This window comes from Oxyura jamaicensis, chromosome 7 (assembly GCF_011077185.1).
Source record: "Oxyura jamaicensis isolate SHBP4307 breed ruddy duck chromosome 7, BPBGC_Ojam_1.0, whole genome shotgun sequence".
NCBI lineage: Eukaryota > Metazoa > Chordata > Aves > Anseriformes > Anatidae > Oxyura > Oxyura jamaicensis.
The window spans coordinates 35,024,090-35,150,318 of NC_048899.1; the positions used below are offsets into that span (position 1 = coordinate 35,024,090).

Here is a 126,229-nt window from a genome sequence, read left to right on the forward strand (position 1 = left end):
GATGGTAACTATTTCACAAATACATTACTTTCTGTCTTTCCAGAGAAGGCCTGAGCCTTCTCTGGAAATCACGATTCGCATGTAAGTTGTTCATGGTGTCTTCTAGTGGTGATTCAAAGGTCAGAACACTGTGTTATGTTTAATGACAGCCTTACAATGGAAGGATGGTTGCTATTAAATATGAAGGACCAGAAAGTACATGCTACCAAGATAACTTTTGTAGATTTCAAAAGAAAGAGCTTCTTTCTCTTGATGAGTGTCTCAATCTAAGTATCATGTTTTCATGAGTTTCTAAAGGAAAAAATAAATGTCTCTTGAACTGAGCCTTATCTTCAGCTGGTGTGAAGACCCACTCATTGGTGTGACATGGCTGACTGAGTCACCATACCTGAACTTATAGTTGCTAATACATTTTTTCAATGTACCTAATATCACAATGGAGTCTGGGACTTGGGTACCAAAGCATTGTATCTTTTATACGATTGAAATGTATTTTTTAAAAACTGTAGCCATCTTTGTTAAAACATGTTACTCTCAGAACTGTTAAGAATGCATTCAGCTTGCCTGGATTTTGTTTGTGTACTTGCTTTGCTTGTAACACTTTTCTTTTTTTGCTTTATTTAAAACAGAACTTTATTGTTTTGTATTTTTCATTAATTTGAGAGAGTACAAATGGTTCAGAGATGTCTGACAAGTTCAGGCACATGAAAAACAAAGGGATATGTTATTGATGAAAAATCTTTAAAATCAAATTAAAAGTTTCAAAATTGTGAACCAAAATAAATACAGAAAGTATTCTTTTCCTAGCTGCATCATGTTAGTGCCTCTCTAAGGCAGCCCTGACACAGAGGTAAAGACAGTCAAAATAGGATTTAACCTGAACCCCTGAACACGGTGGTGGCTTGATGCTTGGCAGTTTGGAGCCCTTTCTCCAGCACACCTGACATGTATTCTTGCTGCAGCACTTGGTTTGCTGGAAATCAACTTTGAAAAGGTCTACACTGCATAAAGCCCTATACCATAATGCCTGGCCAGAGGAAAGTGAGGGAATTTGTTATTGTATACTCCATATAGGGCTCCCCTGTGGGCTTGCTTTGCCATAGGGTTGACCTGAAATGGCAGTGACTAAGGTGACAGCTGACCTGTGGCCTCTGGACATGATTAACCCTCCATGTGCTTTATTTTTTCAGTGCCAAACTACCTTTCACACTGGGATAGCAAAAGATGATTTGGCCCAGAATCTGTCCTGCTCAAAAATGCTTTTGCAACCTCAAATTGCTTCAGAACTTCTTTTGCAGAGCTGACGGCTTCTGTGGTGTTTATATATAATTTGTTTATTCATTGGATTTCTTGTCATGCATGTATGCAAAGCCCCTTTTACTACAGGCTCAAATATTTGTTTACTTCCAGTGATTGCCTTTGTGGAAGCTCTCATTATTCTGAGACCTCTGGCTAAAGTGTCTTTGTCTTGGATGGAGCTTGCTAAGCCCTCACTGATACCCACCTTTTGTTGGTTTACTAAATCACGGAATTTGTGCTTTGCTCCAACAGTGTAAGATAAATTTCAATCCCTCGAGTTATTTTTTAGTCTGTTTTATTTGTGTTTTTTTTTGTTTTGTTTTGTTTTGTTTTGTTTTGTTTTGTTTTGCTTTGTTTAGGTCTTTTTCCAGCTTTCTGGGGAAAGAGGGGAAACAAATAGGGGAGAGAAGGAATTTGGAAGTTTTCAAGCAATTTGAAAGACAACCCTTTTCCAAGAGCTTCTCTGGTTAGAAGCCTTATTTTTGTAGCACTTAGCGGAAGGATGCCTCATTTCTAATCTCATATTTTTAATTGTTTGTTTACATCTGTTTATCGTTATATTATATGGTGTTTACATGCTGCCAAGAACCTTTGCATCTTGCTAGCACTTTTCTGCCTTAATCCATACGATGTCTGGCACTTTTAGTGTGGGGAAAATCCCAAATGTTGATCAGCTGATTGTCTGTGATCCTGTTAACATTTTGGAATTATTTGATTTTACATTGTATCTCATATTCTAAGAAAACAAAAAAAAAAAAAAAAGTATACTTTTTTTACTTTATACTTTTTTTTTTAGAACATACTTTAACATCTCAGAAATTATAATTACACCCTGCTTATGCTAGAACATTAACATATGTTATCTAACATGAAAATAAATGTTCTCCCTATCTTGGATCTGATCGTCAGATTTCTTTTGAAGTAGCAAAGTGCTTTCACACCGAACAGTCTTGCTGCCGTGAGGCCACCAGAAGTGGTCACTGCTGCTCGCTGTGTGCAGGAGCTTGTGCTGCCTTGCAGATCAGCTTCTGAGAATAACTTGCTCAATAGCTCTACTGTATGTGATTCCTATGGAAATGAGATCAACATTCAATAGCGAGTGACAAAACAATATCAGTGAGGCAGAGAAAGCTTCTGTTGATAATGCTCATCTCCACGTATCCTGGGTACTCAGTGAAAATGAATTTGGATGCAGAGATAAACATAGCAGCTAAGGGAAATTATGCCTAGGTTATAGCTGTGGAAGTTGAGACAAAGTAAAAATTAAGGAATCTGCACGAGGACACAACAATAAATCTGGGAAATGATGGGCAAGGAAATGTGGCCTTGCCCTTTTGCTTTACCCACCTTAACTTTTCTCCTTCCAGTACAAGTTATACTTGTGCCATAACAGATGCTGCCTGAGACATCCCTCTATTTTGCTAAGAAAGATCAATTCTCAAAAACAAAGTGCTACTGAACTGTTTTGGCTTTCCTTTAATCACTTTTTAAAGCCCAATTTACTTCAGGGTCATGTGGTGGTTATTTTTTTCTCTGTTCTCTTGCGTAAAAGAAAATAAAAATAAAAAAATAAAATCTAATTAATAATATTATTTTTTATGAAGTAGTTATTTCTGATTGTCTTCTTCCAGTTTGCAGTATTACAGGGTATTTCTTGTCTGAGTATGGAACTTCAAATCTCACTTCTCTTCCCATAGAGAAAACTAAATGCTGTTGTGACAGCACTATTGAGGTTAGGTTCATGGGTTTCCTATTGTGCTCAAGACAGGTAGCACTCGTGCTTCATTAAACAGTCTCTCCCAGCTTTAAGGTATATCGTTTGGACAGTGCAGAAATCTGCTTGATCTGTCCTACTGCACATTATTAGATTTGCAGATACAACACGCTCAGAAATGATTTCCTTTTTTCCTTCTCTTTTGCCTGTATTGAAACGGCTTGCTAAAATATGGGATCGGCTGGACTCAAGCCAAAAGCACTTTGTGGCCATATATTTCTAATGGTTTTGTTATGAAGAATAGCATTTGGCTAATGGACCTGTACAGCTGCTGGAAGCATATCGATATACATTCATAGCACAAGTCATATACAAGGGGATAAAACCACGAAAAATCTAGCAGGGATTATTTTGTCATGTTTAGGCATTTTCTTGCCATTTGCCTGTTTATTATATTTGCTGGTTTATATTGAGTTCAATAACACAGCAGATATGTTCTATCTTTTCTGAGATCATTTCTGGCCACTTTTTTTTGGTACAAGCTACACTTCCAATAGCTCTGTCATCCAATTCATGCTTTCGTTAAAATGTATTAAACCTTTTCACTGAATTCACTTCTGCCAAGGATGCTTCTGTGAAGTACATTTTTCACACTTTTTCCACTATGGCTCTTCTCAAAGATTGGGTCATTTGTGTCAACTTGTAAACAGTCTTTTGGCTTATGATTCTTTTCTGTTATTTTTATGGATTAAAGTGGTTTTAGTAGTACAGTGCTGTAATGTTGAAAGATAATTAGAATGTCCCAGTTTCAGCAGCATAGAAATTATTATGTTAAGCCAAAGCAATGCTCAAAGTACAGTTTTGACAATAACCCATACTAGATGTTTCAGAGAAAGGTGCAAAAACTCTATACAGCACAACAATATAATGGCTAAATGGGAAGCTTCTTGTTATACCCATCAGCTAGGAGTTTGAATGCCCTCAAGTATAATACACGAAATGTTTGAATTCTTATTTGATCAGCAGTTGTTCTTATACGTTTTAAAAAACAGGTAAGAACCACTACTTTGTCTGTGTATCGCAGTATTCTATCCTTTTCTGAGAGGTGCTCACATCATGTTTAGAACAACTCTGAAATACTGAGTAGTCACAAATCTCCTTTGATTATTGAAGAGATTTTTCCTTCTGTGCTATTGGGAACAAATACCTACTTTTGGCTTGTACACAGAGAGAATAAAGGACATACTACTAACATGATTTTGGGAAGATGTCCTACAATGTAGGTTTAGTGTGGATACAAATGAAACTAATGCTGTAGTCTATCACGAGTGTCTATCACAAGTCTATTCTTAAAAATCACCTTGTTTATGTCCATGAAAGTGCTGTTCATCATAATTAATACATAAGAATTGCCATGTAACTCGTTGTACATGCCAATAAAAATGTTACCTGAATGAACAAATTAAAAGTCTCGCTGCTTTGTCTGCTCTATTAGGACAATGTATTCTGCCTAGGTGCACAGTTAAAGCCCAATAGTCTGATCCAAATGTCTCCAATCATGTGGGATGTTTTTTTATTTGCATTGATATGCTGGGGTTTGTTTTGGTTTGTATGTTCAAGTGCATTTGCTCCATTTTCCTGATAGATTGCTTTCAGTTCTTTCTGGATTTTTATAAGTGGTACTTGACAAGAAAAAGGAAATATTTGGAAAATATTTCAGCAAGTTATTTTCTGTGGACATGGCTAGAATATTAGGTGAAGTGTTAGACACATTGACAGATACTGATGTTGAGTAGATATGTTCCATAAAGTAATATGAACGGAAAAAAAAAGAAAAAAAAAAAAAAAAAAAGATGTCTGACAAAAACAATGTAATAAGTGACTTAAGCAATCAGTACATTGTAGAAAGAAAAATGCTTCTAGACAGTTGTAGACAGTATGTGCAATTACTACTCAAATCATTTAATTCCAGCCATATTGGATACAGTATAATCCCATGAACAATGTTAAGAAATATGGCCAAATTGTAATAGAGTAAAATTATTCAGAGACTAGTGAGAAAATTCAGGCTACCAAGAAGAAATCCAACAAGTGAATGATAATGTATTCTACTTATCTGAATGCTTAGCTTTCTGAAGTAGATGGATAAGAGTAGAGTCTATTCAGTGGTGTGGCTATAGAGCTAGGTAAGGTGTGGGCTTTATTGAATACATCACAGTTACCAGTGTGAGAGAGCTGTCGCCCTTCTCTGAGCCTACTGAAAATAAGCACCTGTTTCAGGGACTCCTGGAGAGCAAGAAAAACTTAGAAACAGCAAACTTTCCCCAGCAGCCTCCTCCCAAGTGCAACTTGAAACACAGCTGGAATATATTCTTCTACCAATTCTAGTAAAATCCAGCAGGAGAGAAGCTGCAAACCTGCAAGGAAAGGCAAAATATGCCAACTGAAGTTATTAAAAACCAGATAATTTTGTGGGTAGGCTGGTTTTGAATTCACCCACTATTACCGAACAAAGACCAAACACAAATGCCTATTCATTATCAGTTTGGGCAGATAGTCTCTCTGACCTATGCAGAACAAACACATTTGCCTTCTGACATATTGATCTTCTGGAGCCATGCAGACGCTTGACAGCATCTTTCAAAATGCATTCCTATGGGATACAGAAGCTCGTGCAGAACCTATTTACTTGGAGGACTTCTAATTCAAATTACACTGTCTTTCTGACTGTGAGGAGAAGAGAATATAGAAATATAATAACAAATTATAGATGTCTTCTGACTTCTGAAAGGCTGTGCTGGAAGCCCAGAAAATACAGAGTAAAACATGAGGGAAGTCCTGTTCCTTCCTACTCTTCACACAGAGTTTGTACAAACATAGTTGCATGTGCATAATGATGTAACCAGAAAAGGTTGGAAATACAAAAATGAATTTGCAAGAGTGAAGAAACTAATAATTTCAGGCAAAAAATGTCCCTGTCACCTGGGAGTTTGGAGGCTTTAGAAAATGTCTTTCCATTGAATTATACAGTTTCTGTCCCCAACAGACATTTGTGTGAAGTGTAAAAAGAAAACATTAAAAAGAAATCTGTAACAGCCAACAAGTAGCTTAATTAAGAGGATAAGTTAGAAAGAAAAGAGGTTCAGGGAAAACCAGAAAGTCAATTTGTTTTATGTGGACTGCGGAGCTTCTCTTTAAATAGTTATCACAATAAAATAAATAAATAAATAAATAAATATGGTTTAGTTTTAGAAACATGGAGTCCTTTCAGGTTATTATTCAATCTGTAGTATGTGAGAGAGAATCTTCAGAGGGAATTACAACATAATGTTTGAATTCAGTTTTGAAATGCCATTCATATGGAGATATTCTTGTCTCCAAAACTCTATGAATCTGTATAAACTCATCTGAAATGTGACATCTACTTTTTCCTGTTGAGATTATGGAAGTATGCTTAAAAAAAAAAAAAAAAAAGAATAAAGATGGATCTTTTTTTCTATATGGCTTTTGCAAGCAAATAAACTATAAATAATAATAAAATCTGTCAGCAGTGGTATAAATCTGGGTTTGCTGTAAGACAGCCTGAGAAGTTATCTGTGGACTTGAACAGATAGGTGAATGATTTCTAAATATGAGGGACTGTGGTTATACTACTTCCAGCAAGTTTCTGATTCGTAATCATTTCTTTTTGATTCTGTTTCCTTTTCCAAGGAACACAAGTAAATCTATTGGTAGTTTAGTTTTGTAATTGTTAAGTCCCCCGATTAATTAGGCATGCAATATAAATGAGTACAACACAAAAGTCAGTGCGTGGGAGGTTGATGAGATCATAGTTCTACCACAGTTAGTTTATTTAATTCTAAGTGAGTCTGAAGTTTCTGGAGCTGTCAATTTTTTTTTTCTTCATCAGGTCAAGGAAAAATAAATTGCTGGGATTCATACAGAAAAAACTGTAAACTGTATTGAAAATTTATGCTTCTGTTATATACCATTTATGGTATTCTAGCTGGTATTAAAGTGGGATGACTTTATGGGTTTTATAGGTTCTTCTACCAGCGAAGAAATAGATTATGGCCACTGGATATGGGAAGGACTCTTGCTCCAGCTGCTGAGCTCTCTCCAGAAGGGGAAAAAAATAAAAAATAAAATAAAATAAAAAAAGTCTGACACAGATGCTCAGTGCTACCCCATCCAGCCTAATTTCTGCTGCAGAATAAATACTGGTGGTCCAGGTTAGCAAATGGAGTCCATCACCCTACAGAAGACAGAAAGACCCCAAGAAAGGAAATATCCTTGCCACTTTTCAATGTTAAGGTGAAGTTCTGCTCTGTCATTTACTTGAATTGTACCTAATGTGAACCTATAAGTAATCTCAACAAAATCAATAGACTAATTGCAGAGAAAAGTGTTACCCAATGGGAATAGTGATTGGCAGAATTTTGCCCTTAGAATTCAATTAAAGTTATTTACCGCAATGCTGTTTTCAGCATCTTTCTTATGAACCAATTTCAAGAAACAATAGCAATTACATATCTGTCAAAAAGTGTGATTTTCTGAAAAGTAAATAACAACAGATCATGTGCACTGCTTTACACACTTGTAGGAATTAATTCAGCGATATAAGATGGGAAGAATGGGATCCAACAAACTGCCCATGCTAGTCTTAGGTAGAGATGTGTAATGCTCACCTGTATGCTCCTTAATACCTAGCAAAGTTTTGATAATTTATGACCTACCTCCTAAAAACTGCTCTACTTGCCTCAGCCGAATAATGGCTACCTTTGCACCAAAAGCCTCTCCTAGCTAATTAAACTGGTTTCTTCAGACGAATTTCCTGGCCGTTTGGTCACATCCATTCAATACAGCTCACAAGTGGAAAGCTCATTTAAGTAACTCATGATTATGGAATCTGGGTGAAATTATTTAAAATGAATATGTGTTTAAAGAAGCGATTAAATACTGAAATTGTTCAATGAAAATTCCATATACCGAATGGTGAGATATAATAGCTATCTGATCTGTTAAAAGGAAAAACCTTTTAAACTAATCGATCTTCAGCACAACAATTTATGTCAGTGCCTTTTAAGATGATCCCTTCTTAAATGGGTAGCTGACAAAGAAATATATCTGATACAACTGCTAAATGAATAGGTTTGGAATGTACTAAGGCAATACATTTAAGAGGTCTTTCATGTATTTTGAGAAGAGGTTGAAAATCCCGGCAGCTCTTAAAAAGCAGATTCTTAAGTGGTGTACTTTTTGTGCCATAAGATTATGACTGAATTGGATAGTACTGTTATAACAAAACGTGGTTTTTCTCCTCAGGAAAAAACTTTTTTTTCTCAAGACTTTATTTTCAGAGGAACATGGTAAAAATGTTGGGCTTTGTTTTTACTCTGAATAATAATAATAATAATAAAAAACTAAGCATATTTTAAAAAGGGACAGACTGTCTACAGCAGTTTTACAAAGCCTGGAAGCATTTCCTCATTCCCACTCATTCATCCGGCCCGTTGTGGTCATGTCCAAATTATCTAGTCTCTGGCTGGCCTCCAGGACAGACTGATGAAGGTTTTGTTTGCATGATTTTCTTTGGCATTCCATCATCTGTACATAAAAAAAAAAAAAAAAAAAAAAAAAAAAAAAGATATTGGAACTTACAGGTTTTTGTCCTTAAGATAAAAAAGAGGTGGTATCCTCATCATTTTAGCAAGAGCATTTCAATCAATAACATATGACAAAGTTTTGTCTCTAAAAAGTATTACAGCGATGCATCCAGTGTCTCCTGTAATTCCTCTCCTGTGCTAGTTATCATGAAGAACAGTGTAAGGTGGGGAAACAGCTACAATTTTTCATCATAACATTTGCAGACAGTGACTGGTAAAAGGTGGGGGGTCTTGTATCACTTGTTCCTGCATATTCAAGTACATACACTGCATTATGTACAGTATTGAACAAGGAAGCATCTGTCCTGAAGAAATGGAGAAAAAAGGATTTTCAGAATTTGCTTCTTTGTCTCCCTCCAGAAATAAGCACTAAATTGCGACCCCTTGTTGAGGGCAGACTGCAAAATACTGGTCTCACAGAGGCAGGTGTATTTACCTAGAGGAAAATCCTAGTGAAGATATATACTTTTCTGCTGTAAAAAAATGAGCCAAGGCATGGCTATAACTCATAGTATATCTCTGTACTTAATGAGAAACCACATGCTGCTCACCAGTATGTCTCCATCCAAGTCTGTGTGCATCATCTTTTTAAAATCAAAGAACAGTTGAGATTTAATGTTCACCAGTAAATTTCCACTCTTCTCCCTTTAGGAGAATGCTTCCGATTCACAGACATCTTTATATGCCTATAACTCTTTATTTTTAGTGTCACTATATTGCCTATGAGGCCTCATCATAGGGGTGGGCAGCTATCTAAATAAGGTGAACATGCAGGACTAAAAAGTGATTTTCTAATCTCAGAGTAAGACAGGCAAGAATATAGAAATAAATAAAAAAGAATGGGAGAATATGAGAAAGCAGTGGGATAATATTGATTAACATGGTATGTAGTACATCTCGGGGTAGGCACAGACAATGAAAAACAAAGTCATTTCAAGAAAAGAGAGGTCTGAGGGACATTCTGGAGGAGGAGTAGTTATTTTTTCTTATGTTTATGGGGAGCTCCTTCAAAGAGGGAGTGAAAGTATGGGAGAAAACATGAAAGTGCCAACTTGAAAAATGAACATTTTAAAAATGGAGTTTAGCAGCATGATCTGGTTGGAGGTTGGGATACAACATGACATTGGAGGAGGAAACAAGAAGTTTATGTTTGATATAGCAGAGGAAGCAGGAGGAGTACTATAAGCAAGACAAAGGATTAAGAATAGCATTCTACTTGGGGATCAATAATGCAAAGAGAAGGGTATTGCAGTAACTGAAATTCCTCATGGCGAGAGCCTGGGCTGAATTTTAGCTGCTTTAATATGTATGATACTTACGCATCATAGACATGTTGAGCAGGAAAAACCTGCAAGATTTTACCAGAAAAGATCTAGAACCTGATGAATGATGACATCTTCCATGGTATTCACAGAGAAGAAAGCTTTTTATTCAAATGAAGCCTGTATCCAGGTTAGGTTGTCTGAGGCCAGCAAGTGTTAAATGTTAATAGAAAGTTAACATTTCTATTCTAAGAGGACATAATGTGTGGTTAATGCAGTTAATGCCAAAGGAAATTGTCAGAAACTAAAACGAGAAGAACATGTTTTTTTCTAAGGTATGTCCTACCCTAATGAGCGGATGGTGTGTTTATTAGTGGGTGACTGGGTTAGCACATAAAGTGAAATTTAAAAACACATTTTTTTGTTGCTTATTATCTGGTTTGTTGTAAGATATCTGCAGAGGTTGCTGTTTGGCCCAACCTGGTCCTCGTATCATCAGGACAAGATGTGGCACCATCCCTCTGCAAGCATTTAGAAGGGGTGGACTGGAGTTGCCTATTGCTGTCCCCTGCCTATCTGGCTGTGACCCCCATGAGTCTGGAAGTCACCTTGGCCCATCATCACTGCCCTAGTGCCTCATCCTCTGTGCTGTTATGTTTGGGCCAGAAATAGCAGTGAAGGCAATGTTATTTAAATACACGGATAGGACAGATGATGCAGCACTCTGAAGTGCTAGAAACACCTTGCCAAGGTTACAAGGACTTACAGGATGGAGGTCAAGTCCATAGATATCCCACGTAGTACGGAATGTGCATGAAACTCAGATAATCTGAAGGACAGAGATCTGAGTGCAAAGAGGGTACTTCTCAGGAACAAATTAACAGAGTGATGTAAAGACAGCTTATCAGGTTACTATTTATATTGCCAACATGCTAGAGAGAAGCATTACAGAAATTGAAATACAAGATAGACTGTCTTCGAGTGATGAGTTAATGTTAGTCTTCAAAGGGAAAGTAATCTGTGATAAGATTTCTCACTTCATCTTATGCAGTCCATTTTCTAAGAGCAATGAAACTGGTGAAGGGACTAGAAAACAAGACTTATGAGGAGTTGCTGAGGAAATTGGGGTTGTTCACTCTGGAGAAGAGAAGGCTAAAGGGAGACCTCGTTGCTGTCTATAACTCCCTACCTGAATGGAGGCTGCAGTGAGAAGGGTGTTGGTCTCTTTTCTCAGACAAGCGATAGGACGTGAGGAAACAGTCTCAAGTTGCACCATGGGAGGTTTAGATTGGACATTAGGAAGAATTTCTTCATGGAGAGGGAGATCAAGCATTGGAACAGGCTGCCCATAGAGGTGGTGGAGTCCCCATCCCTGAAGGGATTTAGGAGACATGGAAATGTGGCACTGAGGGACATGGTTTAGTGATGGGACTCGGTAGGTCAGGTTGGTGGTTGGACTTGGTGATCCTGAAGGTCTTTTCCAAGCTAGATGATTCTGTGATTGTATGACTGTATTAAGCTAGTATGCACAGGATACCTGTGCAAAAGATTTTCCAGGTAATGAACATGAAATAAGATCCTTTCTTAGATTTAATGAACGAGATTTGATTAACTATTTGTATTTATCACTTTTTATGGATATAAAGTGTTCCAAGCATTCCAAGTCAAGGCTTAAGGCCCAGCTTTGACTCAATAGAAGAAAACAAAGCTACCATCTAGTTTAATCATTCAATCTATCTATTACAAAAGCAAGATAAAATGTGACTACTGACCTGTAAAATTGACCTGCAATATATGAACAACTTAACAAATCATGTAACACACAGGAAAAAATATTTACATTTGTGTACTTTTTAATATGTAGTTGTCATCCTGGTATGTCCATTAGGAGGTGAGGTGACATGGAAAGTATCTCTCTAAGAGTTAGGTGACTGTGCTGGATATGGAAAGAGTATCTCCTGCATCAGATCCTGAAAGGAGCACTCACGGAATTGTAGGATCACAGACTCTATGAATATGTGTTACTCAGAGAGATGTGAGGCTCAGTTAGCAAAGAGGTAGGGACAATTTCTCTGTTTGGAGCAACTTTTAACAAGCAACAGATCTACGGTACAGAGCAGATAAATTATACCTTAACCTCTCAAATGGGGCATTGAATAGAGGGCTGTGATAGGTATGCATGAATAGACATCTCTCTGTATCTAAGCATGCACAAGGAATCACAGTTCTTGTGAAGATCACTTTGAAATTACAGAAGATATTACTGATTTCTTTGCTTTAAAGAACTCAGTTCTCATTAACCAACAAATGGCAATGCTTTGCAGTGAAATTATGAGAGCTGAAGCAATATATATTTCTAGTGGTTTAATCCTGATATTTACCTTGAATAGAAAATAAAATCCATTACAAAGACAGAAATATCTGAATTACATACAGCATGCCCAACATAGAGGTAGGGCATCACATTCTAATTTTTTCACCTTACGTTTCCTTTTTTAAATATTACATTACATTAGGCAGATTGGACATAGACATCAAGTAGCATTTGGGAGTATCTTTTACCTTTTGCCTTTTAACAAAATCTAAATGGTATTGTAGACAAACATGGTTTCTTCCACCAACAGTATGATAGCATGTTTAACATGTTTTTGTATAGGCAGGCTCGTTGTGTAGGTTTAGTTGTATTTATGCCAGAAAAAAAGTGACAAAACCCACATCTAATTCTATGTGAGAGTTTCTGTAATGCCTCCTTATGGGGAGGGAGACCACCACTTTGGTTGTGACCCTGAAGAGTCACCTTAGAGGTAGTTCAGAGATGTGTGGACATTGCATTGAGGGACCTGGCTTAGCAACAGACCTTGGTAGGTCAGGCTGACGGTTGGATCTGGTGATCTTGAAGGTCTTATCCAACCTAGATGATTCTATGATTCTGTGATTCTATGGTGTCACCTTAGGCAAAGGAGCACCTCCTTCCATGGCCACACAATGTACCACTGCTGGAACCAGCCCTCTTGTGCTGTCTTTGAAAGCTGTAATGCAGAAATGCATTACACAAGGGAAGAGGATCCTGCCCGATATTTATTATGCAAACCCCAGTATATGCCAAAGCCCATTTGTGCTTATTTATACAGGTAGACATGTATGTATGTTCTGACACGGGGCAGCCACCAGGACCTGGTGGTCAGGAGGACAATATATCCACCTGTGCCTGTCATCCTGTTGTGCCAGGGACTGCATCTCTGAGCAGGTTCAGTGGGAACTCACAGGCTCTGTCTCTTCACAGGAGTCAGACTCAGAAGCCCACGCATGAATATTTAAACAAAAGGCATTAACAAACCTGCCTGGAAATGTAATAAGAATGTCTTTTTGAAGAAAATATGCTTCCAAAATGACAGATAGCCACATTTTTCACCTCTTCAGTTCTAAGTGCTCTTAGTGTTAATTTGTGAATTATGGTTTCTAATGAAAATAGTACTTTATGCAGTAAGGTGGTATTATATTTTCTTAATCTATTTTACAGAAGCCCTTTTGTTGTTCAGGCTGTTCTTATTTAAAAGCTAAGGCTTGTTTTGTATTTCACTGCCTGTCACCAGCTTGCTGACAAAAGTAAAGGCTATGAATTTGTTAGACCCTACTTTATAATATATTCTGTTTATCATCATTTCTTTTTCATTATGGCAGTGTTATTTTCACTGCTGTACTGAAGGTGCTGTCAAAATTTTCATTATAAATATTGTTTCTGAGGGGTTTGTAAGTCTAAGGGTTCTGTATTAAAATTCTGTCTGGCTGAAATTTGGCATGCAAGTCTCAGGAAGGAAATGTTTTCTTTACATGCAGTATAAATTAGCTTAGTCATCTTTTTTAAAGAAATTTGCATATCAGTATCAGAAGCCACATTTATAGTACAGTCTCATATATTTAAATAAAAACAAAACAAACATCTATTTATACAAAATGTTTCTGAATTTCAATAGGTATCAGTCTACTACCACAAAAAGATACAGAAGAAAAATCAGTGATAAAAACCTCCTACTCCATAAATACACTTTGGCAATTTTATGACTTCTAGGTTGCTACTGTAGATTTACAAGGTAATGAGTAAAGATTGTGTGTTCAATGTTTGACAGAGATGCAATGCAAAAATGTAGAAGTTAGTAATGGAAGAATAGATATATCATCGTACCAGCACAGGACAGGCATTTGTTTTTGAAGGGATTCTGTTGACATAAGCAAGAGCAATCTTTCAGTGACCTCTTATTTCATGAGACATTCAAGATGCCTAGTCAGAGTTTCTCTACATTTTAATTTACAGAGCCTAATTTGTACTGTCATTTCTCTGCTTCCACTGACTTTTTAGGGATGATACACCTGTCTAATGCTTATTCCTGTTATAATACCTTGTTACAGGCACTTTCCATGGTTTAGTTCACCCACTCAAGTTCTCATGCTTACCGCTTCTCCTCCTCTACATTTCAATATGCTTACAATGGCAGAACGAATAAATAATGCTCTAAAAGAAATTGATAGAAGCAACATTTTTAATTAAAAAGGTGCAAAATATGACAAAATAAGTGTAGGATGTGCATCAGACCATACTCAGAATAGCTGTGCTACACAAATGAGGAATCACAGATGTTTCCTGTGCCTTGATTCCTGGCACTGTGCAGTTTTCTTAAAATAATTAAGGCACAGGAAGAGGGTTGAACAGAGGTGATTTTTTTACCAGTTTGTTTTATGCCTCCCCTGCCCCTCACTGAGCCCCAAGATGAATCTGTATGGGCACCTGCCTGCAGTAAAAGCTCTGTCTGCATTCAGGCTGGTATACTAAATATAGACTAGCGAGGATCCATCCGGAGTTGCACTGTGCCATAGGCTTCTGAGAAAAGACAGCAGGAAAGATTTCTAAACATGTATTTACAGTCTTTGTTTCAAAGTGAATAAGTAGTTGAAATTCAGTGGAATAATGGTTTACTTAGCCCTCTCCGGTCCCTTGGTGCCACTCACTGCCACATGCCTATGGCACAGAGTAACCTGCCCGTTTGAGCGATGCACACAGTGGGTTTCCTCTGATGTGCACTCTGCCAAAGCTGTGCTCCCCATTGCCTTCCAGAGACCTCCAGAAATTGTCATAAACTTCTTTGTGAAGGTTTGACAGTTTTAAGTATTTTTTCTCCTTTCTTTCCTTTTTAATAATGATTACAACTCCTGTAACTGTCTTTGGAGACTAAGAAATTTCCGTGGCTTGGAGCATATGCAATATCTTGCCTGATTAATATTAGTATAGATATCTGTATGTACGTGTGTGCCTAATTTTAAAAGAAAAAGATGCTTCATTAAAGGAAAAGTCCCTGGTGATTGATGTAAGAGATGTTATGTTTGTTGACAGCAGTAGAGGGGAATATAACAGCAATATATAGCAGGGTTGAGACTATCACCTCTCTCTGTGGTCCACCCCCCTTGTATTCATTCTTCTAGCCTCCAGAAAAGCACAGTAGCTAGAGGGGTATGGCTCTAACAAATCCAGAAGCACCCACCAGGGGGCCAGATCATGCTCTGGGCTTGTGTGCTTCAATGTGCTCGCTGAAGCAGACCCAGAAAGCTTCGTAGTGACAGCAGGACTGCGGGAAGACACTGGGCTCCTTTTTAACATCCCCAGGTGAAATACCTACACCAGGTCCCAAGTCCTTCAGTCAAGCAATAATTCACAGGGTTTGAAGAAGAGTGTTTAAGATAATCCTTCAGGCAAAACAAACAGCAAAGGTGCAAAAAGGCCTGTTTGATGAATATTTATTACAGGGGAAATAGTTCTGCACAATGACCCGATATTGTAAAAGTGAGTTTGCTTCAAGTACATCCACAAAGCATGATACTTCAGGGAGATCCACGGGTGAGGCTTAATCTTCCTCTAGAACCACTCTGTGAAATGATGGATAGTTTAATTCATTCCCCACTACATGTCCCAAAGTTCAAAAAAAATGCTCAGTCATATACACCGTCACAAGGTAAGCTACTGTGAACTACCTTATGGACTAGATAATAATAGACCATTACAGAGTCTTTCAAATTCCTTCTTCAAAAGCCTTTCTATCTTAATACATTTTACAAAACCTAAAATCTTTCACTTTTAGAAACTACACTGTAGTACCCAGTCTCACTGAAAAAAAAAGGGAGCATAAATAGAACTGAAATGTTGCCTTTTGAATAGTAATGCAGTTAGTCTTTGAAAGATATTGCACGCAAGAATATAAGCAAAAAAAAAAAAAAAAAAGAGAGAGAGCAAATGTGCAAGTCTAACTGTGAAATTCAGGTGGATAAACACACAGCTACAGTTACTTCTCTGGAAAATATGGCAGAATCAAGGTGATGATAACCAAGTGAATGAGGAAAAAAAAAAAAAAAAAAAAAAGAAATTCTGTGGGTTCGTCTCTAGGAATGAGATTCTGCTGATATGTGGATCTAAATCTAAAGATGTTTCAAGAACTTTAGTCCTGCAGTGGTTAAAAATCTTCAAATTTTGAGTTCCACTCAATTTTTTATCCTTTTGTTTTATTCCTGTGCCAACACAGTCTTTAAGTTAAACAGCTCTTCTTGCTCCCCAGTGTTAAACTCCATACTGCATTCAGGAAAGAAGTCATGTCCCTTCTCGGCCTTTCAACAATGGTAAATTGTTCTGTTCGGCTAAACGTGGGCATGCTTTGAACACAAGTACAATGAAGTCGTCCCTTCTTTCCAAGCATTAGCTTAAATGTTGGCTTTCAGCCACTTGTCACTCAAAAATCAAACACAAGAGCAGTTGAAATCGCACAAATTTCTCTCTTATTGTTCCGCTTGTTTTGCCTGTCCCTCTGGTGACCGGGGCTAAACAGTAACTCCTGAGACAGCTGAGGAGAACTGCAATACACAGGGAAAAAAAAATGACCAAATTTAACATTCACTTATACTTGTGTCAACCTTGGTAACCCCATGGGCTGTTACGGAAAATATTTTCCCTTTTTCTACTACTGATTATAGTAGAACACCACCCAAAGACTGATCCTTTTTATCGTTGCCCACAGTTTCCTGCGGGGGGGCAAGACCTCCATTTGGATGTTCCTTTGAGAAAATATCTGAGTGATGTCCACCGTGCTTCGGCAGTGGAAGGTCCAGAAGAGGGGGCAGGGAGCATCATATCTTGCTCATTTAGCTTACTGCAAGACCGACATCAATAACTCTGCTTCTTTGTCCAGATTGCTGTTTCCTTCTTATGACACTTCATGGAGGTTGCATTACTCATCCCCACAAAGACACAGGTGCAGTGGGTTCAGTGCCAGGGAGTTCAGTACTGTGCAATAAAATCAAGGCAAGGCAACTAATCAATTTTGGATGAAACACTTCAACCCCTCCAAGAAAAATAAAACCCAGAGTTAATTTACTAAGTTGTCATCACCATCAATTATACATAGTGCATGTTTAATATTAATTGCTGCTGTGAATATACTAGGCTTCTTTTGCTTTATAGAGCAATATATAAAAATATAAAATCTGTGTACAGATACTGTATGCCTTTAGTTGAGAAATCAAGGATCCAGATATTTAACCTGGAAGTTGGAAATTCAAATCTGAAAGAAATATTTCCCATGCTCCGTTGTTCGGCGCTGTTAGAGTGATGCTTTCATAGCACAAGCCAAAACTTGAGTTCAGGCCCAGGCTTTTGGCTCAAGACCATCTCTTAAAAGTAAAAATGAAGCGACCCCAAAATATACAACCTCTGTTTCTGCTGTACGAGTTAAAGCAGGACAAAATCCTTCCCTGATGACCCTGACCCAGAATAAGAGCGTGCCTACTTAAAACACTGCTTTGCCATTTAGGAAAATTTATGGCAGCGTAAGTACTGAACATTTGGTCGCAGCACTTTCACTCTGGGTTTGCCTAATGAGTCTGCAATCATCATCTTTTTCTTGAGGACTTTCATGCTGGTCTGATGTTCCCAGGAGGAGAACCCTGCAGCACGGGGGATGGTGACAGCCCAGGGGCAGCAGCCAGGTGGGGGGCTGCAGCTGGGTCTCAGCGCAGTGCTGGGACCCTCTGGAAGGGGAAAGAAGCTGCTGCCACTACCACTCACACTTAGGCTGCATATCATCAAACTGACTCTAATTTTTAATTCCGGAAAATGTTTAAGTTCGGTGATAAATATATCCAGTTTCAAGTACACATACATATGCAATTGGGCAGGAAAAAAAAAAAAAAAGAAAAAGAAAAAAAAAAAAAAAGAATATTTAAAGTGAGAAGTTGTAGAGATGATGTGGGTGTCTCACTTGCTCTTTGAGGGTCCTGACTGCCCTGAACTGCTGCAAATATATTCCAAACACTTGGAAAACAAAACAGCATAAACTTGTTGAAAGAACATTTTGTAGAAAGGTGACCTCAAAAGTAAACCATTGCCACAGGCAAAAGCATGTTACCAGGAGATCCTCAGAGACAGAGGGTTAATCCTTCTCTCTCTTTAGGTGGTTTTTCACCAAAGCATCTCTGCATATCCTACTGGCGTTGTGATTTACACCAGAGAAGGACAGCATCCCTCTTTAAGGAGGATGTTTATAAAGCAGGAAAGCTGTATCTCTGCTCTGGGTGCAGCAGGGAGGAAACACAGGCTGTGAAGGGAGCACACCAGTGCTGCAGCATGGAGGCACTGGGAAGGCTGCAATGTGCGTATCAAGTAGGAAGAAATAATGCCACTGGCACTGATTTTTAAAGAAAAGCAGTTGAGTCTTCAGCCTGAACTGCAGTTTCCTCTAGCCCTTGATAGTGGAGAATTTGACATGAAAATTTTGTTATGAAAGCACTCTTCTTTGAAATGAGGTCCGGAAGAAATTATTTTTATTTATTTATTTATTTGTTTTTAAACCTAGATTTAATGTCTTTAAAACTCCTTTCCATTAAATATATTTTGGCCATATGCATTTTCATGGCACTATAACAGTGCTCATCAATATGCTAGGATATTATTCTTACATTGTAAAGTGCAACACAAATCTGACTGCTTTTTATGAAATTTGTTCAACACAAGCTCCTTAGAGAAACCAAAGCAAATTTGTCAAAATGTTTCATGGTTGCCGAATTTGATTACTTTCTCCTTCCCCCCAAAAATCTCCTGTCAAAGAAATATCACCCAGCTGTCAACAGATGTCCAATTTTATGCAGGAAAGGAAGAATCCAGCCTGAGAAAAAGCATATACAAATTCACATCAGCTTGAATCTTAGAGGAAGTAGAAGGAATCATTTTCATAATTGCATGAAGAGTGGCTGCAGACAGTGCAGTCTGTAAGGCATAGGCTGATTGTGGGTCAGGGGTGCAGTTTGCATTTCCTCCTCCCTGGCCAGCCACAGGATATTACCCAGTAATATCCAAACCCTGTCCATTATTTAGAACATATCATCAGAAAAAGCCTCTTAAATGAAAATGCAATGCACGTTACATTTCGCTGGGTTCTCCTGAAGATGTGTCAGAGTAAAACTTAAGATCTACTGGGTTAAAGGCTATAAATTTGGGGGATAAGCCATGAGCTTTAGGTAGCTATTTTTAAAGAAAACCAAGGCCTCTAAAACATTGCCAAGGTTCAGCTCCTTGTGCAAGCAAAGCAGAGAGAAGACGGCTCAGAGAGTGCCAAACCCTTAATTGGGATGTACAGCACCCCTGTGAAGAAGGTGTTGTTATCCCTGTTTTTACAGACAGGGGATTATTTTAGGTGTGACTTCTTTCATTTGCTCAAAACATTAATTTCCAGAAGAAAATCAAAATGAGCTGCTGTGAATCCCCTGCTAGAAGGCAAAACAAATAAACGCCTCTGAGAAAACACCTTCTAGGAAAACTGCTGCACTGGACATTTCTGCATTTCAGCTCCAGAGGTGACTTCCTCAGTGGCAGCAATATATCCTGAGCACCCCAATGGTGAAGGTGAGGAAGGTAGCCACCATATTAGTAATTTACAGCTTCTTCTTTCTATTTATGTCCTGTAATATCCTGCCCTAGACCAGTCTGTGCCCCTAAAGGTTTGTCTTTTGGGGGCATTTATCATATGAGGTTGAAGGACTTTGATACGCTAAAAAGAAAATAAAAAAGAAAAACAAAAAAACACTGCTTATGTGAAGAGTAATCCAGAAGGCATACTGGGCTGATGGAAGATGAAAACCAGATTAATCCAATTTACTACTAAAAATGTAGGGCTTGGATTAATTGTTAATAGGGAACTAAGCTGAAAATTAGTTATGAGCTCTTGAGACCACCACATCTAATACGTTTTTGACAGGCATTACCACAGTGGTGTCCTGACCCCGTGCCAGAGCCAGAAGAGCATTCAGTATTAAAAACGTAAACGGATATACTAGGATGAGGCTCAGGCAAGGAACATTTCACCCAGATGGAGAGTGGTCCATCCCTCACTCCACGGCACACCCATTTCAAAGGCTCCCCCCTCTGCCCCCACAGTGGCCACAAAGGCAGACATCCATGTAGCTACATGCTGCCTCATGGTTCCCTAAGGAAACGCAAAAACCATGTGCTTTTCTACTCTTGCCTTTTCAGATATTCTCCATTTTATATATTTACTCATTACTTTTAGTCAAAACCACTTTCTGCTACTGCCAAGCTTACTAGGTAGAAGCTTTTGTCCACACTCCTTCTTGGTTTTGTTACTTAAGATTATCCTAGATAGTCTTGCTTTTATTTCTCTGTATCAGAGTTAATTATTGAGACCAAATTGTCATCAGTGCAATAGGTTTGTTACTGCATTTTTCTCTTTCCCAATGACTAATGGAAAAATGCTCTGATTCTCAATACTTATTTGTGCTGTTGTTTTTGTTTGTTTGTTTGTTTGTTTTCCTGTTTGTTTCATTTACTACTATTATTTGTGTCAACTTTCTGTTATTTTAAAACTTTGACTACAAGACTGACACAATTACCACTTTTGTGTCCTCACAGCAAGTGGAGCAAAATATTTCACAATAGCCAGGGAGCTATCATATGATCAATCACACTGTGTCCTTTCCCTTGAAGCCTAATTGCATCCTACCAGCAGGATCCTCCTTCCTCATTGATTACCTCCCTCCCTTTATTTCTTACTGATTTATTTCTCGTATTCTCAGCTTTAATTAACAGGGATATCTGTTCTTTCTTTCTTTCCTTTTTTTTTTTTTTTTTTTTTTACTTTTTTTTTTTCTCCAGATACTTAGGCACTGTGATGATGATGCATAAAAGTTAAAATGTTCCTTTCAAACAGAACATCCTTCTTTTAAGGTGTGTGAGAAGAGGTTACGATGCTCTGTGTCACAAAGCCACAAGAAGCAGTTGGAGGCACGTGATGCTGAGAAAAGTTGTTTTCACTGCATCTCTGGGTAGAGCCTAGCTCTTCCACTGCTGTTTTACAAGCTCTACCTTTAAATGCGCGAGAACTGAACAACATCAGAGCTTGATTAAATCCACAGCTGTGCAGATAGCAAACATAAGAGATACTTACATTCTAATGAAGCCCTACTTGAAGTTACAAAACAGAAATAAGCCTTCTAACAGAGCAGGTAAGACCACCGTGTAACTTGATTATCAACTGTCAAGACCCCAAAGTCCTTTGCCTCAGGGTTTATAACATCTCCCAGGTTAAACATAACTTGCCATAATTTATACTCCATTATTAACCTTTCCTTTTCATTCTCACATTCTCTGTTTACAAAACGGCCATATACAACCAGTACAGCAGTCCAGTACAAAGGAGAAGTGGTTTGGAAAACATCTCACCTTCCTGAAGATAATCTCAAAGCAGATTTAGAAATCACATACTAATTTGTTATAAAAAACATCATCACCGTTGGCATGGATACTAATATTTGGATAATAATTACTTTTCTTTCTGACTATACTGGCACTGAAATACCGTATCTTCAATTGCAACTTTATCTGTTGAAAACTTCCAAGCATTTGAGTAAAAAAAGCCAAAAAGGGTAAACAAGAAGTTTCAGGGAATAGCACAATCCATCTTAAAATAGGACCACAACAAGTGGAGAAGGAACAGGAGGGGCAGTTTGGCAGACTCTGATAGAGTGAGTAGTCACGAAAAAGAGCTAATGGGGTTTGCATTATGTATAGGATGCTCAGGCAGACAGATGTTTTAGAGTAAATTTGTTTCCATAAAATCCCAACCCAACCACATCGTGCAGATGACAGCGAAAACTGCAGTGTGCCATCATTCAGTCACTAACTTTGCAAGCCCTTACTGCTCTGATTAGCTGCAGTGAAGGCAAACTGCTTGGACTGTTCACACTCAACAGTATCTCGAGATACGATGTAATTGTTCAGTTCATCCCGAGTTGCATTGTTCATGGTTTTACTCATGTAATGCATAATTTGACAACTTTTTCTTTTGTTCTTATGTAAAAGGCATCATGGGAGAACAGCTCCTGCAATCAGTCACCATCCCATTGATTTAACTCCTAACAAGATCAGAACTAAACATATTTTCAAACACATTCTTGCTATTGAAGTCAGGTCATAAAAACAGGAAACAAATAAATGTTTTCAGGGGAGCCTTCTCTAGCTGGTTATGATGTGTTGCATCACCTCCCTGCTCTTTTTGTTCTCTGGGCAACACTTTCTGTCTTGGTCTTTCAGAAACAAAGGCCACAGTATAATTTATTGTACAGCAGAGACAAAAGCTTTCCAGTTTTGTCATGAGACCCCTCAGTGTGCATTCAGACCTCCTGAAACAACCCCCAGGTGCTGCATGTGTCTAGCCTGAAGGGAAAGAACCTGTTTCACCATGTACAAAACCTGGTAAGAACCAAAGCAGGGAAGAGAAGCAAAGATGAAGCTGGATCTCCCAGAGTGGCAGTCAGAAGAAAGCTTGAGAAGCAAAAACACCCTTGCTGATTCCAGAAAATAGTCCCATGTTGATAAGGATCCTGCCAAGATGGATTTGTCCTTTCAATCTGGCATGGTCAGGCAAGCACAACCCTTTCCTGTTGATAAACCTTTCACTTCTGTTTTGCAAGACAATGAATACGGACATTATCTACAGTTTGACAGCTTTACAGGTGTAAGACTCTCGATATTGCTGCATGCTGCCAATCTCTTTATGACCTGGCACAACGGACCTGCAATGTCCGTGACAACAGTCTGGATGGTTGATCTACCAGCAGTAAATTAACTGTGCACTATCAGCAATCAGGAGTGATAGACTTTAATTAAAGATCCAGCAGCAATAGTGAGTTGGTGACTGGCCACAGGCTGCTCCGCAGTTTGGCTAGGAAGGTCGATTGTCCATAAAAATAATTGAGCAATCTTCGGCTGTGCTCTTCCCCTGCTCCGATCCACTGTTGCCATTGGCAGAGCCGCACAAAACCACCCTCTGCTATCAGCTCTGCTCTGCCATTGCGAACACCGCTTTGCGATCCAAATCCTCTTCTCAGGACAGGAAGATGCTGTAAAGCACACGTTCCAGGTGCTAGGCACCGCGTGCGCGAGGCGTTTGGCAAAGGATGCTGATAACCTGAAATCACCAGTCAGTAAGCAGAGCAATACCGTGATGCTTCTGACTAAGGATGTTTTAATTACAAAACAAAAGTTGAGATAATAGACAACCTGGCACTATTGGACTGTGGAAAAAAAAAAAAAAAAAAAATCCAGCCAGCTTACAGGTCTACCAAAGTTCCCCAGTGTTGAACATCTGATACACATTTGATCCTCTATTTCTTGTCATTAGCTTGCCCTGCTTAAGACGAGGCAAAGAAATGCACCGTCTTTACAATTCTGCCTCTTTGTACCTCTGTGTGTGACAGGAAATGGATTCTAAAGAGCTGCCAAGAAAACTGCATAAATGACATTCAGAAGTACTTCTGTAAAATTCTGATTACACTTTACATCTGGCGAAAAGACACAAAGACTTCCCCGATATCAGAACAATCCACCAGCTTTCCCTCTGCATAATTATTCCTTGCAAAAGTCATGCTTGGGGAGGAACACTGGAAAATACCCTTATGTTCTCATAACCTCCAGTTGTTGCAAGTGTTACTGTTGGTGTTAATATTGCTAGGAACTATTTGCAAGAAATCCTGGTTATCATGAAATTAATTGCAAGACCTAACTGGCTCCAGTAAGGACATGATTTCCCTTAATATCATACATCTGTATTTACAAAAGATTATTTAGATTTCACTTTCTCCTACTCTTATAAGTGCTGTCCACTAAAAATGAAGTCAAGCAATGCCACGTTCACATTCAGCTTAGAGTTCACCATTATCTGCCAGGATGTACTTTCCAAAAGGAAAATGAGACCTGTCCAGAAACTGCACTTTCAGAGTGAGCTAAGTGCTCACCCACTCCCCAGAACTCCCATCCTGAACATCTCAGTAGCTACTGAAATGTAAAACCTGCTCCATTCATATTAGCTGAAGCTCTGTGCCAGGCAGAGGGAGAGGCTCTGTAAAAACAATACCCTGGGGCTCTGCAGACTGTCTGAGGCACCCACTGCCTTGATTTGCTCCCTGTTGGCCAGACGTCTGTCTGCTCTTGTTCATGAATGCATCTTGGCTCAGTGCTCATCTCAGGGCTGGGAGCAGAGCCCAAAGGCATGGCATCTCCATGCCGTGTCCTGCCTGAACATGAAAGATAATTTGTAAATTGAATGCATTTGAATGCAAGGACATTCTTTCTACATTTCAGGTCTGTAACCTCAGCCACAGGAGACATATATATATTTTTTAATTTATTTTTTTCATGTTCTAACAACGGTCTTCAGTGCTTTCAGGCCAGCATGGTCTTCACTTTATGTTGTAAAACTCTTGATTTTATAGTGGTGTGATCAACAGATCTTTAATGCATCAACCCACTGAGGAGTCCGTTCCACTCTGCAGCTTCTCCTTTCCCATGCTTTGATTGGAGAGATTCTTCTAGGATGAAAGATCACTGCTGTCAGTAATGCTGGAGACTATTTGCCCATAGCAGAGAAATGGTGCAATAGAAGTTTTCTTTCAGAGTAGAGTTTTCTAGTTACACCCACCCTCATACATTTTACACAAACATATACACACGTGTTTTTAAATACATAAAATGGCCTACATGTGTCTCTAGAAAGCAGGAAGAAATGGCAGGCAGATATAGCAGGCAGACCAGTTGCCCCTTCAGTTCTTGATAGGAACATGATTCAATTACAGGAGTGCTTCCCCTTTGGGTTTTCACTGAATACTCCCCATTGCCACTGCTCGCTGTGAGGGAGCTCATCAGCTCTTCATTATTTAAAGACCTCTGCTGCTGATCCCACTAGCTGCCACTGCTCCACAGATGTAGGGTAGCATCCTTTGTCAACCTCCAACATAACAAGTTTAAAATAGTGAAAACATACACTGGCAAGACCTACCAGGGTATGGAGGCCCCTTCTTGTTGGCTGGTGGAAGAAAGTACTTTCTAGGTTTTCTGGGAAACAGCAAATTTCTAGCTTTTTTTTTCTTTTTTTTTTTTTTTTTTTTTTTTTTTTTTTTTTTAAAAATTTTTTTTTTTTTTTTTTTTTTTAATTTTGTATTAATAACAAACAAACAAACACTTCACTTTTCCTATTTGGAAAATATACCACATTTTAATACAGTTTTAGGGAATAATAATAATAATAATAACTAGTCCTACACTTCTACTTATTTAAACATGTAACGATACTAATATACTTAAAGCCTTATTATAGTGTTTATTTAACCTGATTCAACTGCATTTTATACATAAGGTACAGTTCACAAATCGGTATGTCCCAGGCTCTGGCACTTCTCAGAACATGCTCTGAACTCGATCAGTTTGTTCATACCCTGCAGGTAACATAACCTCGTATACTGAACATCAATTTGAAAGCTATTTTGAAGCTCAGTGCATTGCATGAAAAAGCACACATTCCATAATCAATAGGACTTTTTTCATTTTAGCATTTCCATCTAATTTATTGCTATTTGGTGATGTTGATCATTAATGTGTTGCTACTAAGCATTCAAAAAGAAATTAGGTATCTTCCCCTCAGGTAAGGAGCTTTTTCTTTTCCAATATGCCTCAGATGCATCAGAGGGACTTCAAGCATCAGACATAGTATCCATTCTTTTTTATTATTATTATTATCTTTTGTTGTGGGAAGGGAGACAGCTATTTGCAAATATCTTACCTATACATTAAACAATGTATAGAATAGGGAAGGGATCCATGTGATTTAGACCCAAATACAATGTTTTTGATGATTCTAAATGTGCACAGTTGCTGAAACTGTTGCTATGTTACATGAAGACATTTTGTGGCAGCAGAAATTATTGAAGAGATTGAAGAGCTATGCCAGATGAAACACATTGTGATGCAATTCAAGTAGCTTTTTTTTTTTTTTTTTTTTCAAGATTTGGAAAGGTTACTATAGAAGTTTCCTTCAAAAGCAGGGAAAAATCTCCTGTTTGGAGCATAACTGTAAGAAATGCAAGTGCCAGTATACTCTTGGAGGGTTGTTTTTTTAGTTCTTCATTTTTTTGTTTTGTTTTGTTTTGTTTTTAATTGAAGTACTCTTCACTTAAATACTTGTCTTTATCAGTCATGATAAAACAATTTACTACATACTTAAGAGCCCTACAAAGCTCATAGAATGATACACAGATTTTCAGCTTCTCATTTCACATGTTTGTATGTAAACATCTAAAAGATAAGTTCCTGCTTTATTTTTCAAGCAGGACAAGACAATTCAGGAAGCAGACAATACTATTAAATTCATGCTATTCTGTGCCGGAAAGCCTAACGCTTGAAGATTTGAGAGGTACATTTCCATAACAGAAACAGCTATACTAGTTCAAAACACACACATTCCTGCTGCATCTGCTGATGGAGCTCAGCTTGTGAAGTCCATTTGAACATGATGCTGTTTTTAGGGTGAATAGAAGAATGAATCTTTTTTCCTTCTCGATTTCAGAGACTGAATGGAAAGTTCATACCCTGTAACGTCTCAGAACTGACAGCAATAACTAAATCATCTCTTTTTTATCTGTTTTATTTTATTGTTTTCTAATATATATATATATATATATATATATATATATAAAAGAGAGAGAGAAAGGGAAAAAGGTGTTCTTGTACAGAGGAAAACCTCCTCCATTTAGCAATAGAGAAACTCTTGTCCAAGTAGCCACATAATGAGAAGAGCAACGCAGGGAATGATTTCCCTATATTTTTTTTCAGAGTGGAATCCAGTGAGACTGTCAAAACTTCATTGTATACTAGCTTTCAGGTTTTCAGTGAGACTGGATTTTTGCTATTATAACAGGTAATAAAATAATTTTAGCAATGATTGGGATTAAACTGTTATTTGTAAGCCAAGCTAAGAAAAGTGTATGATCTACAAACAAACTAGAAATCAAACTGTGTATATATATATATATATAAATCACAATTCCTGTTTCATTCTCTTTGGGGGTACTGGTGCCTGAGTTCATGGCTTCTCACGGGGTATCATGATGACTGCTGTGGCCTCTGTTAGCTATCATGAGCAGTTGCCTTGAGCCTCCTGCCCCTCCTCCTCCTCCCTTTACATTGCTCACCCTTCCTTTCCCCCACACCACCATTGCTACCTAAGCACAATCCCCTAAACACAAGAGGTTAAATAAGGGCTGTGACAGCGACTAGCAGAAAAAAAAAAAAAAAAAAAAGAAAAAAAAGAAAAAAAAGAAAAAAAAAAACACTCAAGTAAAAGGAAAAGGATGTACATCACAGGACTTTACTCAAAGCTGCTATGGCAGTATTAAAAATTTGGAGCTCTGCCAGGCACCAAATGCTCCAGGCACCAAATGCACTGAGCTTCTCCCTGCTAGTCCCTGAGACGGCTGCTGTGCTCCCCTGCAGCAAAGAGGCTGCAGGTAAATACAACACGGGGTTAAAATGCTCGACACAAGGAAACAAGGAAACTCCACCTTTACCAAACTCCCAGGAGAAATCTGAAACCACCTTACAGTGCATTTCAATTTCCATATGAATTTCAGGTGATATGGGGAAGGGATGTAATTTGAACAACGCAGATTGTCAAATAATTGGGACGGATCTACATAAAATGTTCTAGTTTCCAGAGGTTATCCATAAATTATTTATCTTGATTTAGTAGGAACACGTGAGTGTCCCAGCAGTCCTGATGAAAGGCTATGAGCCTCATACTGGTGTCACTAAATTCTGGAGTTTACCTAGCCAAACAATTCACCCATGGCTTCTTGGGCTCGGGAGAATGGCATGGTGGCCAACAGAACAACACTATCTTAACCTCAGACCTGAACACCTTTTTTACTGTCATCATCAATGACAGATCTTTTGCAAATAAAGAGCAAACTTTTTTTTTTTTTTTTTTTTTTTTTTTTTCCCAAGTGTACTGGAACCTACAGAATTCAACTTTTTTTCTTATATTTTTCTTATATTTTCTTCTTCATATTAGTAATAATCAAGACTTTTCTCCTCACAGAAAGCAAGTAGCTCCAATTCAAGCACACGGATAATAGAGATAACGTCTAGAAGAGCAATGTCCATTTCTATAGATTCTTATGTAACTAGTCCTTAGGTGCAGAAAATGTAAAACAAAAGCTGTATATCTAAAAACAAAATAAAACTAAACAACACAAACTTTGTGGGACAGCAATTTTGTTTTTGATATTGTTTAGATTTACAGTGCTTCTTCTGACTTTTGTTTGTTGTGCTGTATTTCTTAATGATCGACTTGCTGCAGTAAATAATTCAGGAAATCATCCTGTACTCTATTGTTCTTCAGGCATATGGATTTTTTTTTTTCTCTTCAAAGTTCAACTTTCTACTGTATGTTGAAAATTTCAAAGCTCTCTGAGGAACTGAATACAGGTTTTGTAATTATAACAATTTCTAGGCTAGTACCTGTACATCTGCTGTACCCTTTAGGGAATAGAGCAAAACAAAATGTATCAATTCCCTCTGGATAAAATGTGACAGGATTTCCATTTTCTATTTTTCCAGACCACCTAGGCTTATTATTTTTAGAACATTATAGACTGTTATTAAGCAGTAATGGATTGTTTTGAAAACACAGGCAAGATGCATAGTATAGCCCTTCTAAACGAACCTGACTGCACAAGCACGGCTCCTTTTGCAGCGATGCAACTATTTTTTCATGAACTATAGCAGAAATAGATATAGAGGACTGTACAGTATTAGTCCTTTACAGAAAGATAGCTTGAGGTTTTCAACAAGAAACCACTATTAACTGCTTTTGGTCACATAGAAACATCTTTCAAAAGAAACATTTTAAAGGTGTTCTAGTCTGATAAGTGTAACAAATACTGCACTTTTCCACTTCTATTTTTTTTTTTTTTTCTGAAATAAAACTTATACTGTGCATGCACATATGTATAGGCAATATAAACCATTATATGCAATTGAACTTTGTGAAATGTTTTTTATATTACCATTCTGTATCACCATGCTGCATACATATTATTTCATGTAAAAGAAAATGCTGAAATAGTGCACCAAGCTATCAAGTAAACATTATGCTCTAAAATTAAAATATTATTTTTCTAGGGGACAACTTTCATTTTTTTTTGGAGGTATGTCACAATGAAAAAGATCTACTTGATTTTCACCTGTGTCACTCTTAATAAGGACATAACTGAAAGTGGACACGAAGTAAGGTGTTAGGTTTGCGTGGAAAGCCCAGTCCTAGCTAAGTTAATGGCAAAAATCTCATTTCACCTCTGTGCTTTCTCAAATCATCTGTGAAGATTGGTTACCTTTCTGCCTCTGTTATCATTTTTATTATGCTGCTAATGTTTTTTAATTATATGCACACACTGGGTTGTGACTCTTGTGCTGCTTCTACATTTTCCCCCATTCAGGTTTTGAAAGCTGGAGAACACCTGGTTAAAAAGGGTTTCTTGAGCATTGCCTTCACTGATTCCCCTCCAGTTTCTTGAGCATTTCAGTTCAAGGGTACACCAGGAGCATCAGGTCTTGCTCTAATCTGTGCTTCACTCAATAAAGAACAATGTCAACGGCGGTACCACAAAAGCCCTGCTCCCCTGCCAAAACATGCCAAACACAACACCTATCGACCCAAAGCATCCCAAGAGGAGAGAAGACCACATCAAACCTGATGTGTCATTATATTATGCAGGGGGGGAAATACCTGTTTTTAGTTGTAATTTATCACTGCAGAGTAAATCTGAGTAAGTCGCAAGAGGTGGTGAAATGTATCTGTGCCCATCCTGCAGGCAGCACCATGACCCCTGTGAGAACACAGTTATGGGGACCAGCAGATTAAGCTCCTGTATAAGCCACCACAATGATGACAATGGACTGTGTGTGATTGGCAGTGAAATATTTTGAAAGAAACTCTTTATGAAAACTGATTAAGGGTATATGGAGTTAGAGGCAAATTTAAAACAGAACTCCTAATCTAAATTTGAGACAGAATATATGCAAATTATTAACTACATGTCAGTCAGACACACAATGCTGTAGATGTTTCCTAAAGGAACGATCTACATTATGCCTGATTCATACAACAATGTGTGAGCAGACAGAAATTGAAAGGAAAAGCTTCAGTCTACTTCTGTAATTGTTATTGAGAGAGCTGTTAATAATTTTCACCATAACACCAGAATTTTGGCATCTGCTGTCCCCCTCCAGGAGCTATTCTGTGACTGAAGAGATGGCCATTTTTTACTCTGAATCAGGCTCAGACCCAACTGTCCTCACCTGCCCGTATAGAAGGACAGGATGAAGAAGAGCAGCTGGAGCTACACCCTGCCCTGTTACTGCTTTTTCGAGGCCCTGCTCCTCCCTTGCTGCCAGTTCCCCCCGTCCTGCCCTCAGACACTGCATATTCTTTAGCTATCAGAATTTTTTCACAAAAATCTAAGAACTGATCTGAGCTGCATCTGAGCAAGAGGCAGCCTGGATGGTGGATTGAATGACAGAGTCATAAAGAAACAAGGAGATAAGAACAACTGCAAGCTAAGAGGTGTCAAGGACAGCTTTTTAAAGCTCTCCTCGGCTGTAGGTGGTAACACTGTAAAGGGCTGTTCTTAATTCAATACAGTTGAGTTTAAATGACTGCTGAAGAATGGATTAAACTGCTCTGTTCACCTTGCCCTGAACTGGACTAATACCACTTTCACAGCCAGTCACTGCATCGCAGCCAGAAGTGCGAGGCCTTCACAGCCCGGCCCAAACTCCGACAACTCTGAGAGCTGCCAGCAGGCCCTCTACTCAGGAACACAGACAGCAGTACTGACCACCTACTGCTAAGCCAGTCCCAAATATTTATTTTCATTCAAGCCATGGCTTGGAAATTGCTTGTCTCCTAATTCGCTGCAAAGCCCTGGGCTCCTGATTGCCCACCCTGCACGCGTGCTGCTTTGCTCCCTTGATCTCTGCTGGAGCTTATGTTATTTCTTGAACTTTGCGGGCATGCACACATCAGCTGATGTGCTGATTTGGACACACTAAAATCAAGCTGTGCTTGTAAGGACAAGCCTTGGTTAAATTTGCCACATGAATGCAACCTCTTTGGTCACTTTAATCACTCCCTGCAGTGAGCAAGGATCATAGGCACTAAGCCCTTCTATAACACATGAACTCCTCTTCGTGGCTTTCTCCAAAATGTCTCAGCACCTATTGGAGGTGTTTTTGTTTGTTTTGATGTTGGTGGTGGTGGGTTTTGTGTTTTGCTTTGTTTTGTTTTCGTATTGGAAATAACATAAAATCTTGGATTTGGACTTGATGATCTTGAAGGTCTGTTCCAACATAAATGATTCTATGATTCCATGAAATATTCATTCCCTTGCATAAATAATGATCCCATATACCAGACACAGTTTTTCTCTGTCCCAGCATATAAAGGTGGTTTTGGCAATATGGAAAGTGGATGCAAATACTTATTTAGGCTCTTCCAAAAAGAATCCAAGTCTACACTTACATTTTGGCTTGTTCCCCACTTCTCTCCAAAGCCCTGCTCTCTGGACTGTTCAAGCTGTGTGCAACCTTGTTTCTTCCCATGATCCCTGCTCAATTGAGCCCCTGAGCTCTCTCCAACAGAAAATCTGGTTGCAGTTGATAGGATAATTTGCTCTAGGGTTACTTCAGATCATACAGCACTGTACAGGGACCCTGTGAAGTCTGGCACACTCCTGCTGGTACAACTATCCAAAAGCACCCTACGGGCCTTGAGCTCTCAGATGCCCCACGTACCAAATATGTACCTCAGTGCCATGCTGAACACAATGACTTGACTCAATTTGTACACAGCCCTCACTGCTTCAAGCATTTGGACTGAAAATAATAATAATAATAATAATAAAAAAAAGAAAGAAAGAAAAAAAAATAGTAAAATTGTGGCCACAGAGGCCATATGCAACCCAAGGGAATGTAAACCAGGTGCTCTACAGTTTATACCTGGCCAGTCTACTCCAAGGAGCAATCTCTCTGTGCACTATGGGTGTGTGGTTATCCACCCCGACTGCCTTGGACATCAAGGCTCTCTCCTTGATATGGTCTGCAAAGACAGAAGCCATTTTCCCTTTCCTTCACTGTCGTGACCTCCAAAAGTCAGTGTGGTTGGTGTGGTGGAGGTGCCAATCTCTGATCAACGGGACTTAGAGAGATCCCAGGTTTTTGCAGTATTGTTGCAGCCATCTGGTTTGCAATCTTGGGGGAAGAAAGAATTATCGTGTTCCCTCTGTCCAAAGCCTCATAAAGTGACTCTTTGCTCTTCTGTAACTCAGAGGATATTGCTCTTGGGCAATTGCTTTCTAATCTATGCTTTTCATATCATTCCTGTCACTTTGACATTTGGAATAAAAACACAGGATGGTGTAAACAAACCTTTTAGCTAAAAGGGATGGCTAAAAGGGATGGCTAGTATCAAAAATGGATCTTGCAGTGATGCTCTTTATCTTTTCCCTTCCTCTGCCTTATAGCCCCTCATCTCTTCCTTACTTAGAGCACAGAACTTCTTAGTTCCTGCTATCTAAATTACAGGTCTTTCAGCAGTTTGTTAAATGTAAGGAAACATGCATCTTTTGTGTGGTTCAGTAGAGCTCTCGTTTTTGTTAGTTACTAAGTCAGAACTCACAATACACTGTTATTTAGGGTTTTCTCATACGGTATCACAGTGTCTAAAGGCATAGCAACCACAGCACCAGAATAAGGATGAAAAACATGACCTCAGAAAATTAGTTTTGGTGTGTGTGTGTGTGATGTTTGAGAATGTACAGAACACAGACGAGATGTTTTTAACCTTTTCACTCATTCTGAAAGATCTGTCATAGATACGTGGTCCTCAACAATAAAATGAAAGTCAGTCTTCAGTGAGATGCATCACATCATGAATATGGCTAATTACTTGACAAGTTAGTGATAGAAGCTTGTGTTCTTTTCAGATGAAATAAATTGCCTTAGACGCCCATTGCCATGTTTTACTAATTGAAAATATTGCAGAAACTATATGAACTCAGCCTGAAAATTTTGCTTAAGACGAGGGAGATGGGTGGTGATGGATGTTTGACTTGAGGTCAGAGAAAGCCACCAGAAGTGTAATTTAATGTAGGACACCAAAGGCTTGGTAACAGCACCCCAGGCAGAGATGACCTATGCATTAAATGTTGACGTGTTTTTAAGGGTTTTCCCATTCTCTTTTTACTCCTCTTCCTGTATGGTCAGTGAAAACAAAATAAACAGCTAGAGGTAATATGGAAAAAAAAAGCCTCTGGATCTTCACAGTAAATAAATAGATAGATAGATAGATAGATAGATAGATAGATAGATAAATTAAATTAAATTAAATTAGCATGCCATTGCTGTGTACGTAAAGAAGAGTGCAAAACTTTATTCCTGAGAAGCACAGCCTGGCTTGTATCGGCAGCAACTGGATGACAATTGCTCTTCCATTCTGCACAGGATGATGGAATGTTATCTGCAGTTCAGAAGTTCTCAGATAGTTTTAAACAAATTTTCTCATTCTGAATACACACAATGCTCTGTGTATGATACACATTTTTATAGACTATCTTAGTGGTTGAGCATATACACTAACATTCAGTCACTGCCATTGCTCCATGTTTTATTAATGATTTTCCCTTTATATTTTCAAAATGGTACCCTTTGTAAGACACAGAGGGGTCTATAATTCTCCAGCTGGCATTATAAAATGAAAAGGACTACATGGATAGTGTTTTTTAACTGGTAATAGAGAAAAGAAAAAGCAGAGCATTATGTTGATTTCTCTGCTATTTCTTTAGGTTTAAGAGTGACTAGAAAAAAATACACAGTCAAGAAGGAACAGGAAAAATCTGTTTTAACTCTACCTACAGCAGAGGGAAAAAAATAACCCCTCCAGTTTAATTTTAATTTGGTGATGTAATGTAGTTCCAAATAATTTTACTTAGCAAGTACAGAGGGAATCAAAATCATGTTGATATTTCTGTAGATAAAACTCAGGTTTTAAGCTAGGACAAATAATAGTGAAATTATCTATGTTTGATAAAATTACAGTGAACAGAAAACTACAGTACAGGCGACAATTTTAGGTATAAGATACATCCAATGCCAGCAAACATCATTTAACATTGTTATTCTTACACATCAAATTGTGAAGATGAACTCTTAATGAATAAATCTCAGCATTTATAGTTTCTTTCAGAAAGCCCAGTGGAATATATTAATTGACACTTTTTAACAGGAGTCAAGCAATTGAATTAGTTAAGCAATTATGTGGGTCCCATTAGTATTTATATGTATATATTAAGCTGTTGAATAACTCCACAAATCTGAATCCTGGTCACTTTGAAAACCTGCCTTGGGGCCAAGGTTATGTGGCAATATCTAGGTGCATTTGAAAATCCACTTTGATATTTCTGTGCATGTTTAGTCACTTGAATAACTTCATGGCATAGATCACCAGGCAGATCTGTAGAGTTCAGCATGTTTTATTTTCCTCCATGTATCGAATTATTTGTCTCCTTCATATTGATGGTCCAAACTGAGTTAAAACCCCATTCAATCATACATGACTTTAATACTATTAAACTAATTTCTTGGGATCATACTCAAAATTTGTTGTGCTTTCTGTCTTTTCCTCTGCTGCTCATTGAGTGTTTGCTGAACTGTGCAAATGTTTCTTCACTAGTAATGAATACTTATTTCTCATTGACTTCTTAAAGCAAATATTCCCATATGCTTGTTATATTTTTCTTCTTCTTGCTCTAAAGATGTTTATTCTTACATAAACAGGCTGTGTTGCTTTGAAACCCTTTGATCTGGAGATAAAAATTCCCACACCAGTGACTCTTCTGATTTCCCCTCTGATTTTCAGGGGCACACACTTCTCCCCTCAGTCAGAGATGGTGGTAGGATTTTTTTTTTTTTCCTTCTGTAGTTTCTCTCTCTATGAACCAGAACTTTACAGCCTGTACCAGGGCTTAACTCCTCTCATCTGTAAAGGACCTGCCAAGTCTCATTCACTTTGAGTGAGAGATGTGTTCACTTTGATTTTAAAATTGCCTTCAAATTAAATGGCTCCACTTTTGTGGCAGATGATTCTGTAGTATATTTCAATAAGACATTCAGAGTAGTGCTCCTAATCCTCTGAAATTTCATGTATTTAAATTGTCACATTTGGAGTCTTGTGTCAGACTCCCCAGATTTGGAGCTCTTGCCAGTAATAAACCATTGTCTTCTCTTTTTGCTGTTCTCCTCCCTGCTTGCTGCTGTTCCTGAGGAAGAGCTGTGGACAAAACTATGCAGGCACCTGCTCCTTTGTTTGTTTCTGTAGCATGAATAATTCTTGGAATTCTATGCCTCATCCTTCATGGTTTAAGGTGTACTCAGAATTACATGGTAAAATCTGAAGTGAAAACCATGTATTTTCCTCTATCTGTCTTTAATATGGAAAAAAAAAAATAGAAGGAAGAAGAAAATAAAAAGTACTTGGAGTAAAAGATGCCTATATATTTTTTTTCCTTTTTCTTTTTACACAGCACTTACTATATTGTTATAATCTACCAAATTAATAACAGTTTTATCAGTGGATTCCCACCAATATATCTGTTCTCAAGAACTGGTACATTATCATTGATATTTTGTCTGTTCCTGCCCTACTGTAGTGCATCCCATGAAGATGAGGCACCTTGATCTTGGCAAAATTTGAAAACTATTTAGCAGGATCCAAAAAAATCCAAACCTCACATATTGACCAGAAAAAGAAGTGTTCATAATACGAGCTCTCTTTTGTGTCTCACCAACTTCTCCTGAAGTCCAGAGTCTTGCAAATTTTCTCTGACTCCCAGACTTTCACCATTATATTAACAAATCTAGATGAAGCAAAACATAGCTTTGCACTCAAGAATAGTTAACCTAAAAATAAAGAAGTCAATGGCAGAGAAGCTCAGCTGGCAAGATCAATGGCAAGATCAGCTCCTTTGGGCAGCCCAATGATGACAGTCATCACAATCACTTTTTTTTTTTTTTTTTTTTTTTTTTTTTTTCTAAAATATAAACTATGAAACATTTCCATAAGGCTTTAGATCAGAGGTTAGTGTTTAATCAACGGATAAGCTTTCTGATAACAAAACCTATGATTGGAAAGAATAGGAAAACCATGGAAATTCATAGTTCCTACTGCTTGAAACTGTTATTAATGAAGATTTTTCTGGTCCAGTGACCTCCAAACCTTCCCATAATGGGAACGACTGAGACTATTGCAACTGGGAGCAAAAGTTGTCCAAGTACTCTTTCCCTTTCCCTGGGTTCAGGAGACCCAAAGGTTTCCTAGACCTAGACCAATTTCATTGTCATTTTGTACAGAAAAAATGTGAGGACACCAGAGGACTTGTCCTATGCCTAGTATCTGAGAACCACTAGAAAATAATGAGGTACTCCTTTATTGTTCATCATCAAATATGTATTAGGAAGCAACACAGCCATGAGACTCATGTCTATTCTTCTTATTATTCTTATTCTTATTATTATCATTAAATTTTGAGATGGTTTGAACCAGGAGAGACTAAGAGCTCTAATTTGGATAGCAAAGCTGTTAACTGAGTATCTCATGCTTCCAGGATAAGCCACTGCAATGCTAATTACAGGATTAAAAACTAGACATAGTCAGTCCAGGGAGATAGTGCTCTCTTTCTCTCCCTCTTTCCAATGAAACTAATTAGATTATGTGCTAACTGCTCTAGAATATTAGCTTTTAAGTGTATGGTCTGTGGACAAATAGACAGTGATCTGTGGAGTTCCTGCTGGTTATCCATGGACATAAACTGTTCAACCTCCTGGATTACATTAAAAAGTCAAATACTGAGTTGTTTCCTTAACTAATCATTGAAAGAATGAGATTGGTGTTCACATCAGGGATAACAGTTCTCAAGTAAAATGTATATATATACATATTATGATTAGATGACATCATTAAAAACTTTTTTTTTTTTTTTTTAATGGTGGCTTTTCAGTGAAATGTTAAATAAAATCATTTTGTAATTAAAAAAAAAAAAAAGGTAAGGTACAAATGCAGAGCAACAGCAAATATATAGACATATGGATCTCGGATGAGTTTTGTTCATGTCTGAAAGATCATGAAGGATACAAAAGAGAATTGTGACATATGGAGGAAGCAGATTAATTAATTTGAAAACAACCTTTGTGCAGGGAACAGTTTCAGCTAAAGTAATTAAATTTAAAATGTTGTGTAGTTGTCAAGGTTTGTGTAAGGAGAGGGACTCTGAACAGTTATCAGGTTCTAAGAGAGCACTGTAATCTAATAAGGTAGGAAACATTGATGTGTAATACTTAACAGCCCACTTTACTTGCAGAATTATTCCTCGTAACCAAGAACAAACACATCATCCTGCCTGTAACACATGCTCTGATTATTATTTACTCTTTCCTATTTTTGCCCTGCTGTAAGTTCAGCTTTGGGAAACTCACATCACTTTCACTATCATCACAATCATCTTCCCGCTTCATCTCTGACAGCACTTCAAATATCACTTTCCATTGCTGATAGACTAAAATGATCTTCTCTCCTACCTGCTGCCACATCTGTCACAGCTGGGGATGTACCTGCCCAGCTAACTCCTCCGTCAGCCACTTTGCTTGACACTGACGATATTATAATCACCTCTTTGCATAGTCTCCAGTTTCATGACTTAATCATGGGACTGTAAATAAACGTTGAATAAAAAGCTATTATTTAAAATCTTCTTTACCATTATTTATTTTGAGGAAAATACCCTCAAGCCATCTAGCGAGGAGATAGTCCAATAAAATATTAAGAGCAATTTTGTCAATGTAAACTCTGAAATATTGAGAGGGTTATAGTTTTTGTTGTTTTTCTTTTTTTCTTTGTGAATTTCAGATGCCATGTAACCCTTGCCTCAAATGAAGAAAGGTTGTTGCCTAAGCAGAATGGCAGCCTGGGCATGGCTCTCACCATAGCAATGACACTCTAACTATATCTCACTCTTCTTCAGAGAAGTGAGATTTAGATTTTGCCCCAAATCCAGTTGCCCCATTATGTAAATACTGATAGTTCTCTCTTGAACACATCCAGGAAATAATTCTGAGCTACGTTAAACAGTAGCATAATTTAGCCTGCCTGTAAGGGAAGGTTAAAAAAAAAAAAAAAAGAAAAAAAAAAAGAAAAAGAAAAAAGAACAGTTTGTATTGCATACACCATCCACCAAAAACAATGTTCAAGATAGAAGACTTACAAACCTCTTGAGTTTTGTGCTTGGCATGTGTTTGAGACTTTCTGAAACTAGCTAACCCATCCCAAATGAAAAAAGAAAAATCCCCAAAAGCCAGTATCTGAATGCATTAAGTGTATCTCCTCTGAATTCCCTGCCAAAGTCACTTCAGTCATCAAACTAGCACACAAATGATATGCACGCATTCTTACAAGCAATTGCCTTTTCCTTTCAGATATTTCTGAAGAAAAAAGTAAAGTTTAATTATGAAGAGATAACCAGAGGTGTTACCCTCGGAATTTAATTATTATTTGATTAAATTTCAAAAAACACAACTAAGCTATGACAGGGGCAGAAAGTATAGTAAAATGGTAATTATGAAATAGGAGATATGAATTAAGATAAGTTAGGAAACATTTTTAAGTGTATGCCTGTGGGAAGGGGAATAAAATAAGTGAATATTCTCTCATTCTTATAAAATATTAACATTTTGAGTTAGAAGATGGATTAATTGATGCCATGTGCTGAATGGATATGGAAACCATGCTACAATTTTTGTTCTGAAACTCAGTTTTTAGAAAAAAGTGGGGTGTTACTGCTATAAGAGCTTGGCTGTAAAAGCTGCACCTCATGTTTCATCAGAGGTGTATCCCACTAGAAAGAGAAAATGAAATTGTAACTGGGTTGTGCTAATAGAGCTCAGCTTCTCTGAGTATGGCAGCTTCTTCTGGCACTGGCCCTGCATTTTGTACTATTAACTTGAAAATAAAAAGCAAACAAGTATGGGGGGGATTGCACCAAAAATGAACCAATGATGAAAGACAGAGACCAAGCCTTGCACAGCAGAAGCAGGCAGGTGTATAAATCGAAGTGGCTTCTGCAGTTTGCTCTCAAAGCCCTGCAGTTTCAGCTAGTGCTGGGATATTTTGAGCAGCTGGAATTTTAGTCTGCTGGTTTTCCCAAAGACAAGCAAATTTACATACTTTTAAGACTTCATATTAATGATGGATAGTCTTACACGCTTCTTTAAATTGTCAAGCTGTTTTCTGGTGTAGAGAACTGCCTCCTCACAGCACTGAGTGCAGAAAGCTGAGAAATGGAAATAGTGGAGCCAAGGTTTTATGCTTTTGATGCATCTGCCCCAGGAGGCAGCCAAACCAAGGAAAAGGAAGCAGTGCCAAGTCAGTCTCAGTCTGGGTGCAAGCGAGGGTGCACGTCCTCAGCATCTCATCCCTGCTCCCCAGTGTTGGACACCCCAAACATGCCCCTGTGCCCACCTGCCCAAGCCGCCCTTCTGCCTACACAAACACTACAGGCTCCTCAGAAATGACAGCAACTCAATGTTTAGCTTTTAATGCTTGATTTAAAGGTAATGACCCAAGAATGTATGCTGAGAGCTCAGTCTTGCAAATCTCTGCACAAGCAATAATCTACACACACAGAATATTCACTCTAAAGCTGGGATTAATTTCACATGAAATCCCACTTCCTCAGATATAATTTATGGGAAAACAAATCTTTTCTGTTAGATTTCTCTTACAGAGTCACCAACTGGTTGAGATTGGAAGAGACCTGTGAAGATCATCTACAGGAACCCTCAAGAAGGGTCACCAAGAGCACATTGCAAAGGATCACATCCAGGGAGGTTTTGAATATCTCCAGAGAAGGAAACTTCACAGCCTCTCAGGGCAACCTGTTCCACCACTCTGCCACCCTCCTAGTAAAGTAATTTTTCCTCATATTCAGATGGAGTTTGCCTAAATGATCTCTAACATGATCCTTCTCAACTAAGGGAAAGTCTTCTTTTCTCCAGACTTTCTCCAGTCTCTCCAGTGGTCAGTAACTCTGCCTTCTCCATATTCTTCATCACCAGGGCACCCACCCCATTCAGCAACAGTCTCACATTTTCCCTAGTCTGCCTTTTGCTATTTGAAGAAACTATGTATTTGAAGAAACTCTTGTTGTCCTTGACATCCCTTGCAGATTTAATTCCAAATAGGCCTTAGCCTTCCTTGTCACATCCCTGCATACTCTGACAATGTTCCTCCCATATTCATCCCAAGTGGCTTGGCCCTACTTCCACCTCCTGTACACCTCCTGCTTATGTTTCAGTTTTGCTAGGAGCTACTTGTTCATCCATGCAGGTCTCCTGCCCCCTTTGCTTGACTGCTCACGAGTATGCACTGATCTTCAGCTTGGAGGAAGTAATACTTGAATATTAACCAGCTCTTTTAGACCCCCATGCCTTCTCAGGACCTAATCCATGGGAATCCTCCAAGTCAGTTCCCGAAGAAGCCAAAGTTATCTCTCCTGAAGTCCAGGGTTGCAATCCTACACATTGCTCTGCTTGCTCCATGCAGGATCTCCGAACTCCACCATCTTGCCAAGGCTGCCCACAACCTTTATATCTCCAATCAATATTTCTTTGTTTGTTAGTACAAGACCCAGCAGCACGCTCCTCCTCGCTGGCTCCTCCATTACTTGTGTCAAAAAGTTATGAATGCTCTGCAGGAAACTGCTGGGCTGCTTGTGTCTAGCTGCAGGGTCTTTCCAGCAGATATCAGGGTGGCTGAAGTCCCCCGTGAGAACCAGGGCCTGTGATCATGAGGCTAAGATGTTTGTAGAGTGCCTCATTGACTGTAGCTGTCCAGCAATCCGTGGAAGGCCTCATCAGCTTCCTCTTCCTGATCAAGTGTCCTGTAGTAAACACCCACAGCAGTGTCAGCCATGTTAGCCTGCCCTTCAGTCCTTAATTATAAGTTTTCAAATCACCCTTTATTCAGTTTTGCTGACTACCCTGTCTCTGTAACTCTTCCCTTTCCCCATCATTCCTAGTTTAAAGCCCTCCTTAGCAGGTTTTTGGCAGACACACGTGTACATTTAGTGAGGTGGATCCCACCGTTCCCCAGCAGTTCCCCATCAGCTCAGCCACCTGCTGCAGGAAGATTTCCACCTGGGTGCACCTTTTGCAGGCAGGTTTGCAGCCTTTCCCTTCCCCAGCAGAAAGGTCCAGGTGTTTCCTGCAGTCTGAGGTCTGCAGCTATGTCTGGGTGGAGGCACCAGCCACCCCTGGTGGCTACACCATTTTAGGTGTAGGCCCATCTCGACTAAGTGCTTATCCTTATTTCTCCATTGCTCAGCACTTTAGCTCATTTTCCACTTTGGTATCTGTACTCTCGTGTTACATTCATTTTACTTCCAGATCATGAAGACACATCCAAAGAAAGGACCTAATCCTGAAGTAAATTAATAAATCCATTGAAACAACAGTTTGATTAGAACTGAGGTGAGGACAAATACCTTGTGTGCGTATGCTGAGATTCCTTTGTACCATCCTTTAATTAAGGATTTAATAGCTTCCAATAATCCAAGTGTCTTTTCTCTGGGTTAACTAGTCGTCTTTCTGCCCTCAGGGAAATATCAGTTTTCTCCTCCCAGCACATCCAGTGAGAGGTTTCCTTGAGTACAAATACAAACCTGCCACTGGTACTCCACCCTTGGTTTTCCAGAAGGATGAACAAGTGCTGCAGTCTTTTGCTATGATTTTAATTCAAACACAGATGAGTTCTGCTGATACTTGGTTTTTCAGTGGAAACACACTGCTTTTTTGCTAATTTCTTTGGTAGGTACTGTACCTAATTGATAAAGTAACTGGCTTTTATAGGCTGGGAGATAGAAGGAAGTAATGGAAATGGGGTATTTATTCCATTGCAATCTTACTTTAGTTTCACACATTAAAAATGTAGAATGGTCACATCCTAATACTAGATTTTCTGATCATATCAGAAAATCAGAGCTCAAACATGCATAGTTTCTTTAACAGCAGAAATTAATTGCAAATGCAGTTGTTCTTTTTGCAGAAACATCTACCAAAAAAAAAAAAAAAAAAAAAAAAGTGTCTTGCCTTGCTTTTCTCACTCTTCATCTTGAAAGCTATAGGATATATCCTAACAATTTCTAAAATTCAGCCTGGCATCCTTTAAAAAATATTTTAACCAAGTAATTACTGTGAATTTCAAATCCATTTGCTAGAATTTTAAGAGATTACCTAATTTTCTTGTTCTCATGCCTAGAGAAGCTTCCCTAACCTGATGCCTTATCTGAGGAATATGTGTGCCAGAGACCCCTGTGCACATTCATAAGTGGGAAGGTAAAACTCCTAATACTTGACACCACACAAAAATACAAAGATGTTTCTCCAATGGCAAAGTACTTGTGGTCTCCCTTCGTCTGTTGCTAGGAGACCTGTTTAAGAATTAATCAGGGTAACATCACAAATGCTGCTAAATCATGCACCACACTACAGATTGAGCTGCTCCAAAGAGATGAGAAAACTTGCTTTTTCTGTTAACCCGGCACAGACTGGTATGCAGCACAATTTCCTTCAGTAAGTACACTGCTGTACAAGTGAAAAATATTTACACTGTGTCTCCAGCAAAGTTGACAGTTATGTCTAGCCAAGAACTACTTGTACAACAAGGACAAACAAAGGCATATTAGAAACTGAAAATGGAAGGATACGCTCAGCCAGCTTTAGGGCATGCTGCTAGCTCAAAGTTGGACTGTGGGTTACATTTCCTTTCAGAAAGACCTGGAGACTACAACAGAGGATTGGTGGGCTCTGTCCAGTCTGCCCTGAGACCCCATTATAGGGCCTGAGAGATGCTAAGTATGGCAAAAGCAGGACTTGAGTTGTGGTGGCAAGGAGCTCTGCTGCCAAGTGGAGAAAACTTTGTGAGTACCAGGATGTTTCACCACGTTACCTGTATGGGCACAGAGCTAGATATTCCTATGTAACTGTGCTTCTACTAGCATCCCAGTTCCTGTGTGGAAAGAGAAATAAGCCTTTCCTGGATCAGGCACTTTGAAGTCAGTCTGGCATGTTCCTGTGCAGGAATTGTGTGGAAAAAGTGTACCAGTTAACACACACACGCACTTCAACCAAACGCTTTAACTGGTGCCAAACCCGTATTTAGAACAGACGAGAGATTGAGTCTGGCATGAAAAGAAGGGAAAAGCTGGCACTTTGTGCACAAACTGGGACCCCAGGGCTCAGAAAATGATGCTAGGGAGCAGAAAGCTGAGAAGTGCTGGAGTGGAGGGTCAGATCCCCTCTTCTGCACTTCACAGCATATGTTTCAGAACTGCTCAGCCTCAAACTGTAGAAATTAGATCTAAGATTCCTGCAATCAAAAGCCAAAGCTTTTGTCATGTGAGTGTAGCCATGTCTTAACTGAGGAATGGGCCCATCATGTTTCTGGGCTTAGAAATGGATCCGTGTTCTCATCCAAGAGGTTTACATTTCTGCCCTTGGTTCCAGTTTCAGGATATACTTAGCTGAGATTTAAATTTGTTCGAAGGCTGTGACTATGGAGGGGTCTGTAATGGGTCTGAGTATCTTTTCAATAATGAAAATGAGGCTTTGGAGAAAAGACTGTGCATAGACTCCATAGAAAGAAAGGCAGGCTACTCTGCCTTTTAAAGCCTTCTGCTGGGTTCTGGGCCATTTCCTATGCCAAGTGCAAAATAAAGAGCGTTTGTAGAAACAGATGTGGAAGATCAGAGCACTGGTAATGGAATTGAGAAAATCTCAGCTTTTCATATTGTCCTTCGAGGTTACCAGCCCAAAGTCAGCACCTGGGACCATGGCTGTTTCTCTGCTGGTGGTTTTGGTCGAGTTGCCATTGGACAGATTTCTCCCCTACAGACCCACCACAGTATCTAGTAACCCATCTGGAGATTTGTTTGCTGAAATTCATAAAGCTGTGTTTGTTGTAGTAGTTAAAGGTGCTATTACAAGGGAGAAGAATTAATCTCAGAGAAGGAGCCAAAAAAATGAATTGGTGTAAAAAGTGAATTATTACTTGCACTTCTCAATGTGTGGCCTCTCCTCATCGGGCCGGCGATGTGTTGGCAGAATGAATAAGCAGGAGCTGCTGCTGTGGTCTGTGCTCTCGGTCTGGGGAAGGAATTGTTTTCTTTCTGGGTCTTGCAACCTGATCTCTGAAGTCATTAAGTACATTTTGAACTGAACATGGAAAAAAAAACAAAAAACAAAAAAACCTATTCCAACCCCATTCTCTCCCAGTCACAGCACACCTTATGCTAGTGTTTTGCTAATTGTGATTTTGATTTTCATAGCATTTATTCTGGCTTCATGGCACTGTGTTGGAATCTTCTCTCAAAGTCACTGGAGGATGAGGAAATGGATTTCCTTTTTCTTTTCCCTTTTCCTTTTCCTCTATGTGTTCCAGAAAGCCAGCTCCCACGGGTAGAGCAGGGGCACCCTCATTGTTTTAGTTCACTTTAACTACCAGGTGAGTGGGAAGATGAGCCTGCCGCACTGAGCACAAGCAGGTAGGAGAAGCAAGCAGTTCTCTGAAGGATATTTGGAGCTATTGCAAACCCGCTCCTCATCTGCGCCTGCCGTGCACCAGCCCACTGTCTCGGCAAGGCTCCAGCTGGCGCTCGGATCTCACTCGCAAGCGCTGTGCACACCTCAGACGATGTGGCTTTGATCACGACTTCATGGCACCGAGTATAAAGCCATAACAACCCACACCTGCAGGATCTCCTCTTCTTCCCACGTACGTCACCGGCCACAGTCCCACTGATGTCAATGGGAGTAGGATCAGATATCTGTGCTCCAGCTTCTCAGAGAACGCGCCCGGCTTTGTAAGCACCTTTTTTAACACATCCTTTTAGGTAAACATACTGAGCTGCAGTAACATCAGCTCAGCCTCACAGCTAATAATAGAGAAGCTTAGTAAGATTCAAAGAGGGTTAGAAAAAAATATTTGAAATAAAGCAAAAACACCCCAATAAAATGTCTGCAGTTACACTGAGAGAAAAGAAATATACGAGGGACATAAATCCCTGCACAGCATGAGGGAAACTGTCTGGCTGCTCAGGGTCAGGGTGAACAGTTGTTATAGACACATCCAAGACCTATTTGAGCAGTATCAGAGATCAGTATTGGACACCACTGATAGACAGATCTTACACTAGATTAATTTGATCTGGCAAGGTGAATCCTGTACTACTAACATTCATAAAATGTATATTGGCTTTTCATTTAAAAACCCTCCAAAACTAAAAATAACTCCCTCAGGCTTCGATATAAAAGCTATTCATTTCCATCGGTTAAACACTGAATTGCTTTTGAAATCTAACACTGCTAAAACTGGTAGAATGGCTCTGGCCACAAGCAGCCAAGGAAATCTTCGCTTCTCCATCAGGAAACCCAGCCACTCCACTCCACCAGCATCCCATCCCTGTCCAGCCTGCGCTCCAGTCCCTGCAGCAGGTTTTGCTGTGTGTCTTTGAGGAGGTTTAGCTGCTAATTTTTGGTTGAATCTTGTGATTCTCCTTTTTCTCTCTCACATTGATCCAGGCAAACAGATGTCTCGAACACCTTGGAGTATGCCCGTTCTCACTCCTGGTCCTTCTTCTTTCCAAACAGTAATTGGTCCAGCATCCAAAGAGATAAAAAGGCATTAAAGGTAATGACCCTTGTTCTGATTTCACATAAGGCTGGGCCTTACCCAACAAAATCCTAATCCCTATTTTACAGATAATTATGTATCAAAAGTGATAAATGTTCTGTGACAACAGTATATTACCCAGAGAATACTAAAAGACTGCTGTCTCTGGGAGTAACCAGATGTGTTTTAAATGTGGAGTTGCAACAAACACACATATAAAATGTTTGTAGAAGCATTTCTCTGTCTCCTCCTCATGATCCCCCCCCCCAGAAAAAGAAGGAAACTGGACAGTAATTTTGTGTAACTTTTAAGTGATTTTTCGAAGGCAATTCTGTGTGCATTCAGCACTATTGCATCTCTATAGTTAACTTTTATAACAGCACATTAGCCTTGAATATCTATTAAAAAGAATTTGTAATGTTAGATGAGAGATGACTACAAAGATGGTGCAATGCTGCTTTAAAACTATTGATTAGATCAGTAAAAAGACATTAAAAGTAATCATGAATAGCAAGCATATTAAATGATACTGCCTCATCTCCTTCAGCACCAGCTTGTGAAGTAACTTTAAGCAATGTAAAATGTATTAATATAATACTTATTTAAAAGAAGAGAACACCACACACTCTATAAAATAAGAAAAAAAAAAAAAAAAAAAAAAAAAAAAAAAAAGCTGATCAAAATTAACAGGTTTTGGAGGTCAGGAACCAAAGGATTCAAAATGTGGAAGCAGAGCAAAACAAGGAGAATAATTTTAGATATTTAATTATTTCAGCTTTTAAAGCTTTTTTAACAAAGTAGAGTTCAATCTGAGGAATTATTATTGTTACAGAAAAATAATTGACAACTATAACTTCAGCATATTTAAAACAGTTTGAAACCAATTAGCTTCTCACCTAGACTTGAAGGAAGGCCAGTGCTACTTCTGTAGTATAATGCAATCAAAATCACATTGAAGTATAACAGGAACTGTACTGATACAAGTTTTATAGTTTTTCAAGTTTAGGAACAAAATTAATTGGACAAGTGCACAGAGAGAGTCACCATGCACTAGGTTCATCAGTAGAAAAATCCTTTGTTCAATTCAAATTCCATCCTTCATCCAACACAAAGCAAGTTTTAATAGGTTTAACTTAAGATTATTGAATAATGCACGGATGGGAACAGATTGGCAAGTATCCAAATAAACCCTACGGGTTGGATTAAATCATTAAAAATGACTAAGATTTCATATGCACTTCTATATTTGGGGGTGTGTGTATCTGGCTCTGGGAAAAGTTATGCACTCAAACTCTCCAGTTGTGTGTGCAGACAGTGATTTTATCTCCTCGACAGATGCATGTTTGTGTATTTATGCGTTTCTCTTCAGAGGACCTGTGTTTCTGGAAATGATATCAGCTTTCACTCTTGCTTTCCGTTCATTTGATCACTCTCCCTTGTGTTTGGGCTTGCTAGATCCGGGGCAAATATTGCCTTAATGCTATTCTGACATAAATAGGAATATTTTTTACAGTCTAGGGGAAGGTTGAAACCACAAATATAAAGTACCACAGGCTACCCAAGGTACCCACACAAACATCGTCTTGCAGGGTTTCTGCTGCCAGACCAAAGCCACTGTGGCCACAGTGGCAGGATCCAGTCTCCCTCCTCACTTGAGAGATGTATCTGGCCCTTGTCACCCAGTGGCACAGGCTCAAGACCATCACAGATTATGAGATTCTCCTAGATGTAGCTGAGGCTGCAGTATTTAACATTCATTTCTTTGCTGAGACATTTGCAACTCTTCCTTTTGATGCAAACTTAGCTAGTTACATATGCATTTTCGCTGCCGCTCAGACTACCTTTCCATGCACAATGACATATGTCTTCAGACCGCTGATGGCAAGGCGGGACTGGAAGGGAACACCTGCTTCCTACAGGCCAGGCCCCCACTTCGACAAGTGCATCGCGTCTTCCACACGGTGACAAACTTCTTAAAGAAAGTTATATTTGCCAAAAATAAACTCTTTTTGCCAAGTAAGTCCATTAAAAAGAGAACAGAACTCTCGTTGCAGTTCCCAGTGAGCTTCTGAAGAGCACTACATTTTACCCCAACAGTAGTGGGGACTTGGTGGATTTGGGAGTGCTGGTGCAGTCAGGCAGGTAGCCTCTGTCCGTGCCAGAGCAGCTTTAATCTGTGTTACCCCGGATTTTGTGACAAAATATGAGAATGTGGGGCACTACCACTGAGCTCCTGAAGTGTTGCTTGTCTTTGGGAGCCTCATATCTCTGCAGGCATATAGGAAAGCAGGGAGACATAGATCTGGTTCAAATAGAAGTCAGAAGAATATGATGCATTGGAGAAGAGTGGCTCTATTGATGCCTAAATTGTGGTGATGCCCATGAGGGCTTCACAGAACACCTCTTGTGCACCCACTGCACCAGGGCAGTGGCAGCATGGGGCTGACACATCCTCTGCACTGGAGGAAATAATGCTCAGAAAGATTTTGCCAACAGAAATAAGACCAGTGGGAATAGACCTTTCTATGCCCAAGGAAAGAGCTGACTCTGCTACAGACCATATTTAATGTAAATGTTGTTAGTAATGTGTATATTACATTTGTACACTATATCATAGCATGGTACTGTGAATAAATATGAAGACAGAAACAAGGTCATTTATGTGAAGCCAACAGCAATATTACTGTTGGAACTAAAAGACACATGCAAATATAGAAAATAAAGTGTTTAAGTGTATTTGTTGCAGGATGTTGCTAATGAAGAATAAAACATTTTCTTTTCCAGTATTGTTGCTGGTACTTTAACTTCTGATATCTTAAACATATCTTCCCTTGAATAATATTTTCACTTCCTGAAAACAATTTGTTATCCAGAACACATTAAACACCAGCAAAATCAGGCTGTACTGACTTTGATGCATTATCTACAGAGTTACAAGATGTATGGATATTCAAGATGTCAGTAAACAAAGGATGAACCTTCATACAAAAGAACAAAGCTTTTTTTTTTTTTAAAAAAAAAAAAAAAAAAAAAAAAAGAGTGACATTGGATTAATAAAAATAGAAAAACAACGAAGACCGGAATGAGACATGGAGCTTCCTGCTAGGAGCTGTGTGCCAGTTTGACAATTAATTGATTCAGACTGATTGGTGACTTGGCAGGTACCATCAACACAGTTTCCTGCAATCTGCCAGTCCAACCATCCAAAGGATGTTACTGGATTCTGCCCCACTCTGTTCCCTCTCCCATCTGCTGTGTTATGCAAGATGAGATACAGCAGTCCTAGAGAAATGGTAAAGTATTACAGAGAAAAGAACATGCACCTTCCGTCTTACACTCGGCATAACATTGTGGGATCACCATACACTGAAAAGGAAGATATGGTAAGAGAAATTCCTGTCTTCTTATAAACTTAAGGAGCTTCCATCACATAGAAATTGAATTGGAACAGCTGTGCTTTTCCAATACAATAATCAGACAATAATGCAGTAATCAGTTTTGTCAGATTCTCTACGGATTCATCGCAGCTTCTTAGTGGTAACCATGTTTTTCATTTCAAAAGCAGATTAACATACCAGTGTTCCTGAGGTGAATAAGTGTCCTTTGCAGTTCCAAAACAAGCACAGATTTTTAAGACTCTTCAGTTGAAGGACTTACCTTGACTTGTGAAGGCACCCATGGCATTGGCATAGATTATTCACACTTCTCAGCTCTGAGGAGCACCTCTGGAACTGACAAGAGGGGATGCCACTGAGATCATTAAAAATACACACTGTGAAGTACCTCAAGCCTGCTAGAAGCAACCCTGGGAGATCTAAGCCTTACCAGAGCCATCTTTGTCAGCAACTCAAGCACCCAAGAAGCCTTTTGAAATGGCTCATGTAGTAGCTGAGTGCCAGTGCCAGCTCTTGTAGCTGAATGCTGTCAGCCTGCTCCATGTCAGTGGTACTGCTAGCGTAACGCAGCTCACGGCCCTCTCCTGCCACACCAAACACATCAGACTCAGATTTCTCCAGCAGACCAGAGCAGCCTGGAGTTCAAGAAGGACTGTGGCCTTCCTGACAGCTTGTGCGACACTTCCCATGTCAGATGCTCCTCGAGAGCCCCCTGCACACCAGCTGCTGGGGCACATGGCTGGTGGGGGCCTCTCCTCCACCACAGCCTGCTGCATGTGCAGTCTAGGATGGCTTTCCCTGGCAGAGAAGACACTGGCTGCCAAACAGGGTGCATGCCTGAGCACCACCTGAGCTGGCACATGCATGGAGCATGTATTCACTGATAGGACCCTTCCATAATTGCACTTTACCCTTGGTGAATGAAAAGTATGCGGCTAAACAACAGAACCAAGGTGCAGTAGGTCATGGGCAGTCCTGCCCAGTGTTTGTGGTGGTCTGGCTGCCCCACCAGTGCCCCAGCATCCAGTTTCAGGTGCATTCAGCCACCTCATGGAGAAGCCACATGCAGCAACGATATGTTGGGACTGCACATGGAAATTTCATTCAGTGCTGATGTCTACAGTAGGGGAGCACTAACATCAGGTGTTTTGAGGAAAGGGGTCAATGTACATCACATGCTCTTCATGCTTCAGAGAGTTCCTGTGCCATGAAATGAGGGAAGGGTCTAATTAGCAGTAAACTGTTGCTTGAAACCTGCAGCATCACACACTGCGACAGTGCAGCACAGAGACAGACAGGACACTCCAGAAGTCACCTCAAGGTCTGAGGTGTGGGCATGTTTGATATTGCAAGCTATCCTACTGAGTGATGGATAGCACTCAGGGGTGCCATTAAGGCAGCAGAGGCAGCTTAAGCAGTAAAACAATCCATCCACTTTTATAGATTAGTAATCTTCAAACATTTACAATATTTACTTTGAAAGACTTCAGAAGAGTGTAGAAAAGAGACCACAATCATCAGCTGCCAAGGCATATTCCTGTGGTGTAGAAAATGGAGCTGAAGAACGAGATAATTTTATTATTATTATTATTATTATTATTATTATTATTATTATTATTATTATTATTATTTTCTGATAGTGGCAACAGTTTTGATCAGCCTAATACAAAGCTCAGTTTACAGCAACCTACTAGTATTTACTAGTTTTCAGTAGATTTTTTGATAAGATCTTGAAGCATCTAATTGAAGCAGAAGGGAAACAGTGAGACTATTTAGGTGCCTCTCTCCTAGCCTTGTGCTGAAGCAGCCCTTTCAGCTTCAGGAGAAGCTGCACTAGGGCCTGTCTGTCAAGACACAAATCTATTTAGCAGAACATACAGAAGATCTAGGCAACCCTTACCATAATCACTCGATTACCCTATGGAATAACATCCCCCTTCTCAGATGGTCTCTGTGTCTGTATGATGAAGTTTTCCTTTACTGCAAGCTGCTTCTTCATACAAAGATCGGTGGCTGGGTCTTCTTCCTGCACAGCTTCATATGTACTGATCCTCTTTAGTTATTCACTTGCTGAACTTGTTTACTAATTTTTCTAAATACATAATGAGGCATAATAAGATGCAGCAATCTCACTGCTGAATGGAAAGGAATACAAAAGAAAAACTTACTGGTTTATGTTTTTACATCCCAGTGCATTTAAAACCACAAACCAAAATTTATACTGCCTAGCCATCTTACTTATTTGTATTTCTTCTACAGAATTTTCAAAATCCAATTACATATGGATAAGAGCCAAGTTAAGCCACTTCAGCCATACAGGCCCAAAGCTTGATTTAATATTTCATTAGAGAACTGGATATTTTCTGAATGTGTCCATTTATCCAAAGAGCTTTTATGCTAATGATCAAGATGAGAAGTTAAGTATCTCTTAAGCTGCAAAAGTTTTATACACGTATTAATGACCGTGCATTTGCCCTGGCTTGCAAGTTGTGAGAAATAACATAGAGGAATACAAATTTCTACCCCAGACCTGCAGATTTCAGGTGCAGAGAAAACCATGGATAAAATCTGTAGTGCAAAGGAGGAGAAGTTGCTAAGAGGAATATAAAATAGGTTCTCAGGTAGATTTTAAAGTTCCTTTATGCTGCTAGTAGAGCTGTTCTCTAAGAAAAGTTATTTCATTGTTTCAGCGATAAATGCAGAGGGCTCATACACCCGTATGTCTGGAGTCCAATTACATGCAAGGAGAAGCTTTAAGGCTCAATCTAATTGAAAGCTGTCTAAGTATTTCTTTCCTAGTCTGGACATGAAGATGTCTGGTGATCCTACTCAATATTTTTTTTCAGGAAAATATTTCCTTTGCCAATGAAAGCTAATGCATGATATAAATACATTTGAAGCTTTTTTTTTTTTTATTGTTTGTTTTTGCTTAGCATCTTTGTGATGTTCATTCATTCTAGTTGGAATTAGATGAAATTGCCAGTTTGCTTCATTGAGGATTTTTTTTTTTTTTTCACATAGATCAAATCCATCATCTTCCTTCTCAAGCAGCTGAAAATCCACCAAGGGAAAGAGATCATCATGCCAGCAACTAAATCAAGCAACACATTGCATAAAAAACTTCTATGCCAATTCCAAACAGCCAAGAGAATTGTTCCTGATGAAGTATTTCACCCTATCAAAGACAGACACCTTCTTTTTCTTGACTAACAAGATCAGAGATGGATTCAACAGGACTTAAGGAAAAAGTAACTGCATTTCATTTTTATTTTTTTTTCAGCATTAGGTAATTATTTTTAAAATGTTCTTTCCTAATGAGGTTCTACCACTGTACTGTCTAGTGCCTTTGCCTTCTGCAGCTCCAACATCTGTCACAAGAATTGCAGCACACAATAGAAGTTGGAAAAAAAATTGTGTCATTAATAACAGAAATTATCTCAAGAATATTTATTCTCTCTAGCTTGATGTTATCAAGCTACCATTAGAAATTTGCCTTAAAATAGTTTGAATTTCTGGCTCTGCCAAAGGGATCAAAAAAAAAAAAAAAAAAAAATTTATTCATATCCAATGAATATCCAATAAAAAAACAGTTCTTCAAAGATGTTTTTATCTCTAGCCTGTCACTCAATAGGAAACAAATAAAATTGTTATGAATACATGAAATTGAACCTCACTAAAAACTTTGAAGGACAGCCAAAAACAAGCTTCTAGCTAAATCTTCGGTATTCTGATAAATATTCAGAGCTGCACAGCTGAGTTTTGAAAGTCTTTACTTTCACAAAAGAGAGCAAGCACCAATATTTAAATAAGACATCCTAAAGTAAAAAGAAAGAAAGAAAAAAAAAAAAAAAAAAAACCTTTTATATAATTTCTAAAAATCCCTCTCCCCTCTTTTATTTTTTTATTTTTTTTGCTCTGTAGATTGAAATGCAATATAAGATGCTCGCCTGACCCCAGGCGAGCCACCCACCCCATTGTGACCTGCTGAGCACCCGATGCCTTCTGGCCACAGCATGGGAACCACTGGCCAAGGTGCAGGTTTCCCAGGTACAATCCCTTCCTTCAGTGCAGAAGACATCCCAGAAGACAAAGTTTAAGTCTCAGACACACCTTATCTCTGAAATGAGCCAACCTAGAAATGAAACTAAGGGCCGATCTGGGTCACAGCTCCCTCTTGCTCCAAATCCAGGTTTCCATAATTAGTCAGATAATGCATAAACAGAAGGGATGAAAGACTCTGTGGAGACAATGGGTCCTGCGCCCCAACCCCCAACATTATTTTCTTTCTGCAGCCAATTACCCTAATGAAAAGTAACGCATAAACTATTGTTGAAGCATGGACTGGAGCCCAGGTTTCCCACCCTGTGAGAAGCAGACCGTTAGCTATAGGTTATGTTTCATAACCTATCTTGCCCCTTCTTGCTAATTCTGTCTGTCTTCTGAATTCCTGTGTCCTTTGCCATACTGTGAACCCATGCACAGGTGCTGCCTACCTGTAATGTTCCTTAAGGGGATGTTTTATCTGCTTACCTAAAGCAGGGAATTGAGCCATGGTACTTCTTCTAGTCTTCTGCACCAAAGTTGAGACTTTTGCAAAGTTACACTTTTAAAACTTCTGATGGATACCCTTGGGAATACACTGCATACTGTGGAGCCTGGGGGGAACAGGAGTGCCTTTTTTCCAACCTGATTCAGCCTGGCATTTAATCTCCAGAGAGAGGACTGAGGCTCCCAATACAGTTATGGTTTTGGCATTTCCTAATAGCTAGGTCTTAGTAATGCCCCACACAGTGTGAAAGTACTCTCAATTACTCATTGGGAACTTATTTAAACTCTAGTTTTGGTTCTATTTTGTGTTTCACACTCTGTTCTCAGGCTAAATGCTTTTGATTGAGTTCTTATGGTATCTAAGTTTGATCTGAATGCTTGTTTGGAAACAGAACCCGGTCTGCTCTGTTGAGAAGTCAGGTCTCAAACTGAACTAATACTTTTCCAGAAAGTTTAGCCTATTGTTTATTTCAGAACAATTTTATTTTTGGATTGGTTACTTCACATAGGCTATATGCATTCAGAAGACCAGTTTTTCATTGTTTCTGGGCAAAATTAGTAGTACAATTCAGATGCTTCCACTGATACTGCTTGTGTTCTTAAAAAAAATGTAGGTAAAAAGCTATTTGGGTGGCAGGCCATCATGTTTCCTGTGAACATGTTATTCCCAGTTTGAACTGCTGGATGTTTGAATTTGATGCCTGCCTAAACAAAAGTCAACTTCGCTGCAATCTCCAAAGAGTTAGAGAAATGTTAAGTGTATTGTGGTGTTAGAAATGTACTTTTCTTATAACTCAGAGGATCAGAGATATCACTGAGAGAACTGTACTCTTAATTACTTAAAGATCACTTCATTTTTGGAGGCTTAAACAGTGATTTACAGCTTCCAATTACTGAGCAGGAAACATATCAAGCAATCAAAGCTAGAGTTGTTAATAAAGTACCTGAATGCAATAGCTTTCCAGCAATTGCTGCAACCAGTTCAGGAGGGTATTTGCCCCAGAATGCCATGTATGTACAACCTTTACAGCTTCTCCTCTTTCCTCTCTTAGACTGGGACTGACTGCAGAAAGGACTTTAGTCTCAGCTGAGCTATACTTCTCTCGTGCCCATCACAGCCTTACATTTCTAGTAATGCTCCACAGAAAATGTGTTTTCATACAAAATGTGTCTCACACAAAATGTGCCTGCAGACTCTGTTTTCTTTCAGAGAGGTGGTTATATGTCCCTCCTTACTCCTTGCTTATCAAGGAGAGCACTTTCCTGAGGCAAGAGCAACATGACGAGTTCCCAACTTTGACTGGGAAGACCCGAACCTGCCTCATTGTCCATCACACACCAGCCACCACCCTACAGCCTACTTGGGGTGAAGGCGCTCATCATCTCGCCTTCTCAAGGTGCTTCAGTCTACATAAAGGGCTTCAAAGTATATTAGGAAAAGGATTAAATAGAAAATAAATAAAATAAATAAAATAAATAAATAAATGAAACAGCTTTATGTTGGCTTCAGGTTTGGATGCTAAAGAGCAATGAACCTTGGAGTGTAGTCCTTGCCTCAAAGACCAGTTATTTATGCACTAGAGTTTCATGTAAACTGCATAATCATTCCCCTGAAGCAGAGATTCATGCTCAGGACTAAACTAGCACACGGAGCTGTAGCAGCCAAGTGGAGGCAAGGCTGTATGCTGCCATGCAGGTGATTAAATTGATTGAACGGCATCAGGACTGGGATGCACCCTCTGTGTTTTGGGGAAGTGCTGTAACCATGGCTCTCTTTCAGGTATGTGTCATTCTAGCTTCGTTCCATGGTTTTAACAAAAATAATAATGTGAGCTTTTGCTGCATTCCCCGAGGAATCCAGCTGAGGTTTCTGCGGAAGGGTGTGTGACATTAGTGATACCAAGCAGAGGCTCTCGCTGAGCGCAGCCCTGTGCGGCTGCTCTCGGGGTGTGCTGCTTCTCCCTCTTGGCAGCTTTAGTCTAAGCATATCAATTTTAGCCTGCTCTCTTGTGCTGGCTGTTTTCGACCCAAACAAAACACTGCTTTAGAGAGCAGTAGACTAAAAGATATTACAGCACCAATTAGATGCCTGCGGGTGCATTTCCACGAGGCAGCGAGCTGACATAAGAACTTATTGCCACTGGAAAGGGGAAATCCCACACTCCCCATCCCCTGCTCCCTATTAAATGCTTCAACCATGTGCTTTGCACCAGCTTTGCTGCCCAAATACATAAGTTTGTGGAAAACGCATGCAGCAAAAATATATGATGTTCTGGCTAGGTAATGCAGGTTTGTGATGCATAAACAAGCCCAGCCATCACAGAGCTGGCAGCAGAGATGGGGGACTACAGGGGCAAGAAGGGCAGAGGAGACAAAACCTCCCACCCTAGAGCAGCAAAGCATCAGAGCATGCTAGTCTGTGTGCCGATACCACCTTTGGCTTCTTTTAAAAGTAATTCAGGAATCTCATAAACTGAGCTAAAGTACAGGTAAACAGTACTGAGAGCCAAGTGCCAGCCTGCTAGTGATGCACACACAGATAGGTAAAGGCTACAACAGAAGACAAAGGCAAGTGATAAAGCCATGGCCAGGAAACCAAACAAACAAACAAATTAGAAGAACAAAAACTGCAAAGGCAGCTACATTTGATAGGGATCTTACCGGGTTTTATTGAAGCGCTTAGGGTTTGGTAGGGCTTAGCTCAGGTTTGGGCAGGCTGGGCTTGCTTGCCTGCATGAAATCTGCACTTGTGAGCTTACGGGAATGTATTACCAAGGATTTTGTTAATAAAGTGAACTGCCAAAATCATTATCCTCTGTGGATGTTCAGGAGACTGCTTTTAAAAGGCTCGTGTTTTTCTTTCAAGGGTTTGTTAGCTTCTTCAGCTGCTGTCCTGAAGTTGCCTGGTTTATCCCATATTGCAATTTTATACCCAACGTATGCAGACTGCATGTACTTTCTGGAGGAAAAGCAAAGCTATTCTGCTGACTTGAGCGACTATCACAAAATTGGAAGACTTATTCCTGACAGCCTTTATTTAAGGATGATTTTATTCTATCAAAATCTCTCAAGGCAATCCATTAGTTCAATTTTAGCTCATTTCTTTTTCAACATTTAGCAACCAAATGTGTGAGTGTTCTCGTATCAATTTCTGACTATTAACATTTTCTAAAGTCCATTGTAGTGCATGGGTGGATGGACACAAGTCAGATCAGGCTTTGCAATGAAACAGTTGTGGATTTGCAAAACAGTCTAAGAAGCAGAACCCTCATTTGGTGATTCATTAACTATCCTATCAACTTCTACGTGTAACCCAGAGGTAGCTGGCTTGCTAGCTACAGTTTGACACAGACAAAAAAGATAAAGCTAGGTGGATTACAACTGCTTTCTCTTTGCATTATATTAAACTATACTTTTATATATATTTAAAATTATCACTGTAAAATTTCTGTTTCCTCTGTTCTAGGACTTCCATGTAGTAACAGCAAAAATAGAAAATACAGACTTTGTAAAATTGGCCACGGAAGCAGAATTTTCTAAATGTGAATCTTACTAATATATGGTACATGTAGCATTAAATGTACCAATGCATACAATATATATATATATTTTTTCTCCAAAGAGAATCTGAAGTTTTATGCTAGGGATTCCTTCTCAGAAACTCTTCCTTCTCACTTTTTGTTCTCCCTTTTCTGGAAGTACTTCTGAAAGGCAGAGGAGATAGTAAACTGTTTGCAACTCAAACCTCTCAGTGTTGCTCGGATCCTGAATGTACCAACACACTGTCAGCACTGAAGTGTAGTGTTTTATTTGCTGATTGCATGAATGTTATAAATGCTTTATGCGTACTGACAGTTATCAACAGCAGAGATAACAAAACCTTGGTTGTGAATCCTTGTTAATGTAAAGCTTATCTGAGTAAGTACATCAACAGAATCAGAGAGATACCACTGCCACATCACCACACAGCTATAATCACAGAACTAGCTAATATTTCTTCTGTATTTCCAGGAGAAAAAAATAATAATAATAATACAAAAAAATAATAATAAAAAACCCTTAATGAACACGTATAGAACTGCACTCGTAAATCACCTATGTAACATTTTAAATAGCTCTTTTGGACTTTGATCATGAACCACTAAAGTCAATGGAATATTTTCATGTTCATTTAGGTAGGATCAAAATCAAAGCCTTAATGTCCCACTGTGTCACTTTGGGGAAAATCTCTCCTTATTACAAGAGAGTCCTGTAATTTGGTTTCCAGCTGTAGAAGATTGCTTCTTTCCTTTCCTTTTGTATGCATTTTATGACAGAAATAAAACACTGCACAATCACAGTGCAAAACAGAAGCCCCAAGGGCATCTTACAGACACTAGTGGCTCCTTAGGAAATCTTTAAAGTCTCCAAAGCCACTGTGATTGCTTTGTACATCTTACTAAAGAACACTTTCCCACAACTGGTAAATAATATGATATTTTGAAGTATATTGAAAATGCTCACAGAAGGTCAGATGCATGCACTCACTCAGAGTCAGTCTTGTTACACTGCAGTTGAGATATAGTGGAAATATTACATCTTTAATAGCCAGCGCTTCATGGAGGGATGACAAGTGTATGTGCTGTCCCAGTGTCTGGCTCAAAGGACATTTTTTGTGTGTTTTGCTTCCTTTGTTTACTTGTAATCTTCAGCAGGAAAAGACAAAAAAAGACAAATTCTGCTGCAAATATTCAGAGCTATAGAGAAAAACTCAGGAAAGCAAAACAAAACGAAACAAAATAGAGCAAAGCAGACCAAAACCCCAGAGGCCTTGCCCTCCCTGTGTTGGGGCAGTAGCAGGCTGAATGGATGCGGGGCACTGCCGTTTTCCAACCCGTGAGCTGGCAGCGCTGGTGTGGGAGCAGGAGCTGCATCGAGCCAGGTAAATCATGCATAAAACAGACATCTGCAGGAACAGATTGGCTAAATCCTATGGATATCACAGAGCCTGCACAGAGCCACCATGTCCCAACAATGGTCCCTCCCTCCTCTTAGCGCTGGCGCCGAGGCTGGCACTGGTGCTGCGCGTTTTCCCTCCCCTCGTCCCACCACGCAGGTCAAGAAAAAAAGAGTCAGCCCAGCACTGTGTAGACAAACTTGGCAGTCTCTGTTGCTTGCATTCCCTCAGACCCTTCTTGTTCCCCATGTTTAGCCCTGATAACAGAATATGCTGTGTGGTACTTTCATTTTTCTTCTTGCAGAAGAAGATTTCCCATGCAAAACTCACTTTCAGAATATTCCAGCCTTTAAAAATCAAATGTTTGTTGAACATCGTTCTAACAGGCAGTGTACATAAAGCATATGTATTTGACAGGAAAAATAATCTCTTCTTCCCAATCAGAGACAATTTGCATATCTTATGTTACATGACATCTCAGAGAAATGCATTCTGTTCTTTTACCACATTCACTCCAGCAAGATGGAGAGCATATATAGCATATGATATTAGCAATTCAAGACAAGCCCATGCTGAAGTATACGCATATGCCAAAATTTGAGAGATATATAAAGAGAAAGGCTTGGGACATGGTGAAGGAAAAATGTGAGAGAAATTATGGAAAGGAGAAGCGAGAGAAATGATGCAAAGGGTTCATTTGTCATTCAGATAGTTCTAAGGATAATCTTCGTTTGTGGGATGAAAATGAAGAACCAAAGGGTCCAAGATGCTTACAGTAAGGGCACAATTCAAGTTCAGCTTGTAAACTTTGTACAAGTTTTATTGGAAGCAGTAAAACACACTACAGTGGAGCTGTGGATATTGTGTCCCTGGACATCACCTGTAATAACTTGGGAATTTTACCAAAGGGAGGAGAATAAAAAAGGAGGATTAACTGATCAGTCAGCGGCCAAAAAATACATTCTTGGAAGGAATAAGTTATATGATATTTATTTAGGTTCACCTTCTCTGGAATTCACACTCATCTAAGCCACATAAACTTTCCCTTGCCCCTGCTTTTTGCCAGACATAATCTATGCAGTTCTGCTCTGCAGAGCCAGGTGTCCAAAAACAGACCCCACTGTCTTTGAACAGGCCAGTGGGTGCCCGGTGCCTCTACAGAGGTCTGGGCTCTGTCAGTAGAGGAGTGGGGACTTCTTGTGACTACCACATGCAAGACCTACTTGCAGACAGCAACTGGCAGAAAACAAACACTTATCTCCAAGAGCACATCAGATGTCCCAGAATTGCTCAGAATCCCTACCAGGATTTCACAATATAAATAGCATCAGTGAATTGCAGCTGACTGCAGAACTGCCCATGGTGCACACGATGGTGACAAGCTGCTCCTTCAGGCACCCACGAGATGCTGCTGTGACAGACAGCATCAGGGACAGCCCCAAGGACCTTCCCCATTAGGAGCCTGGGTTCTTCTAATGCACTTCCCAGTGCAGTAAGAAGTAGGATAAATACAGTTACTGCTCTCCAGATCTCCTCTCTTTATGAGGTGCCAGAGTCCGCATATCTGCCTCGGATTCCTAACTCCCAAGTTAGGAGGCTCATCTTCTTCAACTTACACAACATATATAACACGATTAAGAAATTCCCACTAGTTGGTTAATTTTCCTGTCAGTTTTATTCCTAGAAAAGATTCAAGATTCTATTCATTACTCAGCATTCATAATGCAAAATTTTAGGGCCTTTATCTGGTCTGTCTTGTCTTTCCAAATTATACTCAGGGTGCAAGCAGTGGCAGCCTGAGACAGATTACAGCATAGCATATACTTGATGTTGTGCATCCTTAAAGGGTGGGGTAAATGGGGCTTTACAGCCCAGGTGTGAGGAATTATATCTATAATTGCAAGGAAGAGCACTTAAGAGCAAGGGAGGAAAGCTGAGGGAGTCTGCTAGGGGAGGGATAAGAATGTGTCTGGGGCTAGCAGGGAGGTAGGTGTGTGTATGTTACTGGGAAAGTTTCATGGGTCTTGTATAAAGCAGATTTGTTTGTTTTTGGTGTCTTCACCTCTACCCCTTGCTGTAAAGTAAGTCTTCTTCCAAGCAGTGGCTAGCCAAGGACTTTACAGTCAAGATTGTGCTCACCTTCTCTCCCTGTTTCCTGATGGTGTGACTGGGGCTGCTGCACATGGGTGTCAGCTGCATGTAGAGCCTTGGTCACTTGGCTCTACTCTGCCTTTATCCTCTATTTTTTGCCAGAGGTGCTTTTAAGAAAGACAGACTTATGAAGAAGCTGCATCAACTAAGTAGTTTTTAAATCAAAAACTCTAAAGGATGAAAATTTTCCTGAGGGAAGTGTTTAGTTTGCCAAGTGATAATGAATTCATCCAGGCAAATCTGCAGATACTGCTGTAGGTGCTTTGTGTTGTCTCCTACTGAACCTGATCTAACCTTTAAAGACACTTAAAAACAAACAAACAAAAAAAACTGTACCCCTACCTTGTCTGCCATGTTTGTGTTTAGCAGAGAAACTGTGTGCCAGCCTTTTTGTTACAGAACTTCATTTAGCTAGATAAATGTAAGGGCGGTTGGAATGATGAATTGTTCCACTAAGAATTGCTTAGTTGATATGTATGTCTTGCAGCATTTTTTTCCAAAAGACATGCATATATATATATATATTAACATTAGCAGAGTTCTACAGCTACTTGCCTGGCTAGCTGAACTTGGACTTGGCTCACGCTAATAAGGATGAACCACTGTGGAGGTAGATGCATTGAACATACTTCATCATTTTCCAGTGCTTAGCAGTAAAGGTGGTTAAAGAATGCTTAAACCCTTTAAGAGCACTCTGAAATTCCTGATTAATCCTTAGAAATTTCATAGGAACTTTTACTCTTTAAGTAATTCCAAATATATTTATTAGTTATAGACAAGAAAGTGCCAACAGAAACTTGAATATTTTTAGTTTTCCTGCTGATCCATCTAGTTATAGGTCCTTCACTTGGAAGAGATTCTGTGCCAAGTGCTCTGACATGCAGCAAGTCTTCTCAAATTCTCTGACTGCCTTTTGTAAACTGTGACACCACCTAGGGCCACAGGTGAAGAAGAAAAAAGAGAATCTGTACCCCATAGCCCCACCTCATGGAGAACCTCCAGGCTTCCTCTGGCTGTGATAGCAGGTCTCCTGCAGGTTTTAGTAGTTTGTGTCTGCAAGCCTGCCACAAATATATTATTTCTATTTGCATTATTTTCGTTGTAAATGAAATCTTAGTTAAACTTTAAAAAGGAGGAGACCAGATTTTCAGAGCTGCTAGAATATTCATTGAGTGAAGATATGAGTTAATAATTGTTTTTGAAGGTCTGGTCCCTTCATGTAGGCACCTGGCACAGATAAAAGAGGCCGAGCAACATTGAAAATATGAAACAGCATAAGCATGATTACTGAAAGTTAAGTTTCTGAGGGCACACTTGGGAAAAGTTTATTTTTTTCAGAAAGTTGTATTTTTGTGTTGCTGTTATTAGTAGAACCAATGTCTGATTGCCTCAACTAAAAAAAAAAAAAAAAGTCAATTAAAAGTACAGAAGCTTGATGTTGTGAAATTAAAAAGTGCCAGTAAGGATGGCACTTGGAGAGATTTAATACCTTTTTAGGGTAACTGCCACTATTCTTCATAATCTCCCTGTAATTATAGTATTTTTTGGGGTCATAAATATAATAATGTGGGATTACTTGCATTGCCACAAACTTGAGTTTGAGTTATGTATACTTTATTTATATCCCCAGAATGTCTGCTTGGTCTGGGATATGTGCAAGGGGAATCTGCTCTCTAGAAGCACAAGGGGAAACAGACTACTCCAGATCCTACCGATTCTGGGGACAGTGCTATAGACAGTTATAGGCCTTCTTTTTGCTTGCTCCATTGTGTTCTTATTTTCCTTGTCATATGTCAGATGAGTCAGAACTCTAAGGCTTTCTCTTTTTATAAATAAAACCTTGACTAAGACAGGTGAAATAATCTAATTTAAGAGTGAGGAGAACTTCCTTTATGCAATTCTGCTTCTATTATCACAATTCAGTGTCAGCTATTGACACTCGGTCAAATTGCAACCTTGACACCTATTTAGTTATGGCATGATGCTTATGAACAGACAGTAACTCTTCCCTCCAATATTTGTGGCTTAGCTCCATGAAAATCACCCTCTGTAAATACAAACACAACATAAACCAAAAAAGTGGGAAGATCAGGCCAGGTAGACCCAGGAAGAGTACATACAACTTTTCCAGGCACAAGGAGCAGCTTCTCCAGCCTTGGTTGAGAGAGTTAGGTGATGCGTTTTAGCTCTTGTCGTGCCATTGCAGTGGCTGTTGTAACTTAAAATTGATTGATTAATTTTAGCTCCTCTGACTCTCCAATATCTTTGTACAGCACCTTTGTGGGGAGCTAAAAACAGCCACCAAAATCTTAGCTTCTTTTCTTCCCGCTCAGGGGTCCCTCATAATAATTTCTTGCATTTTTTTTTTAAATGCATGTTGATTCTTCTCCTGTCTGTAACTTCCTTTCACTGTGCTGACAGGCTTAAAGTAGAGCTGGTTTTATTTCCCCTGTTCTTGTGTTCTTTCCCCATTTCTAAGATTCTGGTACTCCCCACCTGTTACATTTCTGAGGTCATAGTGTAGCATGGCAGTGCATTACTACTTTTTATTATATTTATTGGAGGCACTGTAGACACAGCACAGTATTATAGAGATGCCCAACAGCAACTTGATATTAAAGCAAAGTAGTTTTCCCCAGTGTGAACACCTTTTGTCTGAGAAGTAATCAACTCTAGGCTTAAACAGAGCATCCAAGGTCTCTTCCCTTGGCAATGGTGAGCCTAGTATGTTTAGTGAAGTAGTTTGTTTCTTTACCTTTAATCCATGTATCAAAAGGTTGTACAGCCTCTCTTTTTAGATAGAGGAATCAGAAACCCTACAATTTTTAACAAAGATATATTTTCTGGGACTATAAAAAGGGGGCAGTGTTCTAATGAGTGACATTCCTGCCAATTGACTGTTGATGTAAGGCAAACTTTGCAGAACATCTTATGCATTATTCAATGCTGTTTTCAAAATATCATTATATACACTTCCTGGTTGCAAGAGGTGATTCTTTCAGTCTTTGTTTTTAACTGGCTCATAACAAACCTGACTTTCTAATCATCTCCACTTAGCAAAATAATTGTACTTGTTTTTACCAGGATGTGGCCTCTTGAGGACCTGGGGTTGACCTCAGCTTGTGCAGCCACTGAAATGTTCAATTCCCTGTTCACCCCCTGAACCAATCTCTACATTCTTCTCTTGTATGTTCTAGGCTGGTACAGATCACTGATAGAGGAACTTCTTTCTTCCGTGGGATTGATTGTTGACTGATTTATTTTGTCAGTCTTGCTGACTATGTAGCAACCCAAATATTATTACTGGAATACAGCAGGCACTGAATATGTCTGACGGGAAGAGTTGGGCCAGAATATTCAGTTGTGAAACAGCTCTGTCAGAAATGCATGCTGCTTTTCTTTTCCATGCATTTTTTTATTCTAGATTTAATTACTATAACTGTCCACACTGGTCAAAACTTAAAATAGATTCAGAAGCTACTATTTCTGAAAACACTCACCCCCAAGATAGAATTTCTTTTGGCTTCGTTTCATTTATCAGTACGTAATTAGTTGTAGTTCCATTTCATGCTTTTCTTAGACTTAACAAAGGGCCTTTGTCTACCAAAACCAAGCAAACGTGTATTTGTGGTTTATTTCTTGATGGTGATTCTTCCTTGGCAGCACTTTACACGGGCAACTCCTAATATAAAAAAAAAAAAAAAAGAAAAAAAAAAAATGAATACATCTGTTACTTAAAGTATAAGAAAAAAGCAAATACATAGGATTTTGAGCTGCTGCTTATATTTTAAAAGCTGAAACATAATACAATAATGTGGTGAGACAGTTTGAAAGTGGTGCTTAGCAAGAATGTCCCAAAATGTTTTTTTCCCACTAGACTTCATAGCTATAGTACACGGCAAGCTCAGCTCAGATACCTGTTAGCTCTGTTTATTTTTTATTTTATTTTATTTTTTAATTTGTGGGATTTCTTTTGCACAAGGAACTATGCAATATATGTTGAAGCTCCTTTACCTATGTGTAAATGCAGATAAAACCAGGGAAGGAGGAGGTCTGAAAGCAGATGTTTCGCTTCAGTATCATTGAAAACCTACAAGAGATTACTGTTCTACAAAGATGCATGGGAAGGCAGGTGTTACCTCTGAAGGGTCAAGTAGTTTATCATGACTAGTGTTATCTAGCTTTACTTTCTCTAATGAAATAGTAAGGGTGAATTTTTAGAAGAGATGCAGGGACAACCTGAGAACTTGTGAAACTGAGAAAGGAAAACCATGCCTTGACTGTCTTAATCAGTCTAACTAATAGAAGCATTTTGTTTTCAGGAGACCAAAGTTCCCTGTGCTCTGGTAACATGAGCTGATTGGTAAGGGTTTATTTGCCATTTGTTAGCAAAACTTCAGGGCCAATAAGTCCTTGTGAAAATTTATGCAGCATAGCAAGTGGAAAAGAAAGCACGGACCTGACAAATGCTTATTTCCAGTACCCTACATGTTCTCCATGGAAGAACAATTTATTGATTATGTCAAGATAGGCTTGAAAGCCCCCCACAAGGCTACAATTACCTGCCACTAGATGTTCCACTAGTAACTTGGGGTACAGGTATAAAGTGTTCATCCTGAAAAAGTTCTGATAGTCAGCTAACACTCTGTAATTTAGAAGATGCCAACTTAGAACATGACTGTTTGCATATGCCTAATTAACTGAGTTGTGACAACTACAACACCTGAGCAGAAAGAGCAAGTTAATTAGGCCAGCCAGATGATAAACTGTAACTCTTCTAGTAGAAACTAGTATGTCTAGAAAAGCAGTGTAGATCTGTATAATTCACAATAACTAGCTATTAGCCAATGGAAATGCAAGTTTTCATTTGTTTAATTAAGCACGTAGCTAATATTAGAACTACATGGTGAAATGACTTGCTTAAAATCTGAGCCTTCTATTTTTGATAACCCAAGTCTTTAGAAATGAGCTCAAATTTATTGAAATCCATTCTGTATCAATAATAGCCTGTATAAATGCTTGAAGGTTGTACTACTGCATGATAACCATATGGTACTGAATATACAAATGCACAAGGTCAGTTTTGGGGCTGTATAAAATGACTTAATAACAATCCAGCGTTTCCTTAAGGACTTATTTTTGCTAGTTTTTGTCACTTCTAGTTAAATTCTTGATGTGTTTATTACAGACAGTTAACCATTTTGAACTGTATCTGTATTTTTTTTAGCATTTTGGTTTATCCTAAATGACATAAGCATAAAAAGATCCCTAGAGCCTGATAGTGTGGTTTATGGCATTTAAATTAACAAACAATTCAGTTCTATCATAACTATTAATATCTCACCACCATGCACTTCATTACACATGCTAGGCTTCTTACAATAGTTATAAATTATTTTGCATGGCAGCATCCAAAGAAAGGGTTATACATCAGCAATTTTTCATAAAGCAGAAATCGTTATGGCAGCTTTCACCATATGACTCTACCTTGCTAGGGTAAGCACATGACTCATTCTTTATCCAGACTGTAATTTGCTTTATAACTACTGTTCTTGTATTTAAGAACAGTATAATTATTTCTCAGTGGTTTGTTATTCAACATTAACAAAATTGATTTCATGTAACAGTGAAGGGCATATTTTGTATTTTATATATTTTGTGTTTCGTGCAAGAGGGGAAAGAAAGGACAGTGGACAGAGTATCAAGTGGACAAGAAAAGCAAAAATGAAGAAATAGGAAATGGCTTTGATAGCTGTTTGCCTATCTGAACACTTTGTAGGGCCACCGCACTAGGTCTTGCCAGCTGCAGAGATCCCTTACTCCTCGTGGGAGATTCCTTGCTGCAACAGATCCTGGGGAAGTGATTAACAGCTGGCTAAGCTCTGTAAGTGTCACTAAGATTACATATTTAGATCACTTGTGCACATAGAAATCTTTAGACAAAAATATTGACCAAGTCTAGGAGTAGGAGTAGATTTGGCTGCACTTAGCTTTACTTCTTTGATTCAAGGAATTTAAAAAGCAATGGGGTCCACTCTGAAACTAGTGACTGAGACCAAGGCTCTCACTGATACTTCTGACCTACCCTGTCCTCTGTGCAGTGAAAAATCGAGTGTACCTTGTGATCTGGGTTTTTGTTAAGTTGCTGTCTTATTTATGATTAAGTTTTGTTAGATCACTGTTATATCAATAAATGTATTGTTACCTCTCTCCTATGAGTGAAGTGTTTAATTTCATCTGAGAGTTTTATATACAGTGGAGTAGTTCATAATCAAGAGGTTTTGTTAGCCCCTCTTAATCTTTTCTATCTTTCCTTCCCTCAATTTAACTTTAAGAAAATATCCTGACAGTATATTTTACCTTTTGACATAAGACCACTTAAACAATACAGCCATCAAATAGAAAAGGATATTGTTCAATGAATGATGTGAAAAATGGTTCTGAAGAACTGAAGTGTGCTTGTATAAATTGGGTCAGCCCGTTATGACCAGTGAATTCAAAGCAACCTGCTAGATCTAACTTGTTAGGAAACAAACTTGAACTAAAATAACTCATTGTACATTGTATCTTCATGTATTTAACATTCCCTGTCAAAACCATTTAACAATTTAAAGGCCATTCATGTTGCTGCTTTTAGGACATCAGGTTTTTTTGTTTGTTTGTTTGTTTGTTTGTTTGTTTTCAGCTGATATAGTAGTTAAACTGCTGTGTTTTTTTTAACACCAGTAATTTATATACATCTATATAAAAATAGATTTAAGCATTTTACTACTGTTTTCCACTAAGGTATCTATTATTAAAATTGGAGATGGTTCAGCATTTTGTGAACTTACCAAATACCACTTTATTATCAATTTGTATATAGTTTCCATGACCATGCAGCAAGCTGTGTACAAACACAGGGCAAAACTCCCTCCAACATCCAGTTGCTGTTCCAAAGTACTTCACAGTAGATGAGTTATGAAGAGTTTTGAGGCAGAATAATGAAGTACCTTTACAGATATTTCTAAAGTGTTCTTCCAAGAATAAAAAGTAGCATTAGGGTAATAGTTTTAACAACCTTGTGTTGTTAAATTAGTTTAAACAACCCTGGGTGGTGGAAAGTAATGTTGGATGCGAAAAGGCTGAGCTCTTGATATACCAGGAGGGATATTAAAGTGGATTTTGTTCTGATGAATGCAACTTACATTTCATGGGTTTATAAAAGGTAGTGAGAGTGAGTAGAGGAATGCAAAGAGGAGCAATGTAGTCAGCATAGACTACAGGTCGGTAGAATGCTCAGCGTTATGAGCATATATAAGTAGAGCAGGATTGCTTTTGTCAGGGCTGCAGGACAGCAATTCTACACTGATGGACCAAAAGCTGGGAGCCTGGCCAATAACTAAGGGCAAGAGGAAAAGTCACATCCTGAAGATATCTTGTGGATTGGTTTTACATAACTTAAAACAGCTATAAATAACCTTATTTTCCCAAACATCTTTTGAGAATTAAACTCTGAAAAGAAAGTCTTTCTAACTTGTAGTTTCTCTGCCTGTGTATGCCACCTACATTGCTCAGCAATTCTTATTTCTACCAAGCATCTCCACTATTTGCAGTGGGCAGTAAAATAATTGGTTATGCTTCATAAATCACTCTTCTATTCTTTAAAACTGTTTTTAACCATTGTTTTGATACTGATAGTGGAAAAATATTGTAATCAGCAAATCAAATACAAAGTGATACTTTGCTATGTACCCTTTTTCATTAAGAAACAATGCTAAGAGGTCACTACTTTTATATTCATTATAGAAAGGAAACAAATATTCAGTGATTATTGCCCATCTTGGATGTTTGTAACAATAGTACCCCTACTACTAATAAGTAATGGCTTATAGTGTGATTACATGGGATTTCCTAAGAAATTGGTGAACTGATATGAGTATAGAGTGTCTTTTAAAATGAGAAGATGGAACTATTACTGGTAGCTGGAGAAAGGGCTATGACTATAGTAAGTGTTTTTTAAAGTGACTTTCTAAATCAAAATACCAAGTACTTAAATCAAGGGGCAGAGGTGCCAGGGCAATTCAATACTGGTATAGTTTAAGAGTTGACACCAATACATTAACATTTTAATGCCTATTTCAAGTTATTTTATATCTTTTATGATGTCTTTACTGTTGGATATTGTCCCTGCAAACACTGGCACAGGATTGTGGTAATTCAGTATGAATCATGAAGGTGGAAGTGTTGTCAGAGGATTATGGAGTCCTAAAACAAACACTCTTTGAAGAAATGTCTCCAGGACTTGAGAGAAATATAACTTGCATAATGTCAGAAAGATTTATACAAAGGTTCTTAATAACCATTTTTGATGTAGACTAAAACTTCAGGAAATATTCAATACTGGTTCTGTTGTGGAAGACAGGATATTGCCCAATCTCTAACAAGACAATTTTCCCCTCATTTTCAGAATATAGAATCACAGCATGAATACTTTGGATGTAGTAGTCAAAAGGATGACTTTTCCTTTGAGGAACAGGATGGCTTTATATCTTAGCTAATTCTGTATGTTTTCAAATAGTATTTAACATCTAGTCATCTAAGCCTACTTATTTGCAATAGATAAAAGGAAACACCTAAATGAAATGCTTACAAAACAACAAAATTCCAACTGCAAATGAATCCAAAACTATTTCTTCTTTAGAGCAAGCTTAGGCAAACATTAATGAAATACCACAACTGGAGTATTCAAAAGTACCCTTACTTACAATCAATGTTGTCTGTCTGTAACCCCCACTGACATTTCAGCTGCAAACATTTTTCAGAGTGGGTAAGGAGCTGATTAACAGTGCAGGTTTACAGAGACAAGCTCAAGTCAATTAAGCCCCAGGAGGGGACCATCAATTAGTGTCAGTCAGGAAACCCTTTTACCACTTAAATTAACATAATGAAAAATAGTACTCATTCAAGTTCAAGAAACTTTTGCCATCCAAAAATATTTTATTCAGTAATAAAAATCTTACAGCCACAGAAATCTTACTTCTTCAGAAGTAATCATATGAAGAAACAGCTTTTTCTATTTTTATTGGGGAATTGTAGGTTTGAGCACTATGTGATGGTGCTCAAGGAAGCTTGACCATGTTCTGTTTTTTGACTTGGATCTGCAAGGGATCTGCAAGGTGTCATTAGATTGTGAAAGTCACTGTGGAGACAGAATTAAAGGAAGTAACCCAGCAAGATGGAAAGAAAAAAAAAAAAAAAAAAAAGTGAATAAACCAAATCCTTAGCACTTGCATTTAACTGGACTAAATTTCAATGTGTGCAGGTGCCTCTGTATTAAGAAGAAAAAAAAAATCAGTGTTTCCTTCTTTTGCCACCTTCCTAATTTCTGGCTCCTTCCAACAGGCAAATGATAAAGATTGGCTTTGGGTATGAATATGTATAAAAAAGTAGTTGGTTTGTTCTGGTGCAACAAGTCCAGCTAGGTGTTTTGAAGGTAAGTTTTGAATCACTTGATATATTGTGAGACAGCCATCAAACCGATTCTCTCCTGCAAATCACATGCAATACAGAATTACTTTAAAAATCAGATGATTGTTCAACAGGATATTGAGGACTGATTTGTCTTCTTTTCATGCAGCAATCAGATGAAACCTTGTCAATGCTGTAAAAAATTCATCCCACAGTGATGAGAGGTAAGAGGTACAGGAAGAACAATAACCTACGGAAGTTTTTGGAAATGAAAATTCCATTTAAAAAGTTTATTTTATTTTACGTTGTTTAATTTTGGAAAGCACTGTGCTATGAGGATGATGTTATCCAACTCTGAAAGTTCATTGCCATGAAGTGGAAGCCTGGACTCTATTTAGATCTACTCCCTTCTTCCCCATGGGTTCCCCTCTTATGGTCACAGGAGGTTACTGACCTTTCTGTCTAATACAGCCCCAAATGCATCCCCCATCCAGGAGGAAAATGTATCGTGCAAGTATTGCTGGTCATTACCTCTGGCAAGCAGATCAGGGGTGCCTGGCCTATCTGAGAGACTCTGGTATATGAAAAACTTTACTTTTTTTTTTTTTTTTTTCAGAAACACTTTTGTTACAAAGCTAGCCTTGAAGGCATAAATCATTGTATACTGATTACTGAGACTACAAGTATTTTCTTTTCTAAGGGCAGATATTATGTTTTCTGTTTCTTTGGGGACACTTTATTTTTGGAATATCTATCATTTTATTGAACTGTGTTGCATTGAAAGTGTTTATCTTATGTATATTGCATTCCATGCTGCAGCCTGTGGCTAAGACTCATATTAGTAAGTATATTGCTATTGATTTTGTGTTGTCCTCATTTTCCATGTGCATATGAAGTTGAAATTTGTTTACAATCTGTCCCTTATAGTGATCTGTTTGACTTCTGTGGTTTGCAAAAACTTATTGCGCTTTTGAAGCATGGAAAAATGTGATTTTTATTATGAGCCCATTCATGACTTTAGTAAGCTGCAGAGTCCCAGTAACTGTTGGGGGCTGATTTGCTACAAAAGAAAACAGCTAGGTTTTGGGTACATTAGTTATGGTCACTATACTTATATGCTGTATATGCTACCTTTTAGTTTCTGGTCCAAGAGTTGAAATCAGAAATCCCAAATCTTGCTTTGAGGTTCCTTATAGAGCAAAGGGGAGACAATACTCATGCTGCTCCAAAGCACATTTATCCTGAGATGCAAGCTTCTCACAAGGAGGTAGTAAGCAGCTTTTGTCTGAGTATCTCCTTTTCTGTAGCTTTGGTATCCAAGTTCAGATATCCAAGCCCAGGTGTGCCATAAGGGGACATGTGCATTTGAAATGGGGTACTGGGTGGGGTTAGGTGACACTTAGCCCCAGTGACTGGCCCCAAATCCACCCAAGCTCTTGTGATTTCCCCAAAAGCCCCTGAGCTAATGCCTGTCACATCTGGTCCTTAGTGCCGGCAGTCATGTAAACATGATATTCATGGAGCACTGCCAGAAAATGTTAACAAATTTAGTATTTTCTTCACAGCTGTTTCACTATGAAGGTTATTAGGTATTACACAGCCATCATCAAAACACTTTTTTAATTAGCTGCTTCTTCAGCACTGTATTTAATTACAAGCACTTAGCCACAGGGAATGTTTACATCTCATAACCTCTAAATGAGAGAATACACAAGCTATAACACAACACAGCAATCTATGTGTGTGTAAAATTGCATGAAGGGCTAAGAGGTATGTCACACTGAGATCTGTGTTAATGTCATACATCACAAAGCAAGACCTGAAGAGATGCTGTTGAAGAACCTTTAACATGAAGTGTCGAAGCTCCATATGTGAGTGAATTGCGGCATATATTTGTCTAAAAAGAGTTTGGAAAAATAGTCAATAGTAGACTCCTATTAATAGCAGATTTCTAAGTCACCTATTAACTTATTACCAAGTATAAATTATGTTCATGTCAGAGTGCATAACTCATATTTCCTTCATTTCTTTAAATATTTTGTCACAAAAATTTATGATGGTTGATGGCCCTTTAACTTCTATAACATAAAAAAAAAAAAAAAGTTTTTCAACAGCTTTATTCAGGCATCAGTGGTCAGTGACAATGTGGTGAGTATTATCCCAAAGGAGTGGATAATCCTCTCTGTATGGTACCAACTATAAATATAATATGAAAATTTCTCCTTGCAAGTTATACAGGAGAGAATCTATTGTCTTTGGAGCACAGAGTAATTCACATTCTCTAAGTGTGACTTGGAGACCTGCAAGTAAGAAGTGTAGCTGAATACATGGTGCCACTGTAAGAACTGGTGCTACAGTAAGAACTGTAGCTGAATATATGAGCCACTTATGTAAGTATATAACAATTTCTACGCATATGTGAGGAAGAATGTAAAAGTGACTTCTTACCTTTTACCTCTTACTATGTTTAATGCTTTTCCTTCATGATGTTTTTTTTTTTTTTTTGCAGGGTGCCGGAATGCTTAAACAAAATCAGCTTTCATTTCAATCTATTTTTACTGGCATATTTTCTGTTCAAAGGTAGGGGAAAACTGCTTTAAAAAAAATAATTTGTAAAATCAACATTCTGTTTCTTGGTTTGAAACTTCCCATTTTATCTAGTGGTTATGGAGGAGACTTCAGAAATCTATAGCTTTCCTGAGAGGGCTCCTGGGCAACAGCCAAGTAGAGTACTGATTATGCAGGGGTCTGAAATATATTGGCTAGCAAAGTAAAGTGATTTTTTTATTTTGTTCATGTCCTAAGATCTGCAGTAGTGTATTGGAGTCATTAGTCACAATTTAGTGAGCACTGTTTTTTTTAAAAAAAAAAATAACAACGACTGTGGAAAGTGTTCACTTCGGGGATGTGTTTCCCAAAGCCAGCACTCAGGCCGCATGGGTCTTGCATCGGAGGTGCCAGAAATAGGAGGAAAAGCACTTCCACAGAAGTGATTTCTCATCCCCGGAAGGCATTTTCACCTACACTGACAGCTATTAGGCACTGTCTCTGAAACTGCAGAAACAAGTAATCTCAGCAGTCCTATTTGTCTGTAAAAGGTGTGTGGTCTCTGCTGTTCTGAAACCTTAAGCACCAAGTTTAGAAACTGTGTTGTGGTGGACAGTTTCTCTTCAGCCCCCTAGGCCCTGTTTAAAGGTATTTTCAATACAAATAGTAGTTTGTGACTCCCTGGCTTGCAGCTTTCCACTTCAAGGTGAAACACTTTGAAAATCCATATGTATGCAAGAAATGAATTCAGGTCATTTGGGAACAAAGATGTTTTGCCAGCATTCATTAAGTGCCTTGGTTACACTTGTCCCCGTATTCCCCCAGATGAAGCAGTTTGATTGCTTTTCTTGCATCCAAGCTTAACAATAGCAACAATGAACACAATTTCATATGCTTACAAACCCATTAGCCAAGTTCATTACACCTGATTCATTTGAGATGCATTTCAATACCATTTGAACTTGTTGGTCCTCCTTGAAATATTGACACTTCCCTTAAGAGTACATTCTTTCAGAGGGAAAGCATCCTAGATGCAACCATTTAACCTGTTAGCATCCTTGACTGTGTGAGACCTTCACAAACAGAACAGGAGCTGTTTGCCTCCCTGGCAGGATGCTGATGTTCACTCTTCAGTGCTAGTACACAATAAACAGTGAGTACCCATTTCATTCTTTTCCTGCAATGCTCAGTGGGAGCATCCCACTCCTGGCTCCTTCTCCTCTGTCTCATTAAAGAAATTTTTTCCTTATAGCTGCTGTTTGGCTGCAGAGTTTTAGTTTTCACTTGCCTGTTTCTGTAGCGTGCAGTAACTTTGAAAAGTTTGTTGTTTAGCTTGCTTCCTCTGAGATAATGAATTTAATGACAAATTAAAAAAAAAAAATTAAAAGCTATAGTGTCACAAACCACCATCAGAAGTGAGGTTACGTTTTGGATGATGTTGTTGGTATCTGCTACTTGTAGTGAATGAAAGAGACTGAACCTCTAGCTCTTAAGTCAGGAAATTACCATGATGTTCATCTCCTGTCTTCCAGAGCATGTATGTGCTTGTACATACTGTTCTTATTTTTACTGTATCTTTGAATGAAGTCTTTGCAATCTGTTCGTCATTAGCGTGACTGCAGTTTCCTCTGCATTGGACAGCATGAATCTCTTAAATAACATGAAGAGGTAAATAAAGGTAAATATTTCCTTTGCTTCTTCCCTGTGTGTTGTTTGTGTGCTGGGATAGCTGTCATATTTCTCATGAATATCTGAGGAAAAATCCTTCTATCTTGTCCTTTTTCCAGATTATAGCCAGCAACTTTTGTTCTTTTTCTTCCCCACATTTTTCTTCTCACTTTGTGCTTTGGTCTGTTTTGCCTTTGAAGTCCAAATGTGAGCTTATGAATCCAGCCATGCTCCTTGTGCATAATTTGGCTCTTCTGGATGGTTACACATGGGAAAAAGAAGTTCTCAGTAGGTATAGCATATTTCTCTTAGATAGCAGCTTTTTGCATTTCACTGGTGGAAGTGTCCAGGTGAGATGAGACATAAAAATTGAGCTCCTTTTGCTCAGCTGGTAAGTGGAATGGGTTTTGCATCATATACAAAACTAAGTTTGCTTGTGCACCTATGGTCAGAAAGGAAACAGTGTATTCAGTGCAATGTTTCAATGAGCTGTGCTAATGGCTGCTGTCAGGGGATTGACAGGAAGCAATAGAAGGTTTAGTTAAGATAACTGCCTGGGACATAACAGGTGTGTGAGTCTGCCTGGAATGCTGGAATTACCTGGGATGACAAGTCAGAGCAGAAGTGTCTTCTGAATGCAGACATGTATGCCTGGGTATCAGCCTTGAATGCTGCTGGGGTTTTGGTTGGTTTGGGGAGTTTGGTTGGTTTGTTTGATTGTTTTAGATTAAGGAAAAGCTAATATAACAATAAAAACTGTAATGTGGAAGTTTTTGCATTAAATTTTTGACAGTGTAGACCTGGCAGTCTGTATATTGAATTATTCTTATGCATTAATTCTTATGGAGCAAATACCAACAAAGTAGGAAAGTTGTGTTTCCAGAAAAATCTTTTGATTTCAGACTTTCCCTTTTCAGTATCCAAATCTCTTAAAACAAAAACAACAAACAACCCATAAAGCCAACCTTTATGAAAAACAATACAGCTGAATTATTTATTCATTGAAATATGGAACTTCAAATCAGAACTTAGACCTTTCAATGACTAATCATTTTTCCCTGCTTAAAAACCAATTAATATCTGCACTATTTCAGTTCTGTGCCAAACTTTTCTGTGTAATCAATTTTTCATTAAAAAGATCAACTACTTAGCCCATTGCCATGGACTAATAGTTTAGAACAAAGTTCATCCTTAAACCATCAGGAGTAATCAAACAGTTGAACTCCATTGCAAAAGAGAGAGCTAGAAAGCTGCAGCAAGCCCTGCACTCCTCATGTTTTGTATGCTTTTCTGGTTCATCAAACAAAGCCAAGAGGCAAATAAGCTACAGCAGTCTGCTGTTACTAGTAGTATTTTTTTCAGGAAACTCTTCATTTCTTCTTTGCAAATGATTCCCCTGAGGTTCCAGCACCCTTCTCCTTTCCTATTGTCCTCTGTAAAAGCCAATTGTAGTTAGCTGCAATGCCGTGAGCCAACATGTGAGACATCTGTGCCTTGACACACAGCTATATGGATGCATGGCTTGACCTGCTCCAGAAGAGCCATATGTCAGTAACTCATCTTGAGTTGGGCTGTGGTGAAAGGCAAGTTGCTTGAGAAACAAAGGAGAGTGAATTAAGTACAGTGTTTAAAAAACAAAAAAAAAAAAACTTGTTTCACTCACTGCTTCATTTGTTTCTTCACCACCTCTTGCTTTCCTGTGCAATGTTTTTTTACCTAGAGGTGTTGGTATTGTGTTGAATTCTGATGAGAAGGCCTGAAACCCCAGGCACGGTATTTCTTAGATTTTTTTTTTTCTCCAGTGGAAAAGAACACCTGTCAGTATTCAACTTGTTCTGTCTAGCTACCTGTGGTAGCACTTCTTCCTACATTGAGTGAGTACGGTGGGCTAATTTAGAATGAAATCTAGGACAATCAAAAACCCACATTGCAGTTCTTGTATGGTGGTGAGACTGTGGGGCAGACTCACCAGCCTCGCAGCCTCATAGGGGCTACAGAAATAAAGACAGGTCATTGCTAACTGGGGCATACTTGGGATGTGTTTGTAGCAAGGTGAAGTAGTTACCTTGCCTTCTCTGAATTCCTGGGCTGAAGGATGTGATCAGATGAGCCATTTGTAGTGAGTGCAACATATCTGTGGCATAAATGTGTAATAATTCCTGTACTCCTGATGCTTTTTGAATGTGCCAAGATGTACAAATCCACATTCAGTCAGGGTGTTGGTCAGATATTTCTCAGTGGTGGTGAGCATGTGTCATGGGGCTGATTTGTATATAGTGGAGAGCAAATGAGATTTCTGGCCACCATGTGCCTGGACATCTCAGATGAACTTAAAGAATCCTTAAACATCAAAAGGGAAAAAAAAAGTTACCACCCATCCTTGTGGTAGATGTATAGCAGTGCTACCTGCTAACACATGCTGCATCTTATTAAATTGTCTTCCACCTGTGCATGAATATACTTTGTCCAATTGGTTACTTTCAGAAGCTATTTGTAAATTACTGTGATGTTTCAAAATTAAATTTCCCATGTGTTAGGAATTTCTTATAAATTAGTCCAGATTAGGAGGGGAAAAGGAAGATTTCCAGTGGTAAAGTGGGAAGCTTCAATGCCAGCGAGATAGGAAAGAGAATGTCTTCAGCATTTTGGAAACAGTTATGCATATTTGGCTGTTCTTAAGGCAAATCAGTATGGAACTATATCAGTTGGAAATTACCCTCTTTCAAGTGAAGAAATAAGGTACTGTGACAATAACTTGAGCAAGTCGGTCAGTAGGTAACAAGGGGAAAAAAACAGGGCTTTTTGAGAGGTAATTCAGGAAAAATAAATCTTTAAGTAGGACAAATTACGTTTAATTCTGCATCTGCTTTCCTATGTTTCAGTCTATGCAATGATACTGTGCAGGAGGAGACAGTGGCAAGAATTATTTCATAATGTTCTTAAAAGCAAGTTAGGAATTGGTTTTGATAAATGTATTTCTCCCACTGATATGAAATCCAATGCAATCATATGTGCCTTCTGTATGAAGTAACTTCAATATGTTCTTTCTTTTTTTTTTTAACCTTTAAGGACAAATTGTCATTTCCATTGACTGCCCACGCTAGTTCTTCAGCGGGCGTTTGACACCACTGGACTTCAAAGTTCTTTTTAGGAGCTTTCACAAGAAGTATCACAACCTGGCCTTGAGTGATCTGTAGTTCTGGAGGTGAGAGGCAACCACAAAGAATGCTTTTAAGAATGGTTTTGAGGCTATGAAAAGCTAATAACTTTTCCTGTTCCCCTTCCTGGAAGGTGAATGGGGGGATGAGTAATTGTCAGTGGACTTTTTTCCGTTTCCCAAAGTATGTTTCATTATGACTATTGTTTATCAAGAAAACACTTTAAAAATGACAAATACTGAAGTAACTTGGAAACCTGCTGAAGATCTTCTTGAATAAATGTCTACATGACTTTTCAACAGAAGGATGTCTGAGTACTGTGGACAGATCTTCAACCAAGTGAATGGATACAGATGGGGAGGGAGATTCCAAAAGGGCTGGTTTGTAAATGGATTTTAAATATCATTAGCATTTATCTTTTACCACAGAGAGTATATCTGCATAATGATAGCAGCAGAGGTGAGTGTAATGCTGTACTGTACTCACTGCTGACTGAGAAGCAGGTGCATTTCCATTAGAAACACAGATTTTCAAGGTTTTTTTCTAGGTGTCAGACCTCTGTAGCCCTTCTTGGTTTGTAATTCAAGGCTATGCCCAAGGGGGAAGTATATTCATCTTTCTTAATGGGTTTGCACAGCTCTCATAAGTGTTAGTGGGGGATTATAAATGGACTTTGAAGGAAAAATTTACCTTTACTGTTGTATTGTAACTTCAAGTCTCAGTGCACAGCAGGAACTATGCATGTGTGTCTGTATATGCAATACCTGGGGGATATGGCTTTGAAATACTTTGTTACTTGGACAAAAAAAAAAGGATGGTGACCTGCCTTGCTGCCTCATATTAAAGCTGCAGTATTTGTGAGGAAGTGAGGGAGAACACTGCCTGTGTTTTACATTAGAAGTTTAGTCCCATTAAGATTGAAAGATGCTGTAATGACCAATCACTGGTGCAGGGAGTGATGGGGGCGGGGGTAGGAAAAGTGCATTTTAGGAAAATAACTAACTGTTCTATGGAGTCAGAGGTTCAATTAGTTTTTAGATAATATATCTTGCTAAAGTTTAACCTCTCAACTTGCCAGTCTTTTTAAGAAAAAATTGTCCATGCTATTCTTCCAGACTTGGGAAAACCTTAATTTCACATGAAGAAAGAACTTGCAGAAAGTACTCTGAGAAGTCAAGAAACAAACCTGTTAATTCCCCTGCTGTTCTGTTTCCAAATATTGTGCACTCTCGCTCCCATTGAGAATGAATTCCAGGAGGACAGGCGGAAAAGCAATAGCGTTCATTATATCCATTCTTTTTTGGGGGTTGTTTATGTTATTACTTTATGCCTCCTGGTCCTCATTCTAGAGTCAAAGCGTGTGGAAGAGCATAAGTGGGGATGAACTCCTTTCATGCTGTTCTTCACGTACCTTTGTGTGAATGTAATTTAGCTCAATATACAAGACTTCAGCAGCTTTTTGATAAATATGCAACTATTATATCAACAATTTGTTTACTGTATCATGCTAAGTTTTATCTTCAGTTCCACTGTCGAGATGTGCATTCCTTGAATTAATATTCTTCTGGGTCAAGTCATATTATGGATAATATGGTCTTTGAGCCCTTTGTAATGGAAAAGATGTGCCCAGTGTGTTTTGAACACTGCAGATGCAGGGAAAAACTTCTATAGCTCTTATGCAACACTGACCCATTCAAACTTCACTGGTGGTTGTTTTTTTTTGTTTTGTTTGTTTATTACAAAGGGTCTGAGATAATAGTGTATTTTTTCTGAGGAAGACAATTGTGTCTGCTTTACTTTTTTAGTTGCTATGTGACTGGCTGATCTCCTGCTATTTGTGATTTTTCTTTTAAACTTGTAGAGTTTCAGATTTAAGAGATATGTTGATTTCATGGGGGAGTGCATAAAGATCATGAGGTAACAAAAGGGACTGAATATTTTATGCTTTAAGTGGTCTTGAGTAAGATTGTCATGCAAGATCAGAATGTCACCCAAGTAACGTGTCCTGCTTCTCAGCTGGGCTAACTTGCCCTTATGGTATGGTTCTTAAAAGATATTCCAGAGTGTTGCACTGCTTTTTCAGTTATGGTGGGGACTATAATCTCCTATGAAACACTTTCTATGCCAGAAATCTGAAATACAGCCTTTCTGCAACAGTTTGATCCAAATGGTTTCGTTATTACGACTGTTACATTTTCCTCCTGCATGGGGTATAACTACAACTGTATTACTACTGCTTAGGTTAGAAGTGAATTGGAGCTGATGATAAATGCAGCATTCCTAGCAATTTGCAGCTAGCTTTGTCCCTGCCGGTCCAGAGGAAGAAGTTATGCAGGTGCTCAGCCACAGTGACTGTAACTAATGAGGAAGCCAAAGCCCCTTATCTGAGCTGATAAATCCTCATCTTCTATCTGTCTTCAGCATTGTCACTTCAGTGCATGGCTCTGCTGCTAGGTTTCTTTCAGAAGCAGGAGGTAACATTAGACTTGATGAGCACAGTAACTACATGCAGCATTTAGAGCAAAACAACCTTTACAGAATGTCTCCCAGCTTCAAGTAACTGTTCCCAGTCCTATAGCAAAATAGTACTCCGTTATCGGCTTACTGCTATGGGACCACTCAGACAATTGCGTTTGTGAAAATGTGCATCTCTTGCTAAAACACATCTCTCAGTCTTATGAAGTACAGTCTCATCTACAACCCCAGATGAAAATACAAAGCAGAACAAAGTCTAGAAAAGACCTCCTGTGGAAGACCCTTAGAAACATCTTCCCATTTCTTCAGATTGAAGGTAACAGCTTTAAACGCTATTTTAAAACCATCTGTCTATACACTTCATAACTTGATTTAGGTTGTAATTCTTGAGTTTTCTTATGAAACTTATGAAAATTTATGTTCTAGATATCAAAATCCTTATTGGAGCATGCCTACAACTTTGCTTGTCTCCACCATTATTAGTAATGCCTGTGTTTGGTGACTGGCCTAATTTGTTCTCAAGAAATCCATGTAGTCCATCTTCACATTTTTGTCTCAGTTTTAAGCACTGTTCTAATACACTTGCCAGTAGGTCTGACTGATCTTTAAATCTTTGCGAACTCCTTCCATCTTCTCTGCTGAGAGTTGATGGTGTTTGCCCTTCCCAGGTCCCCCAGGATTTCTCTGTCCTCAGAGTTCTCAAAGATAATTACTAATGGTTCTTAGATGGCTTAAGTTAATTCCTTGAGTACTTGAAAGTGCATTTCATCAAGTTCCTAAAATTTGACTGCATCTAAGTTGAATGTGCTTCAACCTGTCCTTTTCCTATTCCTGTCCTACACATTTATCTCCTAGTTAAAATTAATTACAGACAGATACTTAAACAATTAACCTTTTTAGTAAAAACTGAATTCAGAACAGCTTTGGATACTCGAGCTTTTCTTCGTTCGCTGTTATTTGACTAAAACAAAACTTGATTTATCTTCTGTTATGGAAAATGCACTTATAGACTTTTTTCTTATTTACATTAATAGCTAGTTATAACTTGTTTTGTTTTTGTCTCTTTTCAATTCAATGACTACATATTTGTGCTATTCGTTTACACTTGTCCTTAATTGTATTTCCACTTTCAGTGCAATTCCACTTTAAATACAATTTCCTCTTGATTATCTGGATTGTTTAGAGATGTTGAATCTCTACTTCTATTTTATCTGAATCAAGATTAAAGGATAGAAAGAACACAATATCATATAACTACCAGCTCTTCTGTATTTTCTTTGAGTTTATCCCCAGGGACTGTCATGACTACTCCAAATGTGCTGACATTTCCTTTTTTAATGTACGCTTTCCTCATTATGTTTTCTTCCTTTGAAATTATGAATACAATTGTTTTGTGAATGTTTACATCTTCCGATTTTCAGCCAACAATTCTTTTCACTTCATTTTCTTGCTTCTCTGAAAGGCCCGGGGTGCCAATTCAGGGTGTGCAGGAATAATGGTGTCCTTCAAGACTTTTGACAGGCAAATCCATCTGAAGTTTGGTCATAACTATCCATTGATATATTAAAAAAAAAAAAAATGCATTTTAGATGTTGAACTGGTTGTGTAAGAAAAATTCACACAGGTCCTTAGCATGAATCAGCATATACAAAGTATGAAAAATCATCCTATGAGTTAGTGTGACAGCCTGTTTTGTGTGGTGCTATGTGATGTAATTGCTCCTTACAGTGAGATGTTTTGGCTTTGTTTTGCTTCTTACAGGGTGCTCAGGCTATGTGTTTGGTCTGCATCTACATGCAAGTATGTTGGTTTTATGCCCAGTTATCTGTAGCACACATGGAAAGAGCTGACTGGAAAGTACAGCAGGAGGGATGAGGGAGGTGAACTTTCAGTCCTGGTCCTGTACTGAACAAGATTTCTTAACTGAAAGTATGAAATAAGAGTGCAGTGAAATAGTCTCTGCTAACACACACCACCCTTCCCTTTTTCTGGGTGCTTCTATTGATGTAAGCCTCTTCCTTTCCTGTGTCCTTCCCTGATTCACTGCTCTTTGTTGTGGCTGTTCCTCTCTCCTTCCTTCCACACCTTGGAGTCCCTCAGCCAGCAGAGACAGATATTTCAGTAACTGCAGCTATGCCACTAAATTGTAACTTCTATTTTATTGGAAAACTCAACTGAGAGATGCCTAATGATCCTGGGAGATGAATCTCCCAGCACAGTGTAACCTAATGGATATTTAGAGTGGCAATCTAGTGGGGGAAGCGAATGAAGCAGTGCCGGGAATGAAGCGGTCCCAGAAATCCAGTTACAACAGCATCTCAAATTTAAAACACTTCTGCTCCCTGTATCTGTGCTTCACCCAGCTATTAGTATTAGCTTATTCTATACGCTTAGCTGACTCTTCTCTTCCTCCTTAAAATCCCTCTCAGAAGCTCCTTGCTGCAGCCCTGTTTGCCAATTAGCCTCCTGTTCCTGTTGTGCAGTTTTTAGGAGAAATCAGTACTTTGTGTTCTGTCTCTGGAACAAACCGCCCCGCTTTTCTCTTGTACCCAAGAAGGGTATCTGGCCCACCAGAACTGCAGTTTGGGTGCCTCCCACCCACGACTGCACTGCAGCTGGTGGTCAGAGGCCAAACAGTGACTTGATGGGCTTTTTGATCCTTTCTGTCATGTCACCAACATACAATTGCATCTGTATCCTGACCAGCCCCTGGCTGAGGGTCTTTCAGTATCTTTCCTTCACCAAAGCCGTAACACTGCTTCATTTATCAGTAAAACAAAATCAACAAAACATTTTGCTTTTCCACTCACTGAGCTGCACAAGATGATGGAGGGGGGAGAGGCTCATTTGAGCCAACATGTCGTAGACTTCAGTTTTTTTTTTTTTGTGGCTCCCTGTGAATGAACATGAACCCTGAAGTGAGCACTCCCACTCCTTTTACTTTGGTCTAATTGAACTAATACACTCTTTGGGGTTAATAACCTCTTTGGGGTTTCACAGAAGAGAAAATATAGGTGAAAAAATTTCCCCATGTGGCTGGCTTTTTTCTCTACCATAGCTCTTACCTATATTACACCATTCCACCTTCACATGCATGACTCAAGGTGAGGGACATTGTCGTCCAAGTAGCACGTAGTCAATTCTACTAGCATACATGGAGAAAATCAAAATAATTGTGCAAGAGTTGGATTCATTCTTATAAATTTAATAAATATGTATTTATCCATGCTTTATGGTCTGGCCAGCAGCAAAGAATTGAAGTACATGGACGGGGAAGGGAAATTATTGTAAAATGAAAATGTTTTAGTCTCTGTAGGTTTGGAATACAAACAGGGAAGGAGCAGTTTCTTCATCCCTTAAGGTGAAAAGATGGTCTATTGCCAAGCTACATTAACTCAGAGCTAACCGCTTATTCTTCCACATTGTGATGCATTCCTTTCTGTTCTTTCAAAATCCTTCTTCCATTGTCTGTTAGACTAGACCAACTGGGCTACTGATAGGTAAATTTGTAATCATAATCAGTTGATGTTAAAATTATCTCTTTCTTGTACCTGTGTGGTACAAAGCTGCATCTTTATACTGCTACTTGTATGCAAGGAACTGTAATTTGCATATTAAAAAATGAAATTGTGGATAACTTTAATGTTCACTGTTAGTTTTTAATTAAAAAATGAATATGACAAGCCAAGATCTTAGAATTCTGTGTCTGTGATAAATACAGATACAGAGAGATTTTTTTTGATTTTCTTTTGTTAAAATTGGGCCGCAAATCTTTCCCACTGCTGTCAAACAGGCAGTCCTGGAAGCACTAATGCACCTGAATGATTTTACTTAGGTGAGTGGTTTATATTGATTGGGATTGGCACTGGATTAATTTGGAAGCTCTTGAGCACTCAGGAGTTCTTAGGAAGAAGAGAAGTATCTTACTTGGTTTGCTCGTTGGCAAACTGATGTAGGTGAACTACCTTTTCTACCACCTTTCTAAGGTCAAATGCTATTTTTTTTTTTCCAAAATCACAGTGTTTTGAGAAATATGACAATACAGTGCAGTATTCTCTGAATTTTTGGCAGATTTCTTGTATGTTGAAAAATAAAATTTTCTAAACCTGAAGTATCTTTTTCTTTGTAGTGTTTGTGTAATTACAAGCATGTGGAAGAGAAACTTTATGAAATAGAGCTCAGATTTTCCCGGAGACAACTCTGGTCAGGCCAAGCTGCATCAAACTAAATCTCTTCTTCAGCCTTCTGATTTTTGGTTATTGCTTCATGATAAAAGTCAAACTGCATGTATTCACTGTTGCTGAGAAACAATAGTTTCTCAATAGCTTAGTTTCTAAGTTTCCAGACAGGAGGAACCTTATAACATAAATTTTGGAGTAGGAATAGATGGGAGAACTACTTGCATGTTCAGTGCCTGTTTTCTAAGTAGACTTTCTAACATAGGTGGTTATTGTCATTATGGTTGACAGTGTAGTGACAAATAGAACCACTTAAACCTGGAAGTTGGTATTTTTAGCATGTTTAAATTATTCAAATCTAGTTACTTCTAACTTTAACCTGCTGCCATGGCAATAGAACTATATATTAATAGACTCAAGCATGTGGTTGACTAATCTGCTAAGTCTGCCTACAGGGTTTAAGGTTTTGTGTTCAGTCAGTTCCTTCCACACAGCAACAACCACTATGGAGGCATACTTCTCTGTGTGTTTAAAAAATAAATAAAAATCCTCTGCCATCTCTACAATGTAAGTAAAGCAGTTATTAATGCTCTTCACCTAAATGGGACTTTGTTTTACTAGTTCAAGAGCTTGCTGATGTAAGAAGAAACATAAGGGCTGTAGCTTCCAACCAGAAGGGGAAACTTTGTCTTTTTCCCTGCTGAGCAGCTCCTTGCACTGCAGTAGTTTTTGCTTTAGTATGAGGGCTTAAAACAGGCTACCACTAGAAGGCACCTGACAGGAAAATTCTTCCTCCTGTTACAATTTCAATAAGCTTTACCTCTTCAAATGTCGTATTTTTTATTAATATATTGAAATACTCTTTTCATGATTAGGTGTTGCATGCCTAATTGTGCTGTAGAGCTCTGCATTCACAGCTTATATGGTTAATAACATACTTGGACAGTTCTTCACAGAAAAATATTTATGGCTGATAATTTTGGACGGTTCTTCGCTGAACTGTCCTATGCGGTCCTTTAGTGAAAGAGTTAGATACCAGATGTTTTCATGAAGAAACCTCTCCAAGATTTGACACGATCCTCATGCAGGGGCAGGCCTTTGAGTGGCTCACTTAATGTTGTGTTTTTAATTGAGCAATGACATGTATAATGGTAATGTCCTGTGTGCATCATTGCTGGGTTGCAGGGCCATCTATTAGACAGTGCCGACTACCTGCAAATGCAGTTTCCCATACATCATTCAACAACCTTATGGAGAAAGCTGCAATGGGTCTTATTTTTTATCAGCTGGGCGGGTAAGGAATACTCTTCCACTTTCCCCTCATGCACCAATCATTTATTTTTAAATTATTATAAAAAATTAAGTAACCACTGAGACCAGAGAATCCCCTCCTCAAATAATCAGTTGGAAGGGACCCATAAGGATCATTGTGTCCAACTCCTGGCACCACACAGGTCTACCCAAAATTTTAGACTGTGTGACTAAGTGCACAGTCCAAACACTTTTTAAATTCCAACAGGCTTGGTGCAGTGACTACTTCCCTGGGGAGCCTGTTCCAGTGTGCAACCACCCTCTCAATGAAGAACCTCTTCATATCTAGCCTAAACCTCCCTTGCCTCAACTTGACGCTATTCCCACGGCTCCTGTCTCTGGTGGTTAAGGAGAATAGGTCGGCACCTGCCCCTCTGCTCCCCCCTGTGAGGAAGCTGTAGATAAGGAAGCTATCTGTGTGGAAGAAGTCAGTCCCATCTCTGACCTCACTTAGTTTTGAACTAGAGTCTTGGAAATATGAGCTGCAGTTCTGGCTCTTCATTGCCTATTTAGTTTCACAGGTTTCTGAAATAATTGTTGCAAACACAGTTGTACTTGTCTTTCCACTAAATAAGTGCCTGTCCTCATGGCTATTTCTATTTCCATTGCAATATCTGTAAGAATAATTTCCAATGTAGCCCTGTTTATTGCTAGAATCTCATAACCAAGTAAATAGCCCTTAAGTCCCCCTCATCATCAGAAGCATACAATTCACTGAGGGAAATCCTAGAAAAAGCTCCCATCAATAGAAACCTGAGAAAACAGCTAAAACTAACAATTTTTCAATTATGAAAAAAATCCCTAACTTTCTTTAAGAACAATTGCCCCACACTCTAAGTCAGATGAAGTCAAGAGATTAATAATAAATCTATAGAAGACCTGACCCTGAAATTTTAGGTCACTAGTTGGGAATTATTTATGCTGTACAGTGTTCTAACCTTTCTTCCCTTCTGTCAAAAAGAGCCCATCTACAGGTGTGTGTGATCTGTGATGTTAAAAATCTAGAAATCTTCCAGCAATTTACCTAGTCCTATAAAAGATTGTTACAATACTAAATAAAAGCATTTGTCAAGCGAGTGGAACTGAGAACTCTTCTTTCCAAAATATGTGAATAATAATTGAGTGAAGAACAAAAAAGTTAGATTAAAAGGCTTTTGGAACTTTTCCAGTAACAATCAATATTTATATACTCCTTACAAAACTAAGACACCGAGCAATCACATGACTTCAGACTGTCCAGGATAGGTAAAATAAGGACAACAGGAATCTAGATGAAATAAAATGTTTGGGGCTGGTTTCCACGCCACACCCCTGCCTTTGCCCCCAGAGATCTTTCAAATGGGCTGCTTGACTTCCTGTCTGCTGTGGTCCTACAATTGGACTATATGGGACTAGGGTTCTGTTTACTTTAATAGGACTTTCACACCAGCATGGATAAAAGTTTATGAATCAAGGCATTAGCTGGTATTTGTGGCTTCCCTGTGAATTGATTTCTTGCAGACCACAGTCAGATCTGGTTATGCTGGGAAATGTCAAGATAACTCTGATATTAAGACATTTCTCTTCCCTTGTTTGTTCCAGTCACTAGCTGCGTGATTTTCTGACAACTTCTGCCTCTTAGCTGCATATTCATATGTTCGAACAGTGAACTCTACATTTCAGATGAAAATCTTAAGACAGTTATAAGCATATTCCCCTCTGCCCAGCTAAGCGATGAGGTGAGCTAGGCGTTCAAGAGCCCCAGGTAAAAGCAAACCCGAGGGCATTTAAAAATGAAAACACAGGTTCTGCCACTTCATGTTAGGGAACCCTTTAAGTACATGATAGCAGCAGATTGTATGTCAGAAGACAGTCATGATGCTGAGTCACAGCAATAAGTGGCAGGTCTGAGAACATTTTTTTTTTTTTTTTCCACTAGTCCACTTTCCCAGCTAACATTTCTTCTAGCTGTTAAAGGGATGATGGTGGCATGCATTTCAAAACTTCTATGAAACTATTCAACTAATCACCATTTCTCTTCCACCTGTCTCTGAGCCTTCTATTTATTATAGAAATTATAGGTTTATTGATAATATTCACCTCGACAAAACCTTTGTATATATTTAGCAATACCTGTGGGATTAGTGTTCTGCATTGGTGTAGGAACCCTAACTCTTAACATCACCTAGGAAAGCAAGGGAACATACATCTTTCATGGCCCCTAAAAAAAGGGACAAGCTGGCACGTGAGTTGAGAATTCTGAAATTTCTTATGAAAAATAATTTTAATTATGTAAGTCTCTGTAGGGTAGAATATCAACTTTTTTTTTTTTTTTATGTCAGTGAGAGCAGCAGCCTCCAATAAAAACTGCTTAACCTTGGACATAAACAGCACAAAGAAACTGTCTGTTTTTTAGTTTTTCTGGCAGATGTAGACTCCGTGGCTTATATTTTCAGTGATCGTTTGCTTTGCTGTTTCTAGAAGTCCACAGACCAATAAAGAGGCAACCTTTATTTTTTTCTTTTCCTGTCTTGTTTCTGTAGGATTTTTTCCTTCAACCATCATTTTATGACATCGATGCTGAATGCAGATGAGCTAGTGCTTCACTTTTCTCTGGATGATTATTTTCAGATAATTAACTGAAGTCCCAAATGCACATTCTGGATTTTTGTAGATTCTTTTTTTTTTTTTTTTTTTTCTTCCATGGATTTATTCCTGATTCAGTTGCTGACCAAAAAGAAACGCTAAGAGCTGCAGCTGATTCTGAATCATTATCTTAGTTTTTTAGACTGGAAAAATCTACACCTAAATAATTTAGATTCGTATTATTCAAGCGTCTAAAGCCTGGTGCAGTACCAGTGCTTGGTGTAATTATTACTTATAAAGTAGTAGTAGCAAGTACAGGAGCACCAGCAAATACTGTAGAGGGAAATTTGACTCCCTATACAAAACACAGGTTAAAAAAAAGTCGCTAATTAATGCCTATGAAGTATTTACTTATAATTATATCTGTCTCCAAAGACTGCAGTTTCATTTTGCTTTGCAGTGCTGGCTCTGGCTCTAGGAAGGGAGGGAAAAATGTGCTCTTTATGGCTAAAAGTGCTTTTCTAAAGTGGATATTTAGTGGTGCTCTTGACAGGAACTTATTCATCCAGAGAAAGTCAATAGGACAACCGCAACAGACCCAGCAGGATCCTTACACTCAATACTAATGGCAATGAGGTTTAGTTTGGAAAAGCAAAAGCCCAGAGAAGTCTGTATAATATTAGTGGTTGCTTGCTCTTTAGTTCTGAATTTTGCATTTTCTCTCTTCTGCGTCCCACTGTACAAAGATGAATGTGAGTAAAAGCATAAGTGAGGGAGGAAAAGAGTAACGATTGTTGAAATTGCTGAACTGTACCAAAATTACCTTCATTGGTAAGTACAATGGATAGCTAAAGAGGCCCTTTCAATACACAGAATTCCCTAATGAATATATTCCCCTTTCTCCCCTTTCCTTTAAAAATCTATGAAATAAAATGAATTTTTATTCAAATACTGTCTAACCAACCACTATCCAAGGAAACACTAATTTTGTTGACTTTTTTACTGCACTTTCCTCTCTGTTTCTGTTAATGGCTGAGTTTACATTTTTCCCTTCTGGGTTTTGACATAAGGAGGGACACTGGAAAGCTGAATTCCCCGCTCCTTTTTTTTTTTTTTTTTTTTTTTTTTTTTTTTTTTTTTTTCCATGTGCTTGCAGCAATGGAGCTGTGCTCTGCATGTACTATGCACAACTTTGAGAACATAGCCCTGAATGTGAGCCACTCTTGTGGTCTGCTTGTTGGCTGCATAATATAAGCATTAGGAGAGTGTGAGGAAGCAAAGGGTCAGAAATCAATTCTGCACTCAGATGGCTCGGGGGACTTCATTTCTCTGAAAGACGTAAACAACTCTTCCTGCAGTGGGGCTGGCATGGAGCAGGGAATGCTTTGCAGAGGAGAGTGAAGGGTTATAGAGCTTTAGTGCTTAGGAAAATAATAATAATAATAATACTTGACCACCTGCACATCCAGCCCATCTCTACTGTCCTCCATATATTTATTCTTACAGCTCCTGCAAGAAGGCCCTCGTGTTGAGTTTGTCTCCTTTCAGTGTTAGAGCTGCTCCTTACCCTTGCAGCCCATTGGGATCTGCTCAGCCCTTGCTGCACAGAGATTGCAACGTCGTGGGCTGGTGCAAGGACCTTAAATACCACAAATTCCGTTTGCAGTGACTTTTGTGTTCCAATTGAGGTTGCAGACCAAGAGGGGGTTAAAATGGTTCAGTTCTCATATGCTGGTGCCGGAGTTGCCCCTCGGTGCTGAGGGAAAGCAGCAGGGAGGACGATGTTGGGAAGGAGGCAGCAGAGCCGAGCACACTGATAACGGGGAAGTGGTTTCCTTAGCAACTACAGTGCTTTGGATGGTTTCAGACCAGAGTACAACTGGGTATGAAGTACCTGATTAAAATTTATTGCAGGGGACAGAAGCAGTGCAAGCCATCGCAGAGCCAACGTGTACGCAGAAGAGCGGGTGCTGGAGATGTAGGGTGATTTGAATGATTTCTCTATTGTCTGGGCCATCTTCTGTGCATGCCGAGAAGAAAAGAGGCTTGAGAAGTGGCAGGCAGGTGAAGATGGCATGACCGAACTCTGAAGGCACGAAAATCAAGATGAAATGCGTGGCTTGGGTTCACAGCTTAAGGAAAACATAAAACTGCTTCACACAGAACATTTTCCTGAAGAATGTTCTCCTACAGCAAACTGCAAAAGCTGTTTAGCTTGGAGGGGCACATCTTCCCTCTTAGATGAGCCAACTTTTGGTAATAGTTGGTAACTGGCCTACTGTGCTTTTATTTGTGAAATAAATCTCTTTTGATTCATCAAGGTAGTAAACGAACATCCTAACTACATGCTTTTAAGCCAAATCCAGTTACATCTCTTCACAGTAACATTAGGCCCAGTGGCCAAAGAGCTACTATTAATATTTAGACCTCTGCTTTCTCCCTAGGGCTGCTGCTTGAAAATTTACCACATGGATGTTGTCTTTTTATAAATCTTTTAATTAACTTATAGTCTCAGCTAAATTATCTTTAATATTTTCTGTGTTTTATATTTGAAAACCCCTGCTTTTGAATAGGAGTGAGATGCTCATTTCTGATTGTGAATGCTTAAACCATCATTTAGATGCCTAAGAGTCCATTTTGGATATTGAAAGTAAATGTCGATTTGATAGTCATGTACTTTGCTCTGCGCTTAAGTTTCCTCATCTGTAAAATGACTGCACTACACCTCTGTCTCACAGGGATGTTGCAAGATTTATTTGTATTAGAAATGTGAAGTATTTTGAGTTGCTTGTATGGCTGTGTAAGTATGAAACACTATTACAAGGAGAACTTCAAATCTTTGGATTTTTATCTGAAGTCTTGAGTCTTCAGTACTGGACTTGAAATCTTATGACAGTGTCCTTTCATGCAGTATTCCCACCAGATTCACCTTTTGTGAGTGTGCTGTAGTGAATAAAAAAAATCTCTGCAGTGAAATGCAACTCGAAGTCAGACATTTCTTGGTTTATTTTTGTTTTTGGATCTCTCAGATGTTGCAGCTTAGAACAAATATGATGGGAAGACAGAGCGCAGTTGATCTATGGAATATAGACTGTAAAATAGAAATTTTCTGAGTCCTTGTTGGACCATAATCAAATTCTCCAGGAATTGTAGAATTGTAGAACTCATTTGGTGCTTTTTAAGCACCGGTTTTAGCATGAAATGAAGAGAGTTTTGTAATTAAGTCAATGCAGTAATATAAAAACATGAGTGTTTATATAAATACAAATCATTGGGAAGTTTCCACGAGTTACTGGAAATCAACAAAGTGTAAGGGCCCTGAGGACCACAATCTGAACAAAGGAAGCAAGGAGAAGATTGCCAGCATTCAATGTTCAGACAAGGGCCATCCAGGTAGCTCCTCCTGCCATGCCACTTCAGGTGCCTCCTTGGAGGCATTACCATGCTTTCTGTGTTGGTAGTGAAGTGCAGAAACAGCCTCATATAATCAGGATCCACACTAGTGGATCAAATCCAACCATGATTTTTACCCCTCAGTATTGAGGTAAGCTTGTGAATACAAAAGCACCATTGAAGAAAAGAATCAGGCAGTAATGTGGACTAGTAATCAACTAGCCAAAATCTCAGCTGATCAGTGAATACAGCCCATATCTCAATAGCTTCAAGGTATGCTCCAATCTTTGCTTTTTTTTTTTTTTTTTTTTTTTTTCCTATATATATATAATAAATATACAAAAGTTCTTCACAGTGATTGTTTCCTCCTTTTACTAATAGAAAGAGCTTTCAAAAGAGCTGCTACTTTGCTTTTTAAAATTATATATTTTTAATGTTTAAAGCATATCTGTTAGTGTACTCAAAACAAGTTAGCTGAGGTTACTGCAGCTTCCTAAATTCACATGGTAATCATATCCTAAAAGTTCCAAACAAATAGCTTGTCAGCAGCAGACTAGAAGGACCCTATTTTTCACAGTCTTGGTAGTAATAATGTCAGGAATGCTAACAACAGTAAATACTCCCTAAATTTGAAGGAAACATTCTTCCTTATGCTCCTCAAAGCCACTAAACAGGATTGGTTTTATCTCTGGAACTGTAAATTTGCATCCCATAACAAGATATTCTGATATTCTTTACTTATCTTTGCTGTGTTCTTTCTATACTAACTGGGCTAGCCAATTTGAAATAATTTTAGGTTTTCTGTGGCTAATCTTGAGTATAAGGCAAAGCTGAGATTTTGTCTCTCTGTAATGGCTATGTAGAGCCTTCCTGCTTGCAAACTTGTGGTATACTTAGGTATGGCCACCAGGCTGCCCTCTACAAGTGCAGGATTAGGAAACATGGCAAGGGAGCAAGGAAGACTATGGAAGAAGCTAACAGCGAAGGGTAAACGCACCCAAGCCACTGGAAATGCTGCAGTGGGTATGTGAGTGTCACTATGTCACAGCACAATGCCAGTGTGAGGCCTTTCTTCCCAAATTGCTGCCCAGAAGTTGTGACCCATCTCTCCTCTACATCTTCCAGCTGTAATTCCTCTCCCGCCCCTGGCCACCACTGAGCTTGGAATGAAGATGAGATGACTTTCATAAAGCTTTTAGTGTGACTGCTCATTGTGTTGTAGTACCATCTATGATAGATTGATACAGCAGGATTAAGAAATAATTTATTATAATCTTCATCAATTTAAAGTCTCCATTTGATTTAATGAATTGAGAGTTTATCGGAAAAGCTTTTATCCACGGTCATTGACTTGAGTTCCCTTGGCCTGGCTTCTGGAGGGAGATGTGCTCTGCTAACTGGTCTGAGACAAGGAAAAGTGATAGAGGTCAATTCTTGTTTGCATTTCTAGCTAGGGAAAGTAGCAGGCAGGGCTGCAGTCTGACATGTCTACTATTTATCTTCTGGGTAATTATTTTATTTATTTATATATTTTGTGTGTGTTATGCTGTAGTAGACAGCATGATCTGTTGGGAAAGCACCTGAGAGAAGGGCTGGAAGATGTATATTCAATCTCTGTCTTTTTAACTCTGACTTTCTAGGTATTCTTTTAGATAAACTGAGCAAATTAATTATTTGTTAACTTATTTCCCATCTATACAGATATAAAGCAAAGTGCAAGAGAATTTTGAAATGACTTCCTTGCCAAGGGTAAGCTAAGTATTGGGGTATGTCAGCAGATGGACCTGATACAGGGAACACATCAGAATATGCTTTGTCCATATGTTTTATCGGTAATTTTAGATGTCAGTTTATACAGAAAGTCTGGTTTAAACAATACAGTCTCTAAAATTCAACATAAATTAAGCTTTTAAATTTTATTATTATTATTATTTTTAATGAAATGGCATAAGATATCTTAGATAAAATTATTTTTTAAATATTAAATTATTGTTGAATTCTTAACTGTCCATTACATGTAGAAACTTTTATTTTGGATAGTCACCCAAATTAAATAGAAAGAAAAGAATGAGAGTTGAAAAAATATTAAGATATGACACAAAATTTGATTCATGTCGTGTGTGTGTGTGTATGTACAAAAATGTAGTTATAAGAAAGTAAAAGATCCTCAGCATGATTGTTGTTTACATCCTACATTATCTAAGTTCCATTTTGAATACAGATCTCAAGATACTGGATGAAAAATAATGGATGTTTTTTTTTTTAAATACACCTAAGGCTTATCCAATAGATTTTTATTAAATTTGATTCTTGGATGAGATCTGAGATATATAGTTCAAATATAATCTTTAACTCCACGAGTTCAATGCCTTAAAATTGTAGAGGTATTTTTGCTATGTAATGAATGTCACACAATTTTAGTTAACTAGGAGGATTGTGATTAGCTTTTTCTTAATGGTTTTGCTTTACTTCTAAATTTAGTTGTGTGGGCTAGCAGCTCCCTCCTTTCCAAATATGTGCTGTGGATCTCCCTTTTCCTGCCTATGCAGCCCAAAGGGAATAGATGAGGGAAGTGTATTTTCCCTTCATCAAAGCTGGAACAAACTTACATCCTCCAGTTTGCACCACAGGTCTCTGTTGCATATTTTATGCATCGATCTTTCTACCAGAATAGGTAAAGAATAGCAGAAGTGCAGAACTTACAGTAGAGATAAAAACCACATTTTAGCATAGATGAAGGGGAGATTTACTCTTGTCTATGGCACTGTTAGTAACACCAGATTTAACAGTGACTTCAGGATGAATGGAATCCTCTCCAACCACCCTATTAAAAAGAAAATAAAAAAGAGAGAGAATATTTGGTGTTATGTTTGACACAAATTGTTTCAAGTCATGGAAAGTCTCCATGTGAAAGCTATAACATGCCACCCCTGAGTGTGTAGTGGAAAGTGCTCCCTGGTTTTAGGGACTGGGCTTATTTAAATTAGAACATGAGAATTGCCCTCTATGACCCCATGGGATTATAGAAGTGAACTGGAGAAAGAGTAGTTAAATGAAAGTGTATTTGGGCAGCAGAGGAGGAGGGTGATGGTGAAAGAGAAGAGCTAGGTGGGAATGAAGCCTGCCAAAATAGCAAAATACAAGGTTTTTCAGCAGAGCAGAAGAGATACCTTGTTAGCAGAGGATATGCAGAGCACCTGGCAGTGCAGATAGTGATTGGGGCTGGCAGCTGAAGGGAAGTGTCCCTGAGCCAAAAAGCAGAAGGTGAACAGGGCACAGGAGGAGGGAAACCAGGCAAGAAGGCAGAGAGAGCCAAAGGGTGTCCGGGATGATTCAACTTGCACACAGGAGAGATGGGTTATGCTGAAACTCCTATTTGAATTTTTGTTTACTTTTACTAATGCAATGTAATACAATCTTTCCTCTCTGAGTAACACTTTTATATGTATGTGTACCTGTGTATTGGATATATGCACATTTATTGCCTCCTGCCTAATTTCTCAGAGAAAACAAGATATTTTCTAGAGTTACAGGGAATTTTATTATTTCTAAAATGAAACTTTTAAAAAATAAGTTTGAAATCAATGCATCTGCAGGTCCTCTACCTTTTGAATGAAACAGAGGATGTCCACCCTGTATGGCTCCTAGTCTTGTGCCAGTTTTCAGGGTGTCATTTACCACCTTCAATAGTCAAAAATATTGAGTGGTATATTTATTATTCCAACATTAATTCTCTTATGAAGGCTACGCTATACTGTACATCAAAATCCTAAGGGATGGAAATCAAAGAAATTTTTCATGGAACTATGAAGCATTTGATATGACAAATACTTCATAAAATTAGAAAAGCCTTATCATTTAAAAGATGAATCACACTGAGTTGTAACTGCCCTGCTGTGCTTTGCATTCTGTCTGCTGATATCTAGTATTTCAAGTGCATATATCATCGACCTCCTTATCTGTACTTTACAATCATTTTTTTCTTTTTTGGTGTTGTTACAAAATTTTTGCTGATCACTCATCTTTAAATTTAGTTTTGGAAGTGTTCAGTGGTTAATTTAAAGTATGCTTAAGGAAACATTTAAGCTCAAATTGCTGTTCTGGGATTTCTGGAGAGAGGGAGGAAAACTTTATTTTATATACTGTCTTTTCCTCCAAGAACACCAGGGAAAACAGATCTCTGGTACAATCCACACACATGACAAGGAAAGATAGTGGTTTTTTCTTAGCAATTTATCACTTTCTGTATGATGGAAAACCTAGTTTTCCAAAAGAAATACCAGGGAAGAAAATAAAAAAAAAATAAAAAAAATATAAAAAAAATAAAAAACACACACCTGAAGAAAACTCACAGTCAATACAGGTGAGAAACTCAAATGACCAAAAGACGAGCTAATTTACTGCATTTCTGATGGACATTGGTCTGCTAGTCAGAAATTAATGCGGATGCTTAAGTATGACCCCACTGTGTAATTATTGTCTAGTTTGCGGTTGGATTTCTGGGAAATAGGTTATTCCACAAAAAATCTATTTAGACATTTCATAACACATCTCAAATGAACACCATTTTTTAGCATGTTTTCAACCAAGCAAAATGTGATATGTCATCGTGACTGTAAGAGAACCATATTTTTAAACAGATGTCATTTTTCTTATGATTACTGTATTCCATTATGAATCACCTCCGTTGGAGGGAAAAAAAAAAAAATCATCTCTAAATGTACAAAACCTTGTACCTGAAATACGCTGTGTTCTGGAAATAATAGGACACAGTAGTCCATCTGTGCCAGCCTCAAATACCAGTAGCTCTTTTGAGAAGAAATGCTGAGGTCTTGGAAGGGGCCACTACATATTATAGATATGAATTTTCATATCAAAACCAGCATGCTGCAATACCAATAAAGCCCTTCAGTATAAACAACTGTAATTGACAGCATTGTGTGTCAAATGATCTATAAACTACTCTATTTCATGTAAGATGGCTGTGGAGATTTAATAGGCAACACAAAGTTGCTATAAAATGCCATAATCTTGCACATAAGAGAACTGCTAATTAGAATTGTCAATCAGAGATTGATCACTACCTCGTAAACTGCATAAGATGTTTCTGCATCCAAGCAATTGTGTTATCTTAAGGGTACAAGAAACTGCAGTATTCAGCTCGGAGCTGTCAGCAGGATTTCACGGAGCGAAGGTCTGTTCTATCACCGCAGTCTGTTCAACAGCCCTTCTGAGAACACCTAGGGCATTGTGAGCTTCACAGACTGCTGCTAGAAAGCAATGCTGCACTCAAGGAAAAGAAAAAAAAAAAAAAAAGAAAAAAAAAAGAAAAAAAAAGTATATATATCAGTCCTTTTTTAATTGTTAGAAAAATAAATTGCTGCATCACATTCACTCCTCCATTTTCTTGTTTTGTATATAAATGAGTCATGGAAGCACAGAACATCCTGAGTTGGAAGGGACCCACAAGGATCATCAAGTCCAACTCCTGGGTCCATGCAAGACCACCCCAAAATGAGACCCTATATCTGAGAGCAGTGTCCAAATGCTTCTTAAACTCCAGCAGGCTCGGTGCCGTGACTACTGACCTGGGTTACCTACAAGGAAGGAAATACATATAATGCATACAAGGAAGACCTTAGTGGAGAAATTCTTCATGCCATGTGTGGTTACCTGTTCTCTGAAAGTTATATATTGCTCTCTCTTAGAATTGCTTTGGCACTCATAGTATTTTATGTGGTGTGTTGAGAAAGAATTGTGCTTTCTGCAGCTGCATGCCAACAGGCGGACACTGTCTTGTTTGTAGAAATCAGGAAGGTTAAAAGGAATTTGAGATAAAATATATGTATTAAAAGTTTTGATAAAGATCTATAGGAAGTACAACTGTGAAGAAAAATGGTGCCTGCTACTTTCAAAATGAACTGAAGATTAATTATATTGTAGATTAAGAGGGACCTATTGTTACAATGTTATTTCCTTTTTGAATTCTCAGTATTATCTGGTTCTCTGTAAATTGTGTCCTCAAAGTGGCAGTCTCCCCAGCCACCTGCAGGTGTTCAAAAAGAGGCTGGTTACAGTTTCCTGTAAGAGGTTCAGGATTTGCTGAAGGGCACAAAATTTTGAAGTAATTGTGTCCAAAACACTTGTATTTCCCCAATGTGATGCTTTGCTATCAATCAGAATCCTTGTAGAGTGTCTGGAGGGAAGAAATTTCAGGAAAACAACATTTTCTTTCTGATTTTCTCTCTCTCTAGAGAAGCTTGGTGTGGTAGGTTGCTAGCAGCTCTGCTAGAGGGGACAGCAGAGATTGGTGCTGTAACTAGTTTGGTGGGAACTGAAACAGAACAATGACTGTGCCTTAAACTTGTGTAGGATCAGGAACTGCAGGGGCAGCCTAATGTCTGTAAAATGCTCTCAGATCTGACCTACTTGCACAGGGCTTGAGCCACCTGAGTCCAGCAACCCTCCAAGGACGGAGATGGTGTGACGTCTCTGCCCTGATGGGGAATAGGGTTTTCCTCATATCTTTTCTGAATCACTCATCTTTATTTTTGGAAAATTACTGTGATAAATGGAAAGGTGATGGTGATAGCAGAGTGAGTCATTCATGGCTGAAAATAAAATTACCTTGGGATATTGTGTTGGAGAAAGCAAATCTTGTCCACATCACGGATTTGTTTTATGGCTGCTGTGACTAGCCATGGGGAAGAATGCCTTGCACTTAAGGCTTGTATGCAGTGTTTTGCAAAATAATTCTCAAACTGTAAGTGTTAGGAAGGTTCATTTAATACAGAATTAATGAAGAGACTATAACTCATCCTCCCTAATGTTAATCATTCAAAACATCTTTACTTGCTAACTGACTACTGTCAATTATCATTTCTAAGAGATGCTGAATAGGTAATTTCTTGTATACTGATTCTTGTCAGTATTTTACAAAACAGTCAGCATCTCATTCAGAAAGCATGAATTGGGAAAGCACAAAAAGCCCTGTTAGAACAGATGGTTTCTGTGATTGACGCCCTAATGCACAGTTTCAACTCTGTCTAGTCACTTTAACAGGAAAGTGCTTTAAGGATTCACCAGTTGGCTTGTCAAATTAACATCAGGCACTAGTTTGGGTGTAAAATCACAAGCATAAATCATTTGGTGACCTGAGGGTGGATGAAATATTAGCTAAAAGGAAACTTTTAACTTGAAGAAAAGCCTTTTATGTGCTATGTTAACATCATCAATCACAGAATCACAGAACATTTAGGATGGAAGGGAACTTTGGGGGTCATCTGGTCCAATCCACCTGATCAAGCAGGGCCACCTAAAGCTGATTGCCTAGCAGAGAAGTTGGTCATCATCATGGAGAGAGGCCGACTAGTTAGAGTTGACCTCTTTTCTGAGGGGTGTGCTTCATTCAACACTGAAGTCACAGAGCTGCCTACTGCCCTACCATGAAATTACGGTAGAGCTAAGAAAGGATATTTGCAAGTCCTTAATGCCAGGGTCTAATTGCCCAGTGACCCAACTACTGCTGAGGTTTTGAATTCAGATCATCCTTAATGCAGAGCTGTTCAGAAAGCCAGGTTTAACAGAACTGTAGTGAGTGGTGGAATAATGTCTTAAAATCATGTATACGTAATTCATTAAGTGTAACAAACATCAGATCCTTCATGCTGACTCCATTACCTTTTTTCTTGGGAACTCTGACTTCCATAGAATATGCACTTGGCTTAGGTGACATGGTGCTTAGGTCTTTTTGTGTAAAGTCTTTAGCAGCAAGGAAAAAAATGATATAGCAAACCAACTACTACACTTAAAAAAATAATAATTATTATTATTTAATCAGTACAATTCTGCATTATGAATAGTTCCAGAAGTCTCCACTGAACAGCATTAAGACCTGTAAGAAATCCTGCCTCTTAGAGGAAGGGGCTTTCCAATTCCTACTTAATTCTTCAAAATTCTTCAAAGGATATTTTTATGCTAATAATATGTGCCTGACAGGAGAAAGAGAGAGAAAGATTGTAGAAACTAGAAGAGAAAATAAAGGGGGAGTGAAGGCGAACCCACCAAAACAAGGAAAGAGTAGGGATAAAGTGACAAAGAGAAACAGTAAATGAATAACAGGGGAGGGGAAAAGGGCAAAAGAAGGAGAAATATTGTTTCAAATGGTTGAAGATAAAGAGAGGAATGAGTAGGAAGTGGCAGGTTCAAAACAAACAAGCTATAAAATGTGGGGGTGAGCTCTGAAACTCCTGCCACAGGATGTTGAGATAATTTGTACTCTGTCTCCATTGCTTTTTCACAGTCACTATTACTTCCATATGCTGCACATGTTTAGCATAGATGTCTTTAGCAGAGAGGAGAAAATTAAAAACAAGCATAGTAAAGAGATTGTAAGTTCAGGTAGAAGCTAGACACTTTCATTGAAGAAAAATCCCCTGTGGGTGACTTGCTCTTTGGAAAGCATGCTTAGTGGGTGCTGAGCTGCTGCTGGTGGGATGGTGCAGAGGCAGGCTTGGGTTTTTGCCCAGTCCTGGAGATGGGGCATGGGATCTGATGGTGCTGGTCCAGCCCTGTAGGCTGCTCTGATGTGCTGATGGAAAAACATGAACAGTGCCAGCTGCGAAGTGAAGTTAATAGACTTGAAATATAGGGGTGAAAGCAGAGGCAGAAGATTCCCAAAGGGTTAATATCCAGCTTCCCTTTGCTTTTCTTGGAGCATGGTGAGCTCCCTGGTTTTCAGCTGCTTCCCTTCCTCCTGGCAAGGTGGCTTCCACTTGCTGCTGCCTTTATGACATTGCTGAAACCCATCACTCTCTTTAAGTACACTTTTGTCCTTATGGCTCCCTAGGCAGGTATTATCTCTCATCACTCAGTATTTAGGCTTACACTGTGCTCAAGTATAGTTCTTGCTAATCTCCTTCACTCGGAGGAATTCCTATTATATATCTAGAGCATATGCAAGATTTTCTTTGGAAAGATGATTGTGAGATACATCTCTCTGAATTATGTGTGTTATTCAGAAGTGTATTGGACTGTGTATTTGGGCTGTGTGAAGCAGTCATTTGAAATAAGACCGTGCTAGGACTGTGCTTGTAGTGTTGCCCTTGGTTTGGTGCTGAGATGCTGCAAGGTTGTGCCAGTGCAGGTCAGTACAGTTCCTGTGCTAATGTTAGTGCCCCATCCTCAGCAGGGTGAGCAGGAAACAAGATCCTACATTGTTCGCTTTACATGTCTTGGGTGGTTGATGCAGCACAGAGGTGTGAGATGGAACATGGCTGATACAGCCCTGGGTCACGGTGAAGAGGATCTTTGACTTTCTGAACTACAGTTTTGTTTCTCTCCTATTACTAGTCCGGTTCCCCTCATGTATCCTTCATTAAAGACAACTCTGTGGTCCAAGATCTTTAGCTTTCCTTTGTAGGATTTCACACGTGTGCAATGTATTGTCTTGCAGGTGATGGGAAGCTTTCAGATAATCTGATTAATGTATTTTTCTTCAGTAAGCTATGGAAAACTAAAACATACTTCACATTTAAAATTTAAAAGTACTGTTATGGTGCACAAATTCTTCCAAAATCTCACCTCTGCTTAGGCTGAGAATAATTATTTGAGTTTTGCTTCTTTGTAAGAAATGCATTACTCCAAATACAATGAAACATATTCTAAAGTTCCACCTCTAACATGCAATCAAAATGGAGAGATTATATGTACCTATAAAACAGAAATAATTTTCTCTGCTTCTCAAAGATAATTATATATAATTTAACATATATAGAATATAATTATAATCTAGGTGTTTAATTTCAAATCTGGAGTGATAAACCCCCCCACAGTTTTAAAGTGAATAATTTGTTTAAGTTTGCAGCTTACAATCCTTCCTAAGCACGTCTTTGAAACAGCAGTGCATCACAGACAATGTTTTATCATCTGTTGCATAAGGGTATTAAGTCAGTTTTATTGGAACTATAGAAGACTGTTTACCTCGGACAAAATTACAGGGTAATAAATATATGTAATGTCAAAGTTTAACTACTCAAACCATTGTTAATTACCCATTTCTAGATTATTATTAGAAGGGAAAAAAAAAAAAAAAAAAAAAAAAAGGAAAAAGAAGAAGAGGAAATCAGATTGTTTCACTGCATGGAATTGCTTATAAGAAACTTCAATAGACAATAGTATAAGAGTGCCTCCAAGTGGCACCTATCTAAATTTCACTTCAAAAAATAAAAAATAAATAAAGTTAAAGCAAGGTACTTAAGGAATTAGTTTGCAAAAGCAAGCTAAACAAATCATATCGTATTTTTTTTTCTTATAGTCCATTTCATTCTTTATATCCTTACAGACATTTATGTTTAGTAGTTAATGGGACCTGCTATGCATTATTAAAAAAACAAACAAGAAGAGTATTTAATCTAAATCAGTTTTGTCAGATAGATGTCTTTCTGAAATGTCTTTCCGTCCTACATTTGTGATGGTCAACCTTAGATTAATTTTAATGGTTAAATAAAACCTTTTGCCATGGCATGTTGTAGCTTCAGCATTTCATGGGAATTGTCTATTTGCAGAAATAGTGTTTTGCTTTGCTTTTGTGGTTCTGCCCTGCTACAGGGTCCCGTTCTCCCAGCTAGCATCCGAGCAAGGGCAAAGTGCCAACCTCTGATCCGCACCACACATTGCTTCGTGGCTCTCTGCTGTGCATTCAGGCTGAGCTGCTGCCATTGATGTCTGTGCAAGGAGTAAGGGCAGACTGTGCAACTGGGAGACTTTATGCCCTACAACTCCTACAACTGAAGGTAAATGAACCGGAATGACTAACTGAAAGGGAAGATCTGTGGATTCGGTAGGCTGTGATGTGGTAGTGCTGAAAAGAGTGGAAGAGCTTGTGAGCTAGCTAACACAGGACAGTGAACTTTGCAGGCACAGCCATGCGCTGGCAAACCACAAGAAAAGAGGGAAGTGTGTTGTTCTGTGCCCTCTGAGGTCTTGGCTTGGATAGACCAAAGGAGCATTTTAACATCAAACTCCTCTTGGTTCTGAACCTCATTGGAACTAGTAGAAAATCTGTTCAAAACATACAGCAGAAAAGTTTGGTGTTTTTCTGTTTGTTTGTTTGTTTCCACTGTGGTAAGGAATTTGTGGAACTGATTGTGTCAGGAGGCTGTGGAGACAGACAACACCAACATGTTCAGAAAGGAGCTGGACAAATCCGTGAATAACAAGTCTATAGAAATAAACTGAAGAAAGAGACCAAAGATGTTGGTGCCCATACCCCTAATCCAACAAATGTGGATGTTAGAAAAGACTGCGGATCTGGGCAAGTCTTGAAGCGTCCCCCAGCTGGACTAGATGGAGCAAGGGTCTCACCCAGTAGGGAATTTTCCATGGTCTTAATAGAAGATTGTAACCCACGTGTTTAAAATAATTGCTTTCAGTGTACTTTAAAGATATATACATATATGGTCTAGCCTAGAAAACCTGTAACTGTAGCCATGAAGTTTTAATCAGCAAATATGAAAACTCGTATAAAGAAGACTTTATGTGGCATTTAACAGGAGTAAATCTACAGGTTCCACAAGCTTCATGTGGCTTTTTCACATAGCTCTCTGAAGTTATTGTATTATTTTAAAGAAGGAAATAACTTGATATCTAGGAGAAATTCACTGTCAAAGAAACCTATTAATTTAAATATTATTCTGTGATTGACAGGTTACAACACCCACAGCTAATATGTAGTTACTTGATGGCAGACTTCACAGTTTACAGATATATTAAAAGAAATGAGGAAACTGGTTCTTACTTTAGAGTGAAATAGTATAGTACATAACCAGATTTCTTTTTTTGTTATTTTTTTGAAATAATCAATCTGCTTCTTAGCAGAGAAAATCAGTTGATATACATTATAAGGAAAACAAAATATAAATAAAGGTTGCATTTATATCTGACTGTGTTTTTGCATAGGTCTGTATAGGAAATAGCAGTTGACAACACCTATTTTTCAAGCTGTTCTACATATTAAAGAGTTGGAACTTAAGTTTAGATATGAAATGAATAACACTAGCAATAGAGCCTGGAAATATTTGATGCTTGTAACTTGCATCATGGTTTACCTTGGCTCTAAATGAATGATTGCACTTTTTGTTGAATGTTTTCTGTGTTTATCTGAAGACTGATGTTTTGTAGCTTTTTTAAGATAAATCATGTTTGGCACACTTCAAGCTTTATGTGTAAAATATCTTAGTTTCTCTTCAATAGTGATTTGTAGTCGGTAATCCTTGTAATGGCTTTGTCAGAGGAAAGAGCTTTGTCAGAGATCAGTCTGCAGGAAACAGAAAGAAGATTTAAGAGAGTAACTAAAATAGCGGGAAAATTTGGGAAAGCATATCTGAGCAACCTATCTGAGAAGAAAAGAAAATGGTAAATGAGAAAAAATACTGACAGGATTTTCTCATATTATTATATATGGATTATGCAGCCAGCGCCTAATACTCCTCATATGGTGCCTTGATCCACAGAAACTCAAAGTGAGTTGAAGACAGGTATGCAGAACTGAGCTGGCAGAAGCTGAAGGCTGTTGGAGATGACATATATTATTTACCACTGCATGGAGAGTATTGCCCCAAATGGCAAAAAAGTTAAATATTTTTCACTGAAACAAACATGGTAGATTCATATTTTTGCCTGTGACTCTCAGTTCTTTTAAACATTCGTCAAAAGTTGTTACACTGTCTTTAAACCTCACTATAACTTCTTTTACTCTGTCTTCTTTGAATGGGGGTCCGTTTTAGTTTCCTAGGACCATAAGTCCCTAGAGATTACCTTTCAACAATAAGAACTAATTATGCTATATTATTAATATGCAATGCAATGTATTGTTAAGGAAGATGTCAGTAAATATAAGTTGCGTAGTGACTGCATTCTCTATGAGGAAGACCTCAGTTTATTGGAAAAAAAAAAAAAAAAAAAAAAAAAGCTAAAATACCTTTTCAAAATTAATTAATTAAAAACATAACCACATATCAGCAGATGAGTACATAGAATAGAAATCAAATTATGCATATGCAAACCTGTGGAGAAGTACAGAAAATAGCTGCATCTCAAGTATGATATTTTGCAAAGATGATACCATTTATCTTGCTTTCATAGCAAGCTAAAGTACTTTAATTGTGAAATCTTTTTTTTTTTTTTTTTTTTTTTTTTTTACTTTTTTTCTTCTTGGTCTGAATTCCTCTTCAAGAAGTGTCTTCCGGTATCATCCTGTGCTCATGACACTGTGACTAGTCAGAGAATGCCCCCAAGCCAGAGCAGTGGCATAGCTGATGGCTGGGGCCCTGGCAATGGTTCAACATTTCAGTAAAAACCTTTAAGCACAATGAATCATACAAGCTTTGGGCCAGATTCAGCACCGCTGATTTAAGATGGTATAATTTATGCCCCCGTCAGCTTTTGTCTCAGTATGTCTTGGAGGATGGCAAAAGTCTTCTGCTGGAGTGTAGTCTAATTAATATTACTGCAGAAGGAGAGAGAATCTGTTACCCAGGGGTTGGAAAACAGAGGGAATGCAGGACACCCATGTTCAAGCATCTGGTTTGAAGCAATCAGAGGTATGCCCACCTACAAGCTCTTGTGGAAGAGGGAAGCTCCTACTGCTTTGTTGCCCACCTAAGTGGAACCTGTGAAATGGCCACAGCTTCCTTATTCTGCTTTCTGCCAGCATCTCTGCACTGCATTAATGTGATCCTCACTTTTGTTCTTTTTATCATCTTACAAAGAACAAAAATTGAAGAGATTTTGTGATGGTTACACTCCATCTCCAGGCACTGAGAAGATTACTTCTCTGGCTTTTAAATCTCTTTCATTCAAAAGATTATCTGTTAACTACCTATATCTCAATAATCTTATCAAAAAGCAATTGTTCAGAAATGCTTTAGAAGGCATTAATTCAGAATTAGGTAACTCTTTAGAGAACATTTCAAACTCACAAGTATATAATGAGTTTAATTTTTTGTAGAAAAATTAATCTTAGTTCATAATTTTATGAAAGTACTGCATGTAGCTCTTCTGCTAGAAAATTATCAAATAACATTCCCAGCATGATTCAGCATTAGCCAGGAGTATCACCGTTGGAAAAAAAAAAAAAAAAAAAAAAAAAAAAAGTGAGTCAGGCTCAAGCATGCATCACAGTGACAGAGGAGAGGGACCCATGCCCTAATCCTGAAGTACCTTTCAAAAGTACAATAGCCTGACACACCTTTTGAGTCAGAGCCACATTTTGTTCCCCAGACAAATAGAAATGTAAAGATATACTTAAAAGTATCTGTAAACAAATAGCTGTCCCTCAAGATTTCAAATGTTAAGCTAGATTAATAGCCACAATAAAGGCTAACCTCAAAATGTAGAAAAGAGCAACACAGGATTGCCTTTCTTCCTGATTTGTTTGATTAACATTTCTTGCAGATGAAGGGAGAATCCACATGCATTGCTGTGCAGAAATCAGTTCAGTGACATGGCTCTTCCTCTCCCTTCTTCTGTGAAGGTGAGAGTTTGAGGCACAAGGTTCTTCTCCAGGAGCATCTTCACTAAAGCTCCAATTCTTCTTTCCTCATCTGTTCAGCCCTTCTGCGTGCTCTGTGAAATGGTCAGTGACATGGAGGGTGTTCAGAAGCCTGATAATGTTGATGCTTTTGCCTTCATGAACCTCATGGGGAAGAGGCAAGTGGATATTTGCCCTGCAATGGCAGAAAGGGGGCTCTGGCAAGGTCTATTCCATACAGAGATCTTTGGAGACAGCACTGGGAGCCAGACCAGTAAGTCACCTTCTCTCTTTTTGTAGGAATTGATGTAATATTAGGCAGTGCTCTAAGCTATCTTTCCACACTTTGTCCCAGATATCCAGAGCTGTAGAGGAGAAAAGATTCAGAAGACATTTGCATCTCCAAAAAAGATTTCCACCACAGCAGTTCCATTACAAATCAGTCCCACACATCCTGTACCTTCCCATAGTGTCTCTGGCTTGCCTTTGAGTTGATGGCCATCTGCTCATACTATCTGCCTCTGTATTTATTTACGTGCACATATATTGGTGTATGTATATACACAGACACTTTTTCTATTATTTATTTATTTATTTATTTATTTTAAGTTATATCCCCCAAAACGCAGCAGGAGAGGCTTCAGTTGCTGAGATGATTCTCACTCACCAGTGTGGAGGAAGAACTGGTCCTAGTCTGTTGCTATAGCAATTTTCAGAGGTGTGAATGTGGCTTAATAGTGTCATCTTGGAGCACTATAAATCTAAAGTAATGCCTGCCAAACTATTACATTCTGAAAATTCCATACTAAAGGAGTTAATAAAATTGATATGTGTGCAAATGGCATTTATAAGTTGCACATTACCAATAGTGTGCTCAGTCCCACTCCAATAAAAATCAGTTGCAAAGCTCTCATTGACTTCATGGCATTCAAGATGAAGCCCAACATCTAGCTGTGATTAAGTATGCAGTCTTGACAATTCAATGAAGAAAAGATAAAAAGCAATGATCCTATGGAGAACAAAGCGGCTCGTCTATTTATCAACAAATGCGTTCAAAATCTTCTATCATTAAATTATACATCAATAATATTATAAAATGGAATGGGGGAAAAAAGAATAAAGTGTCAAACTAAAATCTTTGATGTAAAAACTTGTGCAAGATGATGAAAAGGAAAGCCCAATATAGCTGTCTAGTAAAATCTGCTAGGTGTATAAACTGTAGCTTATGTACCTTTTCTGTGTAATATGACTTTCTAATTACTGTTAAATCATTTATTGTGATAATTAACAATGGCTAAATAATGAACCTTTGCAAAATTGTGAAATATTCACTCAGAACACAACAGTTCTTATAGATTAGTATTATGAGATCAGAAGGTCAGTAAGGTTTTAAAAACATATTCAGTTCATATCACCCGCAGGGCAAATGTAAATTCATTGTTTAGAAACCAATAATGTTATGGGCTATTCTTGTCAGAGGGATGTTATTATGACCACAATGCATTAGGCTGCTGTGTCTCTGTGATCTGCTTCTATTTCTTCAGCAATAGATGTGTTTCTAGAGAGTCCAAACAGAAAGTAAGGGAATTTCCTGTGCGTAGTTTTTCAATAGAAGAAATCATGACATGCTTTTTTGTAGATATTGGGTGTTACTCCTTGTTAGTCTTTACTCTTTGTTGTTCTTCTGAGAGTAACACATTTATCCGTATGGGACACAATTTCTAAAGTTAGTACTATGAAACCAACATATGTTTGCTTTTTTTATTTCTTTTTGAAACTGCTGGTACTCACTGGTCCGCTCATCAGCACAATGCTCTCAGCCAAGGCATGCTCATGCACTTTAGTTAGATGGAAAAAGAGACAGGGACTGTTGGAATTAATAATTACTTTCTTAATTGTAACATCATGGATAGAAAAAAATATTTTTGTTATTTCAATAGGTGCCCAGTCACGATATGTTTCCACACTGTGAGTACTGATATGTCACCAGCCAAACTTTGCAGATACATGGCTAGTTATTTTATTTTAATAATTCAAGCAAATAAAACTCTATTCCTTTCTGTAAAAAGGAATACCATATACTGCAGCTTTTCCAGACAACTACCACATTTGTCATGTATCAAGGTCATTCTTTATTACACCAATCAAAGTCTTTAGACAACAAAAAACAACAAGAAATATTATGACTGAATTTTTCTGAATAGACACTTTTTAATTATATTAAACTAATCCTATCTTTTAAAATTATATACCAATGTTTCATGGTTACTTTTCATTTTTTGTTTTTCAGGGGATAGAATCTAAGGGCACAATTTTTCTTGCAATGGAAAGTGGATCCTAAAAGGAGCAGCAGAAGTGAAGAGGCAGAAATTATGCGACCACCTTCAGTGTGGAGATCCAGTCCCCCCAGAGTGATGGTGTCTGCAACAGAGGGTGATTTTCTCTCAGAAATTCTTGAGAGATTTTGCAGCAGTTTCAGTGAGAGTTATCTGCCAGATTGTAAGGTTTATTTTACACTATAGAGTTCATCTGAGAAATGAAAAATAACACAGATTTGCTTTCAGTTCATTTTTCCCATTTCATCCTCTTCTCAGCCAAGCATGAACCTCAACCTCTCTTTGTTTCTCACAAAAGGGTTGGAGCTGGTTTCCAGCAATTATTCTGAAGCAAAGCAGATCAGCATAGCAAAGTTAAAGCAATAAAAATAACAGTACAGACAGGAAAAATATTGCATGATGGATTTTGATCTCCTGTGCTTCAGCATTAATCACAGTATTGATTTTAACAGGAATGACTTCTCAGCATACTGACTGTAGTTGCTTTTTGTTCTTTTTATTTTACTGCAGCTGATTAGTATCTGTCCTTCTGTGTCCAGTGTGGAACCATCCTCTGGAGAGAGTGCTTTCAGAAATACTTTTATTTTTTTCTCAGTAAAATAATTACTTGAAGAGATAAGATGACTCAGCTGGAGTTATTAGGGCTGGTGTTCTGTTTGGATTATTTGATTATTACAGTAAATTAAAAAAAAAAAAAAAAAAACTGATTTTGTTAAGAGGCCTGTTGCACTGCGTGCCCATAAACTGTAGTTGTGTTTTGTTCAAACCATTTTGAAAAAAACATTTGCAGCAAAATATTGGGTTGTGGTACATGTACTCCAGAACAGTGAGAAAACTGCATGAGAAAAACAATGTACTAACAGGTCTGAAGGTAGAACTAAGACCTGGAGTTGATGAACTGAATAAGTAATTCTGTGTAATTAGCACATGCCACTGTAAGATTAATTGAGTTATTCTATTTTACTGGACGTTTAATTTATATTTCTATGGAGTAAATTAAATCTTCTACTATCAACATTGTCATACTTATCTTTCTGCCACATATAAATGTGCAAGTGTACATGCATAGTATGAACGTGTGCATCTCCCAACATAACACTACATTTCTTCTCTCTGGTGTCCTGTTAATGTCTCTGCATAGCTACATCTTCAACCAGACAACTTCCTGGGAAGGGAACATTTTCCTTTCCCTCAGTAGGAAGGTCTCATTTCTGTTCATTAATGATTCTTGTTGAGACTTCTTTTTTTTTTTTTTTTTTTTTTTTTTTTTCCCTGGGAGGATCTTTCTAAGAAATATCAGCCTCATTTATTACTAACTTCAGTGGCACTGCTCAGAAATTAGGTTGTTCAAAACTTTTTATACTTGAGATGCTCTTGAATAATCAAATGCTGCTATCCAGAGGTCTAGTTTCATCTCTATCTCCCTGGTATTTCTTCATTCCCTGCACCTTCTTGCCTTGTAACAATACAGGTATTCACTGATCCAGTTCAGTGGACTCCTTGAGGATGGGCTGGGGGAGGCAGGACATGGTGTGGCAGGCATGAGATGCTTCCGTGGAAGCATGACCTCCTGATCTACATTAGACTAAGTGTGTGCAAAAAGGCTCTAAAACCTCCAAAATAACCACAGGCAGACTGTTACTTGCACATAGAGCCCATGCATCAGTGGGAACTGGGAGAGCTGGGAGAGCAAGTGCAGCCAGCCTGGTGCTACCAGCATACTTGTGCCACTACTACCTCTTCTTTTAACATTTATATTTCCATGTTTAGCACTGAAGATGACTATGAAAGTGAAAATTCTTCATATACAAACAACTGAAACCTCACATTCCTTTTCTATAAGAATGACTACAACTAACTATAGAGCTGTACTTCATGGAAATGTATTTTCTCATTATTAAGGCTGCCTATCTTTGTTAGCTCTTCTATTGCCTAATCACCATTCTAAATATTCCTGCAAATGTATCTTGGCTTCCCTGGAATGGTACTTTAACCTCTGGAAAACTATTTTTCTTGAACTAATGTGCAATTTTCATTCAATCAGGGGTGGCTGGGCTTGACTTTGTAACCTCTTGAATGCAATAAAATCACTAGAGTAATGCTTAATGACACACAGGGTTGAAAATATATTTTAAGAATTTCAAGGCTGTTACTTTCTCAATTTCAAATTTATCAGACAATTAAAAAAATAATTAAATATTCAGTCTCCATACAACTTAACAGAGATGCTGGGTCTACTTAACAGACTTTATTAGGCTCATGGGTCAAAATTAATTTGTTAAAACTACTTAATGCAAGAGTTACCGTCCTGTATTACATCTATTTAGTGCTAGCCTACAAAGAAGCCCTATACCAGATTTCTAATTCAATGCTCACCAGTCTTTAGAACGTTCGTTGTTTCAATCCATTTTACTGAGTAAATTTGACTGTGGCAAAATCAAATAACAAAGACAAATTAGTTGCATCTTCTGTTAATCATTGATTATAAATTAGACATGCTAGCTCAACTGAAATGTCTCTGAGGATGTGAATATTAAAGTTAATTGTTTAATTTAGAAAAGAGCTAGAAAGTTTGTTTCCATTTGTACTGCTTGCAATCCTTTGAGATTAACATATTTGGACTCTTTACTTGATAAGTGACAGTCTTTCAAATACTGAGTCTTTTAGATGGACCACTGTTTAAAGAGTAAATGATACCTGGACAGCAAAAGTATTTGTTTCATTGTAGTGTTGACTCTCATTTGTTGATGTGTTTTCCTTGATCATACTCCTTGTATGGAAAGATTACACAATTTATCAATATTTGCAGAGCTATTTAGTAGGACCTAATTCAAGTAATTAAGTACAAGCTGAAGTCCAATCAAGTCAAATATATTAAAATTAAGCTTTAATTTAAGAAGTTTCATAGGAAAGCAGAATGATTAACAAAACATCAGCCAACAGGAAAATATTTAAGCTTAAATACTATTTAAAGATATTCCAACCATTTTTTTCAATCATCTTGAAAGCTGTGTAAAGAAAAGTCATCCTTTAATTTTGTGTCAGTATAATGACTAGCACAATGGAAATCAGGTTATTGGCTTATAGTCCTGGGTGCTCCTGTGTTATAAATAAATATTTTAAAGCATCCCTGATATGACATGTTATCCTATAACTCCTTCAAAGAGTTAAACTCAGACTTGCTCCAGTCTGCTCATGACTAACGGAATGCAACAGACATCTTAGAAAGACTACTGAATGCATAGTGAGCATTCATCTTTAATATTTTTATGACAGAAATGATAGTCAACTATGAAAAAAAACTGAAGTGACTTTAATGCAAAGATATAGTGATGATTTTTTTGACTTGAGCTCAATCAGAGAAAGCAAAGATAGCAGAGAAAGATGTGCATCAAAACAAGGACTAGCACAAATTCAGCATTGAACTGTTGGAGCAACCCTTTCCTTCATCACTTCATATAAGAAAATTTTCTGAGGGATTTTATTAAGAACAGATATCTCTGAATCCCAGAGGAATAGTGAATAAAAAAATACAAAAATAATAATAAAAAAGGTTGTAGACCTTGGAAAGGAGAACAGGCAGCAGCAAGAATCAAGAATATTATTTAAGCTTTACCCTTGGTAAATAGCAAAGCTTTCCCCTTTCCCTCAGCTATTTATGGCAATGTTTAGCTGGGTTTACACTGTAGGTTGACATGTCTTCTGAGTGTGCTGGCCTGCCAAGAGGCTTCATTTCTAACTTCAGATTTTTTGCATCTCTATAAATGCCATATATTCTTTAAACAGCTGAATAATTAGGACAAAGAACATTTAGAGAAGCATTTATTTTTACTGCATAGCTCGAGACATATACCATCCATTAAACCTGGGGGAAGGGCTCAGGTGTTTTGGGGAAATTCAGCAAACCAATGGATTTTGCAGAAGCAACCAATTCTGTTCATTCAATTGACATAAAATCTAATTTTTCAATTTCTCTGTTTTGCAAAACACAGTTTCACTTTTATCACTGCATGTTAGATTCAGCCAATAATGTAAAGACAGACACTGAAGCTAAATGAAATGTATTTTTGATCAGTTATGCTGGTCTCCTCTTGGCAAGAAACTCCTCTTGGAAACACTGCCCTGGTATGGGTGGACCATGGCTGGGAGCACGGAGAGTGCTGCTCTGGGGAGCCAGGAGCCGTGGGTGACAGCAAAGCTGGCTGCAATCAATAGCTCACTATAAAAAATGCTGATATGGAGGTTTCCATGCTGAAGGCATTTAAGTACATTATTTAAATGCTTTCATGCTTTCAGTAGATGCTTAAAGTAAGCACGTGTTAAACTTTATGCACAGATGCTTTTTGGAGCTGGTGCCTAAACCCAAGGGGAAAAAAAATTAAACAGTCCTTTGAATGGCAAAAAATACTGTCTTAATGAAATCAATACAAGCATTTATCTTGCCATTTCAAATTAGTATAATGATCAGAATGAACAAGCAAGTTTAGAAAGTGTAACCTATCAATGCAATGATAAATTGGACAGGCTTCAGAATATCTGGTCAGCCTTCCTGGTGATTTATGAATGTCAGAGGCTTAATAACAGTAAAAAATAAAATAAAATAAAATAAAATTGGTTGAGACTTTCTATCTTGCTGTTCATGGTTGCAGTGCTCTGTGTTTTAAAATAATTTGTCTAAGTATTTGTACCAATACTATAAAACTTTAAACTAAATACAGAGATAATTCTATGTTGATGTAATTTACCTCCATCTCTGGCTACTTTCCACATAAGTTACTCTAGTTCACTAGTTACTCTAGTTCAAAAACCCATAAAACCTTTCTACTAGAATATATATATATGTATATATATATAGTTTAGTTTTACATTATTATTTTTTTTCTTACACATACTTCTACATCTTCAAACTTACCTTTTCATTCTGGTACTCTAAACATCTCTAACAAAAGCAGAAGTGTAAAGGATATCAAAATAAATCAGCTGCATCTCCTCCAGTCTAGGTGCTACAATCCTCAACAAAAAAATTGGTAAGCAGTATTTTATCCAGACTGTGAACAATATAAATTTATAGAGCTGGAGATATTTCTGCATTTTTGAGTGTGAATATCCCCATTCCTATACAGTATTCAAGATTTAGTCAAAGAATTAAAAGGTTTGATAGGAATGTTTCTTTGCATACAATTAATGTTAAACAACAGGTAATTCATATTCAATCTACCATGCCATACATTACTGCAATATAAAGCAAAATATTAGACATAACAGTTAAACTAGATTATCTAATTTATTGTGGATTATTGCCAGAGGTTTGGACTAGATAATCTTCAGATGTCCCTTCCAACCTTGGCCATTCTGTGATTCTGTGATCTTTTTATAAACCTTGAAGAGGTGGGAAACTATATATATATATATAACTATATATATATCTCAACTTCAGAAAAGGATTAGGTGAGCTAATTTTCACCTGCTGTAAAATTGTACTAGTAGATTAGAAAATGTCAGTAGAATAATGCTGAACTCTGAAATGAAAAACTATGTAATTACAGCAGTCTTTGTAATATAAATGTTGCCAAATTAACACCAAAATGGGAGTTACATCTGGTGACAGTGTATCTCCTTTCCTTCTTCTTAGATTTTGAGGATTTTATACAAAGTTTGTATTCCTTTTTAGGCATTCTTAACAATCTAATATACTCTGTCACACGGGTGCTTGTCATAAATTGAGATTACTACTACGGTGTCCTGAAGATTGGCTATGTATTATCATGCCACACCGTAACAGGTCTGTATAAAATGTGTCATTCTCATTTTTCTGTATAAAGTTTAAGCTGATTCCCTCCCTCCTGAGTAAATTAGACACTAAAGCTTTCAGGAAATCAAACTGAATAATCAAACACTTAATAAAAAATGCATCATAGTACGTCAGCCTATGTTATCAACTTGGAAAAAAAAAAAAAAAAACAGCATGAAATGCTCAGACAATAATGATTTTCATGAATATAAACATTAATGCTAACTTCAATCTTATTGTACTTCTGAGATGTTTAAAACCTTTTACCAGATTAAGTTTTCTTCAAATCTTTTTGACAAACAGAACTAATAAATTATTATGAATGAACTGATTATGAATATGAAGTAAAATTAGGTCATGTTGAAGATATCTGTAACATGCACATTTGTAAATATTTATCACAGTCCCATCACTGTAACTGATAGGTCCCACTGAGCAAGGTGACTAAATCTTCCTGCCCCGTCTGCAATCATTTGTCTTAAACCACTTAAAGAGTAAGACACAATCTTTCAAAATGCTTTTTAGCTTACCTTTGAATAGAGAAATCCGTATTTATTCCAGAAATGAAAAAGAGGACAAACTATTTAGAATCTTAGATAATGATATATATTAATTAAACAGCAACAACAATTGACAATTAAAAATATAATTTAAACTACAGAAAAGTGATATTGTGCCATTACCATTGATGGAAAATTCATATATATGAATAATGCATTATTATATACATAATAAAAATCTCCTTTAAACTATCCTTCTTTAAGATTTTGACTTAAGTTCTCATAATTTTGGACTATTTATGAAAGGATTGTAACCCTATCCAGTATGTAGCATATAACACGAAACCGTAATACTGCTTTGAGAGAGTGTGAGAAATTGCTGTAGAATTAATATATTTGATATCCTTATAAGATATTTACATCCAGCCCATCCAATGGTTGTCCATATCATTCACTGATAACAAAAGTGAACAATTATCATGGAATTTTAATTTTCATTTCCAATATTCAATGGTGATGGTCAACCTTGAAAAAATAAATGAAAACCCATCAAGTATGAGTCATGCTGGAACATCATATTCCTCTTTAATGTAAGGTTTAATCTATCTATGTTTGTTCAAGCCAAATTCCCAGAGGTGTCCCTGGAAGCTTCCTCCTTGTGAGGATCTAAAATGTTAGTGGATATGCCCAGGTGTAATATTCAATATTGTGTTAACTTTAATGCAGTATTTTATAGAAAAGATTTTTTTACAGGATATCATTTATTTAATGTGATAAAATGTTAAGTTAATACTCTGCCCTTCAAAATTCATTTTACTGCTGTTTTTTCTTTGGAAAAATATTGTCACTTTGCAGTGACTAGCAGAACTTGAGGCACCTAGCTTGGCAAATGCATTTAAGATGTCCAACTATCAGTTGCCATCAAATAACTGGTGGTAAATGTTCCTCTGAAAATACTTGTTTTACAAGGAAAGAGAGCAGTACAGGTGTAAATTTTGTTCTGTGATGAATTGTTTGTTGTACCTAATAGCACTTTCAGATGTCTGAGAAGCAACCTATTATAGCAATAACACCAATGACAATCTGAAGTGAACGGGTACACCATAAAAGTACTAATAAAGTTCCCTATATTCATTAATGTACCTTGTAATAGACCAGTTAGAAGACAATTTGTTCTTTCTTTCATGCAAATAGTTCTATTAATGGAGCAAAGAGAATAATGAAAATGTAAAAGGTACACTAAAACATTCTGATGAATATATGGGCTGAAGTGGTGTTTCCATGGCTGAAATATTGCAAGGAAATAGAACAATAATGTGCTCAGTATTACCTTTGCTATGAATCAGTTCAGCACTCAGTCTGGTCCATTTTAGATATTTAGCAAAAAAGGTAGCACTGCCAAAAAGATTGTTTCCAGTGTTGCTACAAAAATTGCAAACAAAACTACACTGTTCCACTGTTAGCTACATAAATGATAGGAGGAATAATAAAGACATGCATGTGTAGTGCAAATGGATCTTAGTTGCATATAGTTCAATAAATGTGTACCTACTTGGAGGAGGGGAGGTTTTGACACCGTCTTTTGTTGTTAGCAAAAGATATGTTCACCACATATTTCATATTCTATAGGAATTTAACTCAGATGTTTTATCTATCCAAAGTTAGGAGCCTGAGTAGACCTCAGAGGAAAGACAGGTGTCTGCATATAGGGATGCAAAATACCTTGATGAGATACCAGAAGTTAAACCGTACGAAGTGCCTATGGTTACAAGTTTCAGAAGTGTTAAAGTTGACAAGGAATATTCTAGTCTCTAACCCAACAAATCACTGAAGCTTTTACTTATCTTTGAATATAATTTTAAAGTAGTCATTCCAAATCTTTCCATTGTGAATTTATTAGGTGAGAAAAGGAAGCCTATTGGAGAAGTTATATCTGTGTTTAATATAATTAACATATATCCTGATCTGGAAATGGATTTGTATACATAATGTTAAGCTCATCAGATTTAACAGAAATATTCATATACTTAAAATTCAGCACTGGCTTTATTATCTAGCTAAATCAGGATTAAATAAACAAATCAAAGTCTAGGTTCTCACTGACTCTAGGTAAGTTTTGTTCGGAGCTGTACTGTCATCAACACTCAAACTACTTGAAAGGCTTTGAGAGTATCACTAACCATAGAAACTAAATAAAAATAACTTTTGTGGTGCTCCTAGTGTTGTTACTATTATATATTGTGTGAGTAATCAGCTCTTCAGGATATGCCATTATGGAAAGGGATCTTACACAGCTAAAGTTCTCAAACTGTGATAGAATCGTGCAGTTTCGTATCAAAAACACACACAAAAAATGTTTTGCAGAAAAGTAAACCACTTTGTTCTGATTTCTTTCCAAGAGATAAATAGAACACTGGTGGTTCTCTAAAGGAGCTGTATCATCTGCTTATTCTGCAGAAGGGCTAGATGCAGCATGGTGTCTCAGAAATTGCATTAGAAATTTAGCACCCACTGATCTCAGACTACTTGGGGAAATAAACTCTTAATCATTCCAGTTTCTCCTGACCTTTTTTTTTTATTATTATTTATTTATTTATTATTATTATTATTTTCTTTCTTTCTTTTATAGCATTTCCCCTTCTGCAGCTCTGCTAACACTCTGGAAGGGTTTTCGTCTATGAGTTCTTTAGGAGGAACTCCCCCTTTTAGGGCTGAGCTTCCCTGCCATGTCTAAGTTGGAGCCTTGCCACTGCATTTACATTTAGAGGATATGATCATAACTTTCTCCCTCAACCCTTGTAGAATATAAGACAATTTACTAGGAAAAAGCAAACTAGCTTTTTACCTTTTTTAAAATAATTATTATGTTCTATGTCCTAGAAAGAAAAGCCCTGTGGAGATATTATCACTTTCTATTATATCTGATAGTTTTTAGAGTGATTTCTATAGACTCCTATTACAGTTTCATAGTGTCCTATTGATTTTGTTTCTCTTAAGGGCTTTCACACCAAAAGATTGTATATAATAAAAGGACAATAAAAGAAATTGCTAAGATCTAAGGATTATTATTCTCTGTGTTTACTGTTGTTCCAACTATATGATAAAAAAGGGCCTAAGCAGTGTGCTTATGACTACTGGGATTTGTAGTTTGTCCTGTGTAAATGTACGCTGACCTCCAACTGTCTGAGATGGCAAAATCAATAATAAGAAATCCACCCACCATTTATTATACTGAAATTGTTATGCAGGATTAAGAGAAAACATTTAATCTACAGAGTGTACTGTATCATGTTACATATTTGTACTTTCTTGGAAACACCTATCATATCAGTGTGGATATTATATTACTCCAGCATAATAGCATTGCACTGGCAATCCAAAATCAGTATTTTTTTTTTTTTCTTATAGGCTATATTTATGACCAAAATAGCCACAATTTTCTTCACATAAAATATTAAGTATAATCTAATCTTTCTCTTCCTGACAGAAACATTTTGTAATTCTATTCAGTCTTCAGACATTCTTTAAAAAGACTAATGATGGAATTTTGGAAGAAAAAGCAATAAATTATTGTAAAAGTAAAACTGATCAATAATTTCTCAGTCATGAAAATAGTTGCACAATTGTAACAAATATTACAACCATTCCTTCAAGCTTTTTTTTAGTCACATGAGTAATTCCTTCTCAGGTAAGATAGCTCATTGAATTTGGATTATCATCAGTCTGATGTGGTCAAGATAATTTTGTGTTTCTTTTGCAACAAAATCTTGTTAGGTAAGAACACCTTGAAAATTCTTTATATTTTTATATTTTATTGATGATTGATGGTATTGATGAAACTTTAACTTTCCCGATGAAGTTACATGACTTAAAAGTGGTACCATTCACTCATCTGTAAAACTGAACTTGACATCAGTGACACCAAGAAAAAAAAGCCTGCTATAGGAATGTAGATTCTGAAAATTGGTAAACACCTACAAGACCAGTGGAGGTCCTCCACAGATTCAGCACCTCTAGTGATCACAGATTGAGCAAATTATTCAAAATAAGTAGATATTTTCAAAATATTTTTTAGTATGTAGCTAATGTTTCTGAAAATATGCCTTTAATTTTTTGAGAAATGTGTTAAATTTTGTTATGATTTGTGTGACTTTGAAACATTTACAGAGCTGAGAAAAGGAATATGTAATGCAATTAATTAACACACTGAAACACAAAAGAATAAAATATTCTTTTTATGTAGTTTTGTAGGCAAATGTAAGTCCTACATTTGCCTACAAAACTACAAAATTTAAACCCCTGTGGTTATTAAAACATTATGATACACACAAAAGATGCCTCTTCAATTCTTCAAAATATGAAGTGCATATAATTTAGTTTCAGACTTCAGTATCCAGGGAAAGAAATAAAAAAGTAGAGTGGAGTAATAACAAAAAAAGACCTCATTTACTGAGATAGAAATGCACTGCTTACCCTTTGATGTAAACAATCTCCTCCTTCCTTCAAATGAGGACATATTTTTTATTTCCAGGTTTATTCAGACAGAGAAGTATGGAGTGAGCAGGATATTCAGCTATTACATAATGGGAAAGTAATAATAATAATAATTTTAAAAAGATGGTTTCATAAAAAAAAGTTCTGATTTTAAGTTTATTTCAGTATAGATATTCTCTCTCTCTCTCTCTCTGTATATGTGTATATTTGTCCTTGGATTATTCATTTTTGAGAGCCTATTGTTGCTTATAAGTAAGGCATAACTCAGTTCAAGAATCAGAAGCATTGAGATGATGTTGCTGCAGATACACTTGCTTTCTTCATCTCTCTCTCTCTCTCTCTTTTTTTTTTTTTTTTTTTTTTAATTGGGTAATTGAATACACACTATAACCAAACCAGTATAAAAGGTCAGAGCATGAATTAGTCTCCTCTTGGGACACTTTACTATGTGTCCTTGCAGCTCTTAAGGGCATTTCCACTATTTTTGAAGAAATAGACTGCAAACCTGGGCATTGACCATTTATTTTCAGTTGAATCTGCCTCCTTGGTTTGTCCTCCACAGCACAACAGGAAACCCAGGCAGCCATTAGCCTACAAAGGAACTCTGATAAATAATGTTTGCTGAATTTGCTTGTTGTAAGCAGGCAGTGTGTAATGAATAAACTGTACAGAAAGGGAAACCTTTAGAAATGAAGATTAAAATGTGGCCTTAGGTTAATGATATATTATCCAAAGTTTCTTTTCTTCCACTAAGGCATATCTTGGCTTACATGCACTCTAGTTGTTAAAATTATAATAGAAGAAAATATTTCAGAAGAGGAATTATTGCCAATATTTAAATTTAGAGAGAATATGAAGTATAACATGCAATTTAAAACTCATTAAAGTTATCTTACTAGTTATTTCTTTAACAAAAGGATTTGGGCTGGATTAATTATATCATGACCAACTCAGGAGGCCAATGCAATGTTTTGCTGATAGTGTCCATTATAATTACATTATAACTCCCGACTTCTGCTGCTCTGTATTCATCCTCTCGTCACATTTTTACTTTGAATCATTGTCTTCATTTATGTATGTAAAAATGTCAGTAAGTAAGAAGAGACTCATGACCATGACGTCTTTTGTAGGAAAGAGTTCTGAGAAAGGCAACACATTTTTATTTGTTGATGTATTATTCATTGCAAGAGTACGTCTTTATATATGAAGACCTACATGGATTGATGAAATTTGGTCCCCTACTTGTATTAGAGCGCTTATGTGTTGGGTTAATACAAGAAAATCTGTATGCATCAGAAGGGCTTTTTACAATGTAAGCAACCTTGTTAATGGGTTTTATTGGATTGTCTGAATTAAAATAAATAAATAAATAAATAAATAAATAAAAGAGAAGGAAAAATAGCATTTTGGCATTTACTGTAAATACTGCTACTTTTGTGTAAGGAATTCAAATATGGCTTGAGCTTGAAGGGAAGGACAAGTTCCTGAAGAAGACAAGGTCCAGGGTGAAACCAAGAAGCCAGTCTGCATTTTTCTGCTTTCTCTTGATGTAGGAAGTTGGAGCTGAAGAACTTATTTTTACTGTGCCAAAATCTTTTCATCTTGTTACAAATCTTGTTATCCAAGAAAATGCCCAGATCTTAAACTTAAGAATAAAACACGCTAAAAAGAATGGAAAAATGTGTGATACGTCTACTTTCATGTACAACCTAACCACCATAGAGGTGGAAGTCCTGTAACTGTCTGCTAAGCAAAAAATTATTACCTTAGCTTTCTGGAAATCAGAGAAAAGCTAGCTAACAGTGTTTGAAAAAAATAATAACTCCACCATTTTGCTGGACATATCTTAGGTGAGTCAAGGTACGGTTGGTACTGGTGGGAACTGAAGAAGCAGGATCAATTCAATATTGAATGTAAAATAAAACAACTCCAATTACTATAAGAAAATTCTTCCCCTATTTTTAGCCATTTGGGAATTTTCAGAAATTCCTTGAAAATGAACTATTTTACAAGAAGAATAAGCAAAATGTCTTAATAAAATGTCAGCCATTTTATATTTGAAATCTGAATGGAAAGGAGAAAGTAATGCTGTTATTATTCAGACATAAGATTAGCAAAATATAATTTATTAAAGTGAAATAATCTACTAGTAGTACTGGAAATTTCTGGTTGCTTCAGAAATCCATGAAAAGTTTGTCATAACTTTAAGTACCAGTGAATTACTAATTTGCTCTGGAGATAAATATTATTATATCATGACATCATGATATCACAGGGATAGTTTTCTTTGCTGTCATTTTATTTTTTTGCAAACAATTATTATTTTTTTGCAAAATTTTACTGTGTTAGCCAAGGTCTTTTTTAGTGATTTGATTCTCCATTTTCAGTTTCTCCTTCTCCCAGCATGATTTTGATCCTTCCTCCTTTCATACATCTGTGGAAAATAATTTTAAAAGAGAGAGAGTTGAGGGAGGGAGAGGAAGAATCAATATCCCCAAATCCTCCCTTTCAGAAAGTAGTTCATTTCTGTTTTCTATGAAATATAAAAGTCAATTAACTTTTTTTTAGAATTCAGGTTTCACCTGGAAAGTGCATATAATTTTTGCCAGCTCAGATTGAAGTACATTTAGTAAGTATGCATATGCATCACCATTCTCAAGCTCTCAAAATGGGGAGATACCATTTACAGGAACAGCTATTCTGAAGTTTTAATTTGCTGCTTTCATTTTCAGATTGGATGGTCTGTTACACCATTGGCCTGATTTCATCCAGTTTCAACAGAGACAGAGCTTCTCAGAGTTGTAAGAGTAGTGAGTACTTCCAACGTATTTTGTGAAATTGGCAGGTGGGTAAGTGAGGACACAGTGAGTACCTTATTAGACACTAGAGACTCCATTATCCAGTTCAGATTTCTTCCCTCCTGCATTCCCCCATGATGTGCACTGGTTTATGTCTGTGACTAGGGTACTGTGATGTCTCTCCCCCTTGCAGACTCATGCAGAGAAAGAGGTGAACTCACATCACTGATGTAATTCAGTTAAATGACAATGGGTTTGTGAGATGGTTGTGGCTCAGCCCTGGCAGGCAGCTGAGCACCACCCAGCCGCTCACTCATTCTTCCCAGGTGGGAAGGGGGAGAGAATTGAAAAGGTAAAAGAACTTGCAGGGTGAGATAAGGACAGCTTACTAGGTAAAGCAAAAGCTGTGTACACAAGCAAAGCAAACCAAGGAATCCATTTGCTGCTTCCAATCAGCAGGAAGGTGTTCAGCCCCCTCCAGGAAGGCAGGGCTCAGCATGTGGAATGGTTCCTTGGGAAGACAAATGCCATCACTTTGAATGGCCACCCTTCCTTATTCTTTATCCTGGTGTTATTGCTGAGCATGATGCCCCATGGTGTGGGACGTCCCTTTGGGCAGCCTGGCCCAGCTGTCCTGGTTGTGTCCCCTCCCAGCCCCTGGGGCACCCCCAGCCCCTGGCTGGCAGGGCAGTACCAGGAGCTGAGCAGGCCTTGGCTCTGGGTGAGCCCTGCTCTGCAGCAACTGAAACATCGCTGTGTTATCACTTCTATTTTCATCAAAAATCCAAAACACAGCTTCATATGAGCCTCTGTGAAGAAAATAAACTCTATTGCAGCCAGAACCAGAGACAAACATTTATTGGATACCACCAGACTTTGCATGTTCAGGTGCTCATGAAACTCTTGCATTTCAGATGATCCACCAGGGCAGAGGAAACTTTCAGAACCCCAGGACATAAAGGTTGCTACGGACAGAAGGCCAGGAGAGGAAGGAGGTTGACTAACTCTGAAAGTAACTTGGTCCAGATTCCAAGCAAGTCAGGGAAAAACTCAGTATTTTTTTCACATAGCTGAAGTCATCAACACTACAGTAAGTGAGAAAAGAAGTAGAAGAAGAAGAAGAAAAAAAAAAAAAAAAAAAAAAAAAGACCCTGACTTCAATGAGAGGATTAATCCCTTGATCTTAACTTTTAGTCTTGCCCTGAATGACTGAAAAAAATCCAGATGCAGACACAGCCCCATCCTCAGTCAGTGCTTTGCAACGCTGAAGGCATGTAAACTGTCTGGCCTTTTGAGCACAACTAAACTTTTTAGAGACTAAGAAAATGGGAGTTGGACTGTGGCACTGGAAAAGTTTTAAAGTGTTTTAAAAAGGCATCAAAATGTGTACTGTGGGCTTTAAATCATTTTTGAAGAGTCAGATACATGTAATTGAACAACAAAATGGGAACAAAATATCTTGGTTTGTAATTTTGTGCAGGTATTTTGGGAAAGCAATATATGTGTTGTCCTCTATTGTTAAGAACATTGATGATTACAAGGTAACTTGCATGTGATACAAAAATTTGTGTAAAGACCGAGTTCAATTATTATTCAGCACATTGACCAAGCATTAGAAAAAAGAATTGCTAAGCAAACTGTATTGAACATCTGTCTCAAAAATGTTTAAATCAATAGTAAAAGCAAACTTTATTTGATTTGTAGTCACAGTCTAATTCCATTCCCAAATTTTCCACAGGCTAAGTAATTACAATTAACCAGTGATTAATGCTTTAACTAATAAGAATTTTGTTGAGGAACTGAATATACAGTGCTTTCCCAAAATCATGGGGAAAAGCAGGTTAAGGGGGTATTTCACAGATATAGCTGTAGACAGATATATAGCAGAAAATGTATTATTATTTGATCACTTGTGAAATTCTTCTAACATTTGATTTATGGCTTTAGAGTGTGCATTTTTAGTTTAATAGTTTTTGTTTTTAAGTCTTCTTGCTCAAAGACAAAATTATTTTCTCATTTTCTGTGAGTAAAATCAGAGGCAATTCTATTGAACTGATGGGAGAAGAAATGTTCTTCAATAGTTTTTCCTCAACTGACTTATGTCTTCTATTTTTGATTATGTAACTTTATTCCACTTTATACAATATTTATTCTATACAGATATAGTTCATTGATTTTTATATTTTTTTTAACTAAAAGTAATCTCATGCAACACTTGCAACACCCTAAAAACACAATAATTTCTTTAAAATAAAGGCAAGAGTCTTCCATTTGATTCACGTATTAACAACATATAGAAATCTTGGATTTTCATCATCATCATCATCCAATTTATAATTCTAGGTTATAAAGAATAAAACATTCTAAATAAAGGATAGAGATATTCCAGTGCAGTTGACCTCATGAAAATCATTGGGTTTAAATTCTTTTCTTTCTTTTTGTTTGTACAGTTTCGCTAGAATCAAGGAATTCTTACAAAATACATCAATTTTCAGAAAACAACATTTTTTTCAACAACAACAAAAATCTTAAAAATTCAAACTACCTTCCTATACCACATCACAGAATCACAGAATCACAGAATTTCTAGGTTGGAAGAGACCTCAAGATCATCGAGTCCAACCTCTAACCTAACACTAACAGTCCCCACTAAACCATATCCCTAAGCTCTACATCTAACCCTCTTTTGAAGACTTCCACGGATGGTGACTCCACCACCTCCCTGGGCAGCCTGTTCCAATGCCTCACAACCCTTTCAGTAAAGAAGCTCTTCCTAACATCTAACCTAAAACTCCCCTGGTGCAACTTTAGCCCATTCCCCCTCATCCTGTCACCAGGCACGTGGGAGAACAGGCCAACCCCCACCTCTCTACAGCCTCCTTTAAGGTATCTGTAGAGAGCGATAAGGTCGCCCCTGAGCCTCCTCTTCTCCAGGCTGAATAAGCCCAGCTCCTTCAGCTGGCTATACACATCTACTGTTATAACTGGGTTTATCATCTTCCATAAATCTAAATCAGTCCTGGACTTTAAAAAAACACCCAGGCTGGTAGTTTTCCTGATCTGCAAGTTACCTTTGATTCTCTTGGTACTTGCCAAAAAAACTTATTCAAGAATGATACATGTACGAAGTAAACTTATTACTGAGTATCTCTGCCATTGGGAAAAGGAAATCAGGGAGTTAGCCGTATCGCCCTTATCTCTATTTCAAGCTTCATATTTTAACATTTAATTATTTGAGGAATCAAGAAATGACAAAGGTCTAAGAGGTGAGTGAGGGACTTACTCTGTCATCTGTAACCTGTAGCTTTTCATATTTGTGCCCATGCACAGTCTGGATATGATTAATTCCAAAATGTATTACAGCTGCATCCGAACTCCATGTTGGAGGACCTTATCCTACTCCCTGCCTGGTTTCCCTTGCAGTCTGGCTTTCTTTGGCCAGACCTGGACACACAATGGAGCATGGAGCTCCACTACATACACACAGACTTGGACAGGCATGGATGAAAAACATTGGTGACTGAAGTCAGCTTGCAATAAGTCCTTAGAAAATTTCCCTAGGAACCTCCGGGACTTAACACAACTCTTAACTAGTTCGTCATCTTCAGGAGTCCTCAAGGTAATGTGGCTTTTTATTACTGGATTTAGTGAGCACAGGTAAATGAAATAAAAGAAAATAATACATGGATTGAGCTCTGTGACTATTCCTATGAAGGACTTATTATTTTGAAGCCTACCATTGCTTCTTGTCCTTCCTTCCTTCCTTCCTTCCTTCCTTCCTTCCTTCCTTCCTTCCTTCCTTCCTTCCTTCCTTCCTTCCTTCCTTCCTTCCTTCCTTCCTTCCTTCCTTCCTTCCTA

General features: G+C 38.0%; 2 long non-coding RNA genes across 2 annotated transcripts; both read left to right on the plus strand.

Annotated features, from left to right (window-relative positions):
- Positions 1-74,136: 74,136 nt before the first annotated feature.
- On the plus strand, positions 74,137-109,805 carry LOC118170169. The gene is made up of 3 exons (XR_004752548.1): positions 74,137-74,327; positions 106,377-106,726; positions 108,743-109,805. It is a non-coding gene; the product is annotated as an uncharacterized LOC118170169 (long non-coding RNA).
- Positions 89,698-90,858, plus strand: LOC118170170. Its single transcript, XR_004752549.1, has 2 exons — positions 89,698-89,867; positions 90,444-90,858. It is a non-coding gene; the product is annotated as an uncharacterized LOC118170170 (long non-coding RNA).
- Positions 109,806-126,229: the final 16,424 nt, after the last annotated feature.